The sequence below is a fragment of the Chanodichthys erythropterus genome, chromosome 24 (genome assembly GCF_024489055.1).
Source record: "Chanodichthys erythropterus isolate Z2021 chromosome 24, ASM2448905v1, whole genome shotgun sequence".
Lineage (NCBI taxonomy): Eukaryota > Metazoa > Chordata > Actinopteri > Cypriniformes > Xenocyprididae > Chanodichthys > Chanodichthys erythropterus.
Window position 1 is genome coordinate 744,847 of NC_090244.1, and position 144,179 is coordinate 889,025.

At 36.5% G+C, this 144,179-nt stretch overlaps 2 protein-coding genes across 12 annotated transcripts in view; both read right to left on the bottom strand.

Annotated features, from left to right (window-relative positions):
* Nucleotides 1–6,705: 6,705 nt before the first annotated feature.
* Nucleotides 6,706–98,061, bottom strand: LOC137015005 (A disintegrin and metalloproteinase with thrombospondin motifs 20). 3 transcript variants are annotated; one of them, XM_067379626.1, is made up of 38 exons: nucleotides 97,835–98,061; nucleotides 96,735–97,078; nucleotides 90,531–90,687; nucleotides 80,195–80,442; nucleotides 79,072–79,155; nucleotides 77,135–77,259; nucleotides 76,950–76,990; nucleotides 76,282–76,387; nucleotides 71,224–71,370; nucleotides 66,075–66,216; nucleotides 63,461–63,565; nucleotides 51,410–51,555; nucleotides 50,028–50,209; nucleotides 47,081–47,217; nucleotides 46,649–46,766; nucleotides 46,420–46,515; nucleotides 46,018–46,184; nucleotides 45,535–45,664; nucleotides 40,300–40,426; nucleotides 40,008–40,218; nucleotides 39,031–39,195; nucleotides 38,632–38,796; nucleotides 38,431–38,550; nucleotides 38,203–38,310; nucleotides 37,833–37,997; nucleotides 34,175–34,435; nucleotides 33,461–33,622; nucleotides 32,147–32,323; nucleotides 18,135–18,302; nucleotides 16,619–16,792; nucleotides 14,182–14,352; nucleotides 12,587–12,778; nucleotides 12,392–12,506; nucleotides 12,129–12,318; nucleotides 10,908–11,041; nucleotides 10,593–10,684; nucleotides 9,813–9,917; nucleotides 6,706–8,602 (listed from the first exon to the last, which is right to left on the bottom strand). In XM_067379626.1, exons 1-38 carry the CDS (start codon nucleotides 97,926–97,928, stop codon nucleotides 8,513–8,515), a joined length of 5,661 nt encoding a protein of 1,886 aa, XP_067235727.1. In that variant the 5' UTR covers nucleotides 97,929–98,061; the 3' UTR covers nucleotides 6,706–8,512. The 3 variants fall into 3 exon arrangements, 2 of the variants coding, with proteins under 2 accessions (XP_067235727.1, XP_067235728.1); XM_067379627.1 differs by lacking the exons at nucleotides 6,706–8,602; nucleotides 9,813–9,917; nucleotides 10,593–10,684; ... (4 more) ...; nucleotides 14,182–14,352; nucleotides 16,619–16,792 and adding an exon at nucleotides 19,078–19,153 and having other exon boundaries at nucleotides 18,285–18,302; XR_010893915.1 differs by lacking the exons at nucleotides 6,706–8,602; nucleotides 9,813–9,917; nucleotides 10,593–10,684; ... (4 more) ...; nucleotides 14,182–14,352; nucleotides 16,619–16,792 and having other exon boundaries at nucleotides 18,224–18,302; nucleotides 32,051–32,323.
* A 34,113-nt stretch (nucleotides 98,062–132,174) lies between these two features.
* The window catches only part of LOC137015447 (NACHT, LRR and PYD domains-containing protein 12-like), a 53,377-nt gene continuing 41,372 nt past the window's right edge, over nucleotides 132,175–144,179 (bottom strand). For 5 of the 9 annotated variants that reach the window (XM_067380423.1, XM_067380424.1, XM_067380427.1 and 2 more), the window contains 4 exons: nucleotides 140,178–140,363; nucleotides 138,585–138,758; nucleotides 135,457–135,655; nucleotides 132,175–133,248 (listed from right to left, as the gene is read on the bottom strand). In XM_067380423.1, coding sequence (XP_067236524.1) covers nucleotides 133,090–133,248; nucleotides 135,457–135,655; nucleotides 138,585–138,758; nucleotides 140,178–140,363 — 718 coding nt within the window. In that variant the 3' untranslated portion in view covers nucleotides 132,175–133,089. Of the gene's footprint in view, nucleotides 133,249–135,456; nucleotides 135,656–138,336; nucleotides 138,407–138,584; nucleotides 138,759–140,177; nucleotides 140,364–144,179 lie in introns of those variants that run through there. The other 4 variants (XM_067380425.1, XM_067380426.1, XR_010893971.1 and 1 more) reach the window with 4 other exon arrangements.

Below are 144,179 nucleotides of genomic sequence, written 5' to 3' on the forward strand. Positions count from 1 at the left end.
AGCAAGTACCCATAATAACCTAGCAACTGCCTAGAACACACCATAGCAATGCAACTGCAGGGTAAGTCCCAAGCAACCATCCAATATACTGAAGCAATCACCTAAAACATCATAGCAACCCCCTAGCAAGCACCTAAAATACCCTAGCAACCACCTAGAACACACCATAGCAATGCAAATCCCTTTCAACCACCCAAAATACCCTAGTGAACACATATAACACCACTAAAATTACATAACAACTCACTAGCAACCACCCAAAAACCCTTGTAACCACCTAGAACATCATAGCAATGCAACTGCATAACTCATTATAGCAACCACCCAAAATACCCTAGTGAACACCTAGAACACCATAGTAATTGCATAGCAACCACCCAAAATACCCTAGTAACCACCTAGATCATTGCAATGCAACTGCATAACTCCGTAGCAATGACTCAAAATACCCAAGTGACCATTTAGAACACCATAGTAACTGCATAGTAACTCCCTAGCAACCATTCAGAATACCCTTGTAAACACCTAGAACACCATAGTAACTGCATAACAACTCCCTAGCAACCACTCCAAATACCCTAGTGAACACCTAAAACACCATAGTAACTGCATAGCAGCTCCCTAGCAATCACCCGAAATACCCTAGTAACCACCTAGATCATAGCAATGCAACTGCATAGCTCCCTAGCAACTACTCAAAATACCCGTGACCATTTAGAACACCATAGTAAATGCATAGCAACTCCCTAGCAACCATTTAGAATACCCAAGTGACCACTTAGATCAGCATAGTAACTGCATAGCAACTCCCTAGCAACCACTCAAAATACCCTAGTGAACACCTAGAACACCATAGTAACTGCATAGTAACTCCCTAGAAACCATTCAGAATACCCGTGTAAACAACTAGAACACCATAGTAACTGCATAACAACTCCCTAGCAACCACTCCAAATACCCTAGTGAACCCCTAAAACAACCTAGTAACTGCATAGCAGCTCCCTAGCAATCACCCGAAATACCCTAGTAACCACCTAGATCATAGCAATGTAACTGCATAGCTCCCTAGCAACGACTCAAAATACCCGTGGCCATTTAGAACACCATAGTAACTGCATAGCAACTCCTTAGCAACCATTTAGAATACCCAAGTGACCACTTAGATCACCATAGTAACTGCATAGCAACTCCCTAGCAACCACTCAAAATACCCTAGTGAACACCTAGAACACCATAGTAACTGCATAGCAACCACCCAAAATACCCTAGTAACCACCTAGATCATAGCAATGCAACTGCAAAGCTCCCTAGCAAGGACTCAAACTACCCAAGTGACCATTTAGAACACCATAGTAACTGCATAGCAACTCCCTAGCAACCACCCACATTTCCTTAATAACCTGATGATCAGATTTCTGAAGGTCCAATCGAGGTCTTGGTCTGGATTCCTCGAGCGTCAGCATTCTTCCTCCTGCTAGTGGCTATTAGAGAAAGAAATGGATTAGCGGAGGCGAGATCCGGGCAGCAGTTAATCCGCACATGAAAGCGCCTGATGTTCCCTACTAACGCTGTGTGACAGCAGCATAATGGCGCTCCATCGTGCTGAAACTAAACAAATCCGTGTCGTCTCTGCTCTGAATCCAGCCGTAGGTTGAGGGATGTGTGGGTGAAGCTTCTCTGCACCAAAACCACATATTTGTCTTGAAACGCGAAGGATTTGCACATCCTTATCAAAACTCCTGTGGTTAAATATGTTCTGTGTGAGCAGGAGGAATGTGCAGATGAGTCGAACGCTCGCCGCTCTGGACGATATATGATGCTTTTAAGATGGAGGATCGTTCAGAGTGTTTAAAGCTGGCACAGGTCTGGACGTGTGTTAGAAATGTTCTCCAGCTCCGTGTTTAGCACAGTTCAGATTAATTATCCAGGCCGAGTAAATATTCCTGCTCAGGTTTATGTCTTATGTACATTAATGCACATGTGCTCATTCGTCTGTCAGATCTGAGAACGGCGAGTTTAAAACATCAGGATACATTATGCCAGTGTGCTTTTGTTTTGTTTGAAAACTAGTCGGACACACAGCACTAAGCGGTAAGAGTTAAACCAAAGTGCTAAAAAAGTTTGGAAACATCCTTTACAATGAAAAGTTTCAACACAAATATGAAAACATCTTGTTAAATTACTTCAGAACAAAGAAAGCTGTGTTCTGATTGGTCTGTTGTGTTCTAACTAGGGCTGGGTATTGACACGATTTTTACGATTTACTATTCACATGCTTTCGATTCAATATCGATTATTTTGGATGTAGTATTTCAGTTATACTGTATACATGGCAAATTTTCTAGAGGAAAAAAATCTCTCAACTAATGCTGTAAACTAACATGAGAGTCAGCTGGTACTACTATAATAATATTGAAGGTTAAATTAATTTTTTTTATACAAACACTTAAATTACACTCAATGTTTTTATTATAAATAAAGTTTAGAATTACATAATCATATTTCTACTCCAATTCATGTTTTTGAAATATAAACATTTAAATTGCAGCTGTCAGAACTGATTTATTCAAACATGCATTAAATAAAGAAGAACATTATAATGAATATGTAACGGTGCATAGCTATATTTATCAGAATGCTGCTTTTGAATATGTTTTTCTGAGGTAAATGTGACGTTGCGTTCGAACCATGTCCAGTTTTGTACCATTCTGATGAAGTAAAAAATGACCGAAGAGCACCAGAAGGTTAGGATTAGGGCTGGGTATTGACACAATTTTCATGATTTGATTCAATTACTATTCACATGCTTTCCATTTGATTCGATGTCGATTATTTTGGATGCAGTATTTCAGTTTCAGCACATGGCAAATTTTCTATAGGAAAAAAATCTCTCAACTAATGCTGTAAACTACACATGAGAGTCAGTTTGTCCTACTATAATAATATTGAAGGTTAAATTAACTTATTTATATACAAACACTTAAATTACACTCAATGATGTTTTTATTATAAATAAAGTTTAGAATTACATATTCATATTTCTACTCCAATTCGTTTTTTTAAAATATAAACATTTAAATCGCGGCTGTCATAACTGATTTATTCAAACATGCATTAAATATTGAAGAACATTAAAAATTATAATGAATATGTAACGGTGCATAGCTATATTTATCAGAATGTTCACTTTTCTAGCTGACTAATGAGTTTATGGTCACTGAATGTGTTTTTCGGAGGTAAATGTGACATTGAAGTTGTTTTATTGACGTCTTTCCGAGGTTGAAGCACTGATTGAGCGATTACACGAGACATGATACGGATTTCAGTAAGTTGTACTGTATATTTTAACATACCTTCAGATGTTCATGTTTATTTCGCTGTAACTGGTATTAAAGCGGAGGAGAGGATGATCACATGCTTCTCTTTAACTGAGGCGCTAAAGCGATCCGTCACGCCACATTAAACAGCGGCAAAACGGTATTTATTTTTTGAATCTCACAATAAGATGGACGTCATTTGAAATCTGAGACTTTGCTTCATATCAAAAGTAACAAAAGATTATTGTGATTTATTGGATGGGAGGCGCTACATATTCTGTTCATTTATAAACTGAAAACAGACTAATCGATTCTTGGGATTTAAGAATCAATATCGGTTCGTAAAAATGAGTATCGATTAAAATCGAGAAATCAATATTTTTTACCCAGCGCTAGTTCTAACCTCAACTGTCAATCAATCAGTGATGCTGTAAAGCTGTGTTGAGTTCACTAAAGTAAAAAAAATATGTTAGATGTGATTAATCGATTTGAAAGCACTACATTCCACACAGTGCAGCGTGTGATGCTCCGCCTCCTCATTTACATGCATTTACATACAGCTACAGTTTGAGAAGATCAGGTGCTCAACACAGAGTTAACCGCGATAAAACAATTCTGAGTTGTTTGGATTATCTGTGTCCTCTGTGATCCTCGGACACCTCTGAGCGTCCGACACGACTCCATGAGGAAGAATGCATGTAAGAGGCTTTGATACCGTATCATGTGTTCAGGAAATTAAAATCAGAGGAAGGAGGGACGAACCGAATCAATGAGTCGGCCTTATCGACAGTGAGCTGAACAAATATTCCCATAATTGAATTTGAGTCGGTCCACAGCTGTTGGAGAGGGAGAATCTGTCCCGTGAAAACAACAGAGGTTAATAAAACAAAGTTACAGAGGAGACAGAAGTCTATCGCTGCTTTGTGTCTGATCTTCAAACTGAGCAAAAATAGACGAGAGCAAGAAACTTCTGTTATGAAGCACATTATAATGACACACAAACCCTTATTTATACCAGTTTAGGAGTTTGTCTCATGCATGAACTCGTCACTCTCCACTCTGCATTCCCATCATCCTTTGCTGTCCAGGTGCAAAATCTGAAATTTGGCCTGTTGACCCAAAATTCCAGGTGAAAGTCCCATCAGCCCCTGCTGCTCATATGTCAAGGAAAAATACATAAACATGGACATTATTTCATTCACAATAACCACAATTCCAGCATTAATGGCTCTTAAAAGCTCAAAATTGAGTTCTTCTGGTGCTTCAGTGTTTCTCAGGAGTGACTTAACTGTGTTGTGTCTCGATTCACCGCACACGTCCAGAGTAGAAACGGTGCTTTGACCTTCACTCCAGCTATGGCTTTGAAAGCTTTTGAAGATCATTATGATAGTTTGGATCTTTTGTGTGAGTTTAAAGGCTGTTTGAGTTTTGTGGCACATCAGGGTGAAGATGAGGGAAGAACAAAGCTGTTGTTTTGGCTAGAGGACGATTATCTGAACAGAAACATCAGCACATTAAAGGATTAGTCCACTTTCAAATAAATTTTTCCTGATAATTTACTCACCCCCATGTCATCCAAGATGTTCATGTCTTTCTTCAGTTGAAAAGAAATGAAGGTTTTTGATAAAAACATTCTCCTTATAGTGGACTTCAATGGAGTCCAAACAGTTGAAGGTCCAAATGTCAGTTTCAGTGCAGCTTCAAAGAGCTTTAAATGATACCAGACGAGGAATAAGAGTCTAATCTAGAGAAACCATCGCTCATTTTCTAAAAAAAAAAATGTAAATGTATATGATTTATATAAACAAATGATCGCCTTCCAAGTGGTTCTGCCAAAACCGCACTTTCGTATTCTTCAAAAAGCTTACGCTGTATGTCCTACGCCTTCCCTATTCTACTTATGGAACGAATGCAGCGTTTTTTTTTTAACATCATTGGATGACATGGAGGAGAGTAAATTATCAGGAAAAGTTTATTTGAAAGTGAACTAATCCTTTAATCCCATCATGTCTGTGTGGTCTCAGCGGAGCTCAACATGTACTGGAAAACAAGACCAAAATACTGAGGAAGAAAATCTTTCTTTCTCTCTTTCTTTTTTTTTTTTGCAGTGTTGAAAAGGTTGAAATTTGACCAAAAAAAATGTAAAATTAAAATTTAACATTAAAATAAAAAAATAAAAAAACATTTAAAAGGTCCCGCCCCCAAACTCACGTGATTGGTTGAGTCCGACTGGCCGCCAAAACAAACGGTTTTATTTGAAAGCGTCAGTCAATCTACCTGCTTTCAAAACACTGCTTCATGAAGCTTCGGACATTATGAATCTTTTGTGTCGAATCATGATTCGGATCGCTGATTCATAACGCTCCGAAGCTTCCTGAAGCAGTGTTTTGAAATCGTCCATCACTATATAAGTCGTTATTTTGTTATTTTTTTGGCGCACCAAAAATATTCTGGTGGCTTTATAATATTAATATTGAACCACTGTACTCACATGAACTGATTTAAATATGTTTTTAGTACCTTTATGGATCATTGCTGGCTATGCAGGCCTCACTGAGCCATCGGAATATCTTAATTTGTGTTCCGAAGATGAATGAAGGTCTTACGGGTGTGAAACGACATGAGGGAGAGTAATTAATGACAGAATTTTCAATTTTGGGTGAACTAACCCTTTCAGTATTTGTACAGAACATACATTAATTTTACTGAAATATCTTGAGGTTTCTTAGGAGAGTATTAAAATATTGTGTATGGAAAGAAAATAAACTTGTGAATAACAGCCGCTGCTGACTAGAAGAGTTTTCCCGCGCGTGATTGATGACGCTTCACCTTGTCAAAGGAAGGGTTATGGATCGCGGCAAACAGACGTAAATTATTTCCGTATGCTCAGCACCAGAGTCTGGACATGTTCTCATGTTTTGTGCTGCTGACATTCATTCTCTCCCTCTCTCTGGAGTGAGAAAGAATGAGAAAATGAGTTCGCATCATCATGTGACGTGAGAGCGCGCGGTTTATCACAGCAACACCGACCTCTGCTGGCCGCTGGCGTTACTGCATGAGAAATTAATATCAAAATAGTCTTGTATTTAAAATTCTTGTTTCATTTTGTTGAATGACAGGTGTAATAAAAGTATAAAATGTCCATATACTTACAGAATACCGCTGTTATGTTGGTTTCTCATCAAATGTAGATGCAAAAAGTGATTTTTACCTTTGCTGGTTAACATCAGTCGACTCTGAGAAACTGCAGATTATATTGCCAAAATACATTTTCATACTTTTAGGTGAAATCTTATGCAACAATTTTCCAATAAAAAACATCCATACCAACCAAAAATCAACACATTTCCTTTTATTATGACGATCAGCATTAGTACAGTGCTGTAGATCCATTACATCAATACAATCTCAATTACATTTTTACTGTAGCACCAAAGATGATGATTTCATTATAAAAACACTGGATACTGTATTAAACTCTTTGGGCAACAAGTGGAAAACAAGCCTCGTTTTTCATTCCACAGAGATGCAAAACGTCTGATGTTCACACTTCAAGTATGAATATTAAAAATACACATTTCACAAAGCTGAACTGTTAATATACAGGTGTAAATGTCGACACGACTCTTGGCACATAGTGCATCATATATAGTCCTTTAATTTCTGATACAGACCTTATATAGTTCAGTTGTCTATCAACACAATGATAGTCAAAGGTTCGTTAGCTGCTCATAGATGATCCGTTATACTGTAGGTTAACCTAAAACAGGCTCGATAAGCTTCAAACTCAATATCCTTCAAGTTATATATAATCATACATTAAGCGTAATCAAGCAGACTTTGGTTGAAAGCGGAAAATCTCTTCAAGAAACATCTGATTAGTTCAAATTATTTATTCTACCGCGACTAATATATTTACATACAGTAAAGGACCATTAGTGAAGCGTCCAGGTTAAAATATCTCTAAAAATAACCATCCTGCTGATGGTTAAAAGTCGTTTCAGTAGTAAAATCAGCACCATTACACTGTAAACCTCTTGTTAATGACAAAAGAAAATGATCGATATTTATAATACGATTTCTTGTCATAAGAATATGACGTATGTACATTGAATTACAGAATAAATATTGTCAAACATAAATAATGTACAAACACATGATTATGAGAGGTAGGGTTATGCCATTTTAATTTGATCTACTTGAATCTTCCCTTCTAATAAAACTGGAGTGATGCTCGTCTGAACAAAGTACTTAATCTAGTCCGTTTAAATCCATTTTATGTGTCAAATAATTGCATTTTGTGACATGATATCTGTTTTACAGTTTAGCCGGTCTCTTGTCAACTTGTCAACTAACCCAGCGAACCACCTAAGGCTGGTTTTATTTCAGCATGAATTTTAATTATTGCTTCATATTGTTCTGTTTTAATCAGATTAGTAACCGTATAAAAAGCAAAAGCACATGCTTGATCAAACTGCCTTTAGCACCGTAAATGATGTCTGTATAATATTAAATATTAAAAACTATCATATATTAAACAGACTAGTTTGCAAGGACAATTATTTACATTTTCAGACATTTTACATTAAAGACAATCGTCAAGATAAAGAGATTTCAGTAGCGCTGCAGTGTTTTCTGTCCTTTTCTAGATTGTCATGACCAATTATAAACATTCAAATATACAAAACATTCAATTATTTATGTTTTCATATCAAGCTGTTTGCTGTCGTCAGGGTCTTTTGCACTTAAACATCTAAAACTCGTTAACGGTGTGTTTTTTACATGCAGTATTTCATGGACAAACAGCAGATATTCTGCATTATGAAATATTTTGAAATTGTTAAATAAATCCCTTTACGTCAAACACTGCCCGAACCAGGGATTTGACCGTTTGCTACAACTAAAAATAAAAATACACCCTCATACACTGTTGTTGCAACCAAATGATCACAATTTCATTTGGTTCAACGGGATCTTGTCTGACCAGACCGATCATGCATCAACTCTTCCATTAAAATACAAATCCATTCTGCTTCCTGATTCTTGGAGAGACTCACTTATTTGGTTCTCGTTACTTTCGTTAAGAGAAAGTGCTGAAGCGGGACGTCGAAAAGGTTTCTGATGGCTTACCGTAGCTGCCAGACGTTAAAGAGAGACTTTCTGAAGCGTTCTGTTCAAAGTCATGGACGTTTTTCTTACTGGATTTTGACAAAAAGGCCCGTATGAGGGTGAGGAAGACACTTCCCACAGAAACCGCCACAGCGGCCGTAGATTCTGGTGCCGTCCTTCGCAAGACGAGGGAAAGAAACAATAAAATAAAGATGATTAAATCAACGTGTACAATAATAATAAATAAATATAGCTGCAAGCAGCAATTACAGGGCCAAGCATAAAGAAGGCATGATGATTATGCAAGCATAGATAGCTTCAGAACAACTGCAACAATGAGTAACTAAAGACATTTTTATATGATTTATTCAAAATGGCTGAAAAATCACAAATGCAATCACTTGTAATATTATTAAACTGTGTATCACGTTTGACCAGTAGGTGGCACAATTACGAAACTGATGTTGTAAATCAGCTTGGCGCCATGCCATCAAATTTGTTTATGTGTTATTTGAGAACAGTTTGGTCAATCAAGAAGCTTTTAATATTTTTTTTGCTGACATTGTCTGGAGATGATCTAAGACGAATTTGGTGGAAATCGGACAAACATGTAACAGTCATACAACATTTTATGACAAAATTCGAAATGGTCAATGTGAAAATTTGGCCAATTAGGATTAATTGGGTATTTTTCAACTTGGTGTATTGCACTGAATCAAAAGTGGCCGGTTTTATGATTTTTGGGCAAACTGTTCAGAAGTTATTAGCAAAAATAGCAATTTTCCATTTCTCCTCACCAGTAGGTGGCACTGTGCTGAAATTCTGCACGTTGCCTCAGGTCATGATTGTGGTGACATGTACCAATGTTCATCTCAATATGCTAAAGCGTTCCAGAGATACGACCTTTCATCCATTCTGACGTGCTCTTCATTGAATTCGTTTGCGTGTTTTTCAAGAACGATTTGGTTTATCAAAAATCTATTAATACATTTTTGGCAGCATGGTCTGACAATGATCTGTGCCAATTTTGGTGAAAATCGGACAAATTGTCTAGAAGGAGCTTGAAAAAGTTTTTTTTTTTTTTTGAAAATTCAAAATGGCGAAAAAACTAAATGTCAAAATTTTCGGCATAAAATTAAGTGCAACTTCAGACAGTTGGTGGCGCTAGAGGGATTGAGTTAGAGACTTCAAATTTGCTGTGGTTAATGTTGGGATTGTCCTCTATCTGTATGCCAAATTTCATTATTTTCCCGCCAGCGGATCTGTGGGGTGCCATGACTCCCAGAGCGGAAGAAGGAAGAATAATAAGAACACTAACAATAACAAACAGTGTTTATGACCCTGCTGTGCTTGACCTGTAATATTAATGGCAGGAGGCGTCCTCACCTCTGAGCGGTGAACTTTGAGCGTGACGTAGTTGCCTTGAGAAACCCATTTCGTGGATTCTGCGACCTTCAGTCCGGTTCCACTGAGATTTATACTAAACTGACCCTGACCAATCAGAGAAAGAGAGACAATCAAAACAAACTGACCATTTAACTTCCGTAATGAATAAAATAATAAATTAATAAAATAATTAATTATTTAATGCTTTCCATCTAGAACCAGCCCAACAAGCTTAGACTGGCTAAGCTTTCTCTCAGAAGGGTTTATTCAGCAAGGATGCATTAAACTGACCAAAAGTGATAGTAAAGACATTTAAATTCTATTTCAAGTAAATGCTGTTCTTTTTATTCCTCAAAGAATCCTGGAAAATAAAATGTATGACAGTTTAAACATTGATAATATTGATAAAAACAACTGTTTTCAACATTGATAATAATCATAAATGTTTCTTAAGCAGCAAATCATCATATCAGAATGATTTCTGAAGGATCATGTGACACTGAAGACTGGAGTAATGATGCTGAAAATTCAGCTTTGATCACAGGAATAAATTACACTTTACTGTATATTCACATAGTAAACAGCTGATTTACATTTACAATTTACATTTCATAATTTTTACTGCGTTTTTTAAATAAATTGAAATAAAATCATCCAGAAGAGACTTCTTTCAAAAACATTAAAAATCATACTTTCAAACATTAGTGTACTTCCTCTTCCACACATTAGCTCTTGATTTCTGATTTGTGTGATTTTGGTCTCGGTCGTGTAATGACGTACCTGAGGACATTTAGCGGCGCTGTAACAGTCTCCTGCGGACGCAAACGGGACGGAGCGACCAAACAGAGTCTGACTGAACTTCACATCAGTCGCTGAAACACAATTACACACAATCAGATCAAATTCAACACTTTACAATAATGAACAAAACAGCATTCATTACTCTTAATGTTCATTTCCACATGTATTAGTTAATATTATTTAATGCACAGCAGACTAACATAAACAAGTGTATTTATATCAACTAACATTAGCACAGATTCATAATGCTGTAAATATATATTGCATATTTTTTAATCAATGTTGAGGACTCACTGATGATGCGCATCGTGGACAGATCGAGCCGCACCCGCTGGAAGACGGTGTAACCGGCCGCGGCGTAATCGTTCCTGCACGCGCAGTCCTGCCGCCGACTGCCGTTATACGGACATTCAAAGGGGTTCTGGAGCCTGGAAATAAATGTGGGATGATGTGAGTTTCCCACGTATGAATCGAGACATTGATTATACAGAACTGGTCAACAGTTTGGAATTATTAACATTTTTAATGAGTCTCTTCTGCTCACCAAGACTGCATTTATTTGATCAAAAATACAGTAAAAACAGTGAGATATTATTCATCTGTTTTCTATGTGAATATATAGTAAAGTGTAATTTATTCCTGTGATCAAAGCTGAATTTTCAGCATCATTACTCCAGTCTTCAGAGTCACATGATCCTTCAGAAATCATTCTAATATGATGATTCGATGCTCTGTTATTATTCATTATTATAACAAAATTGTATTCATATATATGAATAAAATTTTGTATTATGCATGATTTTATTATTCATTATTTTGATTAGTTTTAATTAAAATAAAATAAACAATATAATTAATAACAATAATAATAATAATAATATAATGTGAATGAAATTAAACTTAATAATCTCAATAATGAATAAATACTTAAAAATATATATAATGAATAAATACTATTTATTCATTATTTTGATTACGTTTAATTAAAAAATAATCACTATATATAGTAATTATATATTATGAACATAAATACTGTATATAATACTATATATAATATTTATAATTCATTATTATTATTATAAAATAAATTAAAATTAATTTTAAGTTAAAATCAAGTTTAACTATTTAAAAATGATTAAAAGTAATATATATATATATTATAATATTAATAATATTAATAAATATTTAAAATAAAAATTATTATACATTATTTTGATTATTAGTTATAACTAAAATAAAAGAATCACTATAATTAATGATAATGGCGATTTATATATATCTATATATAATGAATTATTTTTATTATAATTTTTTCTTTTAATTGTAATTATAAAAATAATACATTCTATTTAATTTATTCATGTATGAATTAGTTTATTATAATAATTTCAAAAACATCAGAAAACCCTAATGATTCCAAACTTTTGATCAGTAGTATAAATATATTAATATTTAGTTTCCATTAAAAGGAGTGTTTGTCTCAGTATTGCAGTGTATTATACATCATGTGTTCACCTGTATCCGTACACCTCGGAGTAGTTCTCCGTCTGTCCGCTGCGCAGCGTCACGTACTCTCTGGGGAAGCTGCTCTGCATCTCGGCACAGTAAACGCGGAGGATCTTGGAGCGGACTCTGATGTGATGTTCTCCGTCCGTCCTGACGCCTCCCTTCACCTGGAGCTGCCGGCAGCTGGCGTGGAGCTCACCTGATCAGGAAACACACACATGAGCTCGACGTGTCGGCGCGGGCGTGAAGCCTGTCGCTCGGCTCACACTCACAGTCCGTCCGTCTGCAGGTGGCGCTGGACTCCGGCTGGCTGGACGGCGAGCAGGTCTCAGGCGAGGGACACTCCACCGTCCTCCGCATGACTCCAGCGCCGCACGTCTGAGAGCACTGAAGACCAGAGCACAGATCAGTCCACATCACAGCATCAGTACAGACAGAACAGACGCTCGTCTCTCAATCTCACGCACCTCGCTCCACGGACCCACGCTCCAGACCGCAGGAGACGGGCAGGCGGAGAGCCGGCAGGGCCTGCTGTCGGCCGGAGGGCGCTCGCTGCATTCGGAGGGCGACGCCGCGTGAGAATACGACTGCAGGTCAGAGGTCACGGCAGAGCAGCGAACCGCCCGCCGCTGGAGTCCAGAACCGCAGCTCACCGAACACTGAACACACCAATCACCTCATGAGCTCATATTCCTCATCTAGCGCTTATAATGCGTACATGTGTGAATGTTTTACAACACTAATGCTTTTAGAATTATTTTTATTACTATTATTTTTTTAAATAATTGTATTAATTTACTAATTAATTATTATTATTTTTAAATTGCAGCAGCAAGTAAAAGGATTTCATTATTTATTTATTTATTTATTTATTTGAATTGCAGCATCATCATTTTATTTTTTTACTTTACATATATATATCACATAAACTTTTAATATAACATATATATATATATATTAGGAATTTGAACAGCAAGTGAAGCTATTTATATATTGGAGACACGTGAAAAAAATAATTATTGTATATAAATATTGTAACAAATATTTATTTATTATTATTTATTTATTAATATTTTATATTTATTTATTTATTTATTTATTGGAGACATGTGAAAAAAAATCATTATTGTAACAAATATTTATTACTATTATTTATTTATTAATGTTTTATATTTATTTATTTATTTGTTTATTGGAGATACATGAAAAAAATCATTATTGTAACAAATATTTATAATTATTATTATTTATTTATTAATGTTTTATATTTATTTATTTATTTATTTATATTTTATGTGAATTGGTAAAAGTACATTAATTCATTTATTCATTTTTTATTTATTATTTTTATATGAATCTGAACAGCAAGTGAAGGATTTTTTATTTTTTTATTGTGAAGTGAAGAAATTGTTATTTTAACATTTATTTATAATTTTATTTATTTGTTTTTTAATGCAAATTGAAGCAGAAAGTGAATGAATTTCATTTTTTTTTATAGGAATTTAAAAAACAAGTGAAGAAACGTAATTGTTTGTTTATTGTTTATATGCATTATTTATTTACATTTATGTGAATTGGCACAACAAGTAAATTAATTCATTTATGTATGTATTTTATTTTTTATATATGAATTTGAACAGCAAGTGAAGGGATTTAATTATTATTAATTATTATTAATTATATTTATTTATTATTTTATTTATTTAATTATGTGAAGGAACAGCAAGCAAATAAATTGTTATTATAACATTGCATTTTACATGCAATTTATTTGTTTTCATGTGAATTGAAGCAGCAAGTGAAGAAATTCATTTTTTATTTATTTTAGTTTTACATTTTTATAGAAATTTGAACAGAAAGTGAAGGAATTTATTTATTTTACTTATTTTCATAAATTTATTTAATGTGAATTAGAGCAGAAACTGTAGGAAAGTGTCCATCATACGTCAATATTTTTGATCACTTCATAATTCCCACACTTCCCTTTCATAGTTCATGACTGTATGTCAAAACCATACTAAAGCATGAGGAGGCGTGTCCAAACTGTGATTGACAGGCATACCTGACTCCATGCTGCAGTGACCCAGACGTACCGGCAGGTGGCGCTGTGACACGGCTCGTGTGTGTGGGGTTTGGTAGAGGCGTCACACATGAGTTCAGAAACCACCTTCATCCCTCCGTCCTGACAAAACACCGACCGGGACCTCACGCCCCGTCCACAGGTGGCGTTACACTGGACACACACACACACACACACACACACACACACACACACACACACACACACACACACACACACACACACACACAGAACATTAAACTGACACAGCACAAACTCTCTGAACATCCTTTTCTGAGTAATTCCCATATAAATCTGTGGTTGTGGATGTAGTTGCGAGATGCTCCAGACGAGGGCGCTGCTGCACCATTACAGCTCATGTTCAGGAAACATGTTTAAGGTCAAAGGTTAGGAGAGACAGAGGACACAAATCAAGCAGATTACATTTGAGATGACAGAAACCATAAACAGCAGAAACATCAGAGCATGTGTTTGATATCTGGAGCTTTAGAGGAGCGATGAAAGACGTGGTGACGTGCTTCTCCTCTGAAGTCTGAGCTGTTGTTCTGCCATCTATCATCTGGAGATGATCTTATCATCACACAAACCCTCACATCACCTCCAGACCACGATCACCGAAACAAAGACCAGCAACAATATGCAAAAACCCTAAAGCTCCTAAAACAGGCTTTGTTTTCTTTATGCTGATTTTTACAATATGTTTCTTGTGATTTTGGGCTGAAGTGGGTCGATTCTTGGTATTCTTCATCTTCTCGTCACTGACATTTTCACTCACTGAATTCTGAACTAGAAAAACTCAAATAATATATATTTTTTTATATCAATATATTCATATATTGTTTCTAGTATTTTACAGAAAAAAAGTTAAAATGTTATTGCACTTTTTGCACTTTATTGCACTTTTTTCAGCTTTATCTTACTTTACTTCCTTCCTGTTTTTAAAGAGGAGGACGGATCATTTTTTAAAGAAAAGTATCTTTTATATTATGTGTTTAAAACAAAATATAATACAATAACTTGACTTCTTATAGGCCTTTTTATAAAATAATATTTTATTATTGGTATTTTCTTCTATAACACACTCTAATAATCTTTGTTTTATTCACAACTCTGAATTTTTTATTATTTTTTTTTACAGTGTATTCTGTATATTTGTATATATTTCTCTTTTAATGATCTAATATTTAAATACATAATGAATTAATGAAATAAAACAAGGATGATTGGAGTAAGAAAATACTATTTCAGTCTTTCTACTTAAAATTATCTTATGTATTAGAAGTGTGTTCATTTATTATTAATAATAATAAAATAAATTATAGATTATGACTTATTAGCATTTTCTGAATAAAATTATCTTATGTTCAGTGAAAGTACAAGTTCATTTACTACTAATAAAAAATTAAATTAAATTAAACAAAATAAAATGAATAGATTACAGCTTTCTTTGATTGTGATGTATGACTTATTATTAGCATTTTTTCTAAGTTTATTTATTAATAACACACACACACACACATATATATATATATATATATATATATATATATATATAAAATATTAAAATAAAGTAAAAACACAATTTCATTTTTATTTATTAATAATAAATATTTATAATAAGTTATATAATAATTAAATAATAATATATTAAAAATAAAATTAACATTTATTTTTGTATAAAAGTATTTCATGTTTATTTATTAATAATATTATATATATATATATATATATATATATATATATATATATATATATATATATATATATACTGTATATATATAATAAAATAATAATAATAATAATAATTTATTATTTATTTTTCTTTAATAATTTTAATTTTGTATACAATTATAAAGTAATATGAACATATACTTTTCTATATTAAATAAGAACTGTTCATTTATTATTAATAAAATAAAATAGACTATAGCTTGAATTAGCTCTGACTTATGACATATTACCATTTTTTGTATAATAGTATATTGTGTACAGTAAAAGTACTATAAATTAATTTACTAATAATACAAATTAAATTAAACAAAATAAATTAAAATAAAGAGACTTTCAGGTTTCTCTGATTGTGATGTATGACTATTAGCTTTTTTGTATAAAAATATTTTAAGTATAAGTACTATTTGTTATATATATATATATATATATATATTGTTATATATATATATATATATATATATATATATATATATATATATATATATATATATATATATATATATATAGTACATATATATTAAAAATATACAACAAAATAAACAAAACAAAACAAAATAAACCGTCTCTCAGCAGGTCAGGCTGGTTTGTGTCTGTTTCTCCAGCTCTGCATCAGCCCATCATCATCATGAGTGTGAGGTGTGTGTAACCGTGACCGAGCAGCAAACACGCTTCTCCATGTGTTACTCACGTCCTGCCACCCGTGTGCCGTCCAGCTGTGCGTCTGACATCCGGTGTGGAAGCAGGACCGGAGCGGGACGGGACGCGCACGCATGTCACACATGTCATCCCGGACGCGACCTCTGCCCTTTAACCTGCAGAAGACCTCACGGGACTGAACGCCAGCGCCGCAGCTCACCGAACACTGCACACACACACACACACACGAGCTGATTATTACAGTCAGTGAGTGAGCAGCGGCTGGAGCGGAGCGGGACGTCTGTATTACAGCTCTGCTGGTGTGAGGGTGTCACACTCGCCCCTGTTCAGATATAAAACATGTCTTTCTGCTGATTTCACGCTCTGGGCAGGCATGTGAGAGGAGATGATTGCTTCCAGAGGGGAATGATGGGGATCATGACGCGGTTTGGGGGATAAACTGGGGCAAGAGATGGCCTGGACGTCCCACGTGATCCAACACACCACAGCCAATCAGAACACTGGGTGGATTTACTACATTAATCAGAATAGCCACATATTGTTTCTAGTATTTTACTGGAAAAAGTATGTTATTTATAAAATGTGTGTTTTCAAAAGGGGAAAAAATATGTTTTATGGGAGAATGTGTTCATTTACTAATAATACCATAAAAAAATAAAAATAAATAAATAACATAAAAAATAATATACACTAACTTATTGGCATTTTTTGTATAAAAGTATTGTATGTTCTTTTACTATACTACTATTACTGATAAATAATAGAAAATAAAATAAATACAGTAAGATGTGAATTATAATATTTAAGAATTATATACAATAATTTATGATGTATGTTGGCATTTTACATATAAAAGTATCTTTATGTAGGAGTACTGTGTATATTTACTACAAATAACATAACAGAATAAAAAAATATATGAAATAAAATAAAATAAAAATATATAAAATAAAATAAAATAACAAAATAAAATAGCATAACATAACAAAAAAATATATAAAATTAAATAATAAACTAACATAACATAACAACAAAATAAATAATATATAAAAAATAAAATAACATAAAATAAAAATGTATAAAATAAAATAACAAAATAAAATAAAATAGCATAACATAAAATAAAAATATATAAAATAAAATAAAAAAATAAAATAACAACATAACAAAATAAAAATATATAAAATAAAATAACAAAATAAAATAACATAACATAACAAAATAAAAAAAATAAAATAACAAAATAAAATAGCATAACTTAACAAAATAAAAGTATATAAAATAAAATAAAATAACAAAATAAAATAAAATAACAACATAACATCACAAAATAATACAAAAATAAAAAAATATAAAATAAGATATGATAAAATGTAAAATAAAATACAAAATAAAACTTATGACTTATTTTTGGCATTACTTGAATAAAAGTATCTTAGGAATATTGTGTGTTCATTTACTTATAAAATAAATAAATAAAACAAAATATAATAAAAAATAAAAATAAAAGAAAAAAACTATAAAATATAATTCTCTGATTGACGCACCGCTCTCCACTGATTGGCTCTCCAGCCGGGGCAGGGTCCCGCCCTACAGGCCTTCTGTGTTCTGGGCGGGTTCAGATGAGCACAGCTCTCGTCCTCGATCTGGGTCTGATTCTGGTCGACACACACAATCTGTCGCTCTTTGATTCCCTTCCCACAGGACACCGAACACTACAGAGACAGAGAGAGATGTGGGATGAGAACGTGTCACACCAACACTCCAACAACAGCGCTAGTGGCGTGCCACAATTCATATTTCATTAATTCATGTCTTTCCAGAGCTATTTATTATTTTTTTTCAAAGGATGCGAACCACAAGCCACCGTGTTCTGCAAGCGGTTGGCTTAAATTCAAACCAGAACGGACAAAGCCGAGAGAAAACCATCGACAGACATCTGGAAGCAATAATGCAGAAGATTCTCTAGAGAAACAGAGGAGAGGCGTCCACATCCGCTCATGAGACAGTACACGATTCAGTCTGTTAAAATAAATAAATTAAATAAAAAATTAAATAAAAAAATTAAATAAAAAATAAATAAATAGAATAAAATAGTAAAATAAAAAAATGATAAAATAGTACAATAGAAAATAAAATAGTAAAATAAAAAAATAAAAAATAGTAAAATAAAAAAATAAAATAAAATAGTAAAATAAGAAATAAAATTGTAAAATAAAAAAATAAAATAAAATAGTAAAATAAGAAATAAAATTGTAAAATAAAATAAAAAATAGTAAAAAAATAGTAAAGTAAAAAAATAAAATTAAATAGTAAAATAAAAAAAGTAATAAAAAAATAAAATAGTAAAATAGTAAAATAAAATGAAATAGTAAAATTAAAAAAAAAATAGTAAAATAAAAAAATAATAATAAAATAGTAAAAAAAAAAAAAAAAAAAAAAAATTAAATAGGTTAAATAAAAAAAGATAAATTACATGTATCTACACACCTAGTTCTGTCATGAAACTCCAGATGGCACAGGCTGATAGGTCCTTAACTCAATTTGGCAGCAAATACTTTGTTATCTACATAGGGTTAAAGGTTAAAGTGAAATAATCATTCGTGCTGTGAACTAGGTTATCATTTTAGCCGCATTACTCGACTGACACTGATTTATTTCCAATAATTCGTCACAGTAGCCCATGCATACATCGTCATAGGCCACTAGAGCTAAGCCATACTTCACAATTTAAAAAATGCAATTATCAATAACAATATTATAACATAATACATTTTTTTTTTAATTTTAATAATAGCAATGATAATAATAAGGGGTAAATGTGTTTGCTTTTTTAAATCTGTTAACCTTCACAAGGATGCCGACGCACTGAAGCTTCTTTGTTTAAATGAGCTCAAATTTACCTTGACAAACTATACATCATTAAAAAGACTCAAGCTTCAATTTCTGTCTCTGATTTACTCTCAGAATCTTATAGTGACCATAATTTATTAATATGCGCCGGGATTCGATACCTTTTCTTTGAAATATGAGTGTCAGCCTCATCCATTGAGAAAAAAAACTCCTGTAAGATTGTCATGAAAATGCTTGACAAAACAACATCCCTCAGGGCGTTTGGCTCAAAACCATGAACATTTGGAGAAATACTATGAATTCGGACATACTACTCTGTTTGCATACTGTTTTCGCATAACAGATAGTAGAGAAGCATTCGAGAGTGAGAGACTTCCAGAGATTACTATAACATGCAGATAGACACTTTTGAAGACGCGATTGTGACGATATATATGATTTATCTGTGTTTTTCATGCCATGTTGGGTATTTTCATAATAATAAATTATATTTATAATGCAATGCTAATCAACACAGTTTTTCTCATTGTGCAGAATACCATAAAAATATATATTTTCTGTCAGATTTTGTTTATCCGAAGCCACATCACATCACAGAAGGTTATTTAAAACACTTGACTTGACAGATATATAAGCTGGATCTGCTTCAGCTTCCTGTTTGGACTACAGTAAAAGATCCCAGTATCTGTTACTACATTTGATCTTCACGGAGAATAAAAGAAACAGGTTTGAGCAGCTCTAAAGAGCATCCAGACACACACACACACACACACACACACACACACACACACACACACACACACACACACACACACACACACACACACACACACACACACACACACACACACACACACACACACACACACACACACATCATAAACAAGGTCATTACAGAGGTATTTTAAACACAGGGCTGGAGTTTGCCAGCAGCACAACACATCAAAGAACACACAGATAAGTGAGCGACCATCAGATACACACACACACACACACACACACACACACACACACACTAATGGGGTCGGACAAACCACTCCTCAAAAATCCTAAAGGAAAAGAGGAGGAGAAACAGGGACGAGGAGAGACGACTGTGAACGCTCACGTCTGAAGGTAGTTAGGAGCTAGTCAGCTTTACTAGAACACACAACTGAAGGACGATCTTCATCTTCATCTGAGGACGGAAGAGAGGAGAAAACAGGAGAGGAGAAACTGAGGTGGGTCTGATGGGACAGAAAGATGAAGGTGTTGAGTGTTAAAATAGACGCTGCATGATTCAGACCATCACATCTAATGCATGAATGTGTGTTTGATTCTCATAATCTGACTTTACTGAGCTTCAATTACGTTTATTTCTGAGACGGATAATACAAGGAAACACGAGTGAATCTCACAAAACATGTTCAGGTCATAATTCAGTTAAATAATTACAAAAATACTGTTAATATCTGTGAGTGAATCTCTCTGAAAGCTTTATCAACACTGAATCAGTTCATTTGTTCAGAAAGGCAACAAAAATGAGCTCGTCAGGCGTATCGACCGAAATATGTTAGACTGTTTATTGCTCGAACACCAAAAAATGCATGAAGTCCATAACCAGATCCATGTGTGTTTGAGACCAGATTTATGGAAATGCATTTCTGTTTTCTGTCAGTGTAACATCAGTTTTGCTCATTGCTTAGAGAAAATCGTCTGTCTCAAGAGTTTCCTCAGTTATTGATTATCAACTGTTGCTAAAAGTTCATACAATATACAAATTTACAAGGAAGAAAATCGTATATCAGTGTTCAACTCAACAAAGTATATATATATATATAAATTATTTATTTATTATTTACAAATGTGTTTATTAGTTTATATTTTTTACGATTTTTATTATAATTTTATTTATTTTTAATATATTTATTATTTAGAAATTTGTTTATTAGTTACATTTTATTAAATTAATATATAATTTTATTTATTTTTTTATTATTTTTACATATTTATTTACTTACATTTATTATAATTTTATTTATTTTTATTAAATTAATACAAATATAAAATTATATATAAAACAAATATTACATATTATATATATATATATATATATATATATATATATAAATGAAATATTTATTTAATTTAAATGATATAAATTAATTAAATATTTAATTATTATTATTATTATTATTATAAAATAATTGAATTAAATGAAAACGCATATACATACGACACCGAATGATCAATTGGATACAATTGTATCTTTTTTTTATGCAGAATAACAAATTATATATTATATATAAAATAACATATATACAAACAAATGCAGAATGAATGAAAGCCCTTGATGTGTAAATAAACGCGGTTCATGGAGTCTCACTGGACAGATGTCTTTATCAAATGTGTGTTTCCAGGACTGGTTCAGATGTGAAGTGCTGATGTCACAGTGAGTTCACTGAACATCTCATGAGACGAATGAATGAGGCACAACAGTCCATTACAATCAACAAATCATGTTCAACAAAAATATATCCATTATAAATGGATATAAAAGAGCATATTTAAGTAGACTTCTCATAGCTGAATACCATTGCCATTACACAGCACAAGAAGATCAAGTGCATATGAAAACCACATGAGAGGATCAGAGTCTTCAAAGATCGCAGTAAATCTGAAGCCGTCACTCACGAACCCTGGCAGAACCTCAAACGGGCCGGAAAATGTCACAGCGCTCATTAAAGGCCGGGACAGATGGAGCCGAATCCATGAGGAACATCAGCAGAATCACTGTCACCTACACTGATCATCATAAACATACACTGTGTGTCTTTGTGAAGGTCTTTTGCAGGAATGAACGTAGAAGACAGACGCTGAACGGAGCAGCTGGTAAGATCTGCATGTCAATAAATCACCAAACACATAAACAGACGAGGACGACAAACATAACGTGGTTAAAAACTATACCATAACCTAACATAATGGTAAACATGCCATGAAAAGAATGTCACAAAAGTTATAGTATATGATATATTTTCATTTAAATAATATATATATATATAGATCAGCTGTGTTGTTCAGGTCAAACACTCGTGGCTTTAGCGTGTCATGAACTCATTTCTCCATCAGCAGTTCTCCGTTTGCTCTTTCAGACATGAAGCGCTGCGTTTGTTCATCCATATTTGGCCCTGCAGTGAATCTGTGTATCTTGAGCTCATCACATATTTAAAGTCCAGACTGGAATAGTTTATGGTTCAAGGATACTACGAAATGAGCCCTGTGTGAAATCTTCCTTTCAGTTCATTATATGTAACTAGGCATGTGACGGTATCAAATTTTATGTTGCGATTAATTGCTGAAGCTTTTATCACGGTATACGGTATTATCACGATATTGAAATAAGTTGCAAAAAAAAGTGTTGTCAGTATAACAGGTTTAAGAACTCTTTTTGTAATAACAAAAAAAAACTCTGAATGTTTAAATACAATAATAAAACACAAAAAATGTAAAGTCAAATTTTCAAACAGAGTGCAAAAGAATTAGGCTATAAAGAACAACAGGAAACACTTTACAATAAGGTCTCATTATTTAATGCATTAACTCAGATTAAGCAACAGCTACATTTGTTAACGAAAGTGTTATTTTTTGTTAATGTTAGTTAATAAACACAACTGATCATTGTTAGTTTTATCTCAGGTCCATTAAATAAGTTATTTTGATTTTAGTAATGTTATTAAACAGTAACTAAGAATAATTAATGCTTTATAAGTATTTTTCATTGTCAGTTTGGTAATAATGAATTAACATGTTAACAGCAGAGGGCGCTGATGGAACAGCAGAAATGCAGCGGTTACCCCGGAAACCCCATAAACAAAGCAACTGCGCTAGTGAAGTTTATAAAATGCCTCAAATATATATTTTAATCTGGACTACAACATGCCCTAATGATTAGAAATGTTCTGATTATTTGTTATTGTTCAGTAAAAATTTGAGACATGCGGCTTCACGAGTTTCTCAGGTTATGTACTGTTTCTCCAGTACTAATCCAGACTAAACCTGAGAAACTCGTGAAGCCGCATGTCTCAAATTTTTACTGAACAATAACAAATAATCAGAACATTTCTAACATTTCTGCGCATCTCCTTCACTCGTTCTGTCATGTGCTTCTCGTGCACGTTGGGATTGTTTACATCTGAGCGTATACAGTGGTGTTGTGCATTTTATACGGTTGATGGAGAAAGTATTCTTAAATGCATTATAAAAATGTTAATATTGGTAATAAATTATTATTTACGATATTTTGAAATGCCCGCGATAACAATACCGTGCATATTCATTATCGCGATATATCGCATTACCGATATTGGCACAGGTCTATATGTAACATAATATATATATATATATATATATAGACATGCAGTTTTATCAATGATTACAAAACAAAAAGCCAACAAACATTTTCCTACTATTGAAATCTTTCCATCTGCGGTCTTTGATTCATTTCGTCTAATTGAATCTGATGGTGTGGTTGAATTATTCCACACAGCGGAGGATGAATCTCTGACTCAGATGAGTGTGAACTATTGATCCGGACAGATCCGTTGCCCTTTTCTTTCCCATCTGGGATCCAGACGTGACCAGGACTGGACCAGTACTGAACCACATCGATACGTGGAGACTGAATTCTTCAGTTCTAGACTGGTTTACAGTTGTTGAACACTTATTTCAACAAGATTTCAGCTGGTGTGTCCAAACACGAACATGGACCAAATAGTGTAAAATCTAGTGTAAAATCCGGATTGAATCCAGTTGACCCACACCACTGTTATTCAATCATTGTGCTCTACTACATGAACTAATTTGAGCTGTACTCCAGTACTAATCCAGACTAAACCTGAGAAACTCGTCACAGATTCAAAGTCAGACACAGAAGAGTTTAAGAGATATCTTGACATTATCAGAGTCTATTGCTGATCCACTAGAGTCGACTTCTCAGACTGAGGATTCACTGTAACGCTTGAGGAGAATCTGACTTAAACGCTTCCAGATTCCTCCCTCATTCCAAACACTCCCAGGTGCAACATGTGGGAAAGAAAAACGCTCGTCTCTTCTCACTCTACTGCTCTTCCAACCCACATTCAGAGTTTGTGACAGTGATTACAAAGCCTTCAGATCGAAACCACCTTCAGTCGATCAGGATTAACCGACACACACACACACTGTGGGTAATTATCGAGGGTAATTTATGCTGATTGAAAACTTTTTTGACACTCCGACAGAAACAGGAAACTCAAGGGAAATGATGTCAGAGTCATGTGACCTCACGGTGACAGGTCGGCGAATTGTTTCAGGGTCCTGTTTCTCCATGCAGATCCCATTACAATCACTTCATTATGTTCGGAGCGCTCCATCGTGTTAAAATCACACAGAAATACTGCCTCTCTTAGTCTCAGTTAGTGCTCTAAAAAAACTATCATTCTGAACGAACAAAATGCGTTTCCGTGGAAAATTAAAAAGTAAATAAAGGGGTACCTCAAGGATCTGTTTTAGGTCCTCTTTTATTTTCTGTCTTTATCAATGATTTGGGTCTCGGAAGTACCTTTCTGTCTATATTTGATTATGGCGATCTTTTATTTATGCATTCAGTTGCATTTCAGGAAATTACAGTGTTTATCATGAAGACTTAAGCTTTGTTTGTGGTTTTTGTTTTATCCGAATCTTTAGCTTGGTCATCTCTACATCACAGGAGAAAACTGCATAAGCTTTTATGTATCGCGAAGGCACTTTTAAGTAAATTAGATACTTATATTTCTAATCTTTTAACCTCTTACACAAATAGTTATTGCACTACATCTGCAACTCAAACTCGACTGAAAGTCCCAAGGGAATATCTTTTTGTTTCTTTTCATGCTCCTTGGGTTTGGGATAAACTGCAAAATAAACTCAGTCTAGTTAAACTTCCTGCTTTGAGCACTTTCAAATGTCTTTTGCAGACTGTCTGTAAATGTTTTTCTTGATTTGTCTTTACTTATTGATTGTATATGTGTATTTTTTAGTATTGTTATCTTGAGAAACTTTAAGCATTGCCGTCTTTACCAGGAAGAAGAGACTGTAATATCTAACTGAGGTCTTCCTGGTTAAAAATGGGATAAATAAAATAAATAAACTTTAAATTACGGCCAAATTGCCACAAATTAAAGGCAAACTGCATAAGAACACACATATGTTTCTGTATTAACTTCCCTTAATGACTTCAAGATTGGAATTTAATTAGTTTTCGGGTGAATAAAATTGACTTAATTTGCCTTTTGCTCAATGTGGGTTGAATCTGGTTTTACTGAGAAAATAAAATTGGCAACGCTGGATCCTCATCAAGAAGGCAACAGAAACCAGACGTACTTTCTGGTAAGTGTTTATACTGAAAATAAACTGCAAAAAAGTTGTTTATCTTTCATATTGTAGATTATTTACTTATAATTACAATTCAGATTAAATGTTAAAGAGCTGGTAAAATTGGCTTCAAAGCAAAACTGATCACACATTATTTTGAGGAACACGTATTCACTACTCACTCTGACTTTTGCCTCAATAAACTACCAATTTACTGCTTATTAATAGTTAGTAAGGTAGTTATTGTAGTTGTTAAGTTTAGAATGTAGAATATGATCATGCAGAATAAGGCATTAAAATGTGCTTTATAATTACTAATAAGCAGCCAAAATGCTAGTAATATGCATGCTAATAAGCAACTAGTTAATGGTGAGAATTGGTCCCCAAACTAAAGTGTTACCAAATTAATAAATGTAAAGTTTATCATCATTAATTGTATATCATAAGGAAAGTTACCATGTTTTTACCATAATAAGAAACTACATCATAACACTGCAATCTAAATAACATTACTTATAAATACAAACATATGGCTAGATTTGTGGTACACTTTGAATTTCACTGTCATAATCAGAAGAGAAACATGCACTAAAATAAATCTCACATGCAAAGCATCATTTCCTTAGCAAAACGTCCACATGACATAATCTAAAATGCTACTAATTGTCACAGTCACATGACTTCCTGTGCTCCCAGACACTCCATTAATCTCCAGTAAACATGAGGCCTTCAAACAGGATGTGAGCGAGGTTTGTTTTCACATGCATGCTGGGTAAATATCTGCAGCCTCGAGCCGACAGGTTTCAGAGAATCGCTGCGTTATTAGAGAGTGCTGACATGATGATTTATGAGGGACTTTCCTTCTGCAAACGAACCCAAATGACTGAATAATGGCTCCGAGAGAATATTAGCAATAATCAGAAAGCTGAAACAGGTGTTTAAGGGTGTTTAGAGAACATTCGGCGGATCGCCGTGTGCGTAAAATCTGAGTTTCTAAAGCACAAGTTCTGATTGGTCAATGAATGTCCATCTCATTTATTTATTTATCATTTAACACCAGCAGCAAAGGCTTTTTCAAGGCAAACTAAGAGTTTTAGAAATTACAATAATCATAATAACAATAAAACGTCAATAATGAAAGAAAATTTTATGCATTCGTTTAACAATGTTTGTCTTGCAACAACAAGAAACATATTGTTTGATTATTTCTGTAAAGCTGCTTTTACTGTAAAAAATTCCAACAAATCAGAACTTATTGTAAAGTGTTGCGTTACATTAAACTGACTTAAAAAAATGAATCTCATGTAGCTTTCTTAACTTATTTTGATGAGTTAAAGTAATGTAAAAACATGTTGCCATGACTTACTGATCATATCAGTTTTACAGTGTGAAAAACAAATAAAAACTACTTGATTTGACGTTATAAAAAAAACATCTAGTAAATATATGAGCTCTTTCACTATATGACAGAGCATCTAAAATTCATCTAAAAAGGAAAAAATCTTTTTAAAAATGTCCATGAAAGTACATTTTGGGCTCATTGAAGAGAGCCTTTTTGCAGCATATCCGGACTGAAATCAGTGGATCTGCAGCGTTAAATTATAAATCAAAGCTTTTCCGCTGAACACAGAACGTTTTACATTTCATTTCAGTTTTATCTGCCAATGGGCTCAAATCATCTTGTTTTCCCTTTGAATAAAGTTTATTTTTCCTGACCCCACTGGCAGATATTTGTTCTTGTTTGAATCATAAACTCACTTCATTTTGATTATTTTTCATTAATATTAAATATCTTCAGCTATTTTGCTTCTCCGGTAAAAGTATCTTGATTTAAGAATGTTTAGATATTTGAACTGGAAAACAAGACAGAAGTACAGTTTAATTTGCAGTGAATTGAGCTCAACATTAAAACACATGGATTTTAATTGGTTTTCAAGACTTCGTTTGGAGTCAAACTTGACGCAACACAATTATGGATGTTTATTTGTCATTTCACAACTGGGATACTTTTTGCAGCGAGAGTGAAATGAAGATGCTTTTAAGTGCAATCTTTTCTGATTACGAGGCTGTTCTTGGGTTTTTCAGACCCATAAACACTGTTTTAACTCTCAGATGAAGGACTCTCGCCAGCTCTGATTAATATCAGCCAACGCTGCTGTAAAAGCAAAGCGCGCCGCGTCTCTGGCCAAATGCATTACAGCCGAGCCATTAGCCAAATGATTCCCAGATGCACGCGGACTGATTTGTACTCACTCCGTTTGCTCTTGGGAGTTCACTATATAAACTTTAAAGAAAACATCATGAAAGTTACAAGAGCAAGGCAGGATTTCATAAAGTACACCTCTCTGTGCGTGAATAAACTCATCCAATCTAAAGTGCTTCAAGAAGAAAAAGCAGAAAGTGTCTAAGATAAAGTCTGATATAAGATGGCTCATTTGCAGCTATATTTCTGCACATAAAGATGTTTATGAATAATTATCTTTAATAGTTTCCATATACTTTCTTAAAGCATGATGGCGAAAAATGCTTGATTTGAATAAGTTTGCATTATATATTGCATAAATATTTATCAATGTTACTTTAATATTCAGATTTGTATTAATATTTTGAATTGGCTTTTATTTTTATATTTTCATTTTAATTTTAGTCAAAACACATTTTTATTTATTTTTTCATTTTTAGTTATTTAAGTTAAAAATGAGAAATGTTGCCCAGGCAACTAGTTGAACTTAAATTAAATTAAACTTTCTAAACGAACATGGACAATTATAGTTCGTTCTTCCGTGAAGTAAACACAGGGGTACCTCAAGGTTCTGTTTTAGGTCCTCTTTTATTTTCCATCATTATCATAAAGTTTAAGTTTTATTTCATTTAAAGCAAAAAATAGGATTTTTTAGGATTTTAGTTTTAGTTAACTATAATAACCCTGATATATATTATATTTTTATATATTTATATGTTAAAAATAATGTGATGGTTGGAAACACATTTGCTATAAACTCCATCTAAACAGCATTTTGATCGTTCATTTTCAAATCATTTATGAGCTTTGAGAGACTGACCACAGAATGATTTACTTTACTTATAATAAACTAGAAGGTAAAAATTTGATTAAAAATGGTGAATGACTTCATATCAATAGAGAGCAGTTATATATTCATACACATATTAACCAGAAATCTGTTGATAAAAGCTCAATGAGCATAGAAGAACACCTTCAGATGTGAACAGACTAAGAAACAACACAAGCGTTCACAACCTTTATGTATTTTAATCATTTTTACAGTGTGAAATAGTTCTGGAACAAACTGAGTGGGAACATATTTATAGGAAAAACAAAAACATACATCATGAGCGATGATGAGGGCGGACAGAAGATTTATAAGCTGAGAGACAGAAATGAGAACAAAAGAACCGAAACGAAGAAAAAGAATAAGAGACGAACGCTGGAGAGAAATCAGTGGATCAGAGGAGAAACGAATCGCTCGGGCTTCACAACAAAAATGCAGACAAATATACAGTTATTTCACGGTGCAAAACAAAATAAGACATATTCTCATGTAAAAGCTGCAGCACTGAATCTCCTGCTGTAAACAAATAAATAAACCAACAGAAATCCTTCAAACATATTTAGAAATGGCCAACGAGCAGATGAACGACCAAACATATGGCATGAAAAAGAGGTATTTGTGTTCTGAAACTGAGAAAATATTATTCATAATAAAGAATATTGTGATGTGTTTGATAAACTCATTCAGACAGACTCATTTGATAGGTTGTGGTTTCCAGATTTATCATCGTAGTTGATTAAATAAGAGCTAAAATGCTCTCAAGGTTTAGTTTGCAGAAACCGACTGCAACCTTAACAGATGTTTACGACGCATTAAGTCAAATGTTGAGTAAAAGAACATTGATACAAAAATAATGGGTAACACTTTACATTAAGGTCTCATTTGTTCATATTAGTTAATGCATTAAAACTCAAGTTGTGTTCCAAATTTGAGGTTGATATCTCAAAAAATGAGCTTTCAGTAAGATTTTGTTTGGGTGCAGTACCAAACGCTTCCACTAGATGAAATTAGTTTCCCCAATTTGCACCAGAAAAAGAGCACCATTAGCTAAGATTAAATGCCGTAGAAGAATTGTTCATTGCTAGATAACCAATTATAAAAAATGAACCTTATTGTAAAGTGTTACCAAATATAATACGTTAAAACTCTGCGCTACATTAGACAAAACAAAGAAGTAGACAGTGATTAGTGATTGAATCCTCATTAGCACCACATCTCAGTGTTGATACCTGATGACGAGCAGGTCGAAATAAACTAGTACACTGAACCGAACAATCGTACAGTGTTACTTCACAGAACGAGGCTGAAATCTTTGGTCGTTTGATTTTATTACATTTCTACGGAGCCCCACACATGACATACGTGAAATAAATCGTGGCCATAAACTTGACACACCGCTCCTACAGCGTACTAATACGTCAGCACGTTTTACTAATTTGTTTTCATGTTTTAAGCAAATCGTGTGCACAATATAATAATTTGATCGCTCGTTTTAAGTAAATCATGTGCACAATATAATAATTTGATCGCTCGTTTTAAGTAAATCGTGCACACAATATAATTCGATCACTCGTTTTCGTGCGCACTATATAAAAATTAGATTGCTTGTTTTAAGTAAATTGTGTGCACAATATAGTCGCTCATTTTCATGCGCACGATTTACTTAATGAGTGATCTAATTATTATATCGTGGACACGATTTAATTAAAATTTAATTTACGCACAATATAATAATTAGATCGCTTGTTTTAAGTAAATCGTGCGCACGATATAATAATTCAATTGCTCGTTTTAAGTCAATCGTGCACACGATATAATTAGATCGCTTGTTTTAAGTAAATTGTGCACATGATATAATAATTCGATCGCTCGTTTTAAGTAAATCGTATGCACAATATAATAATTCAATTGCTCGTTTTGTGTGCACTATATAATAATTCGATCACTCGTTTTAAGTAAATTGTGCACACGATATAATAATTTAATCTCTCGTTTTTGTGCGCACAATATAATAATTCAATCACTCGTTTTCGTGTGCACGATTTACTTAATGAGTGATCGAATTGTTATATCATGCACACGATTTACTTAAAATTTAATTTATGCACAAAATAATAATTCGATCACTCGTTTTAAGTAAATTGTGCAGACGATATAATAATTCGATTGCTCGTTTTAAGTAAATCGTATGCACAATATATAATTCAATCACTCGTTTTCGTGTGCACGATTTACTTAATGAGCGATCGAATTGTTATATCATGCATACGGTTTACTTAAAATTTAATTTACGTTATAAATTACGTATATTTTTGTCAGCATGTCATGTCCAGGGCTCTGTACATTTCTGCTTAGTGTTTTACATTATTTGCAAGTGCATTTTGAGACGAAGACTGAACGATGAGGTATTTCTTTCATTTGTCAAGTTTTCCTTGAGTGTTTCAGTCCACGTCATAGTATCGCAACGTCAAATCATTATCTAAACATTGATATGTTTATATCCACTGCAAAAATATCAAGCTATTTGGAAAATGAACTGTAGGTCGTGTTGAATTAATATTATAAAAACTAATTTCACATCACAAATTAAAAACAAACAAAAAAAACACTAACAAAAATTATTTTCCTCTGTACAAGTCGACGTCAGACCACGAGCACCAAATTTTAAAATTGAAATTATTAAATAATATAGATATATATATATAATCAAACTTAAAAATATTAATTCTGTACAAAGATACAAATGTAATATACAATAAATGGCTGCTGGGTAATTGTCATAATAATAATTAAAATATTAAACTCTTATACACAAATATACACTTGTGTTTTTAGATTACAGAGCCTAAGACTAACTCAAACTCGAGTTCACGTACGAATAAAATCGCACAAATGATTTGTGTTTTTCAGACAACATAGTCAAAAAAGGATGTTCTTCCTCAGTATTTTTGTCTTGTTTTCCGGTACAAATATCAAAACTGCGGAAGAACACCATTTCTTTTTTTTACAATGCAATTTATAACCTGTAAATCGGTTGTGGATTTTTTTACTGACTTCCTGTGAAATGTGCCTGTGTGGCCTAAAGATTCATACTGACTTTCGTTATAAACAAAATGGCTGAACTTTGCCCTTTCTGAACGATGCCCAAACAAATCGGCATGAACACAAACCTTCACCAATCATGAAAACACCATCTGGCTTTGGAACACGAGCGTCTGATGGGACGCGGGACAGACACACAGAGACAGAGAGAGCTGCTATCGTACCGGCTTCCATGGTCGTCTGTGCCAGGAAGCAGAGCCAGGGCAGGGCTGGGCGTTACATTGCTCCATATCGGGAGGTTTGTCCAGCATGTCGCAATTGTACTCATTTAACCTCTGCCCGTTTGGACGCTGACAGACCACCAACCGCGTCTGCTGACCGCCGCCACACGACCGCGTGCACTAGAGGACAGAGAGAGAGATGGAGAGTGTTACTTAGTAAAAATTATTATTATTCAAATGAAATATTAAAAAAATATTATTAAATAATAATATATATATTTTATTAATGTTTTAATAAAATATTTATATTTTAATAAATAATATTTAAAATATATTATTGCTATTATTATTATTATTATAAATATTATCATTTAAAAAAAATATTAAATACAAATGGATAAGATCAAAAATAATAATTACTATTAATTAATAATAATAAGAATAATATATTTTAATAATAAATAAATTAACATTATTTAAAATATAAATTATCTTTATTATTGTTATCAATCAAAATAATTTCAAATATAAATATAAATATATATACATATATAATATATAAAAATAAGTAATAATAGCTCTTGTTGAGTTTTTTGAAAATAATTTTTAAAAATAATATTATTTATATATTATTATTATTACATAATTATAATATTATCATTCAAAGTCATCATTTAAAAATAATAAATATTAAATAAAGATACAATATATATAAATAATAAATACAATTTATTTTAATAAACAATAAAATAATAACTGTACTATACATATTATAATTAAAAACAATTACTAAAAAAGAATAATAAATAATAAAAATTTTATTTTCTGGGAAATTAGTTTAATAATGAACAAAATAATATTATTTAAAATATATTATTGCTATTATAATATTATCATGCAAAATATTTGTGTAAAAATAATAATTATTAAATAAACAACATTTAAATAAATTATAAATATTACATAAAAATAATTATTTAAATATAATAACAATACTGAGACTTTTTGGTAGTGAATAAATAATATTTAATTTTTACAACCAATATTTCTCTTGACTCACAATTATTTTACTAATGAATAAAATAATTATTTTATTTTAAATATATTATTATTCAATATAATTATTTTAAAATAATGATTATTTAATATAAATATAATGATAATCATTAAACATAATATATAATTATAATAATAATAATTATAATAAACAATATTTTTTACCCCACTAGCTAGCTGGGCGGCATTTTATTCAATGTTTATTACTCTTACATTAATATGATGTTAATTTAAGCTCATCATCATCATCATCAGTCTCACCTCGCCCCAGATGCCGTAGTTCCAGTGAGGACAGGGTCCTGAGTCGCAGCTCTTCGATTCGTCGGGTTTGACCCTCTCGTCACAGTGATTGGTGCTGCGGCCGTCTGCGTCCTGACAGACCACAACCCTGCGCTGAAAGCCTCCTTCACACGTGCTGGAACACTGAACAAACACACCAATCTCAGCACATGCACACCGAATCAAAGGAAGGCCTGTATTAAGGACCTTATGACTATTTTAATGCCAATTCAACACATTTACCCTCTAATTCGCATTAATGTAACACGAAAAACACACCTCCAGTGATGCATCATTGATTGTGTAATAAATCTGAATGAATCTGTATCTGTAATCATACTGTTGATTTATTGTCACCTGTTAAACAACTCTAATCAGCACATTTTCTCACATCTTCCACATAAATTCATGTTCCTACAGCAATATACTGTCTTTTTACAGCCTGTATTACATTACATTATTTTCATATGGTCGTAAAACGACACTAATAAGACCCTTTATGAAAAACCCTCACACACACTGGAACTCATTCAGTCCCAGCATGCATCTGTGCTTTTGCAGCAGATCAAAGCTAATGAGCACATGGTCTAATGAAGTAAACTGCAGTCAGATGACAGGAACTCTCACGGTGAGCGTGAATTATGAATGTTTGAATCGCTATCGCAAACAAACAGTGATTGTGTAAGAGGCTCTCACCGCTCCCCACGGACCCGTCCTCCACTGGTTGTCTGCGGACGGGACGTTCCAGCTGTGGTGTCCGGGGTGGTTGCCGGGGTCGTAGGGGAAGTAGGGCTGGTTGTTGGGCCAGTGGTAGGAGGATTGGCAGGGTGCGGGCGCACACTCCTGCTCAGTGCTGGGCCGCTCCTCCGGGTGACAGAACGACTCGTCCACCTGATGGTGGTAGTTCATGCACACGACCCGCCGCGTGGAACGACCAACTCCACACGACACCGAACACTGGAGAGCAAAACACAGCAGCAGCAGCAGGGAGTTGAGTTCAGAACATACACAACAACTTCAGGTACAACATCTGTGATATATCACTGACACTACACTGATGATGGGTGGATGGGTGGATGGAGGAATTGAATGATGGATGGATGAATGAATTGAATGATGGACGGATGGATGGATGGATGGATGGATTGATGGATGGATGGATGGATTGAAGGATGGATGGTGGATGGATGGATGGATGGATGAATGAATTGAAGGATGGATGGATGGATGGATGGATGGATTGATGGATGGATGGATGGATTGAAGGATGGATGATGGATGGATGGGTGGATGGATGGATGAATGGATGAATTGATGGATGGATGGATGGGTGGATGGGTGGATGGATGGATGAATTGAATGATGGATGGATGGATTAAAAGATGAAGGATGGATGGATGAATTTAATGATGGATGGGTGGATGGATGGATGGATGGATAGATGAACTGAATGATGGATGGGTGGATGGATGAATGAATTGAAGGATGGATGGATGGATGGATGGATGGGTGGATGGATGGATGAATGAATTGAATGATGGATGGATGGATTAAAAGATGAACGGATGGATGGATGGATGAATTTAATGATGGATGGGTGGATGGATGGATGGATGGAGGAATTGAATGATGGATGGATGAATGATGGATGGATGAATGATGGACGGATGGATAGATGGACGGATGGATGGATGAATTTAATGATGGATGGGTGGATGGATGGATGAATGAATTGAAGGATGGTTGGGTGGATGGATGGATGGATGAATGAATTGAAGGATGGATGGATGGATGGATGGATGAATTGAAGGATGGATGATGGATGGATGGGTGGATGGATGGATGGATGAATTGATGGATGGATGGATGGGTGGATGGATGAATTGAATGATGGATGGATGGATTAAAAGATGAACGGATGGATGGATGAATTTAATGATGGATGGGTGGATGGATGGATGGATGGATGGATGAACTGAATGATGGATGGGTGGATGGATGAATGAATTGAAGGATGGATGGATGGATGGATGGATGATGGATGGATGAATGGATGGATGGATGGGTGGATGGATGGATGAATGTATTGATGGATGGATGGATGGATGGATGGATGTATTGATGGATGGATGTATTGATGGATGGATGGATGAATTGAAGGATTGATGGATGGATGGATGGATGGATGGATGGATGGATGGGTGGATGGATTGATTGATGGATGGATGAATGTATTGATGGATGGATGATGGATGGATGGATGAATGTATTGATGGATGGATGGATTGATGGATGGATGGATGGATTGAAGGATGGATGATGGATGGATGGGTGGATGGATGGATGAATGGATGAATTGATGGATGGATGGATGGGTGGATGGGTGGATGGATGGATGAATTGAATGATGGATGGATGGATTAAAAGATGAAGGATGGATGGATGAATTTAATGATGGATGGGTGGATGGATGGATGGATGGATAGATGAACTGAATGATGGATGGGTGGATGGATGAATGAATTGAAGGATGGATGGATGGATGGATGGATGGATGGATGGGTGGATGGATGGATGAATGAATTGAATGATGGATGGATGGATTAAAAGATGAACGGATGGATGGATGGATGAATTTAATGATGGATGGGTGGATGGATGGATGGATGGAGGAATTGAATGATGGATGGATGAATGATGGATGGATGAATGATGGACGGATGGATAGATGGACGGATGGATGGATGAATTTAATGATGGATGGGTGGATGGATGGATGAATGAATTGAAGGATGGTTGGGTGGATGGATGGATGGATGAATGAATTGAAGGATGGATGGATGGATGGATGGATGGATGAATTGAAGGATGGATGATGGATGGATGGGTGGATGGATGGATGGATGAATTGATGGATGGATGGATGGGTGGATGGATGAATTGAATGATGGATGGATGGATTAAAAGATGAACGGATGGATGGATGAATTTAATGATGGATGGGTGGATGGATGGATGGATGGATGGATGAACTGAATGATGGATGGGTGGATGGATGAATGAATTGAAGGATGGATGGATGGATGGATGGATGATGGATGGATGAATGGATGGATGGATGGGTGGATGGATGGATGAATGTATTGATGGATGGATGGATGGATGGATGGATGGATGTATTGATGGATGGATGTATTGATGGATGGATGGATGAATTGAAGGATTGATGGATGGATGGATGGATGGATGGATGGATGGATGGATGGATGGGTGGATGGATTGATTGATGGATGGATGAATGTATTGATGGATGGATGATGGATGGATGGATGAATGTATTGATGGATGGATGGATTGATGGATGGATGTATTGATGGATGGATGAATTGAAGGATGGATGGATGGATGGATGGATGGATTGATTGATGGATGGATGAATGTATTGATGGATGGATGGATGGATTGATGGTTGGATGGATGGATGGATGGATGGATGGATTGATGGATGGATGGATGGATGGGTGGATGGATGGATTGATTGATGGATGGATGGATGGATGGATGGATGGATGGATGGATTGATGGTTGGATGGATGGATGGATGGATGGATTGATGGTTGGATGGATGGATGGATGGATTGATGGATGGATGGATGATGGATGGATGGATGGATGGATTGATGGATGGATGGATGGATGGATGGATTGATGGTTGGATGGATGGATGGATGGATGATGGATGGATGGATGGATTGGTGGATGGATGGATGTATTGATGGATGGATTGATGGTTGGATGGATGGATGGATGGATGGATTGATGGATGGATGGATGGATTGATGGATGGATGGATTGATGGATGGATGGATTGATGGATGGATGGATTGATGGTTGGATGGATGGATGGATGGATGGATGGATTGATGGATGGATGGATTGATGGATGGATGGATTGATGGATGGATGGATTGATGGTTGGATGGATGGATGGATGGATGGATGGATTGATGGATGGATGGATGATGGATGGATGGATGGATGGATGGATGGATGGATGGATGGATGGATGGATGGATTGATGGATGGATGGATGGATGGATGGATGGATTGATGGTTGGATGATGGATGGATGGATTGGTGGATGGATGGATTGGTGGATGGATGGATGTATTGATGGATGGATTGATGGTTGGATGGATGGATGGATGGATGGATGGATGGATGGATGGATGGATGGATTGATGGTTGGATGGATGGATGGATGGATGATGGATGGATGTATTGATGGATGGATTGATGGTTGGATGGATGGATGGATGGATGGATGGATGGATGGATTGAAGGATGGACTCACCGGCGTCCACTCTCCCTCCCTCCACTGACCGCAGGGACTGAAGCACACAGAAGAGTCAGCGGGACGCTGCAGGTGAGCGCAGGACGACTCTTCAGCCACTCCGCCCTGAGCGTCTCTACAGCTGACGTAACGCTCCCGCCGGCCCTCGCCGCACGACACCGAGCACTGACAACACACAACAATCTACTTTATAATGGAATAGTTTGTGTTTTATGTCTCTGTAACATATTTGATCCATCAGGCTTTTATGGCTCATTTAGTGAGAATACAGAGGAAAAACAGCCCAAAATGAGCTAAAATATGTAATTTGGTGCAGATGCTGATATTTATATGGACAAAAGTAAGAGCAATTCTGGTGTGTGTTACTCACAGTCGTCCATGAGCCGTATCTCCACTGTGTGTGTCGTTGACCCGGTTCTGCTGGTCTTGGTGTGTTAAACACTGATGCTGCGCGAGGACAAACTGACAACTCGCAGTCCTACACACACACACACACACACACACACTGAATTTATGGTGAGCAGAAGATAATTCATTCAAAAACATTAACAAATCGTGATTATTCCAAACTTTGGAGTGGTTGATCAGATGTGTTCACCTGACTGTCTCGAGGTCTGGCGGCCGCGTTACACTCCCTGTCGTCCAGCGTCTCCCCGTACGCTCCCGACACACACCTGACCGCACGCATCTGATAGCCCTGACCGCAGCTCACCGTACACTGCAAAACACCGTCAGCATCAGAGACGCACAACTTCTGAACAAACCGACGAGACAGAGCAAAACAAGCAGCGTTCCTCACCGGACTCCAGCCTCCGATCTGCCAGGATGCACATTCAGGAAGCTCACAGCTGCCCACCGCTGAGGGTTTGGTGTTCGGGTCACAGCGCTGCTCGCTCAGCTGCTCATCCCCCAGAATGCAAAGAATCTGCCTGTGTCGGACGCCCTTACCGCACGTCGCCAGACACTGATGTCAACAGAGACAATTTTAAACAGTTGAATTTAATATTTTAAAAATGCATTTATATGATTCAGTTCAGATATAATTTGATTAACGATTCAACCATCCAATCAATCAAATCAAGCCCAGAAGCCGGTTCACTCAGATATACGTCACAATAGACAAGAAAAGACGAGCGCTACTTCCCTTTCATGCTGACTTTAGTTGTCGTGTGGTATGATGAGTGTTTGGTGTCAGTACCTCGCTCCACTGGCTGGCCGTCCAGTCGGGACAGGGCACGTCGCTGCAGGGTTCGCTCAGGACTCTCTGCTGCTCGTCACACTCTCGCTCCACCAGCCTGCGGCCCAGATTGTTCATACAGTACGCCTGTCGCGTCCGGACGCCTCGTCCGCAGCTCTTCGAGCACTGCAACCACAACAGCATTGAATCATGAGAAACAATGTTAAAAATTACACACAAATCTACAGATCCCTGTGTTAAAATACGTTTGTATCAGGGTCAGATTTCAGGGTGAACTTTCCTTGGATGATACAGAAGAGTATTTTGAGTCTTAAATTTCAGTTCTCATGAATTTCATACAATGAGGTTTTCATTTTGTGTTGATTGAACTGCATGGAAACAAATGGAGGGTCAATTTGGGCCCAAAACAAAAGCTGCAACAAATTGTGTACAGCCTGTCCCTAACACATCTATGTGTCAAAACTTTGCATGCATATTCATGACCCTAAAAGAAAAATAGGCTCCAAATTTCAGCAAGAAATAAATAGTTTAACCAGTGTTTCAAGCAGTTTGAAATCAAATGGTGTCAAATTGACCCTAACACAACAGGAGGGTTTAGGACTGTTTTTTATATTATTATTATTATTATTATTATTATGCTTTTTTGGATATGATCTTTCATGTAGTGTGTTCAGATATGCTAATGAGCGTTTGGTTTCTGACCAATCACAACAGACTGAGCCATCTGACCAATCAGAGCAGAGAAGGCTCTCGGAAAGGCGGAGTTTATAGAGACCGCATCCTTGATCGAAGCGTTTCATACACTGTGAGAAAAGAGCTGAATCTGCAGTGGATATTATGAGAGAATTAAAGTGTTTTTGGACCTTGAATGCATTTAAACCTGTTACATGAGACTAAAAAACAAAAAATAGCAACCTTTAAAACAGCATAATAGAGGTACTTTAATAAGTGAGGATATGAGCTGTAGTGTGGGTCACCTGAGACCAGGCGCTGTACTGCCAGCTCTTGAGCAGACAGTCACCATGACAGGCCTCTCTCGTCTGTGGTTTGAGCAGGTCTGCGCAGGCGCGGCTCTCCACGCGTTCACTCAGCCTGTTGCTCTGGCTGTAGCGCATGCACAGCACGTCCAGCGTACGGTATCCCGGACCGCACTTACTGGAGCAGTCGCTCCTGCCCGCCACATGCCACCTGAGGAGTTTGTTCAGTCTTTGAGTTTTTCTTTTGGTGCATCACTAGAATAAGACACGAGAGCTGTTTGTGTGCATGTACCTGAGTTCACAGTCACTATTGCAAGGCTCCGTCGCGCCTCTGGGTCGAGATAGATACTCACATCTCTGCTCCGAAACCACCAAGTGATCGCTCTTACGAACACACACGGCCTTCCGTCGCCGCTCACCTGCAGACGAACACACACATGTGAAGCGTAAGTGACTGCCTTTCAACTACAGAGGTGTTTAGGGGCAGAAAACCAAAAAATGAGATGAGAAACACTAGAGTGTGATGAGGAAAAGATGACAAACACCAGAGAGTAATGAAAAAAATCAGAGAGGTGTGAGAAAGAGATGAGAAACACCAAAGTGTGATGAGAAAGACACAAGCAAAATCAGACATTAATGAGAAAGAGATGAGAAAAACCAGAGAGTAATGACAGAGATAAGAAACACCAGAAAGTGATGAGAAAGAAATGAGAAACACCAGGGAGTGATGAGAAAGAAATGAGAAACGCCAGAAAGAGATGAGAAAGAGATGAGAAACGCCAGAAAGAGATGAGAAAGAGATGAGAAACACCAGAAAGAGATGAGAAAGAAATGAGAAACACCAGAAAGAGATGAGAAAGATATGAGAAACACCAGAAAGAGATGAGAAAGATATGAGAAACACCAGAAAGAGATGAGAAAGAAATGAGAAACACCAGAAAGAGATGAGAAAGAAATGAGAAACACCAGGGAGTGATGAGAAAGATATGAGAAACACCAGAAAGAGATGAGAAAGAGATGAGAAACACCAGAAAGAGATGAGAAAGAAATGAGAAACACCAGAAAGAGATGAGAAAGAGATGAGAAACGCCAGAAAGTGATGAGAAAGTAATGAGAAACACCAGAAAGAGATGAGAAAGAAATGAGAAACACCAGAAAGAGATGAGAAAGAAATGAGAAACGCCAGAAAGAGATGAGAAAGAGATGAGAGACGCCAGAAAGTGATGAGAAAGTAATGAGAAACACCAGAAAGTGATGAGAAAGAAATGAGAACCACCAGAAAGAGATGAGAAAGAAATGAGAAACGCCAGAAAGTGATGAGAAAGAAATGAGAAACACCAGGAAGTGATGAGAAAGAAATAAGAAACGCCAGAAAGAGATGAGAAAGAAATGAGAAACGCCAGAAAGAGATGAGAAAGAAATGAGAAACGCCAGAAAGTGATGAGAAAGAAATGAGAAACACCAGAAAGTGATGAGAAAGAAATGAGAAACGCCAGAAAGAGATGAGAAAGAAATGAGAAACACCAGAAAGAGATGAGAAAGAAATGAGAAACACCAGAAAGAGATGAGAAAGAAATGAGAAACACCAGAAAGAGATGAGAAATAAATGAAAAACACCAGAAAGTGATGAAAAAGAGATGAGAAACACCAGAAAGTGATGAAAAAGAAATGAAAAACACCAGAAAGTGATGAGAAAGAGATGAGAAACACCAGAAAGTGATGAAAAAGAGATGAGAAACACTAGAGAGAGATGAGAAAGAGATGAGAAACACCAGAAACTGATGAGAAAGAGATGAGAAATACTAGAAAGAGATGAGAAAGAGATGAGAAACACCAGAAAGAGATGAGAAAGAAATGAGAAACACCAGAAAGAGATGAGAAAGAAATGAGAAACACCAGAAAGTGATGAAAAAGAGATGAGAAACACCAGAAAGTGATGAAAAAGAAATGAAAAACACCAGAAAGTGAGAAACACCAGAAAGTCATGAGAAATAGATGAGAAACACCAGAAAGTGATGAAAAAGAAATGAAAAACACCAGAAAGTGATGAGAAAGAGATGAGAAACACCAGAAAGTGATGAAAAAGAGATGAGAAACACTAGAGAGAGATGAGAAAGAGATGAGAAATACCAGAAACTGATGAGAAAGAGATGAAAAATACTAGAAAGAGATGAGAAAGAGATGAGAAACACCAGAAAGAGATGAGAAAGAAATGAGAAACACCAGAAAGAGATGAGAAAGAAATGAGAAACACCAGAAAGTGATGAAAAAGAGATGAGAAACACCAGAGACTGATGAGAAAGAGATGAGAAACACCAGAAAGAGATGAGAAAGAAATGAGAAATACCAGAAAGAGATGAGAAAGAAATGAGAAACACCAGAAAGTGATGAAAAAGAGATGAGAAACACCAGAAAGTGATGAAAAGAAATGAAAAACACCAGAAAGTGATGAGAAAGAGATGAGAAAATCCAGAAAGTGATGAAAAAGAGATGAGAAACACTAGAGAGAGATGAGAAAGAGATGAGAAACACCAGAAACTGATGAGAAAGAGATGAGAAATACTAGAAAGAGATGAGAAAGAGATGAGAAACACCAGAAAGAGATGAGAAAGAAATGAGAAACACCAGAAAGAGATGAGAAAGAGATGAGAAACACCAGGGAGAGATGAGAAAGAAATGAGATACACAAGAGACTGATGAGAAAGAGATGAGAAACACCAGAAAGAGATGAGAAATACCAGAATGCCATGAAAAAGAGATGAGAAACAACAGAGAGCGATGAGAAAGAGATGAGAAATACTAGAAAGAGATGAGAAAGAGATGAGAAACACCAGAAAGAGATGAGAAAGAAATGAGAAACACCAGAAAGAGATGACAAAGAAATGAGAAACACCAGAAAGTGATGAAAAAGAGATGAGAAACACCAGAAAGTGATGAAAAGAAATGAGAAACGCCAGAAAGTGATGAGAAAGAAATGAGAAACGCCAGAAAGTGATGAGAAAGAAATGAGAACCACCAGAAAGAGATGAGAAAGAAATGAGAAACGCCAGAAAGTGATGAGAAAGAAATGAGAAACACCAGGAAGTGATGAGAAAGAAATAAGAAACGCCAGAAAGAGATGAGAAAGAAATGAGAAACGCCAGAAAGAGATGAGAAAGAAATGAGAAACGCCAGAAAGTGATGAGAAAGAAATGAGAAACACCAGAAAGTGATGAGAAAGAAATGAGAAACGCCAGAAAGAGATGAGAAAGAAATGAGAAACACCAGAAAGAGATGAGAAAGAAATGAGAAACACCAGAAAGAGATGAGAAAGAAATGAGAAACACCAGAAAGAGATGAGAAATAAATGAAAAACACCAGAAAGTGATGAAAAAGAGATGAGAAACACCAGAAAGTGATGAAAAAGAAATGAAAAACACCAGAAAGTGATGAGAAAGAGATGAGAAACACCAGAAAGTGATGAAAAAGAGATGAGAAACACTAGAGAGAGATGAGAAAGAGATGAGAAACACCAGAAACTGATGAGAAAGAGATGAGAAATACTAGAAAGAGATGAGAAAGAGATGAGAAACACCAGAAAGAGATGAGAAAGAAATGAGAAACACCAGAAAGAGATGAGAAAGAAATGAGAAACACCAGAAAGTGATGAAAAAGAGATGAGAAACACCAGAAAGTGATGAAAAAGAAATGAAAAACACCAGAAAGTGAGAAACACCAGAAAGTCATGAGAAATAGATGAGAAACACCAGAAAGTGATGAAAAAGAAATGAAAAACACCAGAAAGTGATGAGAAAGAGATGAGAAACACCAGAAAGTGATGAAAAAGAGATGAGAAACACTAGAGAGAGATGAGAAAGAGATGAGAAATACCAGAAACTGATGAGAAAGAGATGAAAAATACTAGAAAGAGATGAGAAAGAGATGAGAAACACCAGAAAGAGATGAGAAAGAAATGAGAAACACCAGAAAGAGATGAGAAAGAAATGAGAAACACCAGAAAGTGATGAAAAAGAGATGAGAAACACCAGAGACTGATGAGAAAGAGATGAGAAACACCAGAAAGAGATGAGAAAGAAATGAGAAATACCAGAAAGAGATGAGAAAGAAATGAGAAACACCAGAAAGTGATGAAAAAGAGATGAGAAACACCAGAAAGTGATGAAAAGAAATGAAAAACACCAGAAAGTGATGAGAAAGAGATGAGAAAATCCAGAAAGTGATGAAAAAGAGATGAGAAACACTAGAGAGAGATGAGAAAGAGATGAGAAACACCAGAAACTGATGAGAAAGAGATGAGAAATACTAGAAAGAGATGAGAAAGAGATGAGAAACACCAGAAAGAGATGAGAAAGAAATGAGAAACACCAGAAAGAGATGAGAAAGAGATGAGAAACACCAGGGAGAGATGAGAAAGAAATGAGATACACAAGAGACTGATGAGAAAGAGATGAGAAACACCAGAAAGAGATGAGAAATACCAGAATGCCATGAAAAAGAGATGAGAAACAACAGAGAGCGATGAGAAAGAGATGAGAAATACTAGAAAGAGATGAGAAAGAGATGAGAAACACCAGAAAGAGATGAGAAAGAAATGAGAAACACCAGAAAGAGATGACAAAGAAATGAGAAACACCAGAAAGTGATGAAAAAGAGATGAGAAACACCAGAAAGTCATGAGAAATAGATGAGAAACACCAGGGAGTGATGAGAAAGAAATGAGATACACAAGAGACTGATGAGAAAGAGATGAGAAACACCAGAAAGAGATGAGAAAGAAATGAGAAATACCAGAAAGAGATGAGAAAGAAATGAGAAACACCAGAAAGTGATGAAAAAGAGATGAGAAACACCAGAAAGTGATGAAAAGAAATGAAAAACACCAGAAAGTGATGAGAAAGAGATGAGAAAATCCAGAAAGTGATGAAAAAGAGATGAGAAACACTAGAGAGAGATGAGAAAGAGATGAGAAACACCAGAAACTGATGAGAAAGAGATGAGAAATACTAGAAAGAGATGAGAAAGAGATGAGAAACACCAGAAAGAGATGAGAAAGAAATGAGAAACACCAGAAAGAGATGAGAAAGAATGAGAAACACCAGAAAGTGATGAAAAAGAGATGAGAAACACCAGAAAGTGATGAAAAAGAAATGAAAAACACCAGAAAGTGATGAGAAAGAGATGAGAAACACCAGAAAGTGATGAAAAAGAGATGAGAAACACCAGAAAGTGATGAAAAAGAGATGAGAAACACCAGAAAGTCATGAGAAATAGATGAGAAACACCAGGGAGTGATGAGAAAGAAATGAGATACACAAGAGACTGATGAGAAAGAGATGAGAAACACCAGAAAGAGATGAGAAATACCAGAATGCCATGAAAAAGAGATGAGAAACACCAGAAAGAGATGAGAAATACCAGAATGCCATGAAAAAGAGATGAGAAACAACAGAGAGCGATGAGAAAGAGATGAGAAACACTATAGAGAGATTCAAATGTGTTTAAGGAAAGAAAACCAAAAAAGCAGCACCTTGACACATGCGGCTGCACTCCTGCCACGAGCCAGTCGGATCCCACACAAACTGCTCCCGCTGCTCCTCGATGGGAATACTGAAGGAATATCTGACGTCAGGATTATACAAGTTTCCCACACACAGAACCTGAGATGACAGGAAGTTCACAAAGCTTGTAAATCAGTGGTATTATATTGCAGAATATTTTTATGATCAATATTTCTCTTTTTGTTACTTAAAACAAAACATCTGATAAAAATGTTTATTTTTTTCAGTGTGGTCCTAATCAGACAAAAACAAAAAAAAAAGCTGATGCACAACAAGATATTTAGATGGTTTCCACTCTTATCTTGTCATGCTGGGTGGCCCCCGGCCACAGTGAAATCTGATTGGTTTAAAAACTGCTGTGGTTTTGATTCATTTCACTGTAAGAGATACTTGATGCTGAATCGTGTCACACTGCACTTTTAGAATGGCTGCGTTCATGTTGTTCCACTTGCCTGCAACACAAGCTCCTCCTCTAACCGTTGCGTGCAGTTGATCCTTTCCACTGTAGTGTTGGATCCACTGTACTCAATCTCTGCTCCCTTAAAGGTGATTTCCCTTTTAAACATGGACACCACGAAGTTCCCATTCAGGAGGAAGTTGGACTGACTGTCAGACAGAGCTGCAGATCAGAGGATGAGAAGGATCAGAACTGGACAGATCAGATGTCACTGATTTACTAATTTATGGTTTTTTTGAAAGTGTTTGCGTGTGCATTCTTCACTGTACTATGTAAATATCATGGCATGTGAATATGGAAAACATTCTGAATGTATAGAGCACCATGGTATTATTATCTGATACCATCACTGTAACACTAGGGTAATCTGGTCTGGGAATGTATGTACTGAACTCACCGAGGTAGTTATCATCTTCTGGTGATCCTGAGTAGCTGACCTGCTTTATATCTATGTTGGTCGCACCAGCTGGAATCCGAACCACAATGTTATATCCTAAAACAGCAGAGAGTGATGAGAAAGAGATGAGAAACATCAGAGAGAGAGATGAGAAAGTAATAAGAATGAGATAAGAAAAAGCAGAGAGTGATGAGAATGAGATGAGAAACACCAGACACGTAAATCTCACCATATTGTGCGTTGTTGAAGGTTCCAGCGAGGGTCTTACATGACGAGTTGTCTCCTCCACAGACACCACACTTATCATTTCTTGCCTTCGAGTTCAAAACGTGGTCACAACCTGCTTGCTAAGATACACACACACACACACACACACACACACACACACACACACACACACACACACACACACACACACACACACACACACACACTCAGATTGTCAGTTTCCATTTGAATCACACAAATGTCCCATATGCACATATCATATATTTACTGTGCTTATTTTAGACATGTAGTGTGGTAACATGATGGTTTTTGGATAAATGCCATAGTTGTACCATGATATTCTTTGAATTACCTTATAAATATTATGGTATATGAATATAGTAAACAAGCAGCACCATGGTAAATATCAAAGTACCGTAGTATTATTTCATACCCGGCAGAGGCCTTGTACACAGATGTCATACGTGTCTGGTCCACATGGGGTTCCGTCGACAACTCGATCCCTCAGCTGATAGTACGCCATCGTCCCCGTGACACGACAGAAGAGTTTACAGCGATCTTTCATCAGAACTGAGAAACAAAAGAGACGAGTGTGAGACGTTAACCCACTGAGATATTTCAGTATTATTCTGCCATTTCTGTACATTACCAATGAGTTTTTTTAAGAAATCAATACATTTACTCAGCAAGAATGCATTAAATTGATCAAAAGTGACAGTGAAGACATTCAGATAGATGAGAAACACCAGAGAGTGATGAGAAAGAGACGAGAACAATATGAGAAACACCAAAAAATGATGAGAAAGAGATGATAAACACCAGACAGTAATGAGAAAGAGATGAGAAACATCAGACAGTAATGAGAAAGAGATGAGAAACACCAGACAGTAATGAGAAAGAGATGAGAAACACCAAAGTGTGATGAGAAATAGATGAGAAACACCAGAAAGTGATGAAAAAGAGATGAGAAACATCAGAGAGTGATGAGAAAGAGACGAGGACAATATGTGAAACACCAAAAAATGATGAGAAAGAGATAAGAAACACCAGAGAGTGATGAGAAAGAGATGAGAAACATCAGAAAGTGATGAGAAAGAGACGAGAACAATATGAGAAACACCAAAAAATGATGAGAAAGAGATGAGAAACACCAGAAAGAGATGAGAAATATATGAGAAACACCAGACAGTAATGAGAAATATATGAGAAACACCAGACAGTAATGAGAAAGAGATGAGAAACACCAAAAAATTATGAGAAAGAAATGAAAAACATCAGAGAGTGATGAGAAAGAGATGAGAAACATCAGAGAGTGATGAGAAAGAGACAAGAACAATATGAGAAACACCAAAAAATGATGATAAAGAGATGAGAAACACCAGACAGTAATGAGAAAGAGATGAGAAACACCAGAGAGCAATGAGAAAGAGATGAGAAACACCAAAGTGTGATGAGAAATAGATGAGAAACACCAGACAGTAATGAGAAAGAGATTAGAAACACCAGAGAGTGATGAGAAAGAGATGAGAAACATCAGAGAGTGATGAGAAAGAGACGAGAACAATATGACAAACACCAAAAAATGATGAGAAAGATGAGAAACACCAGACAGTAATGAGAAAGAGATGAGAAACATCAGAGAGTGATGAGAAAGAGACGAGAACAATATGACAAACACCAAAAAATGATGATAAAGAGATGAGAAACACCAGACAGTAATGAGAAAGAGATGAGAAACACCAAAAAATTATGAGAAAGAAATGAAAAAAATCAGAGAGTGATGAGAAAGAGACAAGAACAATATGAGAAACACCAAAAAATGATGATAAAGAGATGAGAAACATCAGACAGTAATGAGAAAGAGATGAGAAACACCAAAGTGTGATGAGAAATAGATGAGAAACACCACCCAGTAATGAGAAAGAGATGAGAAACATCAGAGAGTGATGAGAAAGAGACAAGAACAATATGAGAAACACCAAAAAATGATGAGAAAGAGATGAGAAACACTAGACAGTGATGAGAAATAGATGAGAAACACCAGACAGTAATGAGAAAGAGATGAGAAACACCAAAAAATTATGAGAAAGAAATGAAAAACATCAGAGAGTGATGAGAAAGAGACGAGAACAATATGAGAAACACCAAAAAATGATGATAAAGAGATGAGAAACACCAGACAGTAATGAGAAAGAGATGAGAAACATCAGACAGTAATGAGAAAGAGATGAGAAACACCAAAAAATTATGAGAAAGAAATGAAAAAAATCAGAGAGTGATGAGAAAGAGACAAGAACAATATGAGAAACACCAAAAAATGATGATAAAGAGATGAGAAACATCAGACAGTAATGAGAAAGAGATGAGAAACACCAAAGTGTGATGAGAAATAGATTAGAAACACCAGACAGTAATGAGAAATAGATGAGAAACATCAGAGAGTGATGAGAAAGAGACGAGAACAATATGACAAACACCAAAGAATGATGAGAAAGAGATGAGAAACACCAGACAGTAATGAGAGAGATGAGAAACACCAAAAAATTATGAGAAAGAAATGAAAAACATCAGAGAGTGATGAGAAAGAGATGAGAAACATCAGAGAGTGATGAGAAAGAGACGAGAAACATCAGAGAGTGATGAGAAAGAGATGAGAACAATATGAGAAACACCAAAAAATGATGAGAAAGAGATGAGAAACACCAGACAGTAATGAGAAAGTGATGAGAAACACCAGACAGTAATGAGAAAGAGATGAGAAACACCAGAGAGTAATGAGAAATAGATGAGTTCCCAGTTTTCCACAAAATGTGAAACAGCTAAAATTACAGCATAGCTGGACTTGCATTTTAAGATGGTTATGTAGATTATTTAGTTCTTTGACAAAACTGCAGAGCTTGAACAGTTCAGCTACTCTCACAGCTCTGAAACATGTCAGTAGCTTTAGGATACTCACTCTCTGCCCTCCAAAAACATGTCAGAGCAGCAGAGAGTGTTTCTGATTGGCTAATGAAGTGCGGCCCGCAAGTGTTTTTCTTTGACAGAGACCAATGTGATTTCTCCATTTCATCTGTCAGAGAGTAACTGTAAAGCATTCTCTTCAGATAAAAGCATCTGCCAAATCCATGAATGCAGTCGGGACACTGAATGTGTGCTATTCAACAGTGTTTGACGAGCTCAGCAGATTTGTATTGTGAAGCGCCGCTGTAAGGCTCCTTCATCAGTCCTGACGACTGTCTGCGGGTGTGTCTGTCTGCCTGAATAAAACCATTAGAATAATAGCTGCAGGTTTGATCTGGCACTCATCTCTGAAAGCAGGACCAGCTGTGTGTGTGTGTGTGTGTGTGTGTTCTGACAGGTCAGAGGTCAAACACACTCACTGCCGCTGTACTTCGGCACCCAGCGGACGGTGGGCGGCAGTCCATTGATGTTGAAGTGCTTCCCGTCGAACTGCGCGCACTGCTCTTCCCTGAAATCCCTCCGGCCGCGGGGACACGGATCCGTGTTACACGAGCGGAACTTCATTCTGCGGCCGACACAAAAACGGCCTCCGTTCCTCGGCCTGAGAGCCACAAAGAGTTGTGTGCTATTACAACTTGAAAGAATGAATGTGTGTTTGATCAGCCAATAATGGGAGTCTTATGACAGGAAGAAATTATTTTATATGAAAAAAAAAAATCAATGAAATTTGTAGATGTGCGCAAACTTCTTAATTAAACAGAAATACTAGAATTCTTTTGTAAAATGACATTAATCCTATTTTTTAGGACCATTAAGATTATATTTCACTCTCAAGTTTAAAGAAAGATTTGATAATTTTCCTAAAGAAATGTAAAGACATTTTTTATATACTTTTAATGACATATTGGGGTGAATAAATATCATATTGCATAATAAGTAAATTACAGAAGAGGATTAGGGCCAAGCAATAACAACAAAATAAAACCATCTCAAGATTAAAGTCATTATAATGCAAGATTAAACTCGTTAAATTTCCAGAAAAAAAATCGAAATACAATGTTGAAAATAAAATCATTTAATTTCAAGAATAAAGTTGTGTTTTGAGAAAAAACAGTAAAAGTAAAATTTCGACAATAATCTCACTAAATTTTTGAGAATAAAGTTGTGTTTCGAGAAAAAACTCGTTACATTTTTTTAAAAAGAAGTTGAAATAAAATGTTGAGGATAAACACTAAATTTGTTGCGTTGTGAGAAAAAAACTTAAATTTTGAGAAAAAAAGTCAACATAAAATGTAAATAAACACAAAATTTTGAAAATAAAGTCATTGTGTTTCGAGAAAAAAAAAGAGAAAAAAAGTCGAAGTAAGATGTTGACAATAAACGTACTAAATTTTGAGAATAAAGTCATGTTTTGAGAAAAAAACGTAAAGTTCAAGAAAAAAAATTTAAATAAAATGTTGACAATAAACTCACAAAATGTTGAGAATAAAGTCGTCGTGTTTCCATATTTTACTTTTTACTTTTTTTCGCAAAATTTAACAAGTCTCCAAGTCTCGAAACACAACGACTTTATTCTTGTAATTTAATTAGTTTATTCTCTGCATTATAATGATTTCGAGATGGTTTTATTTTTTATTATTACTTGGAGTTTGAGGGTGTGTGCGTGTGTGTGTGTGAGTGTGTGAGTGTGTGAGTGTGTGAGTGTGTGAGTGAGTGAGTGTGTGAGTGTGTGAGTGTGTGAGTGTGTGAGTGTGTGAGTGAGTGTGTGTGTGTGTGTGTGTGTGTGTGAGTGTGTGCTCACTCAGGTTTATTGCAGTCTCTGGTTGTGCTGCGTGTCCCTCCTCCACAGGTTCTGGAACACACACTGTACGGTCCCCAGGGGCCCCACTCACCATGAACCGGCTTCATGTCCATCTCCTTATTCACACACATGCCGTGCCTGCAGTGCTGCAAACACACACACACACACACACACACACACACACATAATACATCAGTAATGTGGAACTGTAGCTGCTATCAAACGCTCTCAAGATCAGTGACTCTGAACGCTGCAGAACTGCATCATGGACATCATGTCGTCTCTGACAGCACGCGCTCTCGTGACTCGTCTGTGTTTGCCGGCACCGGCGTGAGCGTGTCCACCCCTCGGTCCAGACAGACAGACCTGCTGGCAGCGCTCGAGCCCTCTTCATGCGCGGTAACCGAAGCCGTCGCTCGAATGGCTGTGGAGCTGGAATGCAGGACAGGCTGGCGTCTGTCTCGCTGCGTTACGCTGGCCTGTCGCTGGCACACATGCGGCGGAGACGGACGCACCGAGCTGCTGCCGCGATAAGGAAACCCAAGCGGGCAGATAAGAGCAACAGAACTCATTACAGTCTCCCTCTCTCTCCGTGTCGCTCACGCTGCTCCTTCCGATATTCACATCTGGAACATTGCTCTCTTTTCTTTCAAACCTCTTCTTGCATTTATTGACCTCATTTTACTAAGTGATGATATCAGATGAAGATCCTGTGGTATATGCCATGGTACTGAAATTCATTTACATTATTTATTTCAGATTTACCATGGTACTACAATGACACATTATGTGCCAAAAACGTGATTGTAACAAGTCCCACAGTAACACCAGAAAGTGTAGCATCACAGTATTTGATGTCTCAGAAACACAATCTCCCTCCAAACAGGAAACATAATTATACGGGAGAATAAAAGAAATGGACAGAGCGAGCGTGAGATCTGGTGTCGCTCCTCATGACTGCTTCATTCATAACTCTACGTGTGATATACATCTCTGACTACAGGCTTCTCTTTCACCTGATACAATAAAAAACGTTACACAACAGCGTTCTGCTGGAATTTACAATTACAGTCATTACACAGTCAAGAGCGTCCGCTCAGAAACGAGACTCGCTGCTAATGACCACACAAATGTTCCCGCGGATGAAGCTCTCGGGGATTATCCTAAAGCCAGGCAACACGATACTCCTCGCTTTGGGAGAAGAAGGAAAGGAAGGATTAAACAAAGACTACGGCCATAAAACTAAATAAAATTAAATTAAGAATGCTTAATAGTGGATGCAATAGTTAATGTCATTTTCTTTTCAGAAGCATCACGAAAAATGTCATTTTCACCACATTGAAAACACTGAATTATGCAGCTAGTTTTAAAGCCAGCATTTTATGCATCCTAAATACACACAACTGAAAACAAATTTACAGCCTGACTGCTAATTAATTATTATGTTTAAGGAAAACGACCTTGGTAAACAAGTGCACAAACTTTTGAAAAAAGTTATTAACAGCAAAATTGTTGGTTCTGCAGATGATATAATAAACAAACAAACAAACAAACAAACAAACAAACAAATGCTACTGTGGGAAAATTGTTAAAAAAAAATAAATTAATAAAAAAATAAAATAAAATTATGCCAACACTTTGGGAAAGGTGTTTAAAATAAAATAAAATAAAATAAAATAAAATAAAATAAAATAAAATAAAATAAAATAAAATAAAATAAAATAAAATAAAATAAAATAAAATAAAATAAAATAAAATAAAATAAATAAAATAAAGTGCACCACCTTTTGAAAAAGTTATTAACAGCAAAATTGTTGGTTGTGTGGAAAATAAATAAATAAATAAATAAATAAATAAATAAATAAATAAATAAACAAACAAACAAACAAATAAATAAATAAATAAATAAATAAATAATAAACATTGCACCATCTTTTAAAAAAAGTTATTAACAGCAAAATTGTTGGTTGTGTGGAAAATAAATAAATAAATAAATAAATAAATAAATAAATAAATAAATAAATAAATAAATAAATAAATAAATAAATAATAAACATTGCACCATCTTTTAAAAAAAGTTATTAACAGCAAAATTGTCAGTTGTGTGGAAAATAAATAAATAAATAAATAAATAAATAAATAAATAAATAAATAAATAAATAAATAAATAAATAAATAAATAAATAAATAAATAAATAAATAAATACTACAACTGCAGGACAATTTAAAAAAAAAAAATTAATAAAAAATAAAATAAAATAATTCCAACTCATTGGGACAGTTGTAAAAACAAAATTATATAAATAAAATAAAATATAATAAACAAGTGCACCATCTTTTGAAAAAAAGTTATTAACAAAATTATAGGTTTTGTGGAAAATAAATAAATAAATTAATTAATTACAACTGCTACAACTGTGGGACAATTGTTAAAAAATAAATTAATAAAAAATAAAATAAAATAAAATAAAATAAAATAATGCCAACTCATTGTGACAGTTGTTAAAAAAATAATTAATTAAAATAATAAAATAAAATAAAATAAAATAAAATAAAATAAACAAGTGCAGTACCTTTTGAAAAAAAGTTATTAACAGCAAAATTTTTGGTTGTGTGGAAAATAAATAAATTAATAAATGCTACAACTGTGGGACAATTGCTAAAAAATAAATTAAAATAAAATAATTTTTATTTCCTCATCTTGGAGCTGCATGCAAGGCTGTCTTGCACCTGAACAGACGTCCATGTTTACAGTGTATTGTCACAGAAATGACCCCTAGCACACTAACAGAGCTCTACAAGCACAGGTTAACTAAGCGGTTAGCTGGTGTGTGCTGAGTCCATATTCTGACCCTGCAAACCTGACTCTATTTGCACACGTCTGTCTTTTCATGAGCTCTGTTTCATCTGGAATATCTGCAGTATGTTCCTCAAAGGTTCGCTGTAAGATGTCAGACAGAGAAGAAACACAGAGGAGAGGGTGAGTAGGGAGAAGTCTGTGTGGGAGGATGTGAATATCGCAGGTCTGGTGCGATTGTGGTTTTGTCTGATGGGACGTTTCTGAGAACGAGCTAAATATGGACCGAACCGCTTTACCGCATCACACACAGGTGTTTTGTGCTCCAAGCCGCAGCTAAACAAATGCAAATGCTTCTCTGGAGCGACCTCACAAAAACACTTTCACACTTATGTTGTAAATCACACAGTGTGCAGCTCGACACGCTGCTGGCATCGCGGAGAACCGCAGGACACGTATGCGCAATCACGGCCACACGGATCCGACGTGTGATACGAGTGTGTGTGTGTGGTCCTGGTATTCCCAATGATATGAGGACAAAATATGCCCACAATTTTTGGTCCCCATGAGGAAAATAGCTTATAAATCATATGTGATGATGTCTGAAAATGCCATTACGTCTATGGAAAGTCACCATAAAACAATGTGTGTGTGTGTTAGACTGATTGTAAATGGTGAAGTGTGTGTGCGCTGGCGCAGTAGAATAGACCAGGACCACCGGGAGACCCGAGTGCCGCACATGAGAGCCGTCAAAGTCTAAAGTCTGAAGCCTTAAAGGCATTCCACTCCCCGCTGCCATTTTCATGTTTACAGCGCCTTTGTTTAGCTTGAAAAGGTGCTGTGGGAGAGAATCACAGCTTGAAAGAGGCTCCGAGGAAAAAAAGAAAGACTAAAGGAGGGGTAGAACAGAGTACGCACACACACTTGCCATATGTATGGGCTGTTTGTTCTGCCAATAGAAGCATCTGGGCCCGTCGTGACCTTCAATTAGACTCTTGAAGGTGTGGAAAAGGCCTGAGGTGAGAGCGAGACAGACAGAGAGAGACAGAGAGAGAGAGAGACGGGCTGAGGTGTCTGTGAGCTTGTCAAGATTTGCTCTTAATTGAGAATGCAGTGAGATATTTGAAGGTCGAGTGAGAAAAACCAGCCCAGCTGCTGCCAACACATGTTTTAAATCTGTGTAGATTTGTGACACACACACACACACACACACACACACACACACACACACACACACACACACACACACACACACACACACACACACAGATAAAAATCATGAAACTTATACAATGTAACAACAATTTATTGAAAGGTTAACAAATATTACATTTTTAGGGTTTTATTTTTTCCCCAGATTAATTTTTTTTTTTGTGTGTGTGCATGTTTCCATTTTTATTGATTGAGTTTTTAATAGTTAAATTAAATGTTGGTAATCAAAAGGCATGTCTAATTAATTGAAATCAGGAAACGTATAGAATTTAACAACAATTTATTAAAAATGTAAGAAAAAAAAAATCTAAATTTTCGGCTTTGTGGAAATGATAAGGCCCTACAGAAATATAAACCTGTCAGAAGCGTCAGAAACGCCGGTCCATCTGCTGTATGGTTAAACGTGCCCTGTAATTGTGTGAACGCTGCGGTGAACACGCATCCATCAGCACGGAAATGACAGAGAAAAAACACCTCTCGCTCTCGACCTCTCTCATTTCGACACGCTCATTTGCAAAACACATCATCTTACACACAGAACTTCTCACAGCTCAGGGTTAAAGGTCACGGCACTCACAGGAGGCTTCAGATAGCACACGCACATGATTTACATCAAAACTGACTCTATTTACTGTGCTAATTCACGCTCCTGGTCTTAATGAGCATGAGGCTTATTTCCTTTATCTGTCATCAATGTAACAACTTTCTTCACTTCTACAACTATTAATATTAATATAATCCAATTATAGATTTTTACTTGGTAATAATATCACAGCACACTGTTCATGATAAAGTCCAGCCCTACATAATTTTTCACCAAATATTGTCTTGCACAAGCAAAATTTTATTGGATGGTGGATTATAGATAGACATATGGATGGATAGAATGATGGATAGAATGATGGATAGATGAATGATAGAACAATGGATGGATGGATGGATGGATGGATGGATGGATGGTTGAATGATGGATGGATGGAACAATGGATGAATGGAAAAAACAATGGATGATGCATAAAATTGAACGATGGATGGATGGATGGTTGGATGGATGGATGGATTGATGGATGGATGGATGGATGGATAGAACAATGGATGGAACGATGTATTAAATGATGGATGGATGATGGATGGATGAATGGATGGATGGATGACTTGAACATTGGATGGATGGATGATGGAATAATGAATGGATGGATGGATGGATGATGGATGGATGAATGACTTGAACATTGGATGGATGGATGGATGGATGATGGATGGATGAATGACTTAAACGTTGGATGGATAGATGGATGGAACAATGAATGGATGGATGGATAAAACAATGGATGGATGGATGAATGACTTGAACGTTGGATGGATGTATGGATGTATGGATGGTTGGATGGATGGATGGATTGATGGATGGATGGATGGATAGAACAATGGATGGAACGATGTATTAAATGATGGATGGATGATGGATGGATGAATGGATGGATGGATGACTTGAACATTGGATGGATGGATGATGGAATAATGAATGGATGGATGGATGGATGATGGATGGATGAATGACTTGAACATTGGATGGATGGATGGATGGATGATGGATGGATGAATGACTTAAAAGTAGGATGGATAGATGGATGGAACAATGAATGGATGGATGGATAAAACAATGGATGGATGGATGAATGACTTGAACGTTGGATGGATGTATGGATGTATGGATGGATGGATGATGGAACAATGAATGGATGGATGGATAAAACGATCGATGGATGGATAGATGAATGACTTTAACATTGGATGGATGGATGGATGGATGGATGGATGAAATGATGGGTGGATGGATGGATGGATGGATGGATGGATGGATAAATAAAACAATGGGTGGATGGATTGATGAATGACTTTAACGACAGATGGATGGATGGATGGATGGATGGATGGATGGATGGATGGATGGATGGATGGATGGATGGATGGATGGATAAAATGATTGGATAGATGGATGGATGAATGACTTGAACGTTGAACGAATGGATGGAGGATGGATGAACAATGGATGGATGGATGGATGGATGGATGGATGGATGGATAAAACAATGGGTGGATGGATGGATGAATGATTTGAACGACGGATGGATGGATGATGGATGGATGGATAAATGACTTGAACATTGAGTGAATGGATGGATGGATGAATGATTTGAACGACGGATGGATGGATGGATGGATGGATGGATGAATGATTTGAACGACGGATGGATGGATGGATGGATGGATAGATGGATGGATGGATAAAATGATAGATAGATGGATGGATGGATGAATGACTTGAACATTGAGTGAATGGATGGATGGATGGATGGATGGATGGATGGAACAATGAGCGGATGGATGGATAGACGGATAAAATGATGGATAGTTGGACGGATGGACTGAAATACCATGCATCGGAAACATTCTTCACTTCTAGATTTCATGTCACACCTTTTGAAATGTGTCACTCAGAAGTGATTTCTCAGTGTCGCCACAAGAGGCACTCTAGCATCATTAGTCTTCTATGGTCAGTTTTCTGTTTCAGGGCAACTATCAAGTTCAAGTTCTTGTTTAATGGCAGATATTTGAATCACCCTCTTGATCACACAATTGCATACTTTCAGTCTAAGGATAATTTTTATGCCAAAAACATTGATTTATAAGTGTCAGAGGTTTAGAAGCACGTCTGACAGTAGAAGTACAATCAGGATCCACAAAACGAACACATGAGACAAAACAGCACATGATGACTGCTGTATGTTCCTTCACTGTTGATAAATGACATGTACAGTGTGACATGTGAACTGAACAGCTGATCTGCTGGAGTAAATCCCTTTAGATCTTAATGACAGACTTCAGCGGCTACAACAAACCCACAGAACAGGAGGTGCACACGTTCACAACATACACACACCGTCACCGATCGACCAACGCTTGGGCAAAAACATACTTTTATCCTCAAAACACATACAAGCACACAGATGTCACACCGCAAAACCACATGTTGAGGTTTGTACGGCATCTTCAGAAGGTTTTCTTTCAAAATATGACAACTACACATCAAATTTTTCAAATCTGCTTCTTTGGGTTTTAATAAACTATAACTTCTCATACAAAGGCTGATCTATGTCTTTCTGAAGCACTACCAAACACATGTAGAGCCAAACCAGGCATTAGCTTTCACTACAACACTTCACTAACCTGTTCTTAATCGACTTGCCTGGTTAAATAAATGTGAAACAAAATACGTGAGCCATTCGACAAGCAACAATCAGCATGAACGCACCTTTACCTCGATTACTTGGCAACCTCAACAGCAACTCATTCGTGAAAATCAGATCTTGGGCCGCCGATACGGGACGTCTAGCTGGAAACACGTGCAGATTAGCAGGAGAAGTGACAAGTGATCCACACGGAGGAGGAACGATCCCAGAACAAGCTGCCAGGAACACCAGCCAACCCGAAGAGACACGGCCAACAAATTCTCCAACGCCAGACGTTTACAAGACTTCAGTCTCTTTCTCTAACTGCCTGAGACGAGGACAGGTTGAAGGTTCTGCTGAGCCCGAGCTGGTTAGATACACAATAGAGTCTATTGTACCTCCAGACACAAAACCTTATTGGAAGAGGAACCAAATACAAGCACGATTATGATTTGACTTCATTTACAAGCGTCTTTATGGGGATACTACCATTCTGCACCAATAAACGGACTCCATTAACCAGCTAGTTCACATTTTAATACATAGTCGCCATGCTGCTAACTTTCCCTGCAGTTCCTCTGCTGAAAAGAACAGTTTAGACAATTCAATTAAAAACCAAGTTTGAGGTTCGCTAGTTAAACAAGTTAAGAAGCCTGAGTGGGACCCCGGGATCCAAAACAAATTCTCCAACTCCAGACATTTACAATACTTCACTATCTTTCTCTAACAGCCTGAGACAAGATACACTGTTAGATACACAATAGTGTCTACTGTACCTCCAGTCATAAAACGGAAGAGGAAACAAAAACAAGCACTTCATTTACAAGCATCTTTATAGGGATACTACCATTCTGCGCCAATAAACGGACTCCATTAACCAGCTAGTTTACATTTTAGCCCACATAGTTTTCGCCAATATCATTGAGTTCCTCTACTGAAAAGAACAGTTTAGACAATTCAATTAAAGACCAAGTTTGAGATTAATCATTATTAAAGTTACAAAAGTTATTCAGTCAAGAGCGGTACATGATTTTTCCTTGTCCTTTGTTATTTCATTAACATTAAAAACAGTAGCAAGAATATTAGGCTGCTGTCACTTTAAAATATAATGCATGAATCCAATATACTGATACTGTACACTAGGGCTGGGACAATACATCGATTCTCGATACAATGAATCTGGATCAATCCTGATATTTTCTCTTTCTAATCGATTCTGAGCTTAGTTTTAACAGCAGATGGCGCTCAAGGCTAGTTTTTAACCACACACTCAAAAGCTCATGGAGAAGAGGGCTGAAGAGCGATCATGCGTTCGGCTGAGTCATGCAAGTGGTTAAATAAACTTACACCTCAGCTCAGAATGCTTTTATGATTAATGTAAACACAGCCCACTGTGAACACCCTTGTAATTCGTTTCAACCTTTCGAACCTTTTGAATGATTATTTTAGGTTTAAGTGGTATGTGCTAGGGCTGGGACAATACATTAATTCTCGATTCGTGAAACGATTCTGGATTGATTCTGATATTTTCTCTCTCGAATTGATTCTGAGCTTAGTTTTAACAGCAGATGGCGCTCTAGGCTAGTTTTTAACCACACAGTCAAATGTTCATGAAGAAGAGTGCTGGAGAGCGATCGTGCGTTCGGCTGAGTAGTCCACTGCGAACACCTCTGTAATTAGCTTCAACCTTTTCGAACTTTATGAATGATTATTTTAGATTTAAGAAGTGTGCGTAAGGAATTGGAAGCAAGCAGAGTACAGGTGTTTCTAAAGCATGTAGTGCCACCTGCTGTTAAAAACTAAGCTCAGAATTGATTCAAGAGAGAATCGTGATACATCGGAAAATATCAGAATTGATGCAGATTCATTGTATTGCGAATCAAGAATCGATGTATTGACCTAGCCCTACTGTACACGTGTGTTTTATTTCTCGACTGTTTACGTTCACTTAACACATAACTGACTATGTTTGTGCAGCTTATGCACACAAAACTTCTCACACAGCGCGACCAAGTTATCATTCATGCCTTTTTGCGCTTGAATGTTTAAATTGGCAAGGCGTAAAAATGTGTGCGAATGATACACTTTCATGACGACACAGGACTGGTCCGATCAGGACAGGACAGTTCTGTCAACGAGCCGTGCATGTGCTCTCTCTTTCTCTCACGGTGAGTGCACATGTGCGAGAAAAAGCAACAGAGGGCGCTCTCAGCCAAGCAATGTGCGTAAAACTCAGCAGGCAATGAAATAATATCTGCGCTAAACTTATTTTTGGCCTCTAACTCAATTACAGGCAAATGTAATCGTACAATTTATTAGCCATTTAGGCTAATTAAAAGCATTTTTTAGTCGCCTCTCGTGAAACACGAGTGATTTACTTGCATTGTAGAGGGTTGCTGACTGGGATGCCAGGATCTAAAACACAAAACCATGCTGGTGGTCTTCTCAACAGGGTCTTCGAGCCCCCTGTGCGCCCCCAGTTCTTGTGCTTTTGAAACCCTCCCAGGAGCACGTATTCCTGCTGGCTGGGCTCTTCAAAGGAGCCTCTGGATGGCAGGCCGGCTCACCCTGGAGATGACAGGAGCCGGATTGACTGCGGCTCATGCCTGCACTCTCTCACTGTGGAGGGAGGGAGGTGTTGGTATTTATAGATGGCAAGTGATGGGATGCCCTCGTTAGCACAAGGCTCACTGAGCCGGATGACAGACAGGCCGCTGGGGTCATGTGACCACATTACTCACTCCAGTGCTCTAAGAGACAGAGGATAAACGGGAGGGAAACTAGAGGAGAATCGAGGACAGAGAGAGGCAGAGGGACGAGGGGGAAAGTTTAGAGGACCACAAAGAATCAAAGCAATTATGGCCGTGATCCTCACTGCAACTCCATCATGTCGCTCTTCTGCATTTCAGCTAGAACTCATGCATTTTACGAGTACCAGCGGCCAGCATTTATGTACATAGTGGTCCATTTACCAGCTTAAACAGGATCAAACAACCGATGTTTGGAGATAAATGAGAGAGGAGAGAGACAGAGAAAGAAAGATATTTTGAACAAGCCTTCGTGAGGACCTTCCCACATTAAAGAGCTCGAGACAGGCAGGTGAGCCGAGACCAAGAGGCACTTTTCTTTCAACTTCAGCCACTTCAAACGGCCCCATGAGGAGGTGACACCAGGCACTCAGCACCACAAACAAAGGTGCAGGGGCCACGAGGGGTAGAAGCCCAAGAAAAAAGACCCTTTGTGTCCCTGTTTTTGTAAAGAGTCACGCAGTAACTATTCTGCTTGGCATGATATATAACAACACTCCTAAACTGGTGGGTCGTGATTCAGTTCTCAATCAACCAATTATATAATGTAAGTTTGGGCATATAAAAAATGCATTAAGAATCACTCATCTATTCTGTTGAAAAGCCATGCATCTGATCAGTATTTTAGCTCAAATTCATCTCTCACTTGGTAGCTTGCCGAATTAAATAGATATCAACATGCACTAGCTGACCATGAATAAATGTAAAGTAATAGGAAATGTAACCCAGATGGCATTAACTATGAGTTAAAATGAAGACATTATTATTGGTATTTATTAATACTAGTATTGGTAGCCAAGAGTATGAAAGCAGCGGAATTCAAGTGGCATAAACAAATATATGTATATATATATAATATATAGAACATATATATTGTTTATTTTTGAATGATAAGCAAATTTGTCTTTTGAATTGCCATCTAAGAAAACCTCAAGATAATTCCTCCCCAAATTAATCTTTTCACATAAATCTTTTCATGTTGTTGGTCTTACTTTGAGCTAACACTGCTTTAATAAACCATTCCAGTCACCACAACACTAGTGCTTTATCACGTCTATTAATGCTCTAGTCAAAATGGGAGGTCTGTTTTGCTAAAGAGCAATGATTATAAGTTTAACACTGACATGAACTCTTTCATGCCCTTCTGGCTTTAATCAGACGACAACGAGAACAACCAACAAACGCTCCTCGCTCTCCTTCCTCCAGAGTTCTTCACGTATTGCACGGCAGTGCCACGGTTAATGAGAACGGGAAAGGTTTCAGCTTTCCCATCCACTAGCCTGATTGAGGTTGTTTTGCTTGGATTAAGATACTGCCTACCTCAGTTAACATTTGATTCACTCAGAAAGGCTTGTTCCTGTAGTTTCCCCTGCAGTTAAAGGGTTAAAAGGAAGGAAAAAACTGACCCCCTCCTTCTGCAGCTCTCTTCTCTGAAAGTAGCGTCTTTTGTGTTGCTCTAAACCCAAGACTCTCTAGAACTCCTCTGACCGCTGACCCACTCACCCACATCGTAAAGAGGTTTGGGGGTCACGGGTTCACAACAAGGTGATCTGCGGGTGGCGTTCGGTTTCAAAGGCTTGATACTTCACCTCGGTTCTCAGCTCTCAAAGATCCAGCAGCAATGAACTAAATGTGGCTAATTAGCATTGCAATCGAAAGGTGATAGAAAACAAGAGAAGGGCTAACTTTAACATCACAATACTTACAAGACACACTCTCCTGTTTATGTACACCCACTATATTCTGTCAACTGATTTTCTTTTACAGATTATCTTGTAGCTCTTGGTGTTCCAGTTTGTTAGATGTAGGATTAAACAAATACCCTTAAATGAATCTGACTCAGTGTTTAGGCAGCTAATGTCACAGAAAAAAACGAGTTCTCGAAGTAAACCAGCTATGCAAGCTCACATTACCATCCTCATCAGCTTTGACATTTCAGTTTAACGCACGACTGACCGCCAGACAAAAACATAGGGATGAAAGCATAGGGAAAGTGTCTTACCATGCCATAGCCACACTCGGTCCCATCAGCGAGAGGCATGTGCTGTGTACGACATCCTTTATGGTCGCCCTCAGCACTGGTGCACCAGAGGCGCTTGCACTGTTTCTGCAATCGGCAAGAGTCACTTCAGTCAAAACTGGAGAAACAATGACTTGAACATCGGTAAATCAAACCCTTCTCAAGTATTTGAGAGTTCTCTTGATTGGGTACAAACCTAAATACATTTACGTCAATAGTAAGGTTGTCAAAAATGCATAATTTGGTACCAAGTTGGTACAGAGAATTTAAAAATGTGACGATACCCCCTAGCAATTCCCCCTAGCATTTTGAGCACTGTTGAGCGGATTCTTAAACACCTCTGATTGGCCACTCAGACAGCAACATAGTGTGGCCCAAATCCTGTCCACATCTGATACATGTGGATTACATGTGGACCAGATGTGGGCCGAAACTGGGCCGAAACTATATTGCTGTCAGGGCAGATATGACTGTGATTGGCTACAATGATCAGCACTTTTGAGTGTTTGAAATGCTCCCGTGTGTATCTGTGTAAGAACTCTGTGATGAGCATCAAAGATGTCTATTTACAACATTTTTGAACCATAGACCAGTGTAGCCAATCACAGACCTATCTGTTGAGCATATGAACACAATGGCCAATCAGAGGTGTTTAAGAATCCACTCAACAGTGCTCAAAATGTTAGGGGGAAATGCTGGTATCGTCACATTTTTTTTTTTTTTTTAATTTCAGTAACAACGATGGTACTGGAAAGTTTCTGTAAGTTGGTACTTTTAACAACCTTAGTGACTAGTAAAGACAATGGATTCAGATGGTTAGTTAAATGAGATTTGAGACTACAAGAACGCAATGACCCGAAGAAATAATCACTATTGGTAAATCAAACCCTTCTCAAGTATTTGAGAGTTCCCTTGACTTGGGTACAAACCTTAATACAGTTGGGTCACCAGTAGGGTTGTCAAAAATGCCAACTTCGGTACAAAGTCGGTACTGAAACTTTAAAGGTGCCCAAGAATGCTTTTTCACAAGATGTAATATAAATCTAAGGTGTCTCCTGAATGTGTCTGTGAAGTTTCAGCTCAAAATACCCCATATATTTTTTTTAATTAATTTTTTTAACTGCCTATTTTGGGGCATAATTAACAATGCACTGATTTACACTCGGCGCCGCCCCTTTAATTCGCCTGCTCCCTGCCACACGAGCTCTCGACTATATTACAGGGCATTTACAAAGTTCACACTGCTAATATAACCCTCAAATGGATCTTTACAAGATGTTCGTCATGCATGCTGTATGCATGCTTCGAATTATATGAGTAAAGCATTTATTTGAATGTTAAAGTTTTATTCTGAGTGAATTTGAGGCTGTCCTCCGTGGCTAACGGCTAATGCTACACTGTTGGAGAGATTTATAAAGAATGAAGTTGTGTTTATGAATTATACAGACTGCACGTGTTTAAAAAATGAAAATAGCGACGGCTCTTGTCTCCGTGAATACAGTAATAAACTATGGTAACTTTAACCACATTTAACAGTGCATTAGCAACATGCTAACAAAACATTTAGAAAGACAATTCACAAATATCACTAAAAATATCATGATATCATGGATCATGTCAGTTATTATTGCTCCATCTGCCATTTTTCGCTATTGTTCTTGCTTGCTTACCTAGTCTGATGATTCAGCTGTGCACAGATCCAGACGTTAATACTGGCTGCCCTTGTCTAATGCCTTGAACATGAGCTGGCATATGCAAATATTGGGGGCGTATATATTAATGATCCCGACTGTTATGTAACAGTCGGTGTTATGTTGAGATTCACCTGTTCTTCGGAGGTCTTTTAAACAAATGAGATTTATATAAGAAGGAGGAAACAATGGAGTTTGAGACTCACTGTATGTCATTTCCATGTACTGAACTCTTGTTATTTAACTATGCCAATATAAATTCAATTTTTGAATCTAGGGCACCTTTAAAAATGTGATAATACCAGCATTTCCCCTTAGCATTATTTCCCCTCTGATTGGCCATTATGTTCACACGCTCAACAGATATGTCTGTGATTGGCTACAATGATCAACGCTTTAGAGCTTTTGAAAGCAGGCGTCTATCAGCAGATCCTTAATATATAATATATAATATGCTTTCAAATGCTCCGGTGTGTATCTGTGTAAGCATTTGGTGATGAGCTTCAAAGATGTCTACTTACAACGTGTTTTTGAAGTGTTGATCATTGTAGCCAATCACAAAAATGCTGGTATCGGCATGTTTTTAAAATTTCAGTGCTGACTTTGTACCAAAGTTGGTACTTTTGACAACCCTAGTCACTAGTATAGATTCAGATGGTTAGTTTAATGAGCTTTGTGACAACAAGAACCCAATGACCAGAAGAAATGAGGAACGATGGAAGAACTTAAGAAGAGGTTAAAGACAGTCCCTGGTCGTTAAATGACTAAACAGCCTCCCAAATGGATGACAGACCAATGCACAAAGCAACACTGTTTCAGGCTCCCTCATTCACAGGGTGGTCACTGAGTTAAGGTATCACTGATACATTTGGGATCCATTGTTGAATTAAATTTAGATGTCGTACCATGAACGGACAGACTTGAGAGCCGGGACCGAACATGAGTTCACACTGACGGTTGGCGTTGTAGAGTTGACCTGGCAGCTGGTTGGGAAGGTTATACGTCCTGCCTGAGGGCTCGTCCAGGAGACATTCACCATAACCAGTGCTGAGAAGAAAAAAAAAAAAACATTTCATCAAGGAAAACTCTGGTTTCTTGGTTTCTGGCCTCAGAATCCTGGAGTAAGTACTATCATAAAGCATTTGTTGTTATTTTGCATCGGTTGTCAATGGACAATAGTGATTTCACCAGGCATCTGAAGGCCAAGTGTACGATGGAGGCAGCAGTGGGTGGTCTGCTTTGTTACCTGCTGATAACTGATTGAATGGACTTAGTTAGACAACACAAAGGCTGCAATTCAATGTGGGAAAAGACGGTGTTCTCTAACAATGGTGGGTCTCCAAGAATCAACACAACAGTGCCAAAACCAACGTTTCAGCACATCAGTCCAACATGCCTTCAGCTCCGGCTACGTCATGACATATATGTCCCACCACACCCTTCCTTTGAAACACATAAAGGAGCTACAAAAGAGCAGCTGTACATTGAAGCTCATTGAATTGTTGGGCTTAACGTCTCTGAATGGCTCTTTCAGCAGAGAGGGAACAAAGCAAACCTCCTTGACAAAGTCCTTTCTCCGTTTGCCTTCTGCATGCTCACCTTTCTGCAAGGGAGAACGGAAACTGAAGCTCAGAATAGCCGTGTGATGCAATTACGTGAGTTGCTGTTTCAATTTGTCCTTGGCTTTGAGACTAAACACCTGTGTCAGCCGATTTTGTCCTCTCATTACCTCGCTCACCCTTTACTCCCACTCCAGACACCCTACAAGACACCTTTGTCTTTATGAGGGGGGAAAACGAACACTACTCGAGGGGCAGGTGTCCTTCTGCGGGACTCATTTATCCAGCAGAGTTAGGATGACAGCGCAGAGAAGCGGCGTACGCTCTCGTCTCTCTGCACCTCGTCATCAGCACATTCGAGTTATGAGTTTGTTCATAAAATCAGCAAGACTGAGGCTGACAAAACCCTTTCACAGGAGTATGTTAGTGCAAAGCTCTTAAAGAGCGATAAGATTACAGTAAACTGAGACCATCAGTATCTCTAAGTGAGTGTGAGTGTGTGAATTCAGGCTCTTTCACATGATTAGAACTGCAGCTAATGAATACTGGACAGTTTGCATCCTAACACTAGAGTGCAAAAGGAGGTATTTTGAAGGACAATTTTAGGCTTTCATTAGACAAAATATCTTATTTTTTTGTGTTCCACACACAAAAAGAAAGTCTTGGAATGACATAAGGGTGAGTAAATTTATCCCTTTAAGAGAGATTATTACTGTGGTACTCCGAGGAGCTTTGAAGAATACTGCATTGCGAAAAACACAATAATACCAATGTACTTTCTCGAAAAAGTGCCGCAGGAACATTTGGGTTCATGAAATGTTGTGGTTCATCAATGAGCAGATTTCTTTGAGTTCAGGTCAGGCTGCGCCCTTCTGGCACAGACATGAAGTCCACACCTGGAGATCATTTGGGCGGGTTGGTAAAGTGAGTTTATTAAGGAAAATGACTCACAGTTATTATTACTGAAGGTTTTTTGGACATGTACCATGGTACCTTGGAGAAACAAGTAAATATCATGGTACATAAATACAGTAATCATTCAGTACCCTAGTATTAGTATCATCTGACACCATGGTTTTCTCTATTCATTTGACAGATTAAAGGCTTTTCGACGTCAAACGTCATTCGAGCCCATTGGAGAATAATATCCATATATTTTCACCACTTCACATTTAACTTCTATGGGGCATTCTGTAAAGCTTGTCTGAGCGAGCAACAGTAACCTCATTTTCATTAGTAAAGTGGTGTTTTGGTGCAGAAGGACATGATATATTGAGAGTTTTAGCATGAGAATCAAGTTGATTCGTCCTTGAACAGAGCGAGAACAGAACAAGACGTTCCTCATTTCTCAGACATTCAGCAGCTGCTTCTAAAAGACTCAATGAACGCCTGAGCTAATTGAGCTTTAATGTAAAAGAAGTGTCTCTCGTTGGTGCTCTATAGGTCATGCCATGGAAAGTAACAGGCTTTGCCAACATTTAAGGTGTGCGTAGAAAATCGAGCACTTTTCAGTAAATGTAGTATGTTTTTGTCTTCAAAATCGCAGCTTTTCCAGTAACAAATCGATTTTTGCATGACAAAATACTCCATCACTGTAACATCAACAACAACTTAACAGCCGAGTGAACTGAGTTAATAATCAAACACACTAACTTAAACTGCCTTGGGATTCTGAGAAGTCATTAAACGAGTGGAAAAAGGAGTATCTGAGCAACATTTTATGCTTCAAAATGCAGATCGACTGTAGCTTGACAAACCATTGCCATGTGATGACAAACACTACACTGCAATCCTCAGTGTTTCTGTCTTGTTTTCCAGCACAAATATCTAAACATGCTTAAAACAAGAAATATCTGCCAATGGGGTCAGAAAAATAATCTTGTTTTTCCTTTGAATTCAGATCATTTTCTGATCCCATTGGCAGATATTTATTCTTGTTTTAAACACAAACTCACGTCAGTTTGATGCATTTGTCAGTAAACAAGACTTAATATCTTTAAGTCATGTCATTTTTCTTTCTTGAATTAAGAATGTTTAGATATTTGTGCTGAAAAACAAGACAGAAATACAGAGAAGGAACATCATTTTTGTGCAGTGAAACAGTAACACATGTGTGTTTGCATGCAGTGTTTCAGTGTGTGTGTTCAGTTTAATCTCCTCACAGGAGAGTGTTGCGTCTTGAAAAGCTCTTGAGGTTGAACGGACAGTCAAAAGATGCACTTGAGGTTTCTGCTGCTCTGGATGACTTTCAATGCTTCACATCGCTGGGAGAATGCATATGCTTTATTTTTATCAACATATCTGATTTAAAACATTTTCTCATATAAAGCCATGCAGAGCAAACAGAGACTTTTGCTAAAGTCTCAGATGTTTCTCCTGAGAAAAAGACCAAAATAAGAAGAAATCTCAGTATTTTCTCAAACATCTCAACAATATCAAACTCCAAGAAGTCTCCTTAGCTATGAAAGAGCAACATTTGAGCAATAAAACTGTAGAAGAAACTGTCAACCAAAGGTCTTAAAGTCAACATAAACATGTTCATAAATCATTTTACTGATGCATTTCTGAGAGAAACAGAATGATTGAGTAAAAGATAAGATTTCATCTAAATGTAGTCTAAAAAATGCTTCTAATTACTCTTTGACTATTAGCAAAATCATGTACTTAAGGTTAATATTTTGATAATGTAACAGCACATTCGCAAGTTCATGATCAGGCATAACATTATCCATATGCTCCGTGGTCCAGTTTTGATGCTCACATGCCCACTGTTGGCACTTTGGACAGAGGTCAGGGGTCAGCATCAGCAACAAAACAAATCTTATTTTCTGAATAATGCATCAAAATTAAGTGAGTTTATGCTTAAACCAAGAAAAAAAGTATCTGCCAGTGGGGTTTCTTGTTTTAAGTAAAACTCACATAATTGTGATGCATTATTCAGAAAACAAGCCTCTTGATTTATGATTGTTTAGATACTTGTCCTGGAAAACAAGAGCACGTGACCTGGTCATGATACTAACAGGCCTCTCTCTGACGGAGTCACTGGAGCGCAGAGCAGATCAAAGGGTCGCGTTCAGGGAAAATCTAATTATAACTGACACTTCCTGTCTTAAAGGGAAGCTGCTGCGTCTCCCTCCGCTCTGGACGGCCTCAATGAGCCGTTGCCCCGAGTTACGGTTGCCGAGGGGCCAAGAACGCCGGCGACTAAATGACTGTTTGTCCGGCACCTCGAGAGAAAGCAGACAGACTCAGACGAGAGTGAGACAGGAAGAGCAATTTTGAGCTCTAAAGAGCGTGACCTGGTGAGGATTTGCTCAAAGGTCATTTTAACCTTAAAACCTGACATCTGATATTAGACACAGCCTGCTGGGAAAACGGTTGTGTTCTAGGACATGCTTAACCAGATGAGCTAGTTCCTTAGCAGCTTAGCCAAGGTGGTCTACCAGCTCTAACCTGCTGACCAACTGATTCAGACTCTGATCACCTACACCAGCTGATCTCCAATCAACTGGAAACCAGAGTTATTATCGTTAACTGAAACTAAAACCATAAACAAAAATCATTAAATGAAATAAAAATTTTTTATATATGGGTCATTAATGAATATGGTTTTTAACATTGTAAAAAAAAAACATAAAGGAGATATAATTAATTTTTAAGTTTTCAAGTGTTAACAATGATATTATGTAGGTTTTATAATCAATTAACACTGCTTTTGTCATTTTTTACAAAATTTGTCACCAAAAAAGTCATTTGGTTTAACCAAAATTTTAATTTACCAAATTTTTAAACAATGCTAACAGGCTGATATCTAAAAGAACAATCAAATATTTTATATTTAGTACAAGTTTTTAAAATATTACAACATTTTCCATGTTTTATAGCGGTTGCACCGAATGACCTGATGTTTCAGGACATGCGTATGATCAAGAGAAAACATGAATTTATCAAATATTAAGAGAGAGTTAGTTACTTTGCTTCACGACCATGTGGTTGTTTGCAGGTGTCTGAATGATGTCACATCCTGTCACATGATATTGATCACATGACTTGATCCAAAATGGTCCCTTTATATTGGTTACTCCGAATGACATCAATTAAATTCATTTTTCCGGACATTCTTTCTCATAACAAAGCAACGACTTCTACACATAATTTTAACACCATTTTGCACTATGTTGATATATGATGTTATAAAATCATGCCAGAGTAAAAAATATATACATTTATTACATTTTAAGATATTTTAATCACAAATTAATGGTTAGACGGTTAAACCGAATGACCTTTTGACACTTTAAAATCTTTAAAATATCTTTATATGTAGTGAAATATAATTAAAACCTTCTGGGTTCAATAAAATAGATCTAGTTGTACATACTCTGAATGTCATATCATAGTTTTTAATTATTATTAAGGCCTTTGGACAAAAAAAAAAAAAATGACCCGTCACATCATTGACCCATATCTAAGATGAAACCAGAGATGCACCTACTCCAGGAAATCCGTGACGTATTTGCGGCTGCATTTGGACCAGGACCAGGGGCTGGTGTCGTAGTTGAGGGTTGGAGCCATGACGTGGTACTGATGCTTGACTCCGGCCTCTCGGCACTTCGGACTGTCGTCATGTGGCATGTTGAACCTGCGACACACACACAGCAGAGAGTTCATGAACTTCCAGAAATGAGGGAATACAAGAACTGTGACGGTACTGGATAAATACCAACATTACACTGCAAAAAATGATTTCCTCAGTGTTTCTGTCTTGTTTTCCAGTACAAATATCTAAGATACATTTACTGGAGAAGCAAAAAGACATCAAAATGAAGTGAGTTTATGCTGAAAACAAGAAAAAATCTCTTGATTTAAGAATGTTTGGATATTTGTCCTGGAAAACAAGACAGAAATACTGAGGAAGAACATCATTTATTTTAAGATACTTCAAAAAATTCTTATCTTCTAAGATTCTTATATCCAATAAACCATATTCATACCGTGGTATTTCTGTTAGTGTCTTGATGTGTGTGACTGTCAACAAAAAAACAAAACCTCTTTTTGTGGCAGAAAGGAAAAGTCCAGCAATAAAATCCTTAAATAAAAGCTGTATTGAGATGAATCTGACGTCTGAAATAGAAATGCAGTGATGTCAGAGTCCAGAAACAGCTGTGAAATCAGACACAAACAGCTGTGTTTACGGAGATCCTTCAGACTCCATCTGTGAGGCTTCATATGCACATTAAATATATTTCATATGTTACATTCACGAAATACTTTTACTGTCTGAATTGGTTTCATTTCAAGAACATCTGTGCTGTTGATCAAAAGGGTTCGACTCGCTCAGATAACTGTGTCTGTCCATCGTTTATACGAAGAAATGACAAGGACACTCTTAGGAAAAAAAAGAGTTCTAAATAGAACTTTAGGGTTCTTGACTCAATTTTAAAGAAGCTTAAATGCCAAATAAATAAATAAATAAATAAAAATCTAAATAGAACTTTAAGGTTCTTGACTCAATTTTAAAGACGCTTAAATGCCAAATAAATAAATAAATAAAAATCTAAATAGTATTTTAGGGTTCTTGACTCAATTTTAAAGACGCTTAAATGCCAAAGAAATACATAAATAAATAAAAATCTAAATAGAACTTTAAGGTTCTTGACTCAATTTTAAAGGCGCTTAAATGCCAAATAAATACATAAATAAATAAAAATCTAAATAGAACTTTAAGGTTCTTGACTCAATTTTAAAGACGCTTAAATGCCAAATAAATACATAAATAAATAAAAATCTAAATAGAACTTTAAGGTTCTTGACTCAATTTTAAAGACGCTTAAATGCCAAAGAAATACATAAATAAATAAAAATCTAAATAGAACTTTAAGGTTCTTGACTCAATTTTAAAGACGCTTAAATGCCAAATAAATACATAAATAAATAAAAATCTAAATAGAACTTTAAGGTTCTTGACTCAATTTTAAAGACGCTTAAATGCCAAATAAATAAATAAATAAAAATCTAAATAGAACTTTAAGGTTCTTGACTCAATTTTAAAGACGCTTAAATGCCAAAGAAATACATAAATAAATAAAAATCTAAATAGAACTTTAAGGTTCTTGACTCAATTTTAAAGACGCTTAAATGCCAAATAAATACATAAATAAATAAAAATCTAAATAGAATTTTAGGGTTCTTGACTCAATTTTAAAGACTCTTAAATGCCAAAGAAATACATAAATAAATAAAAATCTAAATAGAACTTTAAGGTTCTTGACTCAATTTTAAAGACTCTTAAATGCCAAAGAAATACATAAATAAATAAAAATCTAAATAGAACTTTAAGGTTCTTGACTCAATTTTAAAGACGCTTAAATGCCAAATAAATACATAAATAAATAAAAATCTAAATAGAACTTTAGGGTTCTTGACTCAATTTTAAAGACGCTTAAATGCCAAATAAATACATAAATAAATAAAAATCTAAATAGAACTTTAAGGTTCTTGACTCAATTTTAAAGACGCTTAAATGCCAAATAAATAAATAAATAAATAAAAATCTAAATAGAACTTTAGGGTTCTTGACTCAATTTTAAAGACGCTTAAATGCCAAAGAAATACATAAATAAATAAAAATCTAAATAGAACTTTAGGGTTCTTGACTCAATTTTAAAGACGCTTAAATGCCAAATAAATACATAAATAAATAAAAATCTAAATAGAACTTTAAGGTTCTTGACTCAATTTTAAAGACGCTTAAATGCCAAATAAATAAATAAATAAAAATCTAAATAGAATTTTAGGGTTCTTGACTCAATTTTAAAGACGCTTAAATGCCAAAGAAATACATAAATAAATAAAAATCTAAATAGAACTTTAGGGTTCTTGACTCAATTTTAAAGATGCTTAAATGCCAAAGAAATACATAAATAAATAAAAATCTAAATAGAATTTTAGGGTTCTTGACTCAATTTTAAAGATGCTTAAATGCCAAAGAAATACATAAATAAATAAAAATCTAAATAGAATTTTAGGGTTCTTGACTCAATTTTAAAGACTCTTAAATGCCAAAGAAATACATAAATAAATAAAAATCTAAATAGAATTTTAGGGTTCTTGACTCAATTTTAAAGACTCTTAAATGCCAAAGAAATACATAAATAAATAAAAATCTAAATAGAACTTTAAGGTTCTTGACTCAATTTTAAAGACTCTTAAATGCCAAAGAAATACATAAATAAATAAAAATCTAAATAGAACTTTAAGGTTCTTGACTCAATTTTAAAGACGTTTAAATGCCAAATAAATAAATAAATAAAAATCTAAATAGAATTTTAGGGTTCTTGACTCAATTTTAAAGACGCTTAAATGCCAAATAAATAAATAAATAAAAATCTAAATAGAATTTTAGGGTTCTTGACTCAATTTTAAAGACGCTTAAATGCCAAAGAAATACATAAATAAAAATCTAAATAGAATTTTAGGGTTCTTGACTCAATTTTAAAGACGTTTAAATGCCAAATAAATAAATAAATAAAAATCTAAATAGAATTTTAGGGTTCTTGACTCAATTTTAAAGACGCTTAAATGCCAAAGAAATACATAAATAAAAATCTAAATAGAATTTTAGGGTTCTTGACTCAATTTTAAAGACGTTTAAATGCCAAATAAATAAATAAATAAATAAAAATCTAAATAGAATTTTAGGGTTCTTGACTCAATTTTAAAGACGCTTAAATGCCAAAGAAATACATAAATAAAAATCTAAATAGAATTTTAGGGTTCTTGACTCAATTTTAAAGACTCTTAAATGCCAAATAAATAAATAAATAAATAAAAATCTAAATAGAACTTTAGGGTTCTTGACTCAATTTTAAAGACTCTTAAATGCCAAAGAAATACATAAATAAATAAAAATCTAAATAGAACTTTAAGGTTCTTGACTCAATTTTAAAGACTCTTAAATGCCAAAGAAATACATAAATAAATAAAAATCTAAATAGAACTTTAAGGTTCTTGACTCAATTTTAAAGACGTTTAAATGCCAAATAAATAAATAAATAAATAAAAATCTAAATAGAATTTTAGGGTTCTTGACTCAATTTTAAAGACGCTTAAATGCCAAAGAAATACATAAATAAAAATCTAAATAGAATTTTAGGGTTCTTGACTCAATTTTAAAGACGCTTAAATGCCAAAGAAATACATAAATAAAAATCTAAATAGAATTTTAGGGTTCTTGACTCAATTTTAAAGACGTTTAAATGCCAAATAAATAAATAAATAAATAAAAATCTAAATAGAATTTTAGGGTTCTTGACTCAATTTTAAAGACGCTTAAATGCCAAAGAAATACATAAATAAAAATCTAAATAGAATTTTAGGGTTCTTGACTCAATTTTAAAGATGCTTAAATGCCAAATAAATAAATAAATAAAAATCTAAATAGAATTTTAGGGTTCTTGACTCAATTTTAAAGACGCTTAAATGCCAAAGAAATACATAAATAAATAAAAATCTAAATAGAATTTTAGGGTTCTTGACTCAATTTGAAAGATGCTTAAATGCCAAATAAATAAATAAATAAATAAAATCTAAATAGAACTTTAGGGTTCTTGACTCTGTTTACGAGCTGTTTAATTCCTAAAATTGAATTAAAATAACAAATAAATTAAAACAAAATTATTTAATTAAAATTAATCCATGATAAGAACTCATAATAGGTTCCGTAGATGAAGCACCTGACGGAACTCTATAAGGTTATATAGAACATTCTCTTAACACATCGAATTAAAGTTGACATTTTGAAGTAAAAAAAAATGAAATAGTAAAACGTACGCCAATAACAAGTTTTACTGACAACACTGAAAAATATTTTGTGCATGTGTGTTTCATCTGGAGGACAGATTGTAAATGTTACTGTATTGTGCTGTGATGGGCTTCCTTTGGACATTGGCTTTGCTTTTGGAAAAGTTGATTTGAAAGGCGGTTTGACCTCATCGTCCCACTGCAGCGCATGGAATTCCCTCCGACGGTCGCATGGCTATCATTCTTCCACACACACGGATCCACACTGGATTCATTTATACAGAGAGTCCGATGTTCTGAGCTCACGTAACATCACTAATATAACACTGATGAAGACACAGGCCTCTCTTCATCATCTACTGCAAAAAAAAAATGATGTTCTTCCTCAGTAGTTGTCTTGTTTTCCAGCACAAATATCTAAACATTCTTAAAACAAGACACAAATGACTGAAGATATAAAGTCTGGTTTACTGACAAAATCACTTAAAAAAGAAGTGAGTTTGTGCTTAAAACAAGTAAAATAACCTTCCAAGATTATTTTTCTGACTCCAGTGGCAGATAATTGTTCTTGTTTTAAGAATGTTCAGATATTTGCACTGGAAAACAAGACAAAGGTACAGAGGAAGAACATCATATGCAGTGTAAACAGCGGCTGCCGGTCGGTCTGTTATGAAAGCGCCGGGTCTTTATTGCGTTCTGCACCTGTGCTTTCTGAGAGCTGCTTTTGTGAAGGTCTTTCAGAGAAACTTACACGTGTCCCAGCTCGTGAGCGATGGTGAAGGAAGCGCTCAGGCCGTTCTCCTCGCTGATGGAGCAGCTCCGGTACGGGTCGCACATGGTTCCCAGCTCTGCCAAACCTTCAGGTTTACACACACAGAAAAAGAAAATATGAAATTATGCACTGCTTTTCCATTCGAACGATCGCTGCGCAGCTTGAATGAGATTACAGGCCCTAAACACCTGCTGGGGCCCTGCACAGGTCACTGGGTCTGTGCTGACGTCCAGGACTCATTCATGACCCACAGCTGGTCCTGTACGACACGCTGATGACAGTCAAATGAAGCTCAGCTGACAGACTTCCTGTAGGGTCTGTTTCTGCTTCAGGAACCAGATTTCGCTCCAGGAACCAGATTAAGTGACACACTAATGAACACACTAATGAAAATGTCCTACTATTATTAAAAACAAAAACATATGTGAAAAGATATGCAATATGCGAGACTTGCAAGACGAGAAAGCAAACTATTATTTTTTTGCATTTTCAAAGCATTTTGAGTGCATTACCTAGCTGTACGCTACAGGTTTAAATGAATGCAACTGGTCATCTGTTTATTCATACAGAAATAATACATCAGGACAGTAGTATGCTAGTCTGAACATAACCAGTGTGATGTGAAGAAACACAAAGAAGATCTTTACCTAACGTGTCACACTTGTCTTTTGCTCGGCAGATGTCCTCCCTGAGAGACAAACACACTCATAATACAACACACACACACTACACAAGTGTTTATGCTTTAATCTAGTTCAATCGACTGTTGTAATGAAAAAGGTGTAACTTAGGAAAGCAAATGTTATGAGGTCAAAGGTCAAGTTAAGGTCACCTGGTTATGAGAAGGGCCGTGTCATGATGACCCGGGTGACTGTCGTCCAAAACATTGTGACTTTGTTGCCACATGCAGAAGTTATGAAGCGTCGCAGTGGCGTAGAAGTTTACATTCGGTCCTTCCTGAGAAAAAAAAACACATGCTTTAATATACAGTTCAAAACTAATTCATTTGGACTCAGATGTTGCTCATTTATGTCTCATTATTTTAATGAAGTATCAAGCCTGTTTCTCCTGAACTTCCACACAAATGAGTCAGCTCAGATCATTTGATGAGAAATAAATGAGATCATATTGAGATCTCTGAGTTTTGATGACAGACTTTGGGTTCTTGAGCAAATCTGTGCACAGCTTGAGACATTATTGAGACCTCTTTTGAAAATGTAGAAGAGACACATGTGAAATTTTTGTGGTCTTTTTCTCTTGAGAAACTTCTGAGACACAGGAGACTTCAGCAAAAGTCTCCATTTAATCTCACTGATCTCTATTTCTTCTAAACTTCCACACAAATGAGTCAGCTCAGATCATTTGATGAGAAATGATTGAGATCATATTGAGATCTCTGACTTCCGAATCTGTAGGAGAGACTTTTTCTTTGGAGAAACATCAGAGTTCAGCAAAAGTCTTCATTTAATCTCACTGCTGTCTAGGAGAAACAAACGAGAACTTAAAGAGATCTCATGTTGCTCGTTTACATCTCAGTACACAATGCATTATTTCACTAAAATATCAACTTTGTCTCAGATGTTTCCCCTAGACTTACACATAAATGAGTCATCTCAGATCATTTGATGAGAAATGATTGAGATCATATTGAGATCTCTGACTTTTGATGACATAATTTAGGGTCTTTAGCAAATCTGAGCACAGCTTGAGTCATTTTTGAGATCCACTCAGAAACTGTAGAAGAGACGTGTGATCATTGGAGTATTTTTCTTCGGAGAAACATCTGAGAGTTCAACAAAAGTCAGTTCAGATCATCTGCTAAGAAATGATGAGATCATATTGAGATCTCTGACTTTCGAAGACAGAATTTGGGGTCTTTAGCAAATCTGAGCACAGTTTGAGACATGTTTGAGATCTCTTCCGAAACTGTAGAAGAGACGTGAGATTGTTGGAGTCTTTTTCTTTGGAGAAACATCTGAGAGTTTAGCAAAAGTCTTCATTTAATCTCACTGCTGTCTAGGAGAAACAAATGAGAACTTAAAGAGATCTCATGTTGCTCGTTTACGTCTCAGAACACTTAATGCATTCTTTCACTGAAGTATCAACCTGGTCTCAGATGTTTTCCCTGGACTTACACATAAATGAGTCAGCTCAGATCATTTGGTGAGAAATGATGAGAGCATATTGAGATTTCTGACTTTCGATGACAGACTTTGGGGTCTTTAGCAAATCTGAGCACAGTTTGAGACATTGTTGAGATCTCTTCTGAAACTGTAGAATAGATACATGTGAGATTATTGGGGTCTTTTTCTCTATAGAAACATCTGAGAGTTCAGCAAAAGTCTTAATTTAATCTCACTGCTGTCTAGGAGAAACAAATGAGAACTTAAAGAGATCTCATGTTGCTCGTTTACGTCTCAGAACACTTAATTTCACTAGTATCAACCTTGTCTCAGATGTTTCCCCTAGACTTACACATACTGTGAATGAGACAGCTCAGATCATTTGATGAGAAATGATTGAGATGATATTGAGATCTCTGACTTTAGATGACATACTTTGGGGTCTTTAGCAAATTTGAGCACAGCTTGAGACATTATTGAGACCTCTTTTAAAAGTGTAGAAGAGACGTGTGAGATTACCGGAGAAACATCTGAGACCTCAGCAAAAGTCTTAATTTAATCTCACTGCTGTCTAGGAGAAACAAATGAGAACTTAAAGAGATCTCATTTGTCATTCGTCTTTCCAAAAGGATGTCTTCTGATGTACCTGTTCATTATGTATGACGATGAGTTTGACAATCATGATGTTGATCAGGTTTCCTACACTGGGGTCTCTGTAGATCGCAGCAACCTGAAACAACAGAGGCTTTTAGTCAAAAATACCCATAAACCACTGCTCTTCCAAATATACTGATAAACCACTTTGACACATCAGATGTTGACCTTCATCTAATGAGTCATGTTTGAAGATATTTCCTGCCCAAAAATCAAATGACTGTCCTGCTCTAGATCTCCTAAACCAGTTTAAAAAGAGCAAAATTCCAGGTCAAATCCTGTCGTAACTCTGAGGCGATCCAACAGGAAGTCATTAGTTCACCATAAACACTGAGTGTTTAGAAGAAGCCAAAGGGGAAACCTCAAACAGACGTCCACAATTACACAGAGAGACGGACAGAGGGGAACATCTCCACTATAAATCACGGTCAGACGCACTAATGGAGTCTTCTGATTGGCCGAGAGAACACGCCCACACCACTATGACATCATCAGCGCACTAAAACTCAATCAGATCAACATTTAATTCATTAATTCTTGACATCTTTAATGTATATCACTGTGTCAGATGCACTAATGCACTAATGATACTAAAGTATCATGGTATTCTCTGAAGGACCATGGGGTATCATGTAAATATCATGGTATATGACCTTGATTATTATGCAGTACTATGGTATATACCAAAGTATCATCCCTTTAGCGTTCACCAGCATTATTAGGTGTAAATATCGTCCATTTGTTGTTTTGAACAGGTTTTACTCATTTATATCTGGATTGAAACCCAAAACTGGCTCATCAACTCAAAATATATGGACCGGAGCAGTGCGGGTGGGCAGAAGACCCCCTGATGGTTCATATCAAAGCACGGCCTTGTGGGTAAAAAGCCCAGCCAAGTTATTATGGAGTAAATCAATATCACACACATGTGGTATGGGATCAATTATTGATTAAAACTATTTAATAGACTTCAAACAGACTGAATGCTCATGAGACCAACAGCAGAGTTATGAGCTCAAAAACAAGAGAAACTACAAATCTGTTTCTCTAACAATAACACAATTCCATACTTCACTTATGACTGAGAGAAATTAATAAAATGTTCATTTACTTACTACTGACATGATTGTAAGTATGTAGTGCTCCAGGTTTCGTCCGTGATGTCGAACCATCTTGGTGTCGGCCGTCACCATGAGCTCAACGAAGCGCGGGTACGACAGGAAGCGTCTCTTGCGGGAATGAGAGCCGCTGGAATCATTTTTGGAATGAGCCGCACGCTTCTGCATCGTTTCTTGTATCGACATCACTTCCTCTTCCAGAGTTCTGTTGCTATGGAGACTGATGTGATTGTTCTTGTGATGTTCTGTGGGAAAAGAAACAAATCTTTATAAAACCTTTTACTGTATTACAGTAAAAAAATTAATTAATATATTAAATTAATGTATATTTAAAGGCAGTACAAATATTTAAATATTTAACTTTTATTTATATTTTTAAATATTTAACTAATATGTTTAGAAATAAAACATTAAAGTGATTAAATAAATACTAATAATTTATTTTTAAATATATTTATACGTAAAAATAAATATAATGAATATTCAATATGAACAATTTAATATTTCAAAGTTTCATAATTAATAATATACATTTTCAATTTACAATTTAATAATAACATATACTTTTATTATTACAATTCTTCATAACCTCTTTTACTGCATTACAGTAAAAATTAAATTAATATATATTTAAATGGAGTATCATTACTACAAAGATTTAAATGTGTATTTATATTTATATTTTATAATGTAACTAATGTATTATAAATAAAACATTAAAATAATAAAATAAATACTAATAATTTATTTCTAAATATATTTATATGCATAAATAAATATATTAATATTTAATATAAACAATTTAATATTTCAAAGTTTCATTATTAATAATGAAATAATAATACTTTTTTATTAATAATGAAATAATAATTGCATTTTCAATATTATACAATTTAATAATAACATTCTTTCATTATTACAATTCTTCTTAACCTCTTACTGCATTACAGTAAAAATTAAATTAATATATTAAATTAATATATATTTAAATGGAGTATCATTACTACAATGATTTAAATGTGTATTTATATTTTGTAATATCTAACTAATGTGTTTAGAAATAAAACATTAAAATATTATTATTATTATTATTATTAATATTATTATTATGTATTTCTAAATATATTTATATATAAAACTAAATATAAATAATTAACAGTTCATTTCATTACATTTAATTTAAACTTAAAATTTAAACATTACAATTTAATATTTCAGCATTTCATTATTATTAATACATATTTCTATAATAATAATAATAATAATAATAATTTTATTTCTAAAAATATTGGTTAAATATATACAAATACAAAAACAATTCAGTTTCAGTTTCATTTTTACATTTTAAATATTACAATATATTAATAATAATAATAATAATAATTTTTCTAAATATATTTAAATACAAAAATAAATATAAATAATTAATATTTCATATTTCACACAAAAATTATCATTTAATATTTCAGTTTCATTATTAATACTATATATATTACAACATAACAATAATAATAATAATAAATATATATACTATATATATATATATATATATTTTTTTTTTTTTTTTTTTTTAACTATAGTTATAATATAATAATGAAACAGATTTTTTGAATAAATCAAACATGAATGAAAGCAACAGTTGACTGACAGACTGCAGGAGTGTTTCTGCATCTGGAGCGCACTGATGCAGACGCTGAACCGCAGTTGATATATGACCGCATGTGGGATTATGTCAGAGCGGCACATGCTGGAAAACAGCCACGTCTGACGGCAGCAGCTGATTCCAGATCAGCTGAGACGATGACGGCTGAAAACCTGACAAAAACTACTGCAGCACTGATGGCATTACCACGGTACTCTGAGATATAAAACACGTTCCTTCAGATCCGGATCTGGTATGTGAACAGAGGACTTGATTCTCCAGCTCTGATCTCGAGAGCGCTGCCAAACACACACAGCAAACACAAGCGTTCACTCAGCTGAGAAATCTGTGAACGGCCCAGGGGAAAAAACACAGAAAGAGGAGCAGAGAAAGAGCTTTGCAGGACGTTTGGACTGACGCCCGTAAGAGGCACTGCTGTGTTTGAGGCGGCAGAGCCACTTCCTGTCCCATCAGCCCCACACTGTCTGCTTCCTCTGAATGAATGAATGAACGGCAGATCAGTGAAGTGGAGGAGCAGCATTCACACGCATCTGTGACACGAGTTCACTAAAACTATTAACAGACATAATATATATCTTTTTATATTTCAACTAGTTGCCATGGCCTTTTCATGTAGTTTAACTTTAACTAAAATAACTAAAACTGGCTAAATTACATTAATAATAGTATTATTAAATATTAAAAATAACTAAAATTAATAAAAAACTACTTTTTTTAATAAAATATATCAAAAACACAACAAAATTTTAAATAAAACTAAAAAGAAAACTACTAAATGATACTAGATGTTGTTTTATTTTGAAATATACTGCTTACAGTTTCATTATAATATTATAAATGTTACAATATATTAATAATAATAATAATAATAATAATACTTTATTATTAAGTATATATAAATATACCAATAGATATAATTAAAAAAAAAACTAAAACTAATAAAAATGACAAAAATATGCATTATTATATTTTAAATATTACATGATATTATAAATAATAATAATAACAACAACAACAAGGCCATAATACTACTACTACTTCTTCTTATTAATAATAAGTATATAAATATATCAATGATAGTAAGCACTGATCTGAGTACAGCATGATCCAGTGAGATTTAAGGTCAGAGAGCTGAACTGATGCCACACAATCTGTTCAGGGGACATGTGTCATGGATTACACTGGGCTTTAATGTGTTTTGATGTTGGCTTAGGACAGTTCCCATCTTCATCGGCATCATCGTCATCATCATTGTGCAAACCGAACGCTTTGAACAAACTCCACTGCCTGACGCAAATGAAAACGACACAGTCTGAAGAGCACGTCCTCCAGACACACGCGCTTCACGAGGACATCTGCCGTGTGTTTATTCACACAGACCGGACGGCACACAACTCCACTTTAACCAGCACACTGGTGTAAACTACCCTCACAAGACAACAAGAGCAGCGGGGCGATCATGACAGCGGTTGTTGACGTGACCTTTGACACGAGTCTGGACTTCTTCACAAAGTTTGATGCTGATCTAAACACTGAGATCATTGATGGAAACTAATAAATCATCAGAATGAGACTTGAACTCTAGCTGAAGTCAGCAGGACAGTAATACAACACACTCACTGAACTGAAGGTCACACTGTAAACATGGACACTGCGAGGCTCATTCAATCAGAGACCAGAATAGTGTTGATCTATTTTATAATCAGAATTAAAATATATTTGAAAAAATATTTTACAAAAATATAATAAAATAAAAAATAATTATATATATATATATATATATATATATATATATATATATATAAATATAATACAATAAAAAATAATATATATATACATATACATATACATATATATATATATATATATATATATATATATATATATATATATATATATATATATATATATATATATATATATATATATATATATATAGTTAGATATGTTAAAATATATTTAGCAAAATAAATAAATGAAAAAGTAAATGTATAAATTAATAAATAAAAATAAATAATATTAAATAAATATATTTTAAACATTTAGCAAAACAAATAAACACATCAATAAATAAAATTAATATTTAAAATTTAGCAAAATAAATGACAATAAATAAAAATAAATATTTAAATAAATATTAAAAAAATACATATTTAGCAAAAATAAAAAAACAATACATAAATAAAACAAATAAAAATAAATAGATATTTTAAATACATTTTGAAATTTATTTTGCAAAAATAAATGAATGAATAAAATTAAATAAATGAATAAACAAAATAAATTGTAAAATATATTAAGCAAAAATAGAATACAATAAATAAATAAAAATAAATATTTAAATACATTTTAAAATATATTTGGCAAATATAAAATAAATTAATAATTCAAATATTTAAATATTTTTTTTAGCAGCATTTGCTTAAAACAAGTAAACAAATACACTTATATACACAATTTCAGGATGTTTCAGTATTTTTACTTGAAACCAGATGAAGAGTTTTTCAGGTCTGCTTTTCAATGACAATATGAAACTTCACAAACATTCAGCAACACAATTCATCATAAATGTCTGTAGAGAAACAAGCGATTCATCATCAAACTCATTAACATTCTTGAGCGGATGCCACTTGAGCAGACGCTCTTCTTCATCAGGTAATGTCTGAAAACACGCAGACTAGTAATTAAGAGCAATCTTTCGCTCGGGAGACAGAGAACATCACAGGAGATGATGGTGAAGGTCATGTGAAGATCCAGACGTTTCTCAGTGTTTAGAGACAGAAGACTGATGCAACGTCTCCACAAGCTTCCCCTGTGACCATCTGTCTGTCAACTTTCTGTTTTCATCATAGTTTGGACAAAAGCCCAAAAGTCTGACTTCTTTGAACGCTTTTCAGTCCATGGGATTCTTCCACCTGTTTTATCATCCATCAGGTGAAAATCGTGAAACTTGACACTGCTAAACAGAAAAATGTCAAAAACTGACACCAACCAAAGCAGTGCATTCATAAGAGAGAAACACACACTCGTCTTCTGAACGTCAGACAGACGAGATGAATCGACCCGTATCGCCCTCAACCCTCATCTCTTTCCATCTGCCCACCAGCGCAGCAATGCCAGTCACATGACCTGAAGAGCCAGATAGACGCCAGCATCTTCATCAGCAGCTCGGATCTAAATATCTCAAAGCATCAGCTGACGCTTCATTTTTCCCAAGTTTAGGAGCACATTAGGCTGCTAGGACAATTAATCAGATTATTTGATTATTTGATTATTTGACATTATTGCAATTTTTGTTTTTTGGTCCCCAAATTTAAGACCTCTTATAATAAAAATTAAAGTGGACCTATAATGCTCCTTTCACAAGATGTAACATCAGTCTCTGGTGTCTCCAGAATGTGAAGTTTCAGCTCAAAATCCCCCACAGATCATTTATTATAGCTTGTCAAATTTGCCTCTATTTGGGTGTGAGCAAAAACACACGGTTTTTGTGTGTGTCCCTTTAAATGCAAATGAGCTCCACTTTCCAGAAGAGGGCGGAGCTTTAACAGCTCAACAACAACAAAGCTGGAGAATCTCACGCAGCAAAAATGAGGAAAGTGTTCAGCCTTACATTGTTCAAACCGGAGTCGACACTGATGGAGAGACTCAGGAAGAAGTTACAACTTTTAGACGTTTCTGAATGGTTAGTGGATAAATTGATGTAGTTGCTGTGGAGTTGATTCAACTCATCCACTAGCATGTGCCGTCATGTTCATCTTTTGTGTTGAATTGACCCTCGTTTGTGAAGCAGTCCGGCGTAAAATGACGGCATGACAACAACACTCGACTACAAAAACTCTTCCTCTTCTCTAAAGCAGCCCAACATGGCCCCGCCCCCTTTGGTGTGTGTTCTCAGGGGCGGGGTTTATGCAAATTTTAGGGTTTGTGATGTCACTAACCTGGGAAGAAGCTTGTTGTAGTCCCTACCAGCCATTTGTTGTAGTCCTTAAAAAGCGATTTCTTTAAAAGAAAATATCTCTCTTTGCATTTTTACGCTGTTATTATAGTTTGATTATAAAGTAGGATATATTTGAGTCTATAGAATATATAGATCTGGCTCTGTGAGACTATAGTTTAAATTAATCCCTTCTCTTTGCATGACACATTGTCATTAAGGTACAGAACGGCTCTTTCATTATTATTCTGAACATTGTATAAGCATTCGTTTCATGTGTCATTGATCCTTTTGATTTTCCCAGCAAAAATCAGTCTACAGGCTTTCATAGACAACCTAGAGAAGTCTGGGAAGGTCTCATTTTGTTTCAAGCTGTTCACATGTTTGCAATAAAATGTGATTAATACATGAAAATTCTTACTTTAAGATGTTCACACCATGACATTCGCGCCTCTCCACATCTGACTCTACATAAACTCAATGTGGTTTTGAGCTTCTCTGATGACAGAGAGAGTAAATGGATCCACATCCAGGTGTCGAGATGAACCACTTTAACAGCCCTTATTATGGAAACGCATCTCTCAACACATCTCGAGACAAGCCAGACGTGAGATCAGCACTGACAGAGACCGTAAAACCACACAAAATCACCAGTGTTATTTTAGCATCACTGAGGTACTATTATAGTTTATTTTATTCAAATTTTGAACTTGTATACTTTTTATATATATATATCAATCAATCTCATTCAACGCTAAAATCATACATTCACATTCATTTAGAAGGAGAAAGCCTCAACAATGACAATATGACTATATTACACAGATTCTCATATCGAATCACTCAAACTAATAACAAACAGCACTAGATGTCAAACTGAGACGTCATTGGTGACTGCGCTGTGTTTCTGGAGACGATTAGAGGACGATCTGCCTGTCGGTCACAATCAAGAGATCTGCAGAGTGAAGCAAGACCTGCGACATACATTCACCCATATCTCCTGACAACAATCGCTTCAGAGATAAACACGCTGCATTTGTTTCAAAAGAGCTCTTACGAGGAGATGACGAAGGCAAAAAGACCCTCATCCTCTCGATTCAGCAGAACAGACACAAACACAGCAAAACATGTTCATGAAGGGAAGAGAAATCACATTAATATCCCAAACATTTCTCATCAAATGATCTACACATTCATTTTATACATCTAGTCCCTTACTGGATGATGACTAGAGACTCATTTGGGTTGTTTGAGCAGAAAAATCTGAGACATCAAAGTTGATTTATAAACTAAACACACCTTAAATGAACTCCTAAAGGAATGGGCCATGAAAGAGCAACCTAGGAGCAATAAACATTCAGGGAAGCATAACGTCACCGGCCATCCGCTTGGTATTTTCCTCCAAACTGGGACAGTTGGCACGATCCGAACACGTCCCATCTTCCCTTTCATCCTCCTCTGTCTCTCTCTCCGTCCAATCGCAGCTCTGATTTAACACAAGACTCCTCTTTCAAGCCAGACATAAAGAAGTGCAGGCAGGGGCCGTGGCATCACTGACCCTCACAAAGACGGCCTTTATGTGGCCGCACAACCTGCTGAGGACGGTTGAAGAGAAAGAATCCCTCCTAAACCATCCTGAACCGCTGCGGAGAGTCTCAATACAGCAACTCAAGCTCTAACTGGACTCTATTAGTCTAATAAAAACGCCTGAAAGATATGAATCGACAAAAATCCAGCAGTTTTCTAACCAAGGTATGAGTTACAGTATCACTGGAGTTGTATATTGTCTAAATATGGGCGTTACAGAAGGTCATGTGATCTGAGAGAGTTTTTAAATAGTCTTTTTTGACTTGTTTTTCAGGAAATATATATAAAAAACCTTGAAACGAGATTATATAGCTGGTATAGAGACTACAACGAGCTTCTTCCGGGGTTAGTGACATCACTAACCCTAAAATTTGCATAAACCCCGCCCCTGAGAACACACAAAAAGGGGGCGGGGCCATGTTGGGCTGCTTTAGGGAAGAGGAAGAGTTGTTGTAGTCGAGTGTTGTTGTCATGCCGTCATTTTACGCCAGACTGCTTCACAAACGAGGGTCGATTCAACACAAAAGATGAACATGACGGCACATGCTAGTGGATGAGTTGAATCAACTCCACAGCAACTACATCAATTTATCCACTAACCATTCAGAAACGTCTAAAAGTTGTAACTTCTTCCTGAGTCTCTCCATCAGTGTCGACTCCGGTTTGAACAATGTAAGGCTGAACACTTTCCTCATTTTGGCTGCGTGAGATTCTCCAGCTTTGTTGTTGTTGAGCTGTTAAAGCTCCGCCCTCTTCTGGAAAGCGGAGCTCATTTGCATTTAAAGGGACACACACAAAAACAGCATGTTTTTGCAAATTTGACAAGCTATAATAAAAGATCTGTGGCGTATTTTGAGCTGAAACTTCACACACACATTATGGAGACACCAGAGACTTAAATTACATCTTGTAACTTAACTCTGATGATTTTGTCAGAAAACAAGACCTAATATCTTCAGTCATTTTGCTTCTCCAGTAAATGTATCTTAACAGAGGAAGAGCGTTAGTTATGCAGCGCATTAGTTATGATCCAGTGTTCACTAAAGCCCTTTAAGCGGGTTCGTTTAGTGTCTTCAGGCTCAGATCATTGAACACACAGGTCCAGCCGAGCTTGTTTCTGCCAGCTGTGTGTCATGCATAAAAACAATTACCAAACTACATCAAGCGCTTCCCCCATAAAACCCTGAAGATCCTGGTTAATCTGTCTGCCTTTGCAGCATTCATCTGGAGTTCTGGCACTCCTCAAACACAAAACAAACAGAGCCGCTCTGAAACTGAGCTGTCCTGGCAGTGCCGGCGCTCTGAGGCCAGCGAATGCACTATGCCAGACACTAAGCGCTTCCATACTTATGCAGCATGGGCTCGGGCGTGTGCGTGCCGCGAGCGAACCTCGCTTAGAGAGTCTTGGATCTCTGGCACCGGCGGGAGGAGAGGCGGTGGGCAGCAGGTGCACGAGTGCACAGGTGATCAACCTCACCAAAGTCCCTTTACAGCAAGTCATCTTTGAAACACCAGCTTCTAACGGCAGCTGCAGTGACGCAATGACTTAACCAATCAGCGATTAGCTCTTTTATTTAGAAGGCGGGGCTTATTCCACCATATTGTGTGTTGCAGTTTCTCATGTTTATAGTAATATAATTAAAGTCTTCTCTATATTCTTACTGGATGACAACTAGTGACTCATCTGGGTCTGGTTTTGCTTCTCTTCAATAATTTTAGAAGAAAAATCTGAGGCAAAGTTGATACACAACTGAGATCCTGAGGTCCTATACAATGAACAAGACTCCTGAACATCAGTTATCAGTGTCTCTTTCAGGACAGACGCTGAGAAAGCGAGGTGTTGAACAGACAGCAGATAGAGTGACTCATTTGTCCGGCCGTGACATGCAAAGCTTTGGCAAGGCTTTCCAGCAACACCCTGCAATCTAATACACGCTTAGATCTTTGCATTTCTAATCGCTTATGTTTCATAATGGCACGCTTATTGAAACAATAACTCATCATTTCAGCCTACATTAGTGTGTTTGTCCAGTCAATCATCTCTACTCGTGCTCACAGTGATCAGATCTCTAACAAGCATTAAAGTTCAGCACATGCATCGTCCTGCTCGTCTGAATCATATTTAGAGACTTGAGAAAGAAAGAAACCACCTAGAAACGACCCAGAACGCTGTAGCAACTGCAGCTAGACGAGTAAAGTTTGTAAACAAACTTTGATGTTGGCTTGAGAAAGTCTAGCCCGAACGTTTCAAGTAATTGTGATGGATGATAAATGATTTATCGATTCATGTTCCTGGTAATCTTGAATCAGAATATCTTCCTCTTGCAGCATCTCTTCTCTTCTCTGATGATGAAGGCGGGGCAACCTGTCACTCACATGAGATCCACCAATAGCAAACCACAACCATCCAATCAAAATCAAGCCCCGCCCTACATTTGTTCTTGTTTGCGAAGCGTTTCACTCGGATATATGGCACAATAGAGAAGAAAAGACTTGTTCAACTTCCCTTTCATGCCGAATGTAATACTCAGACAGTTGTTACACTGAATCCTCTCCTTCAAAGCGCTCGGTATCTGACCATCAGACTCAGTTATCAGATTGAACCTCAGCTGAGCTCTTTTCATCCTCATCAATCTCTTTGATGCACGACCCCGATCCAACATCACATCTGCACAATAGAGATGCGAAGGTGTGACGATGAAGAGTTCACCCGAAAAATCATCACTTACACACCCTCATGTGCAAAGGCTCTTTTGTCTAAACTGTTTCATTTCAAAAACCATTATTTCATATGTCAGGGTGGAGCACTTCCAGCACTGTAGAATATATATAAACTATTTTATGATGCTTCATTAAAAGCCAAACAGGTTTGAATAACATGTAAAAGATGACAGAGCGTTTGAAGTAAAGGATCACCAGCCAGTGTTTGTGTGGGTTGGAGATTTCTAAGTGTCTGGAGCGACTTACTTTCATTAGATGAAGAATTCCAATAACCGGCTCATAATGAAGACGCTAATCCTCACAATAACCACACGCCACACATGCTTAAAGCTGACTTTCCACACACTCAAAACAGATCCTAAACATTCACATGCGTCATGTTAGAGCTCTGAAATGCGTTTCCAAGCCGGTATTTCCTCTGTTACCTGAGGTGGTGCACGGCTGCGTGTCAGGTGACTTCCTGTCTGCGTCGTGTCTGTAGACGAGGTGAGGTTTGTTGTGCTCTTCCTCATACTCCTCTCCATCAGCGCTCAACAGGGGCTCCAGGAAGAACTGACCGCTGTGTGTCGTGAACGTGCCGATCTGAAGAAACAACACAGAATGAGTCACATGATGATTGAACGAGTCCTGACCGTCATGCTCTTACTTAACTGATCAAACACTCGATATTCTCCTGCCGGACCGAAGAATAGATGGACAAATCCGAGGAGGAACCAGAGCAACATCTACAGATCCACAGATTCATTTCACTTCAGTATTAAATGGGATGTTCCTTCTGTTTTATACAATTATTTATAAACTAAAGGTCAAGTTTCAGCGATTTTAAGATGGATGTCTTCATGCTAACAACACCTCCTGTCAAGTGGCATATTGCTTTGATAAATAAAATTCTTGGGTAATATTTGCAGAGAAACAAAGAAAAATCAAGCAAATTTCAGATTTAACAATAGTAATCTAATTACAAATTTAATAAATATATAAATAGTAGTAGAAAATAAATTAATAGTAAAATAAAAATACATAAAATGAATAGTAAAATAAAATAAATAATGTATAGTTAATAAATAAATTAACAATGAATAAACAAAACAAATAAAAAACAGGTAAATTAAAATAAATAAACAAAAACAAAGATAACTAAACTGATAAAATAAATAATAAAATAAATAAAGATTATAATAAAATAAAATGTATAAAAAGATAAGTAAAATAAATAAACATGAATAGTAAACAAAATAAATAAATAAAAATATTTAAAAATATAAAAAATAATAATAATATATAGTTAAAAATAAATAAAAAAATTAACAGTAATATAAATAAGCAGAAAATGAGTGGTAAACAAAAAAAAAACAAGTAAATTAAAAATGAATATTAAAATAAATAAATAAAGATAATTATTAAAAAATAACTAAAATGATAAAATAAATAATAAAATATTATTAAAATTATAGTAAAATAAAATGTATAAAAAGAAAAGTAAAATATATAAATAAAAATGAATAGTAAACAAAATAAATAGAAAAAATGATAAAATGATAAAATATAAATAAAAATGAATAGTAATATTAAAATAAATAAAAATATTTCAAAATACGAAAAAATAAATAAAAAATAAATAAAGATATATAGTTAAAAAAATAATAAAAATGAACAGTAAAATTGATAAATATTAAAAAATACTAATAAAATAAAATACATTAAAAATGAATAGTAAAATAAATAAATAAAACAAAATATTAAAAAAAATTATTAAAATGATAAAATAAATAATGAATAAAAATAAATGTAAAAATTATAGTAAAATAAAATGTATAAAAATTAATGTTAAAATAAAATGAATATACACAAATAGTAAACAAAAACAAAATGAATGCAAATTAATGTTCAATACATAAAAAAAACCTAGAAAAATAATAAATAATGAGGCATAATGATTGACATTTCTAATGATTCCTGAAGCCCCCCTGGAATCAGGGTTTATCACTATGGCAACACGTTCAAACACAGAATTCCAAAGTCCTGCATACATTCCGAACGGGAGCTGGTACATACAGTACGAACAAACAGAAACATACCAGCAAATAATGAAGTGGAAAAACGCTTGGGTTTGCTTGAACGAATGGAAACATGTTTGACGTGAACTCAATTAGTTTTCCACCGGGTGTCACGGAGCCATTCCCGTGAAGACTGACATTACATTCTCACTGTGAATGAACGTGACGGATGTGAGGATCACAATCACTGTCAATCACATCCACGTCACTGGCCTGGTATTCATCTTCCCTCAGAAACACGCCAGAAAATGTCACTTCTGTCTCATCCCACGGCGTGACCTTCACCCATGAGGAGCCTTTTCCACAAATACACACTGTGTGTTGATATCACACCAAATATTGACAGCTAAATCACTACAAAAAGCTTCATAATAGCTCTGAAGTCAGATGACAGATTTGTGTGAGGAAAAGAGTTGAAGTGCATGTAGTTTTGAGTGACAGCAGAAAGGTGTAAAAGCGCAGCATTAGGATGATGTCGCTCAACACGCAGCGTTCATTAGCCCGATTCCGCGGGATATTTGGGATGTGAGCGTGAATATTTCCGTCGGCGACGGGAGGGACGTTTCTGACAGGTAAACACTCGTTAACAGCCTTGGGGATGGAAAGATGACATAACTTTTCCTTCACACGTGCACTTGGAAATCAAATCCCACAAATCCCTAAGAACACAGTATTGATGGACAGAAACACACACTGTAAACACACACACACGCTCAGACACGACTCAGCCCGTACAATAAAGAAAAAGTTATATGGTAAACTGATGATATCAGATATTGATTGATTTACGAGTTCATCTCACGAACCGGCCAAGAACGAGTCTGGCTTAGATTTGAACACTAAATCAAAACCAAGTTATAATAATAGAAGGATTAATAAAGCAATTACATTTTGCAAAAAGAAAATAAAGTCTATTTTTAGGAACATTTAGATTTCTTGCATTGTGATTTATCATGAAACATTTGCTTTCCAGATTCTCATGAAGATAAAATGTTGTATTATAACTTTAAAGTATGCATACTTCATTTAAATGATATGATTTAAATGAAGCAAAAAGCATTTTACTACAAAAAATAGGCTTCATTTTCTTTTTCTTAATTTTGCAAAATATAATTATGGTTAAATATATTTATATAAATATTGAATAAATATCAATAAATCTAAAAAAATATTAAGCAAAAAGTATTTTTACTGCAAAAAAAAAAAAGAGGCTTAATTTTCTTTTTCTTAATTCAGCAAAATATAATTATGGTTAAATATTATTATATAAATATAAATATTGAATTAATATAAGAAAATACAATTAATATATAAAAAACATTAATAAATATAAATAAATAAACATTTAATTAAATAATATATATATTTTTTAATTTATATATTATAAATAAATATATTTACTTACATGTATTAGTGATAATGTAACTAATTATAATTTATGCAAAAGATAATAATATATAAATAATAATTATGTTTTGCATAAATTATTTATTATATATCAATAAGTGTTGTGTTTAATGTGGAATAAATATAATATAATATAATATAATATAATATAATATAATATAATATAATATAATATAATATAATATAATATAATATAATATAATCTTCATTTTATCTTCACATTACATTAATGACATTTGCGTGTTTATATTTGCGTGGTTATACAAATACACAAATATATATATATATATATATATATATATATATATATATATATATATATATATATATATATATATATAAAATTAAAATATATTTTAAATGTTTAAATGATTCGCCTATATACTCTGGTATGACATTATAACCATATTTCTATATAGTTTTACCATGATACATGTCCAAAAGACCATAATTTTACTTTTTGGAAGATTGTTGGCACTGGAGTGACTCCAGATTAAGGCTTCAGTTTTCCGGTGTAAATCCACTGGCTCATGCCAGCTGTGGGCATCAGAGGTCATCCGAGGTCATTCTCACAGAGACGTTCAGATGAGAGGCCATGAACATCTGTCCTGAAGGTTATTACGCTCAGGTGCGGACAGACGCTGTCGACAATCTGACATCATGACCAGAGCGAGAGTTCATATCTTATACTTTAACAGACGTTTTTTTTTTGTGCAAAGAAGGATAATGGGTCGGTCAGTATCAGAGAACCACGGTTTTTCTCTCATCCTGTGATGTAATGCAATATAAAAAAAAAAAAAACTAATTAAAAAGAAACTAAAAAAGACTTTAAACAAAAATGTTTCAGTTTCAACAACAATTTGAACACATCAAAACAACCGAACAGCAACTGATGCCTCAGCTGAACCTCTAAACATGTGCACGCTGTGAACCTTCCTCTGGCTGTTTACGACACGACGGGCCTAAACACGGGAGGCTCCTGTCGTCCTCTGAGCTCTGAGACTGACGAACGACTCGATGACGACCTCGTGACCTCATCAGAGCCTAAACGAGCGGCGTCACGAGGAGCGGCTCTTTCAGCGGCCCGCCGCCCCGCAGCTGCGTTTACAGCCGGGACTAATCACCTCCTACCACCTGAGATAACTAATTAACAGATGACCGTATGCAAATGGGTCAGGAGCACATCCTCAAAAACGCCCTGAGGTCAGTCAGCAAGAGCCACGGGAGGGTTAAACCGCTTAGGAAGCTGAGCAAATGCACTATATTTGAAAGACTGGACAGCTGGGTGTCATATGAACCGAATCACATCCATTCATTCTGAACCGCACGAGTCATTTCTCTAAAATAACTAGCAGGGCAGTTTAAACACCTGCTCATGCCTTGTGTCCCATCCAAACTCAACTAAAACAAAGCCTGATCTTCACAGATAGATCTAATCCCATCATTATGAGTTTCCTGCAAGTAAAAACTCGTAATTACAGCTTGGAAACGCTCTGATCTGCTGTGACATCACACAAAACACCCGAAATGGAGCATTTAGCAACCTCTACATGATCAACCTAGATCGCTAACCGCGTTTATACTCACTATTCCTGTCTATCCAAGTCATATCACATCTAAAATAGCTATCAGTTTAAACATGCACTCACACCTCATGTTTCCCATCAACTCCGCTGTAGGCAGACTAGTTACACTAAACCAAAGCCTAGTCTTCACAGAAAGAACTAGTCCAGTACGCATGTCAGAATTACCATAGTTATGAGTTTTGTGCACGTAAAAACACTCACGTCTTTGTTTAACCCGCAATTACAAGTTGGAAACACTCACAGTTAACTACTGCGATATCACAAAAAACAACCAGAACTAAACAGTTAGCAAGCACTAGACATTACTAGTTACCAGCACAGGTCTTTAACCACTAACTCTGTGTTTATTATAACTATTCCAGTCAACCAAAGTCATTTCTCCCATCTAAAATAACTAGCATTAAGTTTAAACATCCGCTCACGCCTCAGGCATGTTTCCCGTCAAGAATAGAGAAGAATAACTCAACTAAAAATGAAAAAGTTATCAAACACTAAACGTTACCTGTTTTATACTAAAGGATTAGTTCCCTTCAGAATTAAAATACCCTGATAATTTACTCACCCTCATGTCATCCAAGTTGAAAAGAAATGAAGGTTTTTGAGGAAAACATTCCAGGATTTTTCTCCATATAGTGGACTTCACTGGGGTTCAGCGGGTTGAAGGTCCAAATGTCAGTTTCAGTGCAGCTTCAAAGAGCTCTACATGATCCCAGACGAGGAATAAGAGTCTTATAGAGTCATTTTCTAAAAAAAAATAAAAAATGATATACTTTTTAACCACAAATGCTCATCTTGCACTGCTCTGTGATGCTCCACGCATGACGTCATCATGTTGGAAAGGTCACGTGACGTAGGCGGAAGTAACGTGAAAATCTAATTTTCTCCTCCAACTTCAAAATCGTCCGACATCATTGTTTTACCTTTTTTTTGTAAAGGTTGTTTGATTTATTCTTTGACGTTCACTTTGTAAACACTTGCTCAGTACTTCCTCCTACCTTTCCAACATGATCAAGTCATGCGTGGAGCATCACAGAGCAGTGCAAGACGAGCATTTGTGGTTAAAAAGTATATAATTTTTATCTTTTTTAGAAAATGGCCGATGGTTTCTCTAGATAAGACTCTTATTCCTCGTCTGGGATCATGTAGAGCTCTTTGAAGCTGCACTGAAACTGACATTTGGACCTTCAACCCGTTGAACCCCAGTGAAGTCCACTATATGGAGAAAAACCCTGGAATGATTTCCTCAAAAACCTTCATTTCTTTTCAATTGAAACATCTTTGATGACATGGGGGTGAGTTTTTTAATTCTGAAGAGAACTAATCCTTTAACTAGTCCAGTACATTAGAGTAGAAGAGAGAACAACTCAACTCAACCTAATCTTCACAGAAAGAACTAATCCTGCGTTCATGTCAGAGTTACTAGTAGTTTAATCAATCATTCTAGTAGTTAGTCTAGTGGTATTATAGATTTCATGCCTTTGATGAACTCATAACTACAAATTGGAAATGCTCTGCCCATAAATCTACCACAATGGAAGCAGCGTCAGCAGATCTTTAACCCCCACACTCTCATACTCACCAGTCCAGTGCAGAGGCTGAAGACAGCGTGGTGTTCCCTGCGAGTGTTGACGTGTCCTCTGAAGAAACAGTGGCGCAAATCTGCGGCGTCTCCGTGCTTCTCCTCCTCTCCCAGATGAAGCACCGTGTAGGACGGAGCGATGAATCCGGAATCAGCGGTGAGGTTCAGGTGAAAGGCCTGACCGAACGCCTCGATCCGGTAATGAGCCCTGGAAGCCGAGACCTCCGCGTCAGCGCTGCGCCTCCTCCTGCGGTACTGCAGCCGGTGCGGGAACGACTCTCCAAAATCATTCAAGCGCACAGGGGTGACGATCTCGTACGAGGACAGCTGTCTGATGAAGCTCTCTGAAACGCACAACGAATCAGTGTTAGGAGATCTCAAGATATTTCACGTCAAGTCAGTTCTTTATTGGCATTGATGGTTCCATCAAGAACCTTTCCATTGCATGCAAATTCTTTCAAGAACTGGTTGATGAAAGGTTCTCTGGGGAACCAAAAATGGTGCCCTTTTGGAACCTTTATTTTTAAGTTTTTGAACACTTGAGTCTCTTAGATGTGTGAATGTGATCCATCAGACCAAGTGTGTTTGAATCAGCTGGTGCTTTAGTGGATGCATGAAGTCAAGTTCACACAGGTGTCCTAGCAGAAGAACCACAGGTGTAGAGAAACTAACACAATACTATTCAAATTGATTTAGCATGTCAAACAAACTTCTCTCTGTCAGATGCTTTGATTGTAAAGTATCTTTCTTTATGACACATTGCACTTGTTTTGATATTTATCTAATGCATGACATGCAGGCATTTTTAAGTGTAATTTAAGTGATACTTTGTTAGCACTTTAGAGATGCATAATACAGCGCATACAGCTTCCAGTTTATACCGACAATATTCAGAACGCAAAACACACACAATTACACAATGTATAATTTTATTTTATGTTTACATGCAAAAACCTGTTTACATTTTGCAACAAAATTCTTCTTCAATGTCATAGAAGCCAGAGCAAACTTCTGAAAGTGTGTCTAAGCTAGTCGTTCTGCTGTAGATCAGACTGACGCGTGTCTGCCCTGGTTTGTGGTGTATTTTGTGATTGTCTTACCTTGTTTTTGGTGGAGTTTGTACGTGTGCGCGGTGCGTAAAAGCGCGGAGAGGTGCCACACGAGTCCCAGCAGCCGGAGCGCAGGACCCCGCATGATTCCCCGGCGCTCTGCCTCTCTCTCTCCGCCGCTCCTCTCTTCGGTTCTCCGGGGCTGGAGCGTTTCTACCGGCTCTCCTCCTTCAGCTGAAGCACGTCCGATCCGCCGTCATGCCGTTAAAACACCCGCATCCGCTCGGATCATCTCGCGCACGGACCCGCGGCTCTGAATGTGCGCGCGCTGCACGGATCGGTGCCAGCGGGCTTTTTTTTCTCTCTCTCGCTCGCTGGCTCTCCATAGGACACCCCCCTAAACACACACACACTGAGGCTCTTGTCACGCCCCCCTGCTCTACTGCAGACTCCACACTCGACCACTGAATCACACCAAATCATGTCAGTTCATTTAACTGAGACATAATAAACCTGCAGCAGTGAACGCTGACAATGTCCTCACAATAAAGATCAGCACAGTCAGGTGTACAGTTAAAAGCTGCACTGCTTTACATGTTAGTAAATCAATCAAATCAAATGCTCAAGTTAGGATAGATAGATAGATAGATAGATAGATAGATAGATAGATAGATAGATAGATAGATAGATAGATAGATAGATAGATAGATAGATAGATAGATAGATAGATAGATAGATAGATAGATAGATAGATAGATAGATAGATAGATAGATAGATAGATAGATAGATAGATAGATAGATAGATAGATAGATAGATAGTCACAAAAAGAGGGAGAAGTCGACTAATCAGTAATCTGCTCACACACACACACACAGAATTCTAAATTGTTCATAGATAGATAGATAGATAGATAGATTGATAGATAGATAGATAGATAGTTTCTATATGTACATGTGATACAATGTATGTTCATGATAGAAATTCTTTGGCAATACTTTGTAACAATTGTCATGCCAATAAAGAACACTTTGAATTAAATATATAGGCAGATAGATAGATAGATAGATAGATAGATAGATAGATAGATAGATAGATAGATAGATAGATAGATAGATAGATAGATAGATAGATAGATAGATAGATAGATAGATAGATAGATAGACAGACAGACAGACAGACAGACAGACAGACATAGATAGATAGATAGATAGATAGATAGATAGATAGATAGATAGATAGATAGATAGATAGATAGACAGACAGACATATAGATAGATAGATAGATAGATAGATAGATAGATAGATAGATAGATAGATAGATAGATAGATAGATAGATAGATAGATAGATAGATAGATAGATAGATAGATAGACAGACAGACAGACAGACAGACAGACAGACAGACAGACAGACAGACAGACAGACAGACATATAGATAGATAGATAGATAGATAGATAGATAGATAGATAGATAGACAGACGATAGATAGATAGATAGATAGATAGATAGATAGATAGATAGATAGATAGATAGATAGATAGATAGATAGATAGATAGATAGATAGATAGATAGATAGATAGATAGATAGATAGATAGATAGATAGATAGATAGATAGATAGATAGATAGATAGATAGAAAGATAGATAGATAGATAGATAGATAGACAGACATATAGATAGATAGATAGATAGATAGATAGATAGATAGATAGATAGATAGATAGATAGATAGATAGATAGATAGATAGATAGATAGATAGATAGATAGATAGATAGATAGATAGATAGATAGATAGACAGACAGACAGACAGACAGACAGACATATAGATAGATAGATAGATAGATAGATAGATAGATAGATAGATAGATAGATAGATAGATAGATAGATAGATAGATAGATAGATAGATAGATAGATAGATAGATAGATAGACAGACAGACAGACATATAGATAGATAGATAGATAGATAGACAGACAGACAGACAGACAGACAGACAGACATATAGATAGATAGATAGATAGATAGATAGATAGATAGATAGATAGATAGATAGATAGATAGATAGATAGATAGATAGATAGATAGATAGATAGATAGATAGATAGATAGATAGACAGACATACAGACAGACATATAGATAGATAGATAGATAGATAGATAGATAGATAGATAGATAGATAGATAGACAGACAGACAGACAGACATATAGATAGATAGATAGATAGATAGATAGATAGATAGATAGATAGATAGATAGATAGATAGATAGATAGATAGATAGATAGATAGACAGACAGACAGACAGACAGACATATAGATAGATAGATAGATAGATAGATAGATAGATAGATAGATAGATAGATAGATAGATAGACAGACAGACAGACAGACAGACAGACAGACATATAGATAGATAGATAGATAGATAGATAGATAGATAGATAGATAGATAGATAGATAGATAGATAGATAGATAGATAGATAGATAGATAGATAGATAGATAGATAGATAGATAGATAGATAGATAGATAGATAGATAGATAGATAGATAGATAGATGATAGATAGATAGATAGATCATGAATGCATCACGACCGTCACGTTCCTCCGTCAGTGTCTGACATCAGTGCAGTTCATCATGTCATTCAGACGAGTGAATCTGTCAGAGAGAAACCCGACGCTCTGAAGGAATGAGGAAAACTCACTTTCCCACATTTGTTTGTAATCAGAGAAAAGTTTACATAAGACTCTTTACTGTTGCATGTACACGTTTCCCCCGAGCTTTTCATTACTGTGTTTATAGACATACAATTAGCTGACAACAGCATTCTGAACGTCTTTCTCGAATCTGTTGTTAGTCTTTCATCAATCCAACACATGACCAATGAATCCATGTTCCCTGTTAAATATACTAATCAAAAACACAGCATACTCATGAGTCAAAACTGAGGGGAAATCATTTGCCGAGTAGATTAAGATGTAATCACTTGAATTCATCATTAATTAATTAATCAATTCTGTAGTAAAATGATGATGATTGTTTTATCTTGTTCCTGTGAACTTAATAACTTGATGTTAAAAAGTTGTAAAAATTCCAGAACCTTAATTCTTTTGAGCAGTAAATGCATTTTATGACAGGAAACAGATATGAGTTATGAGATATGAGAAATTACTGCTGTCCTTGAGGAGGGATATGGTGATGGAGGGAAAATGAAAATTTATCTAAGATCCGCATCCTAACAACTGTATAAACACATTTGCTTTTGACAACTAACAAACGTTTCACATGAATATGCCTTCAAAATATTCTCCGATTCCCTGTCAGATGTACAGTATTTCTGTTCACATGTGCGTCAGTCCCTCAGGACACTTACTAGTGTGCATTAAACGTGCACTTGGTGTCCCGCTGGTTTTAAAATCAACATCTCACTCTGCGAACGGCCTGTAAAAGCTCCTAATGCAACACATGTGAAGATGCTCATTAGACAGAGATGTAATTAAGATCTTGCATCCAGATGTTCACGGCCGTAAATATGATCATTCTGGCATCATGTGATCTGTCGGTCCTATAGTATAGAAGAATCGGTCGCTAATGGTTATTGAGTGGACGCTGTCGGTGGATTTGATCTGATGTTTAGGGTTCATTGTGTCCGTCGTCTGAAGTCTCTGCTTGACTGACTGTGACACAATGGCCTTTCGTCCAGCGCCGCTCTGTGTCCATCAGCTCACATGTTGGGATTCATATTGTGGGACGCTGGGACACTCACAAGCTTCCGACCCTCTCACTTGACCTTTGACCCCCTGAGTGACCTGTGGGTGACCCCCAGGTCGGACCCTGGGAAACTTTGTGGGTGCGTTAGTGTTCAAGTTAAAAACTGAAACTTATTCTGCAATTCTGCCTGAAATATTAAAGAAAGTTACATGGAGGAGCAATTCATTCGGAGGTCAAAGCTTCCTAGATGTGAATGTTTCTTCTTCATAATTCGAAGAAGAGAAAAAGAAAGTAATGTTAGAGTGTTGATGCCCACAAGGAATTTGAAAAATTGCTTTCAATAGCCAAAAAGATCATCTTACACATGCACTTTGCTGTCCAAACACATTATATATCAGTAACATGTTGAAGATGAGATTTATTGCGTGAATTTGTTAAGGCAGCTTTGTTTAACAGCGTGCCAGAGAAACACAGTCCTGCCAAGTGTTTAGTGCATGTCAGTGTGTGTGTGTGTGTGTGCAATGCAAAAAATGATTTTCATAAGGCCCATTCACACCAAGAACGAAACTATAACGATGACGATATAATCATCCACAAAGGTGTACAATCTCATTCTGTTTAGCGCTGCAGTTTTGTCATCTGTCACTTTAAATGCTTGAGCTCTTTAAAGGTGCCCTAGATTCAAAAATTGAATTTATCTTGGCATAGTTGAATAACAAGAGTTCAGTACATGGAAATGACATACAGTGAGTCTCAAACTCCATTGTTTCCTCCTTCTTATATAAATCTCATTTGTTTAAAAGACCTCCGAAGAACAGGCGAATCTCAACATAACACCGACTGTTACGTAACAGTCGGGATCATTAATATGTACGCCCCCAATATTTGCATATGCCAGCTCATGTTCAAGGCATTAGACAAGGGCAGGCAGTATTAACATCTGGATCTGTGCACAGCTGGATCATCAGACTAGGTAAGCAAGCAAGAACAATAGCGAAAAATGGCAGATGGAGCAATAATAACTGACATGATCCATGATATCATGATATTTTTAGTGATATTTGTAAATTGTCTTTCTAAATAAATGTTTCGTTAGCATGTTGCTAATGTACTGTTAAATGTGGTTAAAGTTACCATCGTTTCTTACTGTATTCACGGAGACAAGAGCCGTCGCTATTTTCATTTTTAAACACTTGCAGTCTGTATAATTCATAAACACAACTTCATTCTTTATAAATCTCTCCAACAGTGTGTAATGTTAGCTTTAGCCACGGAGCGCTATCAAACTCATTCAGAATCAAATGTAAACATTCAAATAAACACTGTACTTACGCAATTAGACATGCTGCAAGACAAACACTTTGTAAAGATCCATTTTGAGGGTTATATTAGCTGTGTGAACTTTGTTAAGGCACTGTTTAAGGCAAGCGCGAGCTCCGTGGGCATGGAGCACGAGAATTAAAGGGGCCGCAGCCTGAATCGGCTCATTTATAATGATGCCCCAAAATAGGCAGTTAAAAAAATTAATTTAAAAAAATCTATGGGGTATTTTGTGCTGAAACTTCACAGACACATTCAGGGGACACCTTAGACTTATATTACATATTTTAAAAAAAAGTTCTAGGGCACCTTTAAAGCAGGATGGATTCTGATTGACTGTTGATGTTTTTATTATTCATCAGTTGGGAAAGTTTGTTCTAAAGTGATTCCATTGATATTGTTTCTCTGTATCATTATAGTTCATAGCAGTTGACTCTGCTATTCTTTTACCTTTAGAATGATTTTTAGAAATTTTTTAAGATTTTTTAGAATTTTTATTGTTATAGTTATCATACTTGGTGTAAATGAGCCTGTACTCTGTATTTTTCTTTTGTGTTCCAGTACAAATATCCAAACATTCTTAAATCAGTTTATCCAACATCCATCTATCATCCACCCGGAACACCGTTGAAACAGCTTTACCACTTTATACAAATATATTTTTTCTCTATTTGATCTTAAGACGTTTTGTAGATGTTTTGTTTTCTGTCACGGCCTTTTTCTTCATCTCCTGAAACATCTTCAAGAGCTCCTCTAACTGAAACGCTCCAGCGATCTGCTCAAAGTCACGGCTGGCTGGATGTTTAAAGCTGTCTGTGCTCGTTTACATATCGAAGGCTCTGACCCCGAGCTCAATGGCCACAGTAAATATGCGTTGTTAACATTACCGACACACCTTCCTGCTTTTGTGTGTTCGCTATTTAAGCTTGTGTTAATGATTGACTCCGTTAAACGCTTCGGACACTGATTGTGCAACGATGCAAGGCAGCTTCAACATCATACATCATATTACTGACAAAATAAAGTAAAAAGATACCAAAGTAAATTTTGCGTTTAGCAATTGTGTCAATGCTTTACCTATCATTAAATTATAGGTAAGTATTTTAAATGATTTATATATATATATATATATATATATATACACAAGACTCCACCCATTTCAATGTAACACCCTTAAAGTCCAACATAATTCAATTAGAAGTATCTCTAGTCTTTACTGCACTGCGATCACATGCAGACCAGCAGAAGCAGCGTCCATATGCGTCTGACATACATCAATGAGCCTTTACTACTGTACAGCGTAACCAAAGGCTGGGAGCGTTTCCTGTGATTTACCGGCCACAGAACTGACTCCATACCCGTCCTCTGACCCCTCCGTCACCCGCAGGACTCCAGCGGCTCCTGAACGCGGGTCACAGGGTTTGAAGCTGCAGTCGTAAGAGTGATGTAGATCTTAAGAGGGAAATAAACTGTATCATGACGTTCACACAAACATTGAAACTGCAAGATTGACTCAGACGACATGCCTGATGAAGACGCTTCTAAACAAATATCTAAACATCAAGATACATTTACTTGAGAAGACTTTATATCTTCAGTCATTTTGCTTCTGAAGTAAGAGTATCTTGATTTAAGAATGTTTAGATATTTGTGCTGGAAAACAAGACAAAAATGCTGAGGAAGAACATCATTTTTTGCATAAGTATATAAGTCTTGAAGCGGGCGCCAGGCTTGACACCATATTCATCCTTTTTTACTGTTCAGGAACGCAAGAGATCCGAGAGAGAGGAGTTCTTGAGATTAAGTGTTTAGGATGGATGGGCTTTGGATGCACTTAATTTAAAGTGAAAAATGCTGAGCCTCAGGGTCAAGTGAAAGATTTAGCCAGATACTGAACAGCCTCTCCGAGCTGAGCCAGCAAGGAAATCAATCACTTTCCGAGGCCTATAATGTAATTACGTTACTCCGCACAAGCTAATGGAATGAGATTCTGACGTGACCGAGGGTTTCTCTGGCATTCTATTCATCAGTTTCAAGCAATGACAAAAAAGGCATAATTTATGACCCTTTCAAACTGTTCATAGCCCAACCTTCATACAGGTGTTCTCATGGTCAGAGATCACCTGAAACCGGCGTTTCTCTTCGGATTAAGTCCCCCTTCGTCTTCCATCCCAATTCCGATTCTCTGTAGCATAAGCTGTAAATTCCACGGCCCTAGGAATGCCTGTCAATTCTCTTCCTATCCTTTCAGAGGTGAGTTCCCAGGCTTAGCCCTGAAGACAGATTTGCGACGCTGTCAAAACAACTATCCTGAGATCTAAACTTCCCACCGCTGTGGTCTTACTCAACGTGTGGGTTTAAGAAGGGTGAGAAAGATTCCTGAAAGTGGATTTGTTGACAGTACGGCTCTCCTGGCCCTCTATCCTGATGGCCCTTCGCATCTGTGAAAGAAACACACAAAACTTAAAGAGCGAAGAGAAGTATCAGTCAATCAATCTTGCTGTTTGTAGATCTGTTGGTCATATTTACTCTCGGAGAGTGTGTTGAATAACCTAGAGGTGGCTAAATAAAGATTGTTTGCCATTGTACTTTCAGGCAATGACTTGTTGAAAGAGCCATCAGTGTAAAAACATAATCATGCGTCAGTTCTGTCAGGCACTTGCTGAAGCTAATTTTAAACTTTACATGAACTTCTCTTGAGTCAGTTTACAAGCTCTGGACACTCTGAAGAGGTCGAGGGCACTTGTACAAAGCTAGTGAAACACAATTTAACTTCATTGGTCAGTATAGCTGACCTGTGTCGGAAAACATCGGATTAGAGTAACTTTCCAGGGAACTCTTGGCAATCCAAGAGTGCAACATTTTGCTTCTTTCAAAGGCAAACAAGTAAAACATGCAGAAAGTGTCTTTGATATTGATGGGGTTGAGTACGTTTTCACGTCACCATCTTTTCTTCATGCAATCATGTGTCATTTTTTCCATGTGTGCAGACAATTTCCACAAACTTGACCTTGACAAAACAGCCCGCTTAAATTGGCAACATTTTCCATTTTGGCAACATTGTTCTCTTTAACTTATCTGAAAAACTAAAGGGTAGTAGGATGTTATATATCATGCAATGTTAGAAATGTGTAATGCGATAGCCGGCATGATTTGCATGTAAATGCAATGTTAGAATGCTTCATGTATGTGGATTCAATCAGAAGTGGTAGCATGTGAAGGCAGGGCCGCTGGGGCCCCAGATATACTGCAGGCGTCGCCACCCCGCAGGCTTCAGACTCTGACGTCACACTGAATGCGTCTGCGCTCTCAGGTTTCAGTCTGACCAGCAGCTGCCCTATTCTCATGCAGTGGCCTTCAAACTCCTCATGCGGGAGAGGTAGATGTCGCCCACTGCTGATCTAGAGTCAGTACCTCTGGCTCACATAGTGACCCTGGTTAGGACAGATGAAGTTAAACTGGCTTGAGATCAGTTTTGAGAAGATACTATCAAACTAATGCATTTCAGATGCATCCGGAGAGTTGGGTAAGGGTGTTTCTGAACCCTTACATACAAGTACTATTGCAGTAGGTGTGGCCATGTTCATTCACCATATCACAGTGGGACTTCAAGAATACCATAGTAGTATAATGCATGTCTAAATAACCACAGTATATGTACAGAAAAAAATTGACTTTTGTAACTTGTGACTTTTTGTTTACTGGTACCTCAAAACCAATACGGAAAGAGGAGTTTTCAAAAAACGTCATTTAGGGTGACTAAAATGTCAATTCTTTCCAGGTTTCCTTAACCATGTTTGGCCAATGACTTCATTGGATGTTACTCTGATAGTGCTCTGTTTTGCTTACTTACAGCTGAAAACTGTAAACTTTAGCCCCTGTGATTCATGGGATGCAATGACAGTTTTGTAGGGGTCGGCAGGGTTTCATGTCAACAGCAATGCACAAGATAATCTGAAAACCAATGACATCTTTACAAATAGCCAACATCTTTAAAGAGCCTCCTGACTTTAAGAAAATGGGGGAAAAAGAAATATTCGCAGGACCATTTTAGAGTAGAGTAGGTTTATTCGTTGTCTAAATATTATGAATATTGTTGGCTCTTTACTTTTGTTCCAGTTTTAAGTAAAAGCATCTTGCTAAATGCATAAAAGCTAACATATAAAAAAACTAGGTCAAAGTGGTTAAAAGGTTTTCTGCCATCTGTGACCACATAGAAATGAGCATGACTAGCACTTGATCCCTAACCTGTAACTGCACCAAACCAAACCAAACCACTGGAGTAGCAGCAGAAAAGCATGCTGTTCAACACTAGCACTCACTAAAGGCACTAACATTATATCTGTAAATTGTAGAGCTGTTTCCTTCATAATGGCACTTCTACTGCTTCACGCAGTGCAGATTGGAAAGAGAAGGAATGTTGCTTCATTCCCTGGAGGCAACAGACGAGACAACTGCTGCTCTATTTGTGAACTGCAACCAAAATAACAGGTTAGTGTATTGGGTGGGATTGGACCCAAGTGGCCAATCAGTGGCTAGAACAGGGGTCAGCATCCATTAGAAGGGTCTAAGTATCGCTAATGCAAGCGCAGGACCTCAGGGCTGGCTAAACATGGGCTGTCTCGGACAATCTGATCCTGATGGTGTTAGAGAGAACTTATTTAGAGAGCAGGATTGTCTCTCAGATAGCTAAAAGAGGGCAGAATGGTGATAAAAGCATCCCAATCTGCATCTCTTGGGATTCATTGTTTTAATTAGCCATGTCTGAAAAGCTGTTCTGCCTGCTATTATTATGATTTACCTTTCGACATCAATGATTACATGCATGATGGAGCGCAGATGAGATGTTCAGCTGTAATCCCTCCATACCTGGTGCTTTACTCACCAAAAAAACACATCACTGAAGGTCCAATTTCAAACTAAGCCCTTTCCTATGAAAATGACTGTTCATTAAATGCACTAAACAGGTTCTTTTGGCAGATTTTGAATGCATTTTCCTGTCGTGATGGACAGCATCTTACTAAAGCTGCGGTTACATGTGTCATTGCTTGGTAAAATAGGAATTTCGCGTAAGGATGAAAAAGTTCCCCAAGCAGATTTTGCTCATTTTCAAGTTTTTTGATTGAAATCTCCATGCTGACCTAAAGAAAGCTGCTCGGATTGAAAGTGAGTGCAGTGTGAGCTTCATACATCACCACACTATTGACAAGAGACAAATGGAGCTCTTTTCACCAGCAAAATTTCGCTGAAATATTGCCAATGTGACAGCACCTTAACTGAACTGATTTGAAGCACTTGACTTATGTATTATTCTACAGTAATTGAATTGCATTGAATTACATTACATGCTGCCTTAGAATTTGGCCAAAAAACATCTTAGAAAACCTTGGAAAGCAAAAAGCTGCTTAAGTTTCAGAAATACCTTCTCTATGCTTTGGTGGTAAGTGTACAAATACAGACAATCCCAATTTAGATGCAGAATCCGTGTTAAAGGGGAAAAAAACCCAGGAGATTTTCTCTGAAGGAAACCTTTTAAACCCATCTGAACCACAAACATAAATCCCCAGGTTGTCAGGAAGACCAAATCTCGGCTGTTTAGGGGAATTAAGCATATTTATCCCCTTGTGGTCTTTCTTTGGATATCAAAGGCTCAGTATTTACATTTTATATGTTGATGTGTACATATCAATAATGGATGTACATGACTGCATGTTTAGAGAGCGCGGAGCCAAACTCTTTCATTGCAGTAATTTCTGGTGCACCTCACCTGAACTGCTTTGTGGGACTGAAAATTATGGTTAGGGCTCCGGTATCTGCTTACATAGGCCATTTAGACTACTTCACCAAATCAAAGAAAAGTCTGTATCCATTTGTCTGGACTTGGAGACCCTGTATGCTGAAAGACATCCAGAAACATGAGCCAAACCACGTAAACTACACAAGTCAAAGCTTAAGACTGTGTCGTGCTAAGAATTCTTCATTGTATTTGGCCATGTACATTATTCGTGACCACCTATGGTGCCTTGTCATCTCGAATATATTTGTCTGCAAACTTTTCATTTGCTAAGCTAACCTCTAGGACTTAAGGTGCGGTCACATTTGCCATTGCTCAGCAAAATTTCACGGGCAAAATCCAGTCATACCAATGGGAATCTGCACAAATGAGAGATCAGTTTTTTCTCATGTTCAAGTTTATAAGCAATACTGAGCAACCTCACTCCCCTGATCTCAAGAGACGCTCTAGCAACTGACGCTAGAGACTGTCTTTAACCTCCTTGTTAGAGCACCCGCCTCCCATGCCAACGGACCTGGGTTTGAGTCCCGCTTAGAGTGGGCGGATCGAACAAGAGAGGTCCCATTCACGGGCAGACTGGCTATCTCGGCCCATGAAAGTGGTAGGCCTAGATCGGCGGCCCAATGCTTTTTCAATTGACACTGGGCTGCTGGCCCAAAACACTTTAGTCAAAAATATCACATAGGCTAGTTTTTTTTTTCCTTCTGACAGACGCGGCTCATGAAACATGTAGCTTAGCGGCCCATTGGTTGTTTTCTTGATTGACACTGGACTGGCCCAATCATATCTTTGAACAGCACCATCTATAGGATTTCTGCCTGCACGCAATATAAAAAATATAATTAATAACCACGCTAAGTATTGTGCATAAATTATATAAACCTAAAATAATTGTGTAAGAAGTAAAGCAGTACAAACGCAAACGGGCGTTTTAAGTTTAGAAACATTTTGAGTCACCCCTCCCTTGCCTCACAGTGGTTTGGTCCACCGCGCACGTCACACTCGCGTGTGTGTAGATTCCAGAGTCTATGGTAGATTCTGTAGAAGTCCGGCGGCGCCGGCGGGAGAGAACAGTTCTACAGACAGATGAGTTCCAGTAAGTCGGCTGTCAAGGCTGTTTTATTCAAAAACATCGGATGAAGTGATTATTTTTCTCTTTAACGCTGATGGTGCTGAGTAATTAGTCATAACAACAACAAAAAAAGATGATAACTGATGTTTTTTTCCACTATTTCCGATTGGTCCGCTATTTTAGAGATTATAATGTTACCTAGCTTGTTTTAGCTTGTTGGATATAAGTCACCCACACCAACAACAATTAGCATTGTGATAAGAATATGTAAACTGTAATAAGGCTAATAGATTTACTGTTGTGTGTTGGGTTATGCTCAGTGTGTATTCATCGTATTTTGGTGACTTGGTTGTAAACAACTAAAAATAAATAGAATAAATTTTATATATATATATATAGCGGAAGGACAGATGGTATTTGTGATCTTATGTGGTGGTGGGCCGGTCTGGGCCAAAATGCCAGGGCCGATTTTTGGTCCCAGTCCATCCCTGGTCCCATTGGTGCCGTGACCCGGATGGGAGTGAGGTTTAGGGGGTGAGTGTAACGGTTGTAGGCTGGTAAGAGCCATGTGTGTAAACCTCACTCCCCTGATCTCCAGAGACTGCGGTTTTTAGCCTGTTTGTTAGAGCGGCCGACTCTCATGCCTGCGGACCCGGGTTCGAGTCCTATTTAGAGTGGGTGGTTTGAACACAAACACTACATACATCTCTATGCTACTGAGACTAGACCTTTTTGCATGCAAAATTTTGCTATTGTGGCTACAAGTTTTAAAGTTTAGTGTGTGCATCGTCCTACAGAGTTTGTGACATGAATGATTTCTCAAATCATGCATCTTGTTGAGGAAACGTGTGCTGTTACAGGTGAAAACAAATCCCACAGATGCACACTGAAGAAGAAGCCTGAGCCAAATCTAAAGACTTGAGGTTGGACCAGCAAACAACATTAATGCACATGACAACCCTGCTTACTGGTCAAAGACAGTTTGCTGATCCAGCAAAAGCTCCCCTTGGGAAATTAAGCACTTTGGTGGAGACATCTATTATGCCTCTAAATCGGAATCAAACCACATATTTAAGCAGTGAATGGGCCAAAAGCCCAGCCCAGCTAATATCTTTAATGAGTCTCTCTCTTATTGTTGGAGAACAAACCCAACCCAACCTTGGCTGCCAGTTAAAAGCAGGATTACTCAACAAATCCTTAGAGAAGTGTTGGGCCGCCCTCCCCCGTCTCCTTCAGCTTGAGTGTTTTACAGGTGTCTGCCTGCATTTTCATTGAGTATCTGCTGATGCAGACCTTAAACGTGAAGCACATAATGTAACATTTACAAAGAAAACCACAATACGTGCTGGGGAAACCGATTTGGGATTTCACTGGCGTTGCGCTTCTCAATGTCTGATGAACTTTGCTGCATACTGCACTCAAAAGTAATATGATATCTATAATTTTAAAAGCATTATAAAAAGTAGCATTGCTGATGCTGATTTGGAGTTCTTCTAGCCTTGATGTTGATAAGTCTAGAGTGCATTTTAAACACATATTCTGATTATGCCACCAGTGTGAATACTGTTAATCTGAACCCCAATATGAATATGCGTCATCGTATTGGATGTGTAATATGTGTAAGACAGGTCTATCGCTATTGGACAGCTTCCAGGAGCCCAAAGGCACAGAAAACCGATTTTCCACATGCTTTAAAAATATCCTTTCTGTCCAATGTCCTTCAATCCAGTTCCTGAACTGCTCTTAGGGATGGAAACTGCAACCTGTTGTGTTTTTTACGATCTCTGCGGGCAGTACGATACATTACCAACCAGGTCTGCTCTGAGTATTTGATTATAGCATCTGCGCTCATGTGTGTTAGTGCTCAAGTTCATAGATCTATGAGTGTACCACATATGTGTGTGATTTAGGACCTGATGAAAGCAAGCCAAGAGCAAACTTGATATTATCATCAACGTCGTGACCAGCTTGACTCACTCAATCGAGCCGCGGTTTCAAAAGGCTCTGTATCAGCCTAAATATCTGTGTTAAATTCGGTTTCGGCATACTTGTAACAAAATAAAAGCATGTTTTCCATGACCTGCTTGAGTGCAAGCATTAATGCACAAACATGACTATCCTTACATTGCGAAAACATAAAGTATAAATGGTTTAGAACTAGTTTAAACACTTTAACCATGAAATGAGGTGTATTTGCATTCAATGTTTGTGTTGAGCAAATTAAACAATTGAGTTTAAGCGCTGAACACATGTTGTCTAATGCTAAATGAGCTGTGCCAAGACAATTATGAGTGTTACGAACATTAGCGGTCTTCTGAGGCTCTACAATCTGGATGCTTTCCACATTTTTTTTAAGGAGGAGCAAAATTCACCGTCCAGCATTGCAACTCTGAGGGCTAAAAGCCTCTTCAGGTCACGTGGGAATTCAGCACAGGTGGTTTTCATTTTCACCCTCATCTGGAGAATACGTGCTCCTGCATCCAGACTTCCCTCTCTCACTCCTCATCCTTCTTTCCTTTCTTCAATCTAGCCGGTGGTCGCTTGGCGGAGCAGGACACCTTCTTATTGATTTATCTTACATCCTCACCTGTGTTGCTGGGTTGTAAAAGCTGCATATAATCTGGGATGAATGAGAATGAGGTCACTGACAAATTATTTGCTCTGAATGACAAACAGGACCTCATAGTAACTTCAACTAAAACCATAAAAAGCGCTCAAATTCCTTAGTTCCACAATCACATGTACACATTACTTCAATCTCCAGTTCTCCAGACCTCCTGTAAAGAAATAGAGAATTGATTATTGTTATAATCAAAATAATACAAAACAATCAGTCAGGCTGTGAGCTATTTATAGCTGGCTGAGTGCTGAGACAATACAAATATGTTAATGATCTTTTACCTTCAACCAGGGGCCAGAAAACCGCACACCGCTTCACCCCGAAAAAACTCTAACGGTCACGGTGGCCGCACAGCCTCTCGGCCCACCTGAGCAGGACATCACATCTGGTTTGAATTACTGCTGTGGATCACAGGTCCCAATGTGGCTCACATTAGGAAAAGCCATGGCGCTGCCCGGTCGGAAATTGATTCCTATTCTACGCAGGATGATCTAATTACCCGACAATTCTTCAGTTACGAAGGCTTGACCAATGACATCCCACAAACTCCCCGCAACCACAGCCTCCTCCCCTGTGTTTGTTCAAGACGCCCCTCCACTCGCCATCACACACCCACCCACACACACACACACACACACACACACACACACACACACACACACACACACTCTTTCACTCATCTGTGCAAATTAACATTTCTGTAGTATATTTGACGTGACCACAGGGACATTGATTGAGTTTTTGAGTGTGCTGGTATGAAAGTCATGGTAATTCTGGTTTTACTTGGTTTACTGGGTCAAAGATTGATTTTAAACATGATTATACCATTTGATACACATTTTTCTTTCTCCACTTCAGCTGTACTTTTGCCTGCTAGATCTCTATTGTAAGCTCATAGAAACAGATGTATGGATGAATGGATGGAGGGATGGATGGATGGATGGATGGATGGATGGATGGATGGATGGATGGATGGATGGATGGATGAGTGGATGAGTGGATTAGTGGGTGGGGGATGGATGGATGGATGGATGGATGAGTGGGTGGGGGATGGATGGATGGATAGGTGGGTGGGTGTTTGGATGGATGGGTGAGTGGGTGGGGGATGGATGGATGGATGGATGGATGGAAGGATGGATGAATGGATGGATGGATGGATGGATGGATGAATGGATTAATGGATGAGTGGATAGATAGATAGATAGATTTAGAAACATGAAACAGCATTATTGTTGTGGTCTATAGTAATATCGCTAACATACAGTCAATCAATTGAAATCTTAAATAACGTAAATGTAAATAATATTACTTGTTGTACATAATAATATGCAGAGGAATCTCTAAATGAAGTCAATGAGTCAAATGACCCAAGCACTGTGTGATTTCAACGTCAAGAGCACTTCCAATCTTAATGAAATCTGATGCAATTTGCGTAATTTGCCTGTTCAACTGGAGTGTGTGACGTTGGGAATTCTGTGTGTGCCCTTCAGATTTCCGAAATGATCCCTAATGCCGTTTTATCAGGTGGGCTTAATGAAAGGATCAGTGCTGTATCCTGACCCTGGGGACAGTTGAAAGAGCCCCTTCTCCCAGATAGCAGGCTGTAATGGCTGAAGCTGATGTTATCTGAAGGAACCCACAGGAAGGAACAAAGACGGACACACACTCACTCGCTGTTCTCATTCTAGGTTTGATAGCCCTCCTTTCCATATGTGGCATCCCTGCCAACAGCTGCATAAAATGGGTAAACCTCTTACTTGTAAAAAGTAATACATGGCATAAAAACTCTGGGAACACTCTTAAGGCTATGATAAACTTCAAGCAAAATCGAAGAACGAACCGGCATGATGTAATTTCGAACAAAATCAGGCCAAAATGAAGTTCATTTGGGGAGTTCAAAACAGTTTGGCTGGTAAACACCTTCGAACTATCATTGGTCCATGGTGATTGAGTAATAAGTCAGTGTGGCTCTGAGGCTCCGCCTTCTTTGCTGTGGACATCTCTCCGGTTCATTTCTTCTGTTCAGTAAAGTAATGTAAAGCTGCACGCTTTAAAGCTGTCTACAGTCTAATAGCGAATACATTTTTTTTTTGCACAAGCAGATTACATACAAAGTCAATGCAAAAACGCAAATAGACACAATTCGCCTCATTTGCATCTTCCGCGCAAGTTGAAAAATTTCATCTCGAACGGGAAGTTCGCATGACATGTTGACGTTGACGAAATTTATGTCACAACTTCATACAGAGATCGGACAATAAAGGATAGTATCTTTGAAAAAGGTAAGCAAGGAAGTTGGACTACCTGGTAAGTTGCCTGATTAAAATATGCATCTGTTACTTGATTCTAGCTATGAGTTTTACATTACTATGAACTGGTTAGCAGTTATTAGTTGGAAATAAATGTTGTTGTTGTTGTTGATGTGCGTGAAGACACTCCTCATTGTGCGACGTCTTTATTCACATGTGTGAAGCGAAAACAAGTAGAGTTAGTGCGAATATTTGCTTCACTTTTGTTGTGCACACACCATAATGATATATCACTGCTCAGGTATTTCAAACTAAGCAAAGAATGAAAATAACTTTGTCTTTAGGTTCCAAACACTGTACGCCAATGCCTCAAGCTGTGCAAGCGCTTGTAATGCACGGGCCAAAGTTTTCGCTTTATCCGTGAGGTGCCTCAACAAACAGCAGATAAGCGTCTCTTGAGTGCACCTTTCCTCCCGGGAGAACTCCCTGACCCAGTCGCGGTGGGTCCTCGCATGCGCTCCGAATGCTGATAAGTTTCCCATTCATCTCGTCTTCCCCCCTTGCCGCCCCACACCTCTCTTTCACTTCATATTTTCCATTGACTTTCTCCTCCTTTCAGAGCGTTTTTAATCCCGGCCTCAGTGTCCAGCTAGGCCCTCCACAGAGCTGTCTTTATTCGGAGCTTATTGCGCGTCCGCTGGCTGGTTTATCTCCGGCCCGCAGAGAGTCTTTTCAGGCCTGCTCTTAATGACCTGGGGAAGCTCACATGCTCGGCTTCCCAGGACTGCAATAACCCGATGAGGTCAGGGAGGAAAAAGACAGGGAGAAGGGAATTAAAAAGATAGGGTTTGACAATCTTGCTTTGGGAGGAGTGTGTGCGCTTAAAGGAATAGTTCACCCAAGAAGTTGCTCACAGTGACCATGACTGTCAGACAGTTCAGGAAAAGAGCTGCATGCAGATTTACATTCATGCATTTAGTAGATGCTTTTATCCAAAGTGACTTACACTTCAATCAAGATATACACTTTATTAGTTCATGCATTCCCTGGGAATCAATGCTCTACTGCTTGACCTACAGAAATGCTAAAAACTTAAAGCACATGTGAGGGTGAGTAAATGAGGACAGAAATGCATGGAAACCATCTACATTCTCACCTTCAGATTTCTGAACCGCTGTTAGTCCGGGAAGGTGAAGGAGGTGCAGATGGGCTCCGGCAGCATTCCAAAGGGCCCGCGGGGGTCGGAGGCGTCAGGTTTGGGACAGCCGACAGTCAGCTGAATGGTTGCATAACGCACTATTGCAGTGACGTGGTAATTCTGTGCTTGCTACTGCAGGGTTCTGGAGGTTAGCCGGGGCATTTTATTCCTTGAAGCTCCACGTGGGAACAGCGAGCTGCTTCTATATTTGTCCCATGTCGGTTACCCCATGCGATGCAACACACCAACAATGAGTCCTTTCATGCATGATACGTGATCTGCTATAGAGAGAGTATTGAAAATCCTAATTATATAAATAACAGACTTCCGATGCATTAACGCCCAATGACAAGTGTTTGTGTGATTGTGTTTCTGACCTACTGTAGCGAGACTAAAAATGAATAAATGTCCTTTAAAGGCACAATATGTAAGATTTTTGTAATAAAATATCCAAAAACCACTTGCACAGTTTGATATATTTCATGCCAAAACTTCCCAAGGATTTGTAAATTCCAATTTTAAATAATAGCTCGTCCCTTGTCATTGTCACAAATTACGTAATATCCGCGCCATCTCGTTTCCACTTGTAGAAACTATGGCAACTCACGTGGACCAAATGCTAAAGTGTTGGTTATACAGATGTTGTGTCTTTCAGTCATAATGGATCACAATTATTCATTGGCAAGTACAGAAAATACCAAAATAAAAAAATACAATGAACATAATTGTAGATCAACTGAGGCAAGCAGGCTTTGGGACAAACGGAGAAATAAAACAAGGATCAATATTGGCATGGCGTTTTCAAAATAGAGAGAGCTTTGTGACAAACTTGGACTTGTTTTAATAGACAGGTAAGCAAATATATATATAATTTATTGTACATTTGACAAATAGTCACATATCAGTAACAAGCTAATATAGCATTAAATTTCACGTTCCTTGCAGCGAATTCATTACGATGATATAAAATAGTGTGATCAAACATACAGATAATACAAAAACTAATTTATTACCTCATCCGTGAACATGATTTGTGAATTTCATACTTCTCTGCATGGTGAAAACGACATCTCCCATCGTTCCACTCTCCTTCACAGCGTCATCAAGCTTCGCCCTGAAAATGCGACCTCTAGTGGCAAAAACTTACATAGTGTGCCTTTAAGTTTGCTAAATCTTTTTTACTGAAAGCAAAGAATTCAATGCAACAACACTAGAATGCCTCAACTATAATTAGTAATGTTATCCTAATTTCAAGAAACCACAAAATCAAAATGATGCTTTCAACACTGCAACAAAGCAACTTCATCGACAGCATAGACTTTGTTGATGCAGATTGAGGACAGAACGCATGTTGTCACCCAGCAGGACAGGGAGTGCTTTTGTGTCTCTACAGTCCCAAAATACTGAGACAAAAGCCTGTCTTATCTGAAAGATCTCACAACTTATACAGAACTTCCCCATTAGCCCTTAAAGTCTTAGTTTTTCTCAGCTCAAATAGCAGTTTAATGACCTTTTGTCCTTCTCGCTGCAAAGAAAGGGAGAAATACAAAGAAAGAACTGTATCTTTGCAAGGTGAGGAGTTCTTTCAAATCACAAACCTTAACTATTAGGACTCTAGCAAACACCACTAATTAAAGGCTTCGAATAAAATATGACGCATCGCAGCACAAAATATGAGGTGTCTCCCTGTCATTCACAGTTTAAGCCACAGCACTAATTAGCCACTGATAATTGGTGTGAGTCTATTGACGGAGAGATTTGGGCTTGTGTTCAGTGTTTCTCTCCCTTCAGCGACTCATTTCAGCTGCTTATCTGCATCAGTGCTTTCATTTACTACCAAACTCAAGAAACAAGGACCCTCTGATTCCCAGTGAGCTTGTGGATTATTGCTGTGACTTTTCTAGCAGTGAGAAAAAAGAAGATTCATTCAGCTTCATCTCAAAGACGAAACTGTGTTGACGCCTTTCCTGTTGAAACAGGGAGGACATATCAAAGGGCTTTGATATACGCAAGTACATGAATGCAAATTCTTCTAACTTTACATCTAAACAGACGTTTAAGTTTTCACAGCACAAACATAGACTATGTGGATAGAAATCACAAGTTGTTCATTCACACATGATCATTTCAATTACCAAAAATGATTTTTAATAGGGTTAGTTTTGATTTTAGTTAACAATAACGACTCTGAAGCCATCCAAAGCTGGCGTGTTACTAGCCTACATCAAGACAAACCACAGAAATATATATCTCACATATTTCAGCAATGTAAAAACACTTGATGAATGATTTCAAAATTACACCGCTGAGAAACAAAGTATGTATGTGTGTACATGTCGAGACGCCACTTTGTGCAAATATCCAGATAGTGTCCGATTTCCGAATCTGTGGGATCTGTTTTCTATTTGTGTTGACAACATGAAACTTTATTCAAAGAACAAAGAACAATAAAATAGAGAGAGGCTGTGAGGGTGGGAGGCTGTTTTGATATCCACTGATTTTAATTACTGAATCTAAACGGGGAATTCCATAAAGTGATGAATTACAAGATAAAGTGGAAAGTGGTTTAAGACATCCATCAGGGATGCACGGACATTCCCGTCGTCTCCGGATGGGATGGCGTCACTTATTCCATTGGAAAAACAATGAAACCGAGCCAAAGTTAGTAATCCAGTCGAGGAACAAAGACAGACAGCGGAGATCATCTGGAGCAGTAGCTTTATGACAGAACATCACAGAAACACCGCAGCTGCATTTACTGAGTGTGTGTGTGTGTGTGTGTGTGTGTGTGTGGATCTGTTCCTAAACCTGTCTAGGGAACTACCTGCTAAGGAAGCACCGTGAGCCTCAGAAGTGAGTGATCAGAAGTACTCTATGACAACATCATGCAAAGCACACAAGTGACTCAAACTGCTTTCTGTTAGATGTTAGCATGTTCTTAATCATGTGATCAAACACACAAATATAGCGTAAAATAGTACTTTTAAAATGAGAGTCAACTCTTTTTACTGATCATTTCCATTAGTGAAAGAAATATATTAATAATCATTCTCTCAATTCGTTTGCCAACCTGATGGATTTCTAAAGTGCTTGTTGCAATGCATTCTGGGATTGTATTCTCTGTGAAGGATACATGTGATGCTGCCTTAGAATTTAGCCAAAAGAACATGTGCTTGAAGCTTTTTGTGTGTGTCGCTAATAATGTGCATTTGAAAACGCGACGTGTGCCAACCATCATAGGCGCCAATGAATGTTTCGGTCATAGGCATGTGTTTTGTCTGCACAGCTACATTTGAGGCAGTAAGTGCATTGCATTACATTTTCATCAACTTACAGGTCACAAAGTTTATTGTATGTGGGCTATGTGGCCGCTCATTTTTTTCTGTCATGTGGCCAAAATCTCATGTTATTAAAGATGAAGTGCTTCGCACAGGCTATTTAAGACACTACTGGATATGACTCAACAACAAATGCTAGACTAAGATACTCTACTCTGATCCTCATATACATAAAACATTAGCCTTATATATATATATATATATATATATATATATATATATATATATATATATATATATATATAGTGTTTCTTGAGTAAACAAAATTCTGTACAGTCAACCAGTTCTTTATTTTTCATTGCATTGCAAACAAGCAGAAACGGTCCAAACGCGTGCGGCACTTTTGAGTTATACGGTTTCACTGACAGTTTGAGGATCCAATGGAGTAACAAGGTTTAGTCACAAGCTCGTTTATATACTTTTCATTGGTTAAATATTTGCAATTCCCAGAGACAGATGTAAAGGGTGACCAACAGTAATGATTAATGAAAAAAAGACTAAATATGGAGATACAAGTTTTCTGGCCAACAGCGACGTAACAAATGCCCATTAAAACATTGTATCATTACTCAGTACTTAATTATACTAGTGTTAGTGTAATTACACTAGTGTTAATTTGTCTTATTACCCATGTGATGGTGCGCTTGATGATTCACGAGTCGCTCTCTTGCTGATGATTTTGGAGTTAAAAGCAATTAATCTTTGTGCAAAAAACAGACAGCACAAGCTTTTGAGTCAGGTTGTTATGTTGTAATGCTAAATATAACAGTAGAAATGTGTGTATTATGAACCTCCTGGACACGATGTGAGATCCAATCAGAGAGGTTCCTGAATCTCAATCGATGTTTTGATTGGTTAAAATGAATAGAGAATGTCTTTTATAGTCATATTGATATGTAATCACCAAAACTTTGGCCAAATTGTCCAACCAAACAACCAAAAATACTCAATTTTGAAAAGAAAAAATTGTGCTTTGATTGAATCACCAAATCTTGCAGCACATTTGATGCCTTAAAATGCTGTCTATATAGGCAGTTCACTAGATTTTGGAACAGAGCCTGTGTGTGTGTGTGTGTGTGTGTGTGTGTGTGTGTGTGTGTGTGTGTGTGTGTGTGTGTGTGTGTGTGTGTGTGTGTGTGTGTGTGTGTGTGTGTGTATGTCGCTCAAGGCCAAGCATGCAGTCACGTCTGGAGGTTAGAGTGTAATTTCTATTGATGTTCTAAAAGGTGTCATTACCACATGACCTGTGGAACCTCTCTTAACCTCATAGGTTGAGGTCAGAGGTCAACCGCTTCACTTTGTAATGCGAGTGTTGAGCTGGAAGAGCCACAGAACAGAGAGATCACTGATATAAAACTCATATCCAGACGCTGAGTCACACGCGTTTACTTCTGAAAGACCAAAACGCATTTCATCTGTCACAAGCAAAAATAAAGTTCATTGACAGACTAATAATACTAAATACTCCTTCTGTGATAATAACATGGCACTTAAATTTATAATATCCAACCCTTACCATCATGATTACCATCAAAAAGCAATAATACTACAAAAAAACAAAGTATAACCACAGTGGTGTGTTCGAATACCATGTCTAAAACAATTATACCTTGATTTTGTAAGTGTAACTGGACACTATCTGAGATGATCAGCTGAACATCTAAGATCCAAAGTCCACAGCAATCAGCAAGTGTCATAAAAGCCCAAAAATAATCTGGGGTCAGCAGTGAAAGCCTCAGGTGTGTCTTCCTGTTTATCTGTCTCTCATCTCACGCTTGTGCTCGTGGATCAGGAACGGACAGGACCGAGCAAATAAACGCTTGTGGGATAACATCTACACACCCTCACTGAAACAATGAGCAGCGGGACCTTCAGCCCCGGGATGCAGATGGAGATCCATCTGGAGACTCCTGTTATCTCCGCTCGTCTTCCTCATGTCATCAGTGTCAGTCATCCGATCGATATATCCTCTTTTGAAGTCATTAGGGCCCTGTGAAATCTGTTTTCCCTCATTATGTTTTTGTTTTAATTGTTCTGGATTCCATTTTAATGTTTAAATCAAATTTTAGCAATCAAAAAGAATGACTAATTAATGTTATTAATTAATGAAATTATGAAACTTATACAAATAACAATAAATATTTCTTAAAAGTAAAAAAAAACACCTATTAAGTCTTTGTTTTTATTTTTTATTTTAAGTCTTAGTTGTATTTTTTCCCAAATTCTCCGAAATTTGTTGTATTTTTTTCCAAAATTCTGTTTGTTTGTTTTTTTGCTTTAACCTTTCTGGATTCCATTTTATTCTGTTCAAAATTGTTCTGGATTCCATTTTAATGGTCAAATTAACTTTTTGTAATCTAAAAGCATGTCTAATTAATTGAAATCATTAAAAAAAATCACATTTTTAGAGTCTTATGAAATCTGTTTTATTTTTTTTTTTTTAAATTCCGTTTTATTTGACCCAAATTCCATTGTTTTCTGTCTTCATTTTTCTGGATTTTAATGATTAAATTTAAAATAATCAAAGAGCATGTCAAATCAAGTGAATTCATAAACCAGAACATGCAGATTTAATATTTAATTAGCAGTCTTTTTGGTTTTAATTCTTTCCCTGCCAGCAAATATAAAAAATGTTTTCAGCCATTTTTGATCATTTTCACAAAACTTTCATGGCCCCTAGAATATTTTGTTTTATGAATATCTGAACATGCAATATAGCAAAAGAAAGAACAGAGCCTCTGCTTTTAAACATAAAAAACAAATAAATATTCTAGCTTCATTCATTAATTTTGATCAACACTTGAATGTGGGTAAGATTCATAAAAAAGCAACATTTTGAACAAAAAGCTGAGAAAATCATGTTTTTGTCAAAGACTTCAAATGGAATCGGATTCAGAACAATGATCAAAACACAGATGAAGTAGATCGAGTCCATCAACACCTCAAACTTCACAGTCGTTTCCTCTTCATGGGTTCAACATTTCATTCAGTAATGTTTGGCAATTTTGATTTATATGCTGTTTAATGTTTGATGATCATGTTATTTATGTGCGTCAGCAATGCTTCAGTCGCTTGTTTCTGCTTCTTCTTCACCTGTGTTTTGATCTGGAGATTCTGTAATCTTTCAGATGATGTGTAATAGCACCCCCTACTGTACATTGGGGCGAAAACATGTATTTCTAGAAAATTCAGTCAATGGCGGGGAAGTGTTGTCTCATAAATGACGGAGAATCTTGTCAATGGTGGGGAAAGAGTTAATATTCATCAACACTAGTCCATATTGTGATTTGATTAAGTGTACAGCCAGATTCCATCACATTCCGTGTTATAATGTAAATTCCATTTTTATATTTTTAGATTCCGTGTTTTTCGCATTGTGGAAATTTTAGGACACTAAAGCCAGCACTAAGCCGTCCTAATAAACAGAAGCTCGGACACACACTACACTGATCTAGAAGTTTATCTGTTCCATATTCATCCAGAAAAAGAGCTAATAATTTGATTTAAAACATCTTTAACTCACCCTCATGTCTGAATGATTCTGCCATCATTGCTGAGATTGGAGATCTTTGGCGGAAGGGAAGATTTTCAGTGAATAACAACTTGAAGTTTTGAGATCACTAAGCATACGTCCAAATTATTAGGCTGAATGCTTTAAAACTTCAAAACCAGCATCTCTGCAGCAGTGGGAAGATTGCTATGCTGGGTAATTGAAGAGTACATCTAAAGAAAGTTGAGTTTTGGGCTCTGGAAGTGTCACGGTCGAGCGTGAGCATCAGGAAAGAGCAGATTACAGGGATGTGGATTATACTGAACTCTCAGGATGAAAAGCACATGCTGCGCCATCTTTGACAGCCGGAGTTGTAAATGTTCTACTTATAGCATCTCACAGGGGCTAATTTGCTACAGCGATTAGCACATGTTTTAACTAACTGAAGGGTGAGCATGAGCATGCAACTTTATTTAGCTGTTTTATAAGATACATTCTTGGAAAAAAGAGGAAAGTACAATGTTTGTGAGATTCATACCCAAGAGTTTGTTCAAATAAAGGGTTTAACTAGCATGAGCATTCCTCTAGTTTGCTCATTTGTTCTGTTAAACTGTGGTGGAATAGTTAGTGCTAACAGTAGGTGGTGTATAAACCACTTACAGATCCGGTGTAGTGGAATAATCAGATTGTGACATTCACTCTGTCAGCGGTAATACAGCAGCCAGTATGTTTATAGCACCAAATGACTCTTTTACACGACGGGGCGTCTCCGCAGCTCACTGCCCACAGCCTTCCGCTCCATCACTGGGAATTTCGCTCTCACGCTTTTCCACTCCACCTCCTCTGGGAATTACAGAATCCTGGCATTCCATACAGGATCCAGGCCGGTATCAGAATGACTCAATCATCACGGCTTTCTCCGTAAACGCCAGAGTGGAATTCAGCTATTACAAACTAACATTAAAAACAAAACAAAGTTGAAATAAAATAACGTTAACTGGAATAAAATCAAATATTATATAAAAAAAAAAATTCGGCAAGTAAGGCAACATTTCTCATTTTAATTTAGTTTAACTTGATGTACTAAAATAACTAAAACCATAAAAAACATACCATAAAAATTTAACTGGAATAAAACAAAATGTATATAAAAAACATAAAAATGTAAAAAAAAAAATAAAAATTCAACTAGTTGCCAAGGCAACATTTATAATTTTAATTTATTTTTACTAAAATAACAAAAATCTAAAATTAAACAAACTAAAACCATTTAAAAAAGCATTTTCTTGAAATAAAATCAAATATACATAAAAAAAAATCTATTTTAACAATGTAAACATTTCTAACTTAGTTTACCTTTATGTACTATAATATCTAAAATGAAGACCATAAGAAAGGCATGTTTAATAAAAATAAAATGTAACTGGAATAAAAAAAAAAATATAAATTACTTAAACTTTTTTATTTCAAATAGATTCCAATGCAACATTTGTCATTTTCATTTAGTTTAACTTGAAATACTAAAATAACTAAAATTAAAACTAAAATCATAAAAACATTTTCGCTACTTGAAATAAAATGACATTAACTTGAATAAAAATTTTAAAAACACTAAAACTTTTTATTTTAACTATTTGCCATGGCCACATTTCTAATTTTAATTTAGTTTAACCTAATGTACTAATACTGTATAATGAAAATGAAGAACAAACTACAGTATATAGACAAAAAATAAACCAAAAGTACAAAAAAATTAAATGAAAATAGACATATGACGGCTATGTCAATGGCGTATGTAACCACAGCTACAAATAAAGCAACAATAGCAGCAAACTTGTCAATCCATCTTGATGAGTGATGCTATGAGGAACAGAAACACCTGTATTCTGACCAATAAGAGGGCAGTTTTACTCACATGTGACTTACATAAACACATTTTGGTACTATTTGAAATGCTGCCTTGTTGTGAAAGCAAACTGAACCCAGAAGAAACTGCAACATTGTGACAATTTAAGGCTCTGTTTGGGAACAAAGCAAATGATCAACAGGTCTGAAAACGAATGACTGGAGTCTGGATTACAATGCTTTGCCGCTCTATTAGCGTGCAGGATTGAGCGCTAACGATGCCACACATGGTGGCTGTTGTTTGTGGATCAGGAGACGTGGCATTAGTGTTGTACCACACACCACGACTGAACCCCGTCCACCCTCTCTGAGGTGGGCAGAAACAGACCCGGGTCACGCATTTGTGCTGCTTCAAAAACCCACCTAAAGCTGCTCAGACACACTCACACTTACATAATTAAACAACAGAAAACACATGTTTGAAATGTTCACTTTTGGAGAATGGAACATTTTTTTGATGGCCGATGCAGGTACTGATATCTTAAGAGAGCAGGGTGGCTGATATTAAACATATATATATATATATATATATATATATATATATATATATATATACAGTTGCAAGAAAAAGTATGTGAACCACTTGCTGAATCTGTGAAGATGTGAATAATTTTAACAAAATAAATGAGATAATACAAAATGCATGTTATTTTTTATTTAGTACTGTCCTGAGTAAGATATTTTACATAAAAGATGTTTGCATTTAGCTCACAAGACAAAACAATATCTGAATTTATTTAAATAACCCCATTCATAAGTATGTGAAGCATTGATTCTCAGTACTGTGTGTGGTCACCTGATGATCCACGACTGTTTTTGTGTTTTGTGATGGTTATCATGAGTCTCTTGTTTGTCCTGAGCAGTTAAACTGAGCTCTGTTCTTCAGAAAAATCCTCCAGCTCCTGCAGATTCTTCAGTTTTCCAGCATTTTTGCATATTTTAACCCTTTCCAGCAGTGACTGAATGATTTTGAGATCCGTCTTTTCACACTGATAACAATTGAGGGACTCAAACTCAACTATTAAAAAAGGTTCAAACATTCACTGATGCTCCAGAAGGAAACACGATGCATTAAGAGTCGGGGGGTGAACACTTTTGAACAGGATGATGATGTCACAATTGTTCTTATTTTGTTTAAATATACATTTTTTTTCATTTAGTACTGCCCTTCGGAAACAACAGAAGATACTTGAATGTTTCCCGGAAGACAAATTAAGTACAATTTACCTTGATCTTTAAATTCAAAGAGTTTTCACCTCCCGACTCTTAATGTGTCGTGTTTCCTTCTGGAGCATCAGTGAATGTTTGAACCTTTTTTAATAGTTGTGTTTGAGTTCCTCAATTGTTCTCAGTGTGAAAAGACGGATCTCAAAATCATTCAGTCACTGCTGGAAAGGGTTAAAATATGCAAAAATGCTGGAAAACTGAAGAATCTGCAGGACCTGGAGGATTTTTCTGAAGAACAGAGCTCAGTTTAACTGCTCAGGACAAACAAGAGACTCATGAACAACCATCACAAAACACACAAACAGTCGTGGATCATCAGGTGACCACACACAGTATTAAGAATCAGTGGTTCACATACTTTTGAATGGGGTTATTTTAATAAATTCAGCTATTTCTTTTGTCTTATGTATTATGTGTAAACATCTTTTATGTAAAATATCTTACTCAGGACAGTACTAAATAAAAAATAACATGCATTTTGTATTATCTCATTTATTTTGTTAAAATTATTCACATTTTTACAGATTCTGCAAGTGGTTCACATACTTTTTCTTGCAACTGTATATACAGTATATATATATTACAATATTTAATTTAAAGGTCATGCATGACAATTGCGGCAATGAAATTTAGAATTTTACAAAATAAACTGTAAACTGTCAAAATAAAAGTCCCATTGCTGCTTCACTCACTTATCGGCCAAACAGAAAACTTATCGATCATTTAAAAAATGGCAAATATTGACCGATATATTGTTCAACCACTAATAACATTTCCATAGAGACAACTGACATCAACCTTAAACTATAAACACTGAAAGAGAATCTTAAACACAATTACAGTCAATCAGATGATATTTGATGTTGAATATATTGTTATGCTGGATGGATTTGGAATCAATGAGATTTAATATATGCCTTTTGAAAATGGCATGAATATATTACACATTACATGTAGTTACTATAATAATAACTGTATAAATTATGCATAATTATTACATGTAAACCAAACCATATTTCTAAACCTAACCCAATAGTAAGTTAATGTAATTAAATAATATTACTCAGTACTTAAATATATAATTATACTGTAACAAGGACATCTTAAAGTGTAACCGATATTTATTTTATTTTATTTATTTGAATTATGCTAAACAGGTCACCGCTGTAATTTTGTAATAAAGTTCAGCACAAATTTTCATTAAATATTGAAAGTTTTCATTGATATTACTGACTACCAAACTATTGGCCGATTAATCAGTTATCGGCTAGACTTTACAACTTAGTTATCATTATCAGAAAAATTCAATATCAACAGAAATAGAGGCCAAACTTCTGATAAAACTTCTTACATGACGTCATGGCTGGAAGCACAGAAACCCATAATAAAATAACCTAAAAATATAAATGACAAACAATTATGATCTGGACGATTTTGATTAACATCCTACACTTAACTTTTGATGGTGTTCTGGATTCTTTTGATGGAGTAAAAATAAAACAAAAGATCAGGCTGTATAACACCACAACTTACTCTAAATTAAAACTTAAAACTAGCAATATGACTCTACATTGACTATATTTGCATGCATCCTCATAATGCGATTAGACAATACCGCAATTAACTGTTACCTCATGTAAACACAATACTGTGATCAAATTGATGCGATTAGGCTCAGAAGCGTAGTAACCATTATTGTAGGAAAATACGTGGCGTATGCCGATTGTAAAGACCATAAACAGGCGTGTAAAGACTTTAATTGCATAAACATAGCAATGAAGAAGGCATCACATTGTTGGAGAGCTGTCAAATTGAGTTCATGTTAATAACATCGCATGACATGAATATAACAAAGTGTTTTGATGGTCGAAAACATCAAAATCAAGACATTTTTTCAGCGCGTCACTGAAAAAATCCAATAGGTCCATAGAAATATGTTTTGCATTTGACGTAAAACAGTATCCAGAAACACACTTACTGTATGTGAGTTCATCATTTGTGCTGTGCATGTGAATAATGACAAATAATCAGAAGATTAAAAGCTGCATGTAAACAGAAGTGAAGAGTTTTGTTTGTGTCATGTGAACTTCTTACTGTGACTAAGTTGTTACTCTGATAATTGGAAATGATCGCATTATTGGTGCACATGTGAATGTAGTCACTCATGAAGATGAACTAAATATGAGTGCATGTCATTCTGCTTTAATAAACCCAAATTTCCTAAATAACAGCATACATGAGTATGTGTGAACTGCTCAGATGTCTTGTTGAGCTGTTCAGGTACACCTGTAAGATCTGCGGCATCCATTGAAGATCACAGCAGTGACACTGAAGAGCTCAAACACAAAGCTCAAACACGCACAGGCCCGCACAGGAAACCAGCGCCGTGTTTCTCGCCGATTCACTGCTTTTGTCACACGTCCCTTTTGTATCACAAGCTTAAGACTCTTTGAAGACTTTCATAAATCCAGCAGATCTCTGTTTATTTAGCTGCTGCTTGTGTCCGTGTCTTTTCAAACTCAAGACTGTGTAAAGCCAAGTAGCTTGTGTTTGTACATCCGTGAAAACCTGAACAACGGATGAAAAACTGAATCTACAGCATTTCACACCGTTTCTCAGTTCTACTCGAACATCCGAACAGGCAAATGTAAACACAGTCCACACAAAAGCCGCTTTTCCTCTCCATCACAAAGAAAGCATTAGCAAACACCCATTCATGTCTTCATTCACTTATTATATTTCCATAAAGCTTTTCCATTTGTCTTATGTGATCTCAATAGACTGCAGGTATGATTTACAACAGAACAGCTCATTCAGTACACTACTATAAACCATAATGTTTGGTGACATAGCAGCAGTGTTGGGGACAACAATTCAGATAAAATGACAAATTGTTCATATTCCCCAATACATTGAAAATAGGGGTTTTAAAAGTTTTTTAAGAAAAAATAACTATTATAGAGTTAAAATTAGGGACAAACACAAAATGAAATAAAGAATAACATTTCTACACTCTTCAGATGCTTACACCACTAAGTTAAACTGTTGAAATGCATGTTTCTTGTGTACAACCACAAGACATGTAGAATACCCAGGAAACTGCAGAACAAAGTGGTAAAAAATAAATAACAAAAACCCAAAGCAGCCACATAGAAAATAACCATTTTCAAAAAATGAGTTAGTTTTAATGAGTTTAGTTTTATAAAGTAAAAACTGCAAAGCCACATCATAAAAATTGCTATGTGGATGCTAAGGTGTGGTGCTAATGTGGCTTTTACATTAAACACCTTAGCATCCACATAGCAACGCCCTAGCAACCACACAGGACACCCTAGAAACTACATAGTAATGTGGTAAAAAAAAAAGAGTAATAAAACACCTTTAAAAACTACATAGCAACACCCTGGCAACCACCACAAAACTCTAGAAACAGCATAACAACATGGTAAAACGCTCAAAATAACACACAAAAAAAATGTTGTAATAAAACATAAAACATTATTTTTAAAAAGTCTAAAATAGAAAAATAAAATAGTAAAAAATAGAATAACAAAAAGCAATTCTATCCTTCAAACTTGAAACTATTCTTTGTTTTTGTCTTTTAAAAAGCACTAGAAAAGGGGACAGAAAAGTTTCCCTAACTGATAAACCATGCAAATATATAACTATAAACTATCAATGTAATATCATGAACAAAAAGAATCACTATATTGAATCTACTGAATCTCCTCAATCATCCAGAGGGAGACATTTTAAGACTTCCTGTGACGAGTTTCCTGGATTACATCATAAAGAGACGCTTCAGTAACAGTGACATCAGAACACATCACAGTCATCAGGAAGAGGGAATCCTGGGTAACAGCCTGAAGAGGTTCATTATAATCAATGAGTGGTCAGCGCTGGAGGGAGTGATTTCTGTCTAATCAGAGGTCACTGGTTCAGATCTACTCCTCTGATTCCCACAGTTAAGCCCTGATCAGCTTCACTGACTAGTCCCTTGAGCTCCTGCTAGACTGGGTTTGTAGTTCTGCCCTTTAGCCCTGACTTCAGATCAGTCTGAATGCTCAAGGTATAGATTTAGTCTCCTTATTAAGCTCTTAATACGGTTTCCTCCACAGTGACCTTCTCTCTCTTATGCTGTTCTCATCAAATGAACCCCTGCAGGACACTGAAATGTCAGGGTCAAAGTTCAAAGCAATGGGAAATGTATAGCAAGAGTGTTCGCTAACATGGCTGTCTCAAGATCAGGCTTTACTAGAAGAAGAAGCTACGAAACACCCAGAATAACCTGGAAACATGCGTGCAACACGGTAAAAAGCAAACACCTTATGAAACACCTTAGCAACTGCATAGCAACACCCTGGCAACTACACAGAATACCCTAGAAATTGCATCCAATGTGGTATAAATTAAAAACCATATGAAACTCCAAAGCAACTGCATAGCAACAGCCTGGCAACCACCCATTATACTCTAGAAACAACATCCAGTGTGGTAGAAAATAAAACCACACGAAACCCCTAAGCAACTGCATAGCAACAGCCTGGCAACCACCCATTATACTCTAGAAACAACATCCAGTGTGGTAGAAAATAAAACCACACGAAACCCCTAAGCAACTGCATAGCAACACTCTGGCAACCACCCCAAAAATAACCTACAAATTACATAGCAACGTGGTAAAAGGTAAAAGCCACATGATAAAACACATTGGCAACCACATAGCAACACCCTGGAAACAAAACAGAACACCCTAGAAACTGCATCCAATGTGTTTAAAAGTAAACACCACATAAAATACTTTAGTAGCAACAGAGCAACATCCTGGCAACCACCCAGAATACACTAGAAACTACACAGCAATGAGGTAGAAAGTAAAAACAAAACAAAAGCAACTGAATACTAACACCATATTAACCACTCAGAAACTGCACAAAATTATAAAAAGTAAAAAAAAAAAAAACATTAGAATACCTTGGCAACTGCATAGCAACACACTGGCAACCAAGTACAACACCCTAGAATCATGATGGTGAATTTTATACTCACATGTTCAGAAAATGTACAGATCTTATATTTTTTAAAATCTAAGTTCAAATCTAAGTTTAAAATCTGCTGCCCTCTATATGCTGTTGGGGAAACTACAGTATGTGAGTATTGCATTGACAGTGCTTGAAAAGTTTAAAAATAATTTTACTGTCTTAAAGCATCAAGAACTCTAATAAAAACCATCGTTCAGCTTCACTTTTTCAGAAAGGAAATGACATCACAAATGCACCTGGATCCCCGTCTCAGTCCAACTTCCCATCAGCGTGGCTTTTTTCACGCTACTAACATGATCACTTACTTTTCTGCACAGATGCATCCATGTAATTATTTGTTTAAAGATATAAACGAGCCGAAAGCCCCTCTGGTGGTGTGTACATTAAAACTATGACAGATGTGTATAAAACATCCTCTAATGCGCTAAAGCCAGGTGTCTCGAGTCAACGGGCCACTGCGGAAGTCTTCGTGTTGAAGAAAACTGTCCAGTCTTGTGTACGGCTGGAATCATTAATGCAATTATATGTGACACAGGTCATGATTCAGGCTGTATCCTGTTTTCTGAATGGGTTTCTCAATGAAACAAGCGGATTTTTGGCATCCAGTCTGAAGATTACAGATAGAACGAGACAATATCCTCCATGATAATCTGTGCATCTGAGAGAGAAGAAAAAACTCTTTCTCTCTCGCTTTCACAGTCCATCTCATTCACTCAAGCTGGTTTAAAATGAAACAGACTTTCAGCACAACAACCATTTGAGGACATCTTCACTCTGAAAATGAAAGGATCTTCAATAGTTCTGAAGCCTGGGTGGCAATCACCCAGAATAATCTAAAAACTGCATAGCAACACCCTGGCAACCTCCCAGAATAATCTAAAAGCTGCATAGCAACATCGTTAAAAGTAATAAAAAAAAAAACAACAAACCCCCCCCCCCAAAAAAAAATTTTATAGAATTATACCCAGAATTATACAAAACTGCATAGCAACGTTGTTAAAAAGTACAAACAAACACACATACCTTAGCATACCATAATAATATTCATTATTTGCGTGCAACACAGTAAAAAGCAAACACCTTATAAAACACCTTAGCAACTGCATAGCAACACCCTGGCACCATTCAGAATACCCTAGAAACAACATCCAGTGTGGTAGAAATTAAAACCACACAAAACCCCTAAGCAACTGCATAGCAACACTCTGGCAACCACCCCAAAAATAACCTACAAATTACATAGCAACGTGGTAAAAGGTAAAAGCCACATGAATTATATTATATATTATTAACCACCCAGAATTATACAAAACTGCATAGCAACGTGGTTAAAAAGTACATACAAACACACATACCTTAGCATACCATAATAATATTTATTTCAGACCCCACTGTATGTGAAGCAGTGATTGCACATTTATGTACACCAGTTTTCTCATGGTGAAAGACTTAAAACCAGGACAAAACTCAATTCTATTACGCCACCTAGCGGTCAAACACTGCAACAGCCTCCTGTTTGCTTTAACTATAATCATTTAAATCTATTCACACACTCAATATAGGCTTTACTAAACCTCTGGTTTACTGTTCCCCGTGTCACAAGCTCTTTATGATTAGTCACTTTGATACTTCTGTTATGAAATTTTATTTAGATTTAATGGGAGAAACATCATAAAACTTTATTGACAAAAGCAGTTTCTATATCAATGTCCTAACCAATAGAATAGCCTAACCTATCCTAATAGAAAACTGAAAAAAAGGTACAAAAGCTTTAAGAGGTAAATAAGGTATAAAGTTGTATCTTATGAAAGGGTTCGACGGCAGTGACAGGATTTGTACCTTTTTCTCTAAAAGAGTACATAAACAATACATTGCTTCATATTAACATTTTTTATTGAAAACAAACAATGAAATTCCTCATCAGCTATGAACATCTGCATGGCAAATAAAAAAGTGTGGATTGTGATCTATCTACACAAAGATGTGCAGAAATGATCCTCATAGTTCTTGAATGAATGTGCTCTTGACTTTCTGGAGAAACACAAAAGCAGATGATATTCTGTACAAAGTAGAACAAAAGAACAAAGAAGAAGAACAAAGTACCGGCCGGTCAGTCCAGAAACACTCCTGCTCTGTTAGAGGAGATGAAGGGGCAGATATGCTGTTCTCTGATTATTGTGACGGACAGTGAATCTGTAAGCCGAACAGTTCAGACTCCAGGATATTTTATTAAATCCAGATTTACAGCGTCTCCTTCCTTTCCTGCTGAATCCTTTATATGTCACTGATATTCATTGACTGACTTCATTCATCCTCCAGTAACAGCGTCCAGTCAGACTCTCTCTACACAGAACTGATGACACTCATCAAATCTCTCTGGATGATCAGGATACGGCTGATTCTCAAACATGAGCGTCATATTTCTGTTCTCCTCAGAGAGAATGAGACAAGTGTCTGCTATTTTTGGATCCAGGTTTATATATACCTGTGTCTGAAGACAAGAAAAGAGAACAAAACAACATTTACCACAGATGTGTGTGTAAACATACCTGTGTCATATTCCATGATTTACACTATAAAAACATTTACTTAATGAGGATATTAACTATAATAAACAATACATGTTAAAGATAAATTATACATATACACATCTTGCACCTAATTTTATTTTTCATGATAAAAGTGATTACGGTCATCACTGCAGGTTTTCGAAACCATAACGAGAAACAACTTAGAAACAAATTAGAGGTCGACCGATATGGTTTTTTCTCTGGCCGATGCCGATAATTAGAAATCAGGGCAGCCGATGGCCAATATATGATGCTGATGTGGCATTTTTTGGCTGATATGTTTGGCTGATTTTCTTTCCCCCCCTTCATCTCAAATCTAATAGTTAAGTAATAAGAAGTGATACAGAAAATTGCTTAAATTAAATAATTAATTAATATTTATTGAACAAAAAAGTAAACACTTTATTCAACAGTTTTTTCTCTTCCATGTCAGTCTCTGACTCTGTTGACGTAGTAAACACAGTGCAGCACTTCCAGGTTCAACGTCAGAACGTCGGCTCATTATTGGCCGGATTCTGCATCAGCATCACATGCATGCACTGTGGTGCTCATACGAACACCGTCAGAGAGTGACACAGAGAGAGGAAATTGTTTAATAAAGTCGTTATTTTTGTTTTTTGCACACAAAAAGTATTCTGGTTGCTTTATAGGTTGAACCACTGTAGTCACAGGCTATTTTAACGATGTCTTTACTGTCTTTCTGGGCCTGCAAAAGTTGCAATTATGTTGCAGTCTGGGGTCAGAAAGCTTTCGGATTTTATCAAAAATATTTTCATATGTGTTCTGAAGATAAACGAAGGTCTTATGGGTTTGGAACAACATGAGGATGAGTAATTAATGACAGAAATTTCATTTTTTTGGTTGAACTAACCCTTTACAAGCCATATAATATGTTGTTTATTTAGTAAAAAGAACATCATAATGGTTTGACCTGTAATGTCTGTATGTAGTGATGCAGTTTAGGTTATTTATATGTAAAAATCATACAAATGCCCCATTCTGAAACATACATCTACATTGTAAAGAAATTAAAGATCCACCTTTGATTGTCGAGACTTTTTGGTGCATTTCACTTTTGCTAATAAGATTCCCTGTAGCATTTTCATCAGCCAGGCATGGAAGTCTATTCTGATTGATAACTTTTGACAATGTTTAATTTAAGAGCACGGAGAGATTCACGATTGCACTCTACACAGAGCACGCACTCATGAGAGGAGAGGCAGTTCACTTGTATATTTGAGAGCTTGGGTCGTTTTCTCCCATTACATGAATATGCTCTCGCGTTACAGTAATGCGCTCCCGACAAACCTGCGGGTATGATTAAAATTATTCACAATACCTGCAATCCTGCACTGTAACTGAATCAAGTGTGACAAGAGGAGGAGGTGGGTGTGTGTCAAACTCGCTGTCGGGGAGATGAGAGAATGAGAACGAGCCGCTGATAAAATATCAGGGTTTTCATTGGTCCGTTTACGATCGGATTTCTTTATTGGCTACCGATATGTTGGTCAAAGGTTTCAATATTAATTAAAATTGTTGGCGTACTCAGTAACGGAATGTGATTTTACAAGTAGCAAAGTACATTACTTAGCTTAATTTGTACTTAAGTACAAGTACAATTACAGATTAAAAAATATACTCAAAGTACAAAAACCCTAAAAAAAACTACTTAATTACAGTAACATAAGTAGTTGTAATTAGTTACTTCCACCTCTGGTCCACTGCCACTTCATCCAACACTCTTGAGTGAGAAACTGTTTCCGATGATTCAGTGCATGCAGAACTGATCAAATCATTAAAACTGATTCGCGAACCAATATAGACAGTTTTGCCAACTTGTTTGATCAAGTCTTGGAACAGAATCGACTCAAGAGTGATTCATTTGTGAATGGGGCATCGTTCATGAAAAAAAGAGACAGCGTGCTTGGAATAAACTATGAATTTCTTAACATGTACAGCATTAAAATAAAGTAATGAGAGGAACGTTGCCCAATGTAGCGAAGTAAAAGTACAGATTTTTAATTAGAAATGTACTCAAGTTAAAGTAAAAGTACCCACATTTAAATCTACTCTAAAAAGTACAAATTTTCCAAAAAACTACTCAAGTAAATGTAACGAAGTAAATGTACTTTATTACTACCCACCGCTGCACACTCGAGTTTGTTCAGTGCACAGTTTGGATCCTTCAGTATATCAGAGAACATCTCGAGTCCTGATTCTCCCAGGTGATTCCAGCCTAGATCCAGCTCTCTCAGGTGTGAGGGGTTTGAACAAAGAGCTGAAGCCAGATAACCACAGCCCTCATCTGTCACCTCACAGAGACATAATCTACAAACACACACAGAAACAATGAAGATATCTGTGACATCAGAACTCACAACAAACACTTGTTAAATCTTTTGAATAATTACAGATCCATTTAATATAAACTGATAAGAGTTAAATCTCTCTCATTTCATAAACTATAAGTTCTGCTGAAAGGAGAATATGGTTCTGAGTCTTGCAGGTCATTGTGACTCATGTCCAGCTCTATCAAACAGGAGTCTGTAAAAATGATGCCACAACATAGATTCACAGCACTGACCATACTCCAAATGTGTGACAAACAGTGATTAACCCTCAGGGGTCTGAGGCTAATTTGGGGCCTGGAGAAGTTTTGACATGCCCTGACATTTGTGCTTTTTTCAGTTGTTCATAAACATATTAATGGAAAAAGTGTCATTACACTGTATTCAGCACAAACTAGGCTACCATAATATGTGAGGAACATGTATGTACATGTTTGTGTTTTTGAAGGAATAACGTTTATGCGTGGTTATTGAAAAAACAAAAAACTTAAGTCACTGAAATAAAGCCAAAAAATATATATTAAATCTTTGTTCACAAGACTTCTGGGTATTGGAGGTTGTAGACTAGAGTTTTTGCTTCAAAATGAGGTAAAAATGATGCTGCCTGCTTGTTCATATAAAACAATAGAGAGATTTAAATTTTCTAAAACATTTTTGGTCAAGGAATACAGTATGCGTGGAGGCGTGAATCATCATGAATAATGGGTCATTTACACCTGAGAAGACAAAACAATCGCATAAAGAGCTCTAATGAGCTGCATAAATAATAAGCTCTTTCAGACGGGTAGGCTGTGAAAAAACCCTCTGTGATCATGTCTCAAATCTCATCATGGTGTATATCAAACATACAGAAAAAACAGCAATACTGTGAAATATTATTACAATTTAAAATAATGGTATTCTATTATATTCTTTAAAATATAATGCATTTCTGTGATGCAAAGTGTCTCAACAATTATGTTACCTCTATGGCATTTCATATAGGCTTTTAGCTTAAAAGCATGCACATTTGGAGAAATATTGATGGATTCTCATATGTTTGTCAATTTTCTATACAGAGGAGTAATATTTATTCAGGATTTATTGTCATTACTATGAGTGCAGGATACTGTGTTTTCAATTCATTTCATTCAATTCATCACTTGCAGCCGGAGGGCCCTCTGCCCCTTTTGTCCACAAATGCCTCAGTAAACGAAGAGGCATATCATGAGACAATCAAGGAACTAACAGAGGCAAGAGATCGCTAACTATGGCTATTCAAAACACTTTTCAAGACAATAAATACATGATTGAGACGATGTATGCATGTATTGACTGAATTTGTGTCTGAATAGCGCTCCCTCCGTGGGCGTGGCCGCATTAGCGGATAATGAGCTGAATCACGGACTTCTGACATGGCTCTCTTTTCATACAGACTACATAAACACAGAAGGTTTGTTTTCGATTTGACTTACACGATTTAAAACCTGACATTTCAACGTTTTTTAAGACGTAAGTCTAATTTTTTTGTGATTAGTATTCACTAAGTTACAGTTAATTTTCTGAGAACTATCAGATTGGACTTCGTTCAGAGGGAAACGAGAGATCACGGATCATGTTAGTTTTCTTTATTTTACAAAAAGCACAACATTTTGTTGTTACTCTGAGTGTACACAAATAAAAGAAGATATTCCACAGATTAAAACAATGTATAACTCTTAATTGTATGTGCAACATTGACAGAGTATTTTGAGTCTCTTTCACACTGGTTAGAAAAAAACCACGGTGACCACACCGGCGTGACCGCCGACCCGAGGGAGTTAAATCACACAGCTGCAGCACAAGAGCAGAGAGAGACAGACCTCCAGTGCAGCGATGATGAACTTGATCGAGCCGACCACTCTAACCAGTGATAAACACAATCAGAAGTGGTAGAAAGATCAAATATATACCAATTACAACTTACATCTGCACAAAAGGACACAAATGCGCATGTGAACTTCATCGTGCTAGTTTGAAAGGGAAATGTGAATGCACTCTTCTTGTAACAATGCTGATACACGGCCAACTAAAGCACAAAGAATTAACAACATTCTATTACAATCCTGTTCTCAGTATAAAGCTATATGCCAGATTGGCGATGCACATCTTGCACCTAATTTTATTTGTCATGATCAAAGTGATTACAGTCATCACTGCAGGTTTTCGAAACGATAATGAGAAACGACTTTAAATAATAGAGTTAAAATATATTATGAGTACAAAATAACACTTCTGCATTATTAATATCATCAAAATTTTTGAAAAAGGAATGTGACACTCTCAAATAACCCAGTCACTGTCAACTGAAGAGTGAATGAACACCGGTCGGTAAACTGCAGCACTCTGACAGCGGGTTAATAAACTCAACCGAACGTGTCCTATATGAGATTAATCAGATATAGACAACATAACAGTAATTTTACAACTTATATCAGCACAAAAGGATGCAAATGCACACATGAACTTGACCATGATAGTCTGATGTGTAACTCATTGTGAATGCACTCTTCCTTTAACAGCTCACTGAAAAACAGGCAACTAAAGCACAGAAAATGTACGACATTCTATTACAATAATGTTCATATTAAAATGTTATGTATAGACATATGACTGAAAGTTGCAGAACATCTTGCACTTAACTGTATCTCATGATCAAAGTAATTCCAGGCATCACTGTGGCATTTCAAATCCATCACTTTATTTCACTGGTCTGAAAAAATTAAAGTCAGGGTGATCATACTTTTCATGATCGATTGTCACTGTCACCTCCAAGTATTTGAGTACTTGTGCCCAATCCCTATTCCAAACCTGCATGGATTTCTACTGCCGAACACAAAACATGATATTTTGAAGTTTTGGTGACCACTGAATCTTACTGCTCAACTTACTTGAGTGTGTTCAGTGTGCAGTTTGGATCCTTCAGTCCACCAGAGATTATCTTGACTCCTGATTCTCCCAGGTTATTGCTGCTCAGATCCAGCTCTCTCAGGTGTGAGGTGTTTGAACGCAGAGCTGAAGCCAGATAACCACAGCCTTCATCTGTCACCCCACAGCCAGATAATCTACAAACACACAGAAACAATGAAGATATCTGTAACATCAGAACTCACAACAAACACTTGTTAAATCTGTTGAATAATTACACATCCATTTAATATAAACTGATACGAGTTAAATCTCTCTCATTTCAGAAAGTTCTGCTGAAAGGAGAATTATGGTTCTGAGTCCTACAGGTCATTGTGACTCATGTCCAGCTCTATCAGATGGGAGTCTGTAGAAATGATGCCACAACACGGATTCACAGCACTGACCAAAGATGTGGCCTAAAGATGTGTTTGACACTTTGCATAGCAGTCGTTCATTATAAATTTTAAATGCAGAAGATATGATACATTTACTTTATGAAATGTAGAGTATATGTTAGATATATAGCCACCATAGACATTTAGAGGGACTCACCAAAGTTTCCCCAAAAATTAGAGATGGCCAAATTGTCCCTCGATATTTTATAGTCTTAATGCTGCTCTGCTGCACTTCATTATGTGTAGCTCTGTTTGTTATTTAGAGGACAAAAAGTTTTTTAGGTTGCTCTGTCTCAAAACTCTAACATTGCTCGTCAATGTCAAAATGAGTGAGATGGCCAATCAAATCAAAGAAGGCGGGTCTTACAGAAGAGAAGTACGAATTCCAGCGCAACGCTTTAGTTTTATCTCTGAAAGAGTCCATGGAAATTAGCAACTGAACATCAATATACTGATTTACGAGAGGAATGCTGAACGACTGAGAGTAATATCCAGGGATGCAAGCAACTCAACTTTTTTTTTTTTTTTTTTTTTTTTTTAAATGTCACTGTTTTGAATGTAAATTATGGTATAATTTATATTTCATTCATGTACCTCATAACTGAATGTGACAAGACCAGAAACATTTTGCGTTTGCAACATATCAGATATCTGTAGAGTGAACGGCATATTTTAAAACAAAATATTATTTGCAAATAGTGATAAATTGACAACTTCACAACTGCAGTAGAACTTATTTAACAATGTTTACTTTTATTTATTGCTTTAATCTTTTTAATAATTAATAGTTATTTAATTCCTTTAAAAAACAAATTTCCCCACCCCCCCCACACGTCTGGTGGTAGGTGCCATCCCCCCTATTCCGCCTATGACTGACTTCCAATGTTAAGGGAAAAAACACTGAGACTTTTCTTACTGAAAAGAAAATGTCTTCTTTTGTGCTCCACAGAATAAAGAAAGGCATACAGGTTTGGATGACATGAGGGTGAGTAAATAATGACAGATTTTAAATGTTTGGGTGAACTATCTTTTTAAGAAGGTCTGCCCATTGAGATTGATATTGTAACAAAGTAAATCAGTAATCTTTTCCTCCATGCAGCTCTACTACAGACCATTTCCACATTGTAGATGGAAAGACTGAAATACAAATAGACATTCACAGGATGAGATGAATCTTACTGCTCAACATACTCGAGTGTGTTCAGTGTGCAGTTTGGATCCTTCAGTAGATCAGAGATGATCTTGACTCCTGATTCTCCCAGGTTATTTCTGCTCAGATCCAGCTCTCTCAGGTGTGAGGGGTTTGAACGCAGAGCTGAAGCCAGATAACCACAGCCTTCATCTGTCACCTCACAGCGACATAATCTACAAACACACACAGAAACAATGAAGATATCTGTGACATCAGAACTCACAACAAACATTTGTTAAATCTGTTGAATAATTACACATCCATTTAATATCAACTGATAAGAGTTAAATCTCTCTCATTTCACAAACTATAAGTTCTGCTGAAAGGAGAATATGGTTCTGAGTCCTGCAGGTCATTGTGACTCATGTCCAGCTCTATCAAACAGGAGTTTGTAGAAATAATGCCACAACATAGATTCACAGCACTGACCATACTCCAGATGTGTGACAAACAGTGATTAAACCACACAGCTGCAGCACAAGAGCAGAGAGAGACAGACCTCCAGTGCAGCGATGATGAACTTGATCGAGCCGACTGGCATGCTTGTGACATAAAAACATATTTGTGAATGTTTTTTATTAGCAAATTTAATTTTTTTTATTTGTGAATTTAATTCATTTTTGTGAAATTCCTGACATATATTTGTGGATCTCATTCTATTTATTTGTGCATATGATTATTTTTTGTAAATATCTTTAAATTTACTTGTGGATCAAAATCTATTTATCTAGAATATTGGAACGATTTTATCTCCATAAGTCACTGTCAGCGGTGTCGGGCATTTGAGCTAAAACTGAAGAGTGAATGAACACCAGTTGGTAAACTACAGAGTTCTGTTAGGGAGTTAATAAACTCAACCAAACGCGTCCTATATGAGATTAATCAGATATAGACAACATAAAAGTAATCTTATAACTTATATCAGCACAAAAGGACGCAAATGTGCACATGAACTTGACCGTGATAGTCTGATGTGTAACTCGTTGTGAATGCACTCTTCCCTTAACAGCTCGCTGAAAGGGAAGAGTAGGGAGGGGGGTGGGCTGGGGGTGGGGGGGAGTGCAGACCAGAGACATTTATGATTTTCTGGGAGCTATGAATAAAATAAAAATAAATTATAGAATTCACATTTTCTCATTTTATTTGTCTTATTCTTTTATTTTAGTGAAAATAATGAGTAAATTAGGGCTAAATCATTTTTAAATACTATACTAAAAAACATTCTCTCCCAAGTCCCAACTCGCGAATCATACCGCGGTGGTAAGCGAGATGACTCTCTTCTCGTTAAGTAGCAGGCTAACTAAACTAAATGGATATTTATTCATCGTTTTTTAATTAACCCACAACTAAAGGAGAGGGGGCTCTAACTCTGATTCTTCCACTATCAACATCTACGCAACTCAGAAAAGAGCACCTTTCTCTGTATTAGGTAACGTTAGGCCTAAAGATGTTTTTTTGACTCTTTACATAGCAGTCGTTCATTATAATGTAGAGTATATGTTAGATATATAGCCACCATGGAAATTTAGAGGGACTCCCCAAAGTTTCCCAAAAAATTAGAAATGGCCAAATTGCAGAGGTGGAAGTAATGAATTACAACTACTCACGTTACTGTAATTAAGTAGATTTTTCGTGTTTTTGTACTTTTTTGAGTACATTTTTAAATATGTAATTTTACTTGTACTTAAGTACAAATTAAGCTAAGTAATCTACTTCGCTACTTGTAAAATCACATTCTGTTACTTAGTACACCAACAATTTAAACATTTGACCGGCATCTTGGTAGCCAATAAAGAAATCCTATCATAAACGGACCAATGAAAACCCTGATATTTTGGAGTTCCGGTTACGCCACCAAGAGGATGGCAGCCTAATTTTCGAGCTCCCAGACGGTTTTGTAAAATAACCCCAAAAAATTAGTTTTTTGTCAGAACTTGTGAATATTTTACGTAAAAATGGAGACAGGGGTTACTACTAGAAGTAGGACAACGGCGATTGTAACAGAAAATGACCCTGAAGCAAGGCAAGATAGCAGAAGCAGCTCTCCAACATCACTGCACGATGACGAAGATAGTTCCGAAAGAGAACAAATGACAGACTGGAGAAGGCAGAGGAAAGAATTGAGGAAACGGAGACTACACTTCAAGCAACATCAAAGCTAATTAAACGGCTAACATAGCGTCAAGCTAATTTGGAAGCCAGACTGATAGATCAGGAGGATCGTGCTTGTAGAGACAATTTAAGGATTTTCGGAATACTCGAAGAAAAAGAAGGTACAGACATGGTTGACTTTCTAGATAACTTGTTGAAAAGCGCACTAGCCTTTCCCCCGGACAGAGAGCTTGGGATTGAACAAGCACACCGAGCATTTGTACCTAAACCCAATAATCTGCAAGCAAAACCACGGTCAATAGTAGTAAAATTCGGTAGTTACCGGACAAAGGAGGAGGTGCTTCAGAGAGCCTTGCTGAAAAAGAAGTGTTCTGCAACGATGGTCACTTCTATGTTGACCATGATTTCCCTCCTATAGTGCTTAAAAGACGAGGGGAGTAAGCTGAAGCCAAGAAAGTGTTAAAAGAAAAACGAATAAAGTTCCAGACACCGTATCAGGCAAGGATGGGTGTATTTAATGATGACGGCACTCGGCTGTACCAGCATGTTACAGAGGCAACGAGGGACATGGTTTCATGAGGATTCTCGGTTTCCATGGTCAAGTCATCCACTACTACGGATCAGGAGGAAATTGTGCTACTATCTACTTGGCAAGTGGCGGGGAGATGACGCCAACGGGGCGGGGATCAGGAATCTGGAGCAGCGAACGGTTGCACATAATCCAAGAAAACTGCCCACTCTCGATATAAAAAACTCCAGAAATTCAGTAAATGATCCCCCACAAAAGGTTTACGCCTGAGTCAGAAATGCAGATAAGTTATAACTGACTTTTACAGTTATATTTTGTATTTTGATTGCCACTGACTTTTATTTAAGCCGTGCACACACTTAACGATTGTAAGGCTGATTATGAATGTAAATTGATACTTATGACTGATCGCGCTCAAAGGCGTCCAGTCAGAGCCAGTCGCGTTCAGTCTGCGATTACAGGCGGTGTTCAAATTCCATGTGTAAGTATTTAAATCAGCTTCAGTCGCAGGAAACAATCGCTGTGTGTTGAGCACAGTCTTAGAATGTTTTAGCTAGTCGTTAAATGTGTGCCCAGCTTTAGTTGTGTATATCCTACGGTTCTAATTTTTGAATAATTGAAGGAGTCGGGACTTGTTAACCTGGAGAGTTATGCAAGATGTGTTTTGTTTTCGTTAAATTATTTACAATTTTATTTGGACTAGCGTACGGCAATATATTAGGGCCCCACTTTTGTCACGACGAGAGTGGTTGGTATTCAGGGAGTTGCGTTAAGTTGGTTCTCCTCTTATCTCAAAGGACGCACTTTTTCAGTTAATTTTGGCAAACATAACTCATCTTCAACACTGATCACATGTGGTGTTCTGCAAGGCTCCATTCTGAGTCCTCTGCTTTTCTCTTTATACATGCTTCCTCTTGGTTTTATCTTTCAGAAATATGAGGTTTCTTATCACTGTTATGCTGACGATACATAATTTTATCTTCCTGTCAAGTCTTCTAGTGGAAATTACATTTTAAATTATATCTCCTGTCTGGAGGAAGTAAAAATGTGGCTGTCTGAAAATTTCCTAAAGTTAAATGGGGACAAAACTGAGGCCATTGCTTTTGGATCACCTTTGTGTGTTGCTAATATGGAAAGCCAGTTGAGTTCCCTGTCTTTAACATTGCAAAATAGAGTTAAGAACCTTGGCGTTATCTTTGATTCTGACTTATTATTCGATAAGCAGATAAATTCTGTTGTAAAAGGAGGCATCTTTCAGAGAGATCGTCATAGGAAGCTGTGATATAGGATCTATTGATTTGTCTGATCACTCACCTCTCTCTTGCACTATACATATTAGAGATAACCA

Coding starts and splice junctions, on each gene's coding strand:
- LOC137015005 (XM_067379626.1), bottom strand. CDS start 97,928: ATGCGGGGTCCTGCGCTCCGGCTGCTGGGACTCGTGTGGCACCTCTCC. Junction 12,319..12,391: donor CACCTGCAGACGGACGGACT/GTGAGTGTGAGC, acceptor TTTCCTGATCAG/GTGAGCTCCACGCCAGCTGC. Junction 8,603..9,812: donor TCAAAGTTCACCGCTCAGAG/GTGAGGACGCCT, acceptor CGTCTTGCGAAG/GACGGCACCAGAATCTACGG.